This window comes from Leucopleurus acutus, assembly GCF_964270905.1.
Source record: "Leucopleurus acutus genome assembly, chromosome: 9".
Taxonomy (NCBI): Eukaryota; Metazoa; Chordata; class Mammalia; order Artiodactyla; family Delphinidae; genus Leucopleurus; species Leucopleurus acutus.
The window spans coordinates 51,103,323-51,246,295 of record NC_139144.1 but is presented as its reverse complement, the minus strand read 5'-3'; the positions used below and the strand labels follow the sequence as shown (position 1 = coordinate 51,246,295).

The window sequence follows — 142,973 nt, the reverse complement described above, 5'->3', positions numbered from 1 at the left end:
TTGACCTAAGTTTATTCTAAGTAGAGGTCCATAGAACTTTTTGGTTTATTATCCATTAAGCACTTTGAAACAGTGGCTGAAAGTTGGTCTATGCACAATTAATACTATTAACTAAAACAGTTTCAAATATTCAGTAAAAATGCCATACACTTAAATCTGATGCAACTGAGTACAATGCCTGTTAAGAGGTAATGTGTGTGCTGTCAATCAGCACAGACAGTTGTGGATAATAGTACCATGAACACCTACCTGTCAAATCAAGTTCATTTTCCCCCCCTGCACCTTTCAATGACATCTTTAATACACTTAAACATAGTAATGTGTCAAGTATAATCTTAAGATTCATTTAGAGCTTATTTCCTGTTGCAGAACATAATTGTGATTGTAATATTTGCCTCCTGTTATAAGTCATCTCGAGATTCAATTAGTTTTTAAAGCAAAAGACTGAACATGATAAAAATCTAAAATTAACTCTAAAAAAGTTAACAAGGTCTGCTAACCAAATGGTATCTTCAAATTGTGGCCCTTCCACCACCTAAATCAGAACACTAGAATGCTTATTAAAATGCAGATTCCCAATCCTCAACCACCAAATTAAGATTTAGTAACGAATCAGTATTCTTTTAAGCACCTTGAAAAATTCTGACATGCACCAATTGGGAAACCACTGGATAAGGTGATTTCAACAATCCTTTGTAGTTTTAACATTTTATGTCTGGCAAGAACGAATCAATATACCTAACCAAGCAACATAAAACTGAACCTCTGGGATCAGAGTACTAGTACTCCCCACAAATTACTAATTGAAACAGCCAAGACAAACTTACATAATAACCAGTTAGAAATCTCTGGATAAAGCATATGCTATGCCCTCAGGCTCGCAGTACAAGAACAAACCATAAAGTTGATAAAGTTGGTATAAGGAAGGGAGAAAGAGAAGGAGGAAAACCAACATTTACTGAGTACCAACTACGAGCCAAAACTATGCTACATGTTAGTAAAGACTTGTCAAACTGTATCCAAATAGGTAGATTTCCTAAGCAAGCAGTCACTTAATAATCATTTAATCATCCTTATGAGATAGTATAGGAAAATAGTTAAATAATGATATGTCTGATAGATAACAATAAGGAAATAAATGATAGAATATCTAATAAATACTAATGAGGAAAAAATAATGATATATCTAACAGATAAAAATAGGAAAATAGTGAAATAAATTTTTGTATCTCAATAACATTTACGAGGATAATTAAACAAAAGAAAAAATGTAATAGAATGTTACAATCTTTAAAATATAATATTCAAGCACACTGTCATTAAAAATATTTTAAATGCAATGTAAAAATACTGAGTAGGTACATTTATGTAGTAATGATAGAAATGATTTTTATGTCTAAATTATCCAAATCTGCTATAATGTAGTTATATTACTTTTATCATTTACAACAAATTTACTCTTAAAATATCATGAAAAGAAATAAGCAGTCACAAGTGAAAACAATCCTGGTTGAGGAGTGACCAACTCCAGGGGAAGGGTGGTCACCCTCCTGCCCACCCACTTTCTGAAAGAGAAGGAAAATCCTAACCTAAGAGTCATCATTCACCATGTCCCAGCCACTCTGGGGGACACTGGGGAGGGGTGTACAAAGCCATACCAGGCAGCAGCATCCTCAGGGATCTCGCAGCTCAATTGCAGAGAGAGAATAAAATAATGCCTGAACACAATTTTAAACGAGTGTCCTCTGAGGATAGCAGAGGACACTATTAATTAAGGAGATGGAATCCCAGGAAATTGACCTTAGCCTCATGCAGTAACAGTGATATTTGGATTGAGCTGGCCAGCTCTTGCCAGAGATCTCATATCACCTTCTAGCCTTCTGTCTGGCTAAATGTTTCTTTTCCAGAAGCCACATATTAGAACAGTCTGGTACTTACCAAGACAGGAGGTCCACTGTTAGTGTTTCCAGGGCCTGGGCAATGTCCTGAAGGCTTGGCCTTTGAACGGCAGGTCCCCTCTTCAGAGGCTAATCACCAGACTCAAGGGAACCTCCTCACATCATCTCCCGACCCTTGGTCATGTGAAGGTCAGCTGCCTCTAACTTGTGTTACTATGAGAGGGAAGAAGATTGCACATGAGAGAGTTGAAGGAGCTAGGTAGCCAAGATGAGGGGAAGAGATATTAATGAAGTCTGGTAAAAAGGGTCATTTAAAATTCTAAAGTCAATACAGCTAATGCACTGGCAAAGAGCAAAGACACCTGAGCAATGCTGAACACATTTATTATGTTTAATGCCAAAAGACTTTTTTATGCTATTCCACTTAATATCACTGAAAAGGAAGTTCAGAAATTGGATTATATGTAAGAAAAGTTGGAAATGTCATTTTGGGTCAGAACAACAATCCATCTAGATAAGGACTTTGCCTTTGACAGTGGCACCAGGGGAAATTTGGGAGAAACAGTGGTTGGCACTTCCCATGAAGCCAGCCTCAAAACTCCCATTTAATAACCCACTGTAAATCTTTTTTGTACATAGATGTATCTAAACCCTTCCAGAGCCCTCTATCTGTTTTGAAATATGTTGGTATTACAGTACCAACAGGAGAGAGCTAATGCTCAATTGTTAGCTCAGCTTCCTGGCCCTCTGATCAAGGAGCTAAATATGTTTTCTATCCCTGTGCCTGGATCAGCCAGGGATTCAACAACTCAGTGGCCTGGGGGGAGCACCAGTAACTGCAACAATGGGGCCATAGACAGCCCATAATGATTGACTTATCCCTGCAGTTCAATGAAATGAGCATATAATTTGTGGTCGGCAGCCAAGGTTATGCGCACCAGCTCCACCACTGACTAGCCACGGGCCCTTGGGAAAAGTCTCTTAAGTTTTCTGAGAATTTGGTTAACATACCTGCTCTCAAGAGATTTCCATCAGCATACCTACTGTGCCTATCTCACAGAACCACTGGGAGGACTAAGTGGGGCATATGTGAAAGTGCTTAATGAAGTGTAGGCAAATGTTACCTGTTATCGTTAGGTCTAAAACTTCCAGTCACTTGTAATTTCCTCTTGATTTAAGTTCCTATCCCTGGCCCTCCAGTTTAGGGAGAGGAGAGACTAGAATTTAAATTTAATTAGCACCATTCTCGAACTGGTAGTCTATCAATTTTGAGTTGTGCCTCCCTATCAGTAAAAATGTGAGCTCTTACAACTAATTTTGTTAATCTATTTATATGTAAATGTTATATGTGTACTGTTGCACTAAGGTATTATGTGCAATATAAAACCTACATGGAAAAAAATGTTAAAAGACAGAAAATAAATACAAATAGAAAATTCCACACTCCATTGGATCATTTGGCACACACCTTGGCATGTCTCACCTACCCACCCCCATTTCAGAGACTATTGCTCTAAACAGGACCCATGGTGGGCTCCAGGGGAGAACAGGACATCAGTGAACTCCTGAAATAGAGTGCTAAATTTTGTGTGTGTGTGCATATTTATTGGAAAAGGGTCCACAACTTTCTTCAGCTAAGCCAAGGGGTACATGACCAAAAAAGATGTTATAAACCAATAACCAAAAGAAGTACTACTCACTTCATTAAACCTGGACTTTTCTGAACTAGACTTTCATAGCTCATCTTGGGTCTCATACTCAACACGCTGCTTCTCCTATCCTAAGACCCAAGAGAATGAACCAACAATGGCCCAAATTAAAATAGAGGTTTGTCATTCATTCTTTCACTTCGCTGCTATAGACCTCTATCCTCTGCTTTAACAAGTCTTCGCACATGCTTTATGACCCAGCTTTATACTCTGCAACATCAAAATGCACCTGTCCACAGAACTTCTTCAAATGAGAACAAAGTCAATAATGGAGATCAATTAATGAGTTATGCCTTTTAGGTAAAATATGCAAATGTAAGTTATATATATTTTTTGAAACAAAGAAGTTTTAACCTAAAAGGGATTAAAAATCTGGGCACTATTAGAGGTTGTAAGGACAGTAATAGGAACATGTTTTTCAGGGACCCTCAAATCACCTCTTAGAACCAAAATGTCTCCTCTTCATCTGGTTGCTCCCAAGCAGAGCTATTATTCTGAGTCCAAGGTGTAAGAGTAATCTTGGCCAGAATTAGCAATCCTAATGGATGCTAGAAAGGTATCTTTAAAACTACAATTCACTACATATTTAAAGATGTACTTTATTACTACTAATCATAAACACTAAATGTACTTTTCTGCTAAAGTAAATATTTTTCTGCTGCAGCATTGCTGTTGGTGTCCACTGAATAATTAACCATAAACAGCATGGAAAAAAAACAGAAATGATTTTTTTTTTTCATGGAATCTATTAATGCCAGGCAGGATAAGAACACTTACTCACAAACCACTGTGCTGAGTGGATGGCCTTTCTCTCCCTACTGGATGTCACTTCAAGTTCACTGCTCCCCCTGCTGACTGGATAATAGAACACCCCAGTCTTTTAACACTGCCCACATGCACAACATCAGAGAATGAAAACTCGGATTTAGGAGGAGAAAATAGAACAGTTTCCTGTGCTTATTTCCTGTCTGCCCCAGACACACAGCCTTCTCTCCAGATGGTGGAGAGATAGTGTCCATAGTGGTCTACCTCATGTCCTCAATGCTCCCTTTTTTTAACTTACCCTCTCTAATCCATCCTTAATATCTCTCTCATAGAGCTAATAAATGGAAGTCCCAAGGAGAAACACATAAAGCTCAAAAGGAGAATGGCCTTTTGGGTGAGCAGTGCTGCCCAATGCTGCAAATGTTGCCCCCAAATACCATGAGTAATCCTTCAGGATTTAAGGAAGAGGTTTTAAGGATTATATGGAACAGAGAGAAGAGGATATGCCAGAAAGAACAGGAGCTTAGTAAGCCGAGCTATCTGGATTTAAATCCTGTCTCCACCATTTCATCATCCATAAAATGGTGATAACGATGGCACTACCCATCGGACTGTTAGGATTGGAAGCAGGAATGCATAGCAGCTTGTGAGGTTGGTGTAGAGAAAGTACCCAGCACCACTGTTATCATTATCCCTACAAGGCTGGATCTTCGTGAAAGCCCCCCCCCTTTTTTTTGAATTTTATTTTATTTATATTTTTATACAGCAGGTTCTTATTAGTTATCCATTTTATACATATTAGTGTATAAATGTTAATCCCAATCTCCCAATTCAACACACCACCACCAGCCCCCACTGCTTTCCCCCCTTGGTGTCCATACGTTTGTTCTCTACATCTGTGTCTCAGTTTCTGCCCTGCAAACTGGTTCATCTGTACCATTCTCCTAGGTTCCACATATATGCGTTAATATATGATATTTGTTTTTCTCTTTCTGACTTACTTCACTCTTTATGACAGTCTCTAAATCCATGCACGTCTCTACAAATGACCCAATTTCGCTCCTTTTTATGGCTGAATAATATTCCACTGTATATGTGTACCAGATCTTCTTTATCCATTCGTCTGTCAATGGGCATTGATGGGTGGCATTGGGTTCCCTCTGTGTTGGTTGTTTGGCCTGAGGCGACCCAACACTGGAACCTACCTGGGCTCTTTGGTGGGGCTAATGGTGAACTCCGGGAGGGCTCACGCCAAGGAGTACTTCCCAGAACTTATGCTGCCAGTGTCCTTGTCCTCACAGTGAGACACTGCCAGCCCCCGCCTCTGCAGGAGACTCTCCATCACTAGGAGGTAGGTCTGGTTCAGTCTCCTATGGGGTCATTGCTCCTTCCCCTGGGTCCTGATGCACACACTACTTTGTGTGCACCCTGCAAGAGTGGAGTCTCTGTTTCTCCAGTCCTGTCGAAGTCCTGCCATCAAATCCCGTTAGCCTTCAACGTCTGATTCTCTAGGAATTCCTCCCCCCATTTCCAGACCCCCAGGTTGGGAAGCCTGACGTGGGGCTCAGAACCTTCACTCCAGCGGGTGGACTTCTGTGGCATAAGTGTTCTCCAGTCTGTGAGTCACCCACCCAGCATTTATGGGATTTGATTTTACTGTGATTGTGCCCTTCCTACCATCTCACTGTGGCTTCTCCTTTGTCTTTGGATGTGGGTATCTTTTTTGGTGAGTTCCAGTGTCTTCCTGTGGATGATTGCTCAGCAGTTTGTTGTGATTCCGGTGCTCTCACAAGAGGGAGTGAATGCACCTCCTTCTACTCCACCATCTTGAACCAAATCCTTCCCTGAAAACCTTTAACTACATTGCTGAGAAAAGTAATCACCTTTCTACAGGTACTATCTTCTCTGACAGCAGTGGCCTAAAACGGCAACACGTCTACAATTCAACTACTACACTTCAATTTTTTCTACCACAAATAGATTCTAGCAAACTTCCAAACCCTCACAACTTTTGGTGAATACTTCTCCACAATCCAATTTTTTAAAGTACTTTTATCAAAAGCTTGAAAATCTTTTCAATTTTTTATAACAACAACAACAAAATAATAATAGTTTCACTCTGACAGTTAAAAAAATAAAAGAAGTAAAATTTCTGACAAATAGAACAAACTTGCATTTAATTGGTCTCTGCCCTATGCCATTAGGTTCTTCCAATTTTTGAGAGAAAGTTTCTGAGCATAGAAATGGCCCTTTTGCTCACTCGGAAGCCAGCTTTTCTACACAAATCGGCTATAACTCATACATGTTGAATTATCCAAACTTCTGACACTTAATTTTCACAAGTTGATTTTCTAAAACTTTGTCTCTGGCAGTGGAAATCCTAACTCAAGAGTTATCAGCACAAGAGATGATCATAATTATTAAATTCATGTCCTCAGGGAAATTTCTTGGCCTATATAAATTTACTCAAGGGTTTTAACATCATTAAATCACCTATTATTGCCAGTGCTTTGAATGTCTATATGAGTAATATTATAAGTGGATCCACTTCAGGGAAACATAAAAGAAGCTCTGATTATAGTTATTTCCAACATGGTTTTTCTATCACTGATTATAAGCCTCCTTTCCTTTATAATACAGAAGTCTAAAATAATTTCAAAAACTTTATCAATGTAACTAAATTAAACTTTCCATCTACTACTTTGCTCATCATGATATGTTCCTAATCAAAAAAGGTAAAAAGACCTTCTTCAGATAACATCTAGAAAATTGCCCATTTAACCATTTTTCTGGATTATTCACAACAGATATTTACTTTTACTTATTGCTGGGCATGCTATTAAAATAGAGTGAACTTATGGTCAATCTGAAGTGCCGTATGTTTTCTTAGATTTTCTTCAACTAAAATATTACAATAAACACTCACCTTGCCATCATAAATTATGAAAAAGAGCCGTGCTTTTCTTCTCTCAAGCTTGGGAAGGCTATCTATCAAACAGAGTACAAAGTCCACTAAATCCTTTGAACCTTTGAAGAGAGAAAGACAAATCAATGCCAAAACTGATGTGCCTTCTCACCAATACACAAATTAAAGTGTGTATTTTATAAGATTGATAGGGTAACTGAGCTCTTTTTATTATCATTTCTGCTAGGTATCTGTCAAGTGAGTCTAATTCAGTAAAATAAATTGATACGTTGGGAGAAATCTCTAGTCTCCATTCTAGGTTGGGGAAAAAACATGCAGACAGTTTAGTCACCCTATACCACTTGTATTATGATTTAATTGGTCTGAAATATTGTTTTAAAACTCCCTTGGTGATTGTAATATGCAGCCAGTCATGAGAAAAATTGTACTAGACTAAAGCCACAGTAAAATCACTGGTAAAGTTGGAAGTATGTGAATATGTGCCTTTTTCTAGGAAGAAAGTGTGCAATACTTCTCAAAGTTCTTCCAGACCACACATAATATCTACCTAATCAGAACTGCTGGGGGTAGAGCCAAGGCATCTGGTATTTTCAATGAGTAGTGAGGTGATTCTCATGTACTCCCAAAGTTTGGGCACCATTGGTTTATTGCTGTCATCATATTATTGACATATTCTTGGATGATTCTGTGCCCCTTTCCCCAAAAACTATTAGGACCACAGCTCTAAAATCATGGGCTCTCTAAGCTGCTTTAAATGAGAACATGTTATGGCTCATTGAACACATGAGCAGTTAATTTGGGAACAGTTGCAGCATTATAAATGTGCTTACTTATTGCAAACCCAATTAATCCAGTCAGGAGGAATGTTAATTACAAAGGAGTTTGGAAATTAGCATGAGTGCTTGACTAAATGCCTATATTTTGACCTATTATATTGTCTGTCTGGTAATTTATTTAAAAAGTAATTCCATAGGGGCTTCCCTGGTGGCGCAGTGGTTGAGAGTCCGCCTGCCGATGCAGGGGACACGGGTTCGCACCCCGGTCCGGGAAGATCCCACATGCCGCGGAGCAGCTGGGCCCGTGAGCCATGGCCACTAAGCCTGCGCGTCCGGAGCCTGTGCTCCACAACGGGAGAGGCCACAACAGTGAGAGGCCCGCATACCGCAAAAAAATAATAATAATTCCATAGGAGGTCTCATGTATATATGTGCATATATCTCGCATTCCAGGACTGATTTTGTAATCTTGGAAATATCCTAATTATGAAAATCCACAGCTTTAGAGGTGGCTACTCTGGTATTTCAAATAGCATTATTGAAATCTATACCAGAGGATATGTTAATTAGCATAAAGGAGGTTAAAAATAAATTTTCATTGTTGACAAAATGGTCTTGAAGCTATTTTGACTAGCTAATAAACATTTAATATTAACAAAATTTGGGCTAAGCCTTACTCTGCTTATAACATAACACTTAATAGCAAGATTGTCAAGAAAAGACAAATAGTCCAATCTATTTTCAACCACCAGAGGCTACCTATATTTACCCCAAACTCTTGAATCACTAAACTGGCTTAGATCAGTTCACATAATGACTCCCCCACAAAACTGAGAAATGGCACAAGATGGCCAAGAAAACAACACATAAAGCAAAGCTGTATTTAATTGATTAAAAAAATAGAATAATGCACAAGACAATAACTGTATTTCTCTAGGAGCAGTGGAATATCAATCCAAACAAATCCAGATATAGCAGAAAGCAATCGGAAGGCTTCCAAAGCTGCCAAGAAACTCTCTCCTAATTTGGGAACAGCCAAGATTTACTAGGTCTGTGTGCTTTTATGGCCCCTCCCCCTTGGACATAATTTAAAACATAGAGGCAGAGGCTTAGCCAAGGTGGGCCATTCCACTCCTCTCCTCTGAGAATTTAAAACTTGGAGTGGAGAATGACAGAGACTGACAGCCACTGAAGTTGAGGCATGCTAATGACAATACTCCAGAGACAACTATGTACTTCTGCTGATGAGGTCCCAGAGCTGTACTAGTGTGGGGTTGTTCTTTGAATTATGAAATAATCCAGTATCCTTCCACAAACTTTCTTTTTTGCTTAAGTTAGAGAAAATTGGTTTCTGTTATGTAAAACAAACAAACCAAAAAACCAGTTTTGATTAACACACCTAGTAAAAAGAATACGGTAAAAATGGGGGAATATGGGACAATCTTACTTATTCTAAGTAGATACTTAGAGTTAATAGAAATAAGAATCAAACATTTGAATGGTTTTAGAAAGTATCCAGAGAAAGAACACTGTTGGAATACAATTCTCTAAGGGTTTATGGTGTTTCTGCAAAATGTCTTGCAAAAGCACTGACTATCTTTGTTTTGGACTATCTTTTCAAGGATGCTTATATAGTGATAGTGAACAGCCTTGGAAGACAGAGGTAGTGTCTCCCTCCAGAGTGGAGGGCAAGTTACTATCCAGTATAATAAAGATGTTTTCCTACAGGGCAAATGTCAGGCAGGTTTGCTTAAAAGATTTGGGTTCCCTATGCTTGGTGTTCCTCAGTTGTGACACATTCATCAGGTTGCCCTGCATGCCCCCATGGGACTTGGGGTCAAGAGGACCAGAAGTAAACATAAAAATCATGTTGCTTGCCTTGCCATGAGTAATAAAGTCCTTTGTCTCTGACCCAGAAGTCACACGTCTTCTGCCAGCATCTATTAAACCGTGGCAGGCTCACATTGTAGCCTTAAAGGAGAGAAAATTTCAGACCCTTCACAATTCTTGACAAACATTTCAAAGAAGAATTCATATCATAATGAAGGTGCATCAGTTCTGTATTCCCGTATTTCAAGTTGCCTAGCAACTAGTTGGTCACCATTGATCTGACAATCTGCAGTAATGAAAGACCATGCTATGTAGAAAAGTGTGATTGAACTATATGCTTCTAGATGACAGAGATTGTCTGATTCATCTCTGTATCTCCTTTACCACCTAGCCCAATACCTAATACAGACTGCATGCTCAATGATTTTATGTTGAACAAATTATGAAATGAAAGAATTATTGACTATTAAAATAACTCTGCTGGGCTATGTATAGAGCTGTAGTAAATAAGATAGTTTTAAATCTGTATAATAGGTACTTTTCCTCAGAATCATTCTGTTTCTTCAGGTTCACTTAAATGTAAATAATAGAGGTCCACTCAAGGAAGTTTAAGAGACAGGGTGATGCATAGAGGAATAAGAGCAGGAAAGGTAAACAGCTCTGCTGAAACTGGAGCTGGAATGTGGCTGTTTAAGGTAGCTTTAGAGATCTCAGGAGCAGGAATTTGTGACTCTTTTCTCTACAGCTCCACCACTAACCTGGCTCATTCATATTCTGCATGTTTGTCCTTTCAGATCTGCTATTAATTGGCAATCTTTTTTTTAAAAAACTTGCTATTCTAATTCCCTAGGGAGACATTCCAGTGCAGTTCATATATCCCTTGGCAGCCCATTAACTTGTGACCTTTGAGTAGACATCCCATCAACTATGATCTTTAAAGTCATGTGGTATATAACAGGTGACCACCAAGGCACCAGAAGCCATGGGTGGGGCAATTTTTAAAGGGGGTGAGCGCATGAAAGGCCATTCTACTTGAACGTATGTTGCCTATCTATCCTTCTCACCCTCTTCCTATCACTTCTTTCTCTTGAAAAATATGTATATTATTTCATGTGGTTTGAGTATTATTTTTAATACTAAGTGTTCTTACATATTAGTTTTTATTTAAAAATGCTTACACCAGAAACCTTGTGAGAGAGGGGACAAAGAATGTGAGTTAAAAAATAAATGACTAAAGGTCATTAAACATGCAAAAAGACTGTTCAATTCCTCTAGCAATTAAAGAAATACAAAGTAAAACCTCACCTGGTCTATGGCTAGGCTTCTTTTGAAAATAATAATGTTTTAGCCAAAAGATCAGCCTCATATATAGTTGACATGATATATACAGTGATATATATAGTGACATGATATGACTATGACATATATAGTCTCATATATAAATTGGTACAAAATTTCTGGAGAGCAGTTTATTAGTATGTATCAAAAGCCTTAAAAATGTTTACACTTGACAAGTCATTATTCTACATCTAGGAATGTATCCTAGGAAATGAATCCTTGATTTTTCTAAAGATTTTTGGACAAGGAGAGTCCACATGAAGAGTTTCTCATAAAGCTGTGAGACCCTGGTTTTCTTTCTACTGTCCAAGTCAGAGCAACGCACAGCTATCCTTCAATGCAGCTGTTCAGAGCAACCTAAGCTTTGAAGGAGAGCTATGCCAGTCTGAAGGACAAGCACATGAATCACAGAAGTCTTTGAGAAATGCCATGTCCTTCTTCATCTGAAGAATGAAGCCAACAGAAAGAACTGGAACACTGCAGCTCTCAAAAAAGCCACAGCAAATACACTCTTTGAACTGGCTCACGTGACTAAGCGCTAATCCAATCCTCTGAACAGGAGGTGTCATGGCAAGAAGCCTCCACAATACCAAAGATTGTATTTAAAATGTATGTTTTATTGCCCCCTCTTCCATTGGAGGCAATCTCCAATTGACTATTGTAAAGTCACATTCCCCTAGCTTCTATATCTCACCAGCATGAAAGTGTTAAAAATGCCTGAAGGAAAGACACTACAACAGCAGTAGGTACATGTGCAAAAATAATGACTGACCATCACATCATATCTTGGGTGCAACAGTCATCATAGCCTTAATTACAGCAAAACATTGGAAAGTAATCAAATATCTAAAAAATAGTGGATTGGCTAAAGTAGATATGGCACATCCATATAATGGATTGCATTGCAGTTATTTAAAATGTTCTCAAAGAATACTTAATGATATGAGAAAAAATTAATAACCATATACTAAAACAAGTAGATTACAGTGAAGTTGCATCTCATACAGGAGATAGGTTTTAAATCAGCACATGATAAAAAAAATCTCATGTGGTTAAGACTACGCTTGAAAATCTCCAGTTTGGACACCAAATACTATAACTTCAACACAGTTTTTCTTTTTAGTATCAGAATAGATAATTGTTTCTGTGATTGAGCATCAAAGCAGTTGGCTTAAGTTTTGACCACATTGTAGGAAAATGTGTATTTTTACCATTAGAATCATAGTCAGTGTAGCAAGATGCACATACTATAAGAGACAGAGAAATTGAGAATGAATGAGGAAATAGCAAATTCCTATCCCCTATCTCATGCTTATTCCAGGGCATACACTCATGAACAAAATGAACAGGAAATTTAAAAAATCTATTTAAATTGTTCTCTCTCTCACACAGGCAGACTAAAATTCACATAAGTTAAAAATAGTGGGACTTCCCTGGTGGCACAGTGGTTAAGACTCCGCGCTCCCAATGCAGGGGGACCCGGGTTCGATCCCTGGTCAGGGAACTAGACCCCACATGCATGTCACAACTAAGAGTTCACATGCCACAACTAAGGAGCCCGCAAGCTGCAACTAAGGAGCTGGCGAGCTGCAACTAAGGAGCCCGCCTGCCGCAACTAAGACCTGGTGCAACCAAATAAATAAATAAATACTTTTTTAAAAAGTAGTGACTATCTACATAAATCATTATATAAGTCCAAGTTTGTTTAAAATTTTTCATTTTATAAAGACATGCATAAAAAATCCAGAAAGGATATATGTAAACATCTTAATAGCCATCACCCTTAATGAGACCTGAGTATTGTCAGGTTTTTTTCCTTTCTCTTTCTGAATTTTTCAAAAAAATGTAAATGAACATTTAATATTTCCATTATCAGAAGAAAACTGATTATTTTTAAATGATACTCAAAAAACATAGATGATATCTTTAAAACTAAGCCTTATTTTATTACAAATGCTTAACAATATGTAGTTTTTGGTGTGCAATTTCTGTATCCAAAGAACAAGGATTTGGTTAAACAAACTACTGCTAAACATGACAGAAACAGAAGAACACATTTATAATTCAGGAATTTCAATCAACAAACAGAATTCTATTAGTTCACCTCAGTAAAGCAGTGCTATTAGGGACTATTGAACAGAACTATACAACAGCCTCCTATGTTGAACTGGACATTCAAACGTACCTGTCAAAAGAAAAGAAGGGTTCTATCTAGACATGGATTATATAAATATTCATAGTCTACAGTAAATTACCTTAGGAGGTGCCTTCTGAGCTTCCATAAATTCCTATCCTTTATGCGTTTCCCTAAAATATCATTAAAACACCTATTACAGCAATACTTTCTCTCCTTCATTCATAAAAGATGCATAGATGCACTCATGTAATAAAGGAAATTTCTCACTGAAACACATATATCACTCTAGTAAGGCTGTTTCAGTGACTGAAAAAAATAAATGACTCATATGATAAGGATTTAAAAGACAGGTCAATTAAAATAGTTCTTTGATTACGTAAAATTACTGGTGGTTGATCCATTGTGTCAGATGTGAAATGAGATCAAACAGTAAGTTTTAAATTCTCAACATTAAATTGAATTAATAAATTGAGCAAAGACACGGTTCAAGTAGGATTGAAAGGTTCTGCTAAAACCAGACTGTTAGATACATTAGCAACACAGCTACAAAGACCGAATATCTTATCAGAAAGAAGTATAGGCTGTGGAAAATTAATAGATAGTGCTAGACCCCATCTTGGTGTAAAATTACATGGAAGGGATTAGGAAGTGAGGGGAAGGTAATTAAGTAGAAAGAACAGCCGGAAAGAATTGAAAAGCGAAAGATCAGATGGTCTGAGTTTGAACCCCTCACCATCTGCTGGCAATCATCAAAATTTATTTGATCTTATTGTGTATTTACTTTGTAAAAGAGAATAAAATAAAACTTCATTCTAATGAATGAATAGGTGAGATGCAAGGCAAATGCCTATTATAACAGAGCTCATTATTATGGCAAGCAAAATCATTACCATTGAAACATAACAAATACAATTAATGCAATTTAATTGTTCCATCTTTGTCCACATCCCTGACATCAGCATCATAAAAAGGTTCTTATGTTTTCCTGGCTTTCTGTGATTTAGTCAGAGGGCTTTGTCTGCAATTTTACTGTCATTGTTTATTGTATGTCTGTCCATACAATTTGCTCTTGTAAAATTTCTGAGTGACTGCATGTATCCATTAGGAAAGTAGGTCAACCAGCCACTTAGTTTCCCCTTCTAATCGACATCGGCACCTGTCATTTCAGTATCAGTTAAGAATGTTACTATCTACCCAGTTATATAAAGAAGAAAACTCAATTCTTTCCTCGGCTTTACCTCTGGCCCCTGTATTCACTCAACAACAAAATCCTTCTAAATGTTTTTCCTACATGCTTTACCATTTAAATATTTTGGTGCTTCCTCCACTCTTTTTCACCTGTGCTGCAACCTTTCACTTCAGGCTTTCATGGTCTTTCACCTTAACTACTACCTGTCTTTTTTCCTGTCCCCCTCAAATCCATCTTCCATCACACAGAGAAAATACAAATCTGACCTTTCAATTCCCTGTTAAAAGATTTCTGTTTTCACAGTACTTACAGGATAAAGTCAAAAGGCATCTGTGTGGTCTATGAAACCCTTAACCACGGTGTCCCCTGACAATTTTACTTCTCTAGCTCTTCTCTCCCATCTCACAGCTTATACCCTTCAGCAAAACCAGAGTGAGTAATTTATAAAGCAACTGCTAATAAATAATTAAGCAATTTTTATTATAATCAATGTATGACATGCCTCAGGGACAAGTATTTTCATTCATTCTTTAGGCCTGTGCCATGCATTACTATTTTAAAATTAGCTGCTAGGGTTTTAGAGTGAGAGCCTTGCAAGTAAGGCAGAACAGACTACACAGCCAGCTGTCACACAGGAGCATCTGTGTAAAAGGTCTCCATACAGCTCAGCGAGACTAGCAGATACATCATCGTACACCTGGACATATATTAGTATTGCCTGCCAGTCAGGTAGTGTGCAGCTACACAGGAGAGCTGTATATTTTCCTTTATTAAAAAATGATTGAGACAGTGTTTTCCTTTGTCTGTATCATCTTTCATGTACCTAGCAACACACTTTTAGGATGCCGGATATTTGAAAGTTTTATCAGAAAAGGATGGCTGCATCAAATCAAGGGTTTAATTTAGTTCTGAAGTTGCTTGAGGAAAATAAATTGATGTGCGGTTTTTAATTTTAAAGTTACATTTGCATTGCGGATGGACTATTTAACAGTTCACATAATCAATAAAATTACTGCTGAAGCCAAGCTTGTGTTAATGAGATATTCTAATATCTGGGTAAGTGGTTTCCCTCTGAAAAGTCATATCATGTTTGCTTGTTTGTTTAAGTTTGTTAAACATAAGAAGCTACCTTCTTCTGATGAAATAATAGTTGAATGTCTCCACAAAGTAGTCAGCTCCTTGCACATGATGTTAATTTCCTTTTAGGGACTAACATATCTTGGTAAGTGGAAATATTCTACCCCCCTCCCCACACCCTCCCACCTTAGAAAAGAATGTGCAGATCCAAATTTGTGCAAACTGGTTTAAAATGCTGATTCATTACTATGCCAAATGCCAGTGAAGAGATATTTTTAAATGTCTTGGGTATTCTATACACCTATAAATGGATGAAATAAACATTGAGCCAGTAAAATGTGAAACACTCTGAATTTTTTAAATATTAAATTTTCTTTTTAGAAAGAAAAGATAAGAGTTGTATGTATTTTTTATAGTACAGCACACTTTTTTACTATATACTTTTAAGAGCTCTACTGAGGTAAAAGCAATACAAAATAAACTGCACATACTTAAAGAAAACAAATCAATGTACATATTTGATATGTATGTATTATAATACTTTACTGTTTCTAGTTAAAAAATTAGAAATGAATGAAGAAGGAAACTATCAGCTATATCCATTGTACTATAGATAATCACAATTAAAACTTTAGGACATGCCCTTCCACGTTTTCAAAAATCTATTCATATACATGTATGAATAAAATAGATACAGGCTTCTACTTCAATCAATTTGGGAACAAACTACTTATACTGCACATAGTTTTTCATCTTTTAAACTAAAGTTTTCATGAATATTTTCCACATCAATAAATATCTTCCTAAAGATTACATATATATGTGCATATATATATGAAATGTACATTTTTGTTTATCAGTAGTAAAATTATTACAAAATGAATGATGAAGACAATAATCACCTTTAACTAGGAAATACAATCATAGAAATAACCATACAAATAATTGTGTGGTTACACTATTACACTCTCAAATAATTTTAATCTACATGTATGAATTATGAATATACATATAACATATTTTTATCTTTATTAAAATAGTAATAAAACTACATGTATTATTTTGTACCCTAATTTTAAAGGAATTTTATACATTTGCAATTTTTTTGTTTTAAAAAATTTAAAAATACAGAAGTGAATGAAGAAGGAAATTATCACCAATAATTCTGGTAGTATAGATAATCACTATTAAAACTTTGGAATAACATCCTTCTGGAGAGATAGATATAGATAAAATTGTGTTATTACTTAAACCTTATTTGTAATCTAAATTCTATATGAGCATTTTTCCGTGTTATTAAACATCCTTTTAAGGAATAATTTTAAATAGCAGAATAGTTTTATAATATGGAGTACTTTTGTCTGTATCATCTTTCATGTACCTAGCAACACACTTTTAACATGCCAGATATTTGAAAGCTTTATCAGAAAGGGAAACATCTATCAGAAAACACTGAGTACTACAACATCTTTTAAATCTTGGCCATTTTATAGCTAAATTTTTCAGTTTTAAAAACATGTATAGTTCTTTGATTAGTAATGAGGTTAATTTTCTTTTCAAATGCTCATAGGCCTTTTTTTTTAAAGTCTTATTTAGTCAGTTCTATACACAATAAATATTTTTCCCAGTTTATCATTTGCTTTTCTGTATTTATACACAGAAGTTTCCAATATTTTCCTTTATAATTTTTTCTTTTGCTTTTTTGCTTAGCCTAAATATTAATTTATATGTTTTTAATTTAAAATTTTATTTCATTTTATATTTTTAATTTTTCACATCTGGAATGTATTTGGTAAATTATGTAAGGTAACCAAGCATCCTTGCACATGAATTTGAAATGGCATCTTTATCTCATAATAAATTCTTATGTATGCATTTGAATTTAAAATGTGTGCTAGTGGAGTGATGAAAGCTGCAGTTCAATCTCCAGGCTTTTGTTCCTTTTGTATCTTTTTAGTTAAATGTGGCATTGATTTAGGGTAGTGCTTTTTTTTTTAAACACTATAGAGTGCTGTTATAAGACTTACATTTCGATTTATATACAAACATATAGTTATTTTTCCTCTTCAGATTTATATTTTCTTTTAAAGCAATACAAGCTTTCTGTAGAAAAAAAATGTTACTAAATAAAAGTGTAAAGAAGCAACAAAAATTATTTTAATCCCTCTTAATCTTAGTACTCAACAGCAACCACTGATAACACTTAGGCATATTTAATTCTGAGATTTTTTTTTCTCTCTTCTCCCCTTTGTAGGGGCTATGAGAGATGTAAATAAAGATTTTTAAATGGTTTCAAAATGGTGATCTTTTAAAATTTTTCCAGTAGAGCTTTAAAGTGTTCCATAATAATAAAATTCTTTATTCTTCTAGTAAAGTTTAAAATATATTTTTTTAAACCTAAAAATGTAAATTCATACTCTAGAAACAGAAAACAAATAAGTTTTCCTAAATTACTCATTAAAATGGAAATTCTCTATTTCACCAGCGGGTGGCAATCTCAACATATACACAGTTTAGTATTTTCAACAGAACTGTTTGATGCAAAGGGAAAAACTACCTAAAATGTCTGACAACCGTAACTCCAGCAGCTGTTTCTTGCCCTTTAGTTGTGATTAAAAAAAGAAAATGAGAAACCTGCAGGACTAATCACAAGTGAGAACATTACACAACATGGAACAAAATTACCTTGGCTTAATGTCAGCTCAGTGAAAATAAAAGCTATGTGTTAAAATATTATTCCTCATGTGCTCCCAAAGAACACAGTGTTTTAAATATTTCCAGATAGGACTAAGAGTTTATATCAAACAAATGTCCTACAATTACATGAATTGCAGCTATTGCTAAAAAACAAAACAGTATGAAAAGTAATGGAGAATATAACTGTGATGGGAAAACAGCAAGTTTGAATTGTTAGCAAAACATCCAAAACACACAGCTGAGCCACCATTATAGTTAAAGGCAGTCAGGATAGTAGAAAGCTTGCAAGGGCAGGAAAATCCACATGGGGAAATACTTGCAAATAACAGTCTGAAATTGCACTTATCTCCAATTTTAGAAACAAAAATGAACATAAAATCAAAGTAATTGGTTTCTAAGTGCAAAATTCAGTAATCCCAAACATCGGATCATGAGAAAAAGCAGTTTTGGGCGCTTTCACTGATAGTTTTGATCCACGTATTTATACACTCAGTCTCCAAACCAAATATAGTACAAATATGACAAATTTTTTATTTTATAGAAAACATCATGGTCTTTTGCACTGGTAATTTAAAATAAATTTAATAGCAAAATCACTTGAGAGAGAGACAGAGAGTGAATCCTCAAAGTATAGGGCAGTCTAAAATTGAGGGTAGGGTTAGCAGCACAGTTGTAGAGTTGATCTTCAAACCAAGTACATGCTCTGAGACAGAGCTCTGAATCCACTCTGTTCAACCCAGTTCCCTGTGAACCCCCCTCGGCTATCTACAGTTTGTTAGTTCCCATTTTCTACCTGTTTCTATTCCACTGCTCTAGAGCCTACTAAGACTAGGGGACAAGGCACAGTGAGAGTTTGACTCAGGATTCAACAATGCTGAAGCCCTCTGGCAAACTGGTAGGCACTCCCTCAAGGAGCTCATAAAGACTTAGGAACCTCTAGGGAGAACTATTTGGGAAAAAATAAATGGCAAGGACAATAAAACTGACTTAGAAACAAAGCCATAGTAGCTTCAAGAGTAAGGGCTTCTAAAATGGGTGACTCTTGATGGTAATTACCCCCAATTCAACCTCAGGAACTCATATTAAAACTTGACTATAAATGAAAATCTAAAAATGACCATCCTCTCCAATAGCACCTAATATCAAGAAAGGAGACATTCTCATCCACTGCACCATCCATTCCTTTCAACCATTCCTCATATAGTGTAAGGTTTCTAGACTCTTCTCTACTTGCTTCTTGTTATCAGTGTCATTCTCAGGGTGTAGATTCCCATAATTAAACCCAATATTCTAGCAATGAGGAACAAAGCAGGGCTTCTATAAGCTAGGCACCTTTTCTCCATTAATAGGGTACCACAGTCCTTTAGGTTTTTTAGTATTGACCTAGAACATTGAGTAAATATTTATTAGAGATCAGTTTAATGTAAACAGCACTAAAATAGGCAATCTGCTATCTTAAATGCTGTGAGCCATAGTCAGCAATCTAAGGGGGATTAAAGTTACTCAATAGATGGTGATAGATGAATTAATGCATGATCAAGTGCCAAAATGGGCATTGCAGATTCCAAGAGCTTTAGTAGTTCAGAGTCAAGGAGTAGTTTCGGCAGACAGGACTTAACAGCTCACATTCATTGAGTATTTATTTAGTGCCAGGCTCTGTTCCATGTCCTTAGTATGATTTCATTTAATCCTCACATCAACCCTATGAGTTAGATACTATTATTATCTCCATTTCACAAGCAAGGAAACTAAGGCTTAGAGATGTTAAGTAATTTATCCAAAAGTACACGTTAGTAATTGGGAAGATCTGGTTCTTAAACCTAGATAACATGACTCCATTCTGCTATGCCTTCTCCCTACACAGCTGTTGCACCTTTGGTTTCTCAGTCATGCCCCAAAAAATCAAAGGTGTCTCATTTAGCTTAGTTCATGGTGGCTGCTTTCTGATCTTCAGGGACTTATACTTCTACGCTCCCTTTTTTATGTGAAAACAGGCAAACTGGCTGTAATGAAACAGCCTGAATCTTTGTCACATCTGAGTCCACTGCATTCATGAGGATCCAGCCCACACTGACAGGTTAGGGCTCCACGAAAATGAGCAGCATAAACATCAAAATAACCCATAACAGGGCTTCCCTGGTGGCGCAGTGGTTGAGAGTCCGCCTGCCGATGCAGGGGACGTGGGTTCGTGCCCAGGTCCGGGAAGATCCCACATGCCGCGGAGCGACTGGGCCCGTGAGCCATGGCCGCTGAGCCTGCGCATCTGGAGCCTGTGCTCCACAACGGGAGAGGCCACAACAGTGAGAGGCCCTCATACCGAAAAAAAAAAAAAAAAAAACCATAACAGAAGATTTATGAAAAGTGTTGATATTATGATCCACTTCTGACTTGGGGATAGTAACACAGATAATTCAAACTATTTACATCTTTTTCACTCAAATAACAAGCAAGACAGAATGCAAATTGTGGGTAATGCGCTGCAATAGACATTATGGGTATTCACTGCAGGGTTTGGAAAACGTCTGTGGATCTTTGGAAGCAGGTATACTTCTTAACATCTTTTTTATTATGACTTAAGGTTTTTAGCCCAAGCACACAAGTCTAGTGGGAGAGGTGAGTGTGGAAAGTACTACATACCACCAAAGGGAAATACCCCAAAAGGAAAAAATCCTCCCCACAAAATTAGTTGAGAATATTTATATTAAATGAAAGCCAATAACTCTAGACCTATTATGATCATATTCACAGCCTCAGGAGGACAACGCTATGAATAATGATAAAGTAGAAAGAACTCTTTCTACAGTAATAAAATATTAGTCTTTTTAATACTGTTCTTGGGGGAGGGAGAATAATACAAAATTTGTCAGCAAACATGAATAATCTCTATTAGACTAATGAAAAGTGAAAAAAAGCTACCAAGAAAAAGTGATTTTTATGTCCTTTGTTAAATAACTTAAACATTTATCTAGACAAGTATCATATTTAAGGAGCCAAAGTCAGCCTCAAAGGGAACCAGCTGGCCATGAAATATAATCTCTTTAGCTGGATGGAGGATAAACAGTTTAGTCCTTCGCGCAGAACACGCAATGAAGATAGAAAGCACATTGCCCTGGGATTTGTCCGGAGCAGGTGTCAGCAGCCTCTGTGAGATGGCTGCCAAGTCTTTATTTATTCATTCTCTCATGAACTGGAAGAGGGAAGGGTTCTAGTATCTTTAGGTCACTCACACACACATGCCCAGTAGTGGATGCGCTTGGAGACAGCTAGGTTAAATCTATAACCAGAAACACTATGAAAAACAACTGGTTTATGTTTGCTGCTCCACCAAAAATGTGGAGACAGGTCATTCCCCCCAAAAGAAACTCTCTTCCCACAATTCCAGTTACTGATCCTAAGGCTTCTTTACAGTCCTCAAGAATTTCCTTTCATAATGCAAATACCCTTAAGACAGACCACAACTTACATTTATTATTGCAAAAGCCTTAGTAAAGCTGAAAGACAGATAACATTCAAGCATAGTTATGATGTTATGACCCAAAGGGAGAACAATTCAGCTCTATGTGTTTATCCGGTTCCATCAGTGTGGGTGTAGGAGGCAGAGTGAAAGGGAAAGGCAAAGAGTGTTGTTGGTTATGAAAGGCAGTGGCTGCTTATTTTCTTGCTGTTCTATTTTGATCTGTGTTAAGCTCTCAGAGGAAGGTGTAATAAATCCGTTTTGAGGCTAGAATACCATGCTGCAATCATATTTTGCACATATTTATACTACTGGGTAGGTCAGTAAACAAGAATAATTGAGTTCTGACCAGAAGCAGAGCACAGTATCCAGGATTTATGGGAACAGCAAACAATATAGTTTGGGTTACCTCTAGTTTGCTAGCAAACTATTTTTGACTACTATTTACCTACACACCAGAGCCAAGTGGAGCAATGCAATTAAAGTTTTCCAGGTCATCATAATAAATAGAGCCTTAAGTGTACTTGGATCGATTAATGAAACATTTACTTTTTCTAGTTAACTCCTATATATTTATATTTCATTTCTTTCTTTTTTTAGTTTGATCCTAAATAAATTTTCTTTAGTCTATACATAAGAAGAGAAATAATATGTAAGATTGATGACAGAATACTAGAGACCTTTAAAAATCTTTATAATTTGATAAATTCTGTAATCAAATAGAAACTCACAGACACCTTTACTTGCTAAAGGTGGGCGTTTTTAGCCTCTTCTCCTATTTTCTCTGTCTTCGCTATCCAACCATACCTGTAAGACATTTTGTTGTTGTTCTTAACTACCTGATATCCATCTCATGCTGCTTTAAGTTAAACTGCACAGTTTTCCTTGGCAACTGTTTATCTACCCTCCAAGTCTCAAGCTGTGCCTTTTGGGTGGCATGCCATTCTGATCCCTAGTCAATCAGAGCAAAAGATCCCCCAGGAGATTAGGTCAGGGACCATATGATCCAAATTGGTGCCACTACAGTGGCTCCCAGGATTTATGTGGAAATTGCCAGAGAAGACACTTTCTCCCATTTCCTCTGGACTTGAACGTTGGAGGAGTTAGGCCTAGAGCCAGCCTGAGAATGAAGAAAGCACAGGGGATAGCAGAATGAAGAGATACAGTATGGCAAAACCAGGTCATGATATTATTTAAGTCCTGTATCAAACCCCTAGATTTTCTGTTACATGAGTCAATATATTCTTTTTCTTAAGCTATTTAGAATGAACTTTCCTTTTCCATGTCATCAGAGGAGACCTATCTGACATAGAGACCAATTTGGTTGCTTCCTCTTACCCTATGACTATTATATCCTACTTGTTTCTATTCTCTAATTCTGTATATTAGATATTTAACAAAAATACCATATTTTTTGACTAAAGCATACCTTTTTCATACTTTGTGTACCAAGAAACTTTGATGAATAAGTTGTGATGCTATTGTCCGTACATAGACAAACATCCAAGTAAAGGAGTTTGTCATCGAGTTGTGATTCTGTTTCTTGCAATGATGTCACACACTACACTGTTACACATAGACTTAAATTCAGATTTCAAATATTCACTTAACTTGCTTTCAAAATGATTACATTATGGGGCTTCCCTGGTGGCGCAGTGGTTGAGAGTCCACCTGCTGAGGTAGGGGACACGGGTTCGTGCCCCGGTCTGGGAGGATCCCACATGCCGCGGAGCGGCTAGGCCTGTGAGCCATGGCCAGGGAGCCTGCGCGTCCGGAGCCTGTGCCCCACAATGGGAGAGGCCACAACAGTGAGAGGCCCGTGTACCACAAAAAAAAAAAAAAAAAGATTACATTATGAAACACCACTGAAATGAAATAGTATTGTGATAGAAGAAGGTAAAGATACCTGGCAGAAGTTAAGTAATGCAGTTAAAGGTGTTGGAAATTGACAAATCTTTTCAATAGATCATCAAATTTTCAAAGCCAGGAGAGATTGGTGCAAACAATACATCCTTAGAAAGAACCACAGTCAGGCCCCCAAATAGCTCTCTGTCAAAAATCTTTGACTGACTTTCAAGAGAAGCTATTTAACTTCTAGAAATACTTAAGTCAATTAAAGATAAAAAGAAAATATGAGTTTAATCAAACAGGAAATACAGACAAAATCCCAGTTCTCTTGCATGTTATAGTATCAGTGTATCAATCCTTAGTATACTAAAGAAGTTACTATCCTAGGAAGTGTCTTTTCCATATGGTGCTACATATGAGTGCCCATTGATGAGAACGATTCAGAAAAGCCTTTAGACTCTGAATACGAAGAAGTGTTATACTCAGACTTTATGAAGCAAAAGACATAAAATGTCACTGTTTACATACATTTATTAACATAAAGGTACTAAACTTCATTTATAGATTCTGGTCTAAGATGCAGACTAACAAACAAAACCAGAGAATAAGAGAACGAGAGAGAGAGGAGAAGAAGAAGGAGGAGAAGGAGAGGAGAAGACGAAGGAGGAGGAGAAGTGTGGAGGGAGAAGGGAGGCAGAAAGGGAGGGAGGAAGAAAGGTAAAAAGGAAAGAAGAAAGAAAGGAAGGAAGGAAGAGAGAAAAGAAAGAAATTGATTCTTATTAAGAAAGGGAACTCCTGGTGGCCATGAAACTGTGAGGTGTCACTGAAAGAAAGACTGGCAGCCATAGCAGTGAGTCAAAATCACAGGCATAAGTTTAAGAGGCATCCATTGTGTGGGAAGCCATCGCAATTGGAAGTCATTATAGGCAGGAAATCTTTGGGGCCTTTATATCTGGAGCATGTCACAGCTGCTGAGCTAAGAAGTCAAGACAGCCATCCTGAAAGAAAATACTGCCCTTGCTGTAGCCATGTCATGCAGTATCAGGAGACTAACACATCATCCCCACTGGAAGTCAATTTGGACACCCCATAGGAGACTGCCACTGCTTGGCATATATGCAGAAGAATTCTGTCACAGAAGATAAATGTCCAAGTAAGATTTACTAATCCCATGGCAACACCATGAAAAACTGTCAACAAGCTCAGTCTTTAAACTCACAAGAAAGAACTTTGACCTAAGGAGATGAGTTAACAGAAAGGATTTCAAAGAATACTTAATACTATAGGAGAAATAAAATAGGAAATTCAATAAAATACATAAAAACAAGTGGTTATGAAACAAGAATAGTAATAAAATAATCAGTTAAAAGTTTTTAAAATGAAAAATATACTCATTAATATATACAACTTAATAAATAGACTAAATAACATATTGGATCTACTGCAGAGTAAATTGCTGAGCTGGAATATATTGCTGAGGAATTCTTCCAGAACATAATACAGAGGTAATGAGACATAAACTCTGGAGAAAATTTTAAGAGACAAGGAAAATAGATTCAGAAATTCTAATATCTGACACAGAATTTCCCTAAGAGGAGAAGAAAGACAAAAAGGAAGAGCTATGGTTGGAGAAATAGAGGCAAAGAATTTCTAAGAACTAAGTGACAGGATTCTTTTGTCAAAAGAGTTCATCAAATGCTACCAGAAAAACAATTCAATATGAAAAAATCCAGGTCTAGAAACATCAGAGTAAAATTTCAGACCATGAAGGATAAGAAGAAAATTCTCTATTTCTCCTCTTCTTCCTCTACCTAATTGGTTTCCTTTCTTCCACTTCTCTTTCTTTGGTGATGGTAGCATGGCAGAAGGCAGTAGTGGGCCTGGAGCTGAAGAGGTGGTTGGGCCATGCAGCAAGCAACAGATTCAAGGAGGTGGCAATGGAGACAAGGGCCAAGTAGGCATGACGGGGGAGGATGGAAAGGGGAGTGAGGAAGAGCTCATGATGGAGCTAAAGGCCAAACATATGGCTCCTGTGGTCAGGAGATTAGTTATACACAGAAGGACTGAGAAAAGAAGTAACTATATTAAAGACAATGGGAGCTAGATTTTTCAGTGTTGGAGAAGTGAGTTACAAATATGAAAAGGAAGAAGGCTAGAAAGAGGCCTGAGCTGTTAAATTGGAATTGGAGATATCAATGTGAAGTCATGTTTGTTTTATATATTTCTATGGGTAGATATATAAAGACATAGATATGTATATATCATAATATGTGTGTACATGTAGACATAGATATGTATATATCATAATATGTGTGTACATGTTTACACACACGTGTATATTTTGTACCTTCTATTGAGAGAGTCTAGAAGCAATGACACCCTAGTAACTAACAATGAGCATAAGTGAGTGCCCAGATTTTAGTTTCAAGATTCCATCTTCCTCTAAAGGAACTCAAGGTCCTTGGGGAAAAAACTGATTCCAGGATGGGCGCAAGAAAAGTACAAAATGACCCTGGAATATCTTGGTGTGCCAGAATATAAGAAGGTACTTAAAGAATAACTGGGCAGGGCATGGGCCAGTTGCACAATGGATAACGTGTCTGGTTACAGATCAGAAGAATAACTGGGCATGTCAAAAGTCATAAGTGCCAGCTTTGAAGAAGCTCATACTGGCCAAATCTTAAACAATTTGAGCATTAAAATAATGATAGAAATTGATTGAAACCCAGTGAATAAAACAGAAATCTCTGAGTTGATACATATATACATACATAAAAGGGGCGATAAGAGGAAAACTCTTTCTTAGGAGAATTCCTGTTAACAGATGCTGAAAAACAGAAATAGAAAATTACCATATGGCAACAATCGTAGCGGTAATTGATTCAGGTGGGGGTAGTCAATGGATACTAAGGTTTCTGGGTTTGATGAAGAACAGGATATTGGTATAATCTAGTATCTTCCTCCAAACTACCTAACAATTACAAAGGGGAAAATGAAGACTTTATAATGGAGAAATATTGTAGAGACCAACATGATCAGGGTCAACATCAAAAAGTTAAAAACAGGGCTACTCTGGTGGTGCAGTGGTTAAGAATCCGCCTGCCAATGCAGGGGACACGGGTTCGAGCCCTGGTCTGGGAAGATCCCACATGCAACTAAGTCCGTGTGCCACAACTACTGAAGCCCATGTGCCACAACTACTGAAGCCTGCGCGCCGAGAGCCTGTACTCCACAACAAGAGAAGCCACAGCAATGAGAAGCCCGCGCACCGCAACAAAGAGTAGCCCCCGCTCTCAGCAACTAGAGAAAACCCGTGTGCAGCAGCGAAGACCCAATGCAGACAAAAATTAAATAAATGAATAAATAAATAAATTTATTTTTAAAAAGTTAAAAACATGACTTTCATAGAAATACAGAAAGAACACACATCAAAGATTTATAAACTGTTTATTTGTAAGTAATCAAAAAATGTTAGAAAAAATTTTTACTTTAGGCAATATTAAGAAAAATCATTCAGAACTTGGAAATAAGGCAGCACATCTTTCAATGTTATTAAAGTGCAAAGATCTACCCAAGGATTATTTAAGACAGAGTTCTGCAATTTTTTTCTGTAAGGTACTGAAGAGTATATATTCCTGATCTTGCAAGCCACAGGGTGTCTTTCACAACTACTCAACCGTTTTGTTGTCACACTAAAGCAGCCACAGATACCGCCCTGCCAATACATTAACTAATGGCTGAATTTGGCTCATAGTGAGCTGGATTTGCCTGGCAGGCTGTAGTTTATCAAGCCCTAATCTAGAGAAATATACTTTGTTTGACTCACTATTATTGATTAAAGGTTCCAGATCAGTGAATTTACATATTAACCCATTTTTCCCCCCAAGTGGAAAGGTAAATAATTTCTTTTGTTAGAAAACATAAGCTCAAAGGTATGGTTTGTTGCACTGTAGAACATTAACCAGTTTTATATATAACCCAGAAATTTTATTCTAACAACGTTTTATTAAAAAGGCATAAATACACATCTCCTTAAATGTTTCTTGAACTTGTTTTGATATCTTCTTGGGTCCCTCATTAATAAATAAGTTGAATAAAATCTTTGATGTGTAACCATTTTTATGTGAGACATAATTTTACCTTTTTGAAAAGTAAAGTTTGGCAATACAAAGTGTCCTCCAGGACAAAAAAAAATGGGTAGAGTTATCATTTCTAATGGAAGGATATCTACAAATTAACAAGACTTCAAAGTGTCCAGACTCTAATCAAATAGTAAAGAGCAAAGTTAAGCACTGGTACACTCCTATATATTATTAAATAATCTATGGATGGTCCTTGGTATCCCCTAGTATGACATGAAAGGATAAGCTTCATTCCCTTCTGCCTTATTTCTCAGTTTGGGGAAGAAAATGTAACAGGAAGAAAAAAATGGGAAACCCCTTATTTAATGTAACATAAGAGGAAATAGGGGGGGAAAGACACAAGAATCATAATAAATTGAAAATTCAATATATGAGAGAAGAAATAATTCTAAACATATCAGTAATTATAATAAATATGAATGGATTAAATTCTCAAAAATAGATTTAAACTAATCAAGTTCTATAAACAGCAACAACAAAATACCAGGCTAGTTATAATAAAAAGAAACCTGATAGTGCCTGATTAAAAAAAAAAAAGAATTGAAGGCAAAAGTCATTAAATGAGGGAATGATGTCATTCATACAAAAGCCATAAAATATAAAACCTCAATCAACATAACATGTATCAGAATGAAGAAAACATACTCAGAACTTGAAAGAGAAACTAACAGATTTATAAGAATAGTAGGAATTTTTAAGATGCCTGTTTCAGATAGCAATAGATCAAGCAGATTCAAAATAAGTATGGACAATGTCTGAATAATATAACTTCACATTTGCTAATAAATATAAATATATACATGTGTATCTACTTATACACTTATATACATACATACATATACATCAGTGTAGTATATATATGTATACATCTATATGAATACATATACACACACACTCAGAGAATAAACATTCTTTTCTAATATAAATAAGAAATTTATGATAAATAACCACAAGCTACCCACAAAGGAAGTTTCAACAAACACACACACACACAAAACCAAAAAACTAATATTATGCACACCATGCTCACTACCCACAATACAATAAAATTAGGGATATATAACTAAGAAAGCAAAAAAGAAAAGTAAAAACACATGAAATAATAGTAAATAGAGCGTTTATTTTTTGGCTTTCAAAACTATCATTAAATGGATAGTGCATTTTAAATTGATGGCACCTTAAAATTGAAGAAATACAAGCCCAAATCTTTTATTCAAAATTGCAAAATCCAGAAAGCTCTGAAAAATCTGAAGTAATTTTTTAATTTGTTTGGCATCAAAACATAATCTGATCTGAAATTTTTTATAGGAAAAGCTGTTCTGAATTGACAGGAGACCATTTAAAGACTATATTCTACAGAGTGTGAATATTCATATGTTGGTGGCAAAAAAGAAAAAAAATTTCGGAGTAATCAATACTGCCCCAGGCCCCTCTGGAAGAAGTTACATAATAAATTCATGTGAGTTCATGTTACCATTCTAAAATCTAAAAAATTTTCAACTCCAAAACAGACATCAAATCTCAAGTGGTTTCTAAAGGGACTGTAGACTGGTACAGTATTTCTTCTGTATTCTGAACCTAAGAAAAAGCATAATGAAGGGAGCTTGTCAGCTCTAATATCTATTTTTCCACCTCCTAAATGCATCCCAATCAAATATTTTTCTGTGGCAAGACTCCAATTTTATGACTATTATAATATACAAACTATTTAATTTTTCTTTCTTTCCTTTCATGCGGAGAATAATGGAATGCAAATATTTTCCCTTGCCTAGAGGCAGGGTTTGAATATTAAGAAAGAGAACTAATATTGTGATTGTTAATGATTCAGCCTCTAAGGGTAATGAGCCATCAAAATTTATTGAGAAAGAAAAACAGAAGAACTAAATTCGAGGAAAGAAAAAGTGCCTGTGAAGGAAGTCTGAATAGAGAGGAATAGATTTCCCTCCACCTTCCCCCTATCCCTGGCAAAAAGGAAGTTGGAAAGAGGTGAGTAAATGAAAGGGGGTACCAGAAGGACCCTGGGAGCTTTGGAGCCCAAGAGAGCTTGCTACCTGAGAAGAAACAAGTAGGTAGACCTAATTAAGGACCACTGCCAAGAGCACTATTCAAGTGCTCAGATGATGAATGGAAGCTGAGAAAGCAGGAGCCTTCACGAGTGAGAATCCAGTTGATCCTCTCTTTAGCAACAAGAAAGGACTTTAGGGCCCAGTGGTTCACCTACTGATTTTGAGCAGTGATGATGCCTTCTGGGGTATAGGATTTTACTGTTTGAATAACTCATGGAGGAAATCCTCCTGATTATAATATTTTAGGCCCTCTCAAACCCAATATAGGAGAGATGAAATCCTGGACAATTAGTGTAGTAGTAATGATGGGGAAATCACTCCTTGCATTTCTGTTGCCAGTGACGGGGTACAGAAATGAACAAGATTTTATTTTGTAAGTGGCCTAAGAGATTGTCCTACATCTGAATGATTTGTAAATATATAATAATTCATGTTCCTCTTTATTGGTAGTTATTATTAGAAGTGTGGGCAGTTTTAGTTACTGAACCAATCTTTGAAGTAAAGAAGTAAACCAGACTTTGAAATAAAGAGTACAACCAAAAATCATATTAAAAATTGCAGTGTATGTAACAGATCTGATGCAAAAATAGATTTTGTATAGGCGCTACTAAAGTAAACAAACAACAACAAAACCCTGAGAAATCTCTGTAATCTTAAAGACCGATTTCCTGTGTTGAGTGGGTTTATATCTCAAGCCTGGAGAAAGAAGCAAGCTCTTGTCTTTCACACTTTCATTGACCATCATTATGCCCATTCAAATCTGCCTAAATTCCATCCACACATGAATTCATCTCTGCCTTAAGAGGTTCCATAAATGACAAGCCCAAGGGAGCATTAGGTTAGATGATAATTTTCAAAAGAAGATAAAATGTCTCTCATATAAATATAAAATTAACACATGTCAAAGATGTTATTTAACTCATTAATTAAATGAGGGACCCATTTCGGTGGGTTTAAAAGGGGACCTCAAAGAAGACATACTTTTGAGTCTATAATACTGAGATGAATTTGCAAAACTGGTTTTCCCACAGGAGGAAAAATGTTTTCCTTCCATTAGACAGAATTTTTTTTGCATGTCTACAGACAAGAATTATTTGCGTTGTTATACATTTTCTACAACTTAACTTCACTCTGTACAGAGTTGTAAAATAGCTTAGTTAGAGACAAAGTTGCATATCCCTAAAGGTTCGGATAATCCCCAAAGGCTCTAATGTTACATTGAATATATAGACAGTAAACTCCTTTGCTTATCCTGAAGTCATAAATTTCCCCATTACAAATATTACTTGAATACAATTTTTTAAATGTCACAGCTATTTCCTCAATTCTCCAAGTCAAGCTGAAGATTCTGTTTTAAAGGAAATGTTCATCATTCATGTGGATTACAATAAAATGTCAAGATTTTTGATAATTGTCAAAGTATCAATGACAGTGCGTAGGCAGAAATGATTAGCTCCTATTCTGATACTTAATAGATATACTTACAGTTTGCAAAAACTTATGCAAGGATAGAGAGAAAAATACTTTGTCAATCATTACTTTAAAAATAATATTCAGCAGAAGAAACATCTTGATAGTCATCAAAAGCAATATCAATAAATATATTTATATGTACTGTAATATTTCTGGGTAGAACTAAGATCAATAGAAGGATTCTGTTAATTCTCAAAAAAAGGTTATTGAGAGAAAATATAGCAAGTAGCTCAAATTTTATTAAAGACTTTTTAAAGAGACTTGGGCCACTCAAACTGTCATTCTTGAAATATGCTTTACACTCTAAGACAAACAAAAATACAGTGAATTAAATGCTAAGGATAATTGACATATTAACTATGGATCAAAATATTGGTATAAAAAGGTTTTCTTTAACCTATTACACATCACATATGTTGAAGTCTCTTATATATAACACAAAGAACCCCAGCCTGCTTTTATAAATTTTGAATTATCATATCTCTGTGTAAATGTTGTAGCACTCATATATAATTTTAGGGCACTCTCCTTAGGATTTATTTAATGCCAAGGCTTTCAATCACAAATAAAATCCTGAATTATAACACCAGGAAAGTGTCTGATTTTTTAAAGAATATTACTTGCTGATGTGACAGAACTATATTACAGTAAAAAGTAGGAATTTTCCGTGTATATTTTTCCAAAGAAAGCTGGGAAAACTCTGCTCCCAGCTATTATAGAAAATTATGTATCAGAATAATTCTCTTGCCAAAATTAATCATACAATGCATAAAACAACAGTTTGACACATTAGAAAATACTGATGGCAGGCAGAACTTGAGAAGCAGCAGTCCTGGAGAGAAGGCAAGCACACTGAGGTGAGCCTCTGCACTGTGTTTTTCCTCAAGACACCTGCAGATTGGCAGCAGAGAAACAGAAGCTAAACACAAAGACAAACCTTGCTTGTAACACTCTCACTGGGCTGAAGAGACAGAATTCAGAGTTGAGGGTAGCTAATGCGGTTAAGACTTGAGGAAAATGAGAAAGCACATAAAAAGAGATATGGGAACATATGTATAACTGATTCACTTTGTTATAAAGCAGAAACTAACACACCATTGTAAAGCAATTATACTCCAATAAAGATGTTAAAAAAAAAAGAAAATATAGATGACAAATAAGCACATGAAAAAAAAAAAGTGTACCTGAAATTCTGCATGCAACTTCCCTGCAAAGAGTTTTCCACCTCTGAAACCGCACATACACAAAGCAAGACTCCCAGAAACCTAGCCAAAATTAGTAGTACGCCAGATAGCTAAGCAAAGATCTTGGCAGTATGGTAGTACTGAGAACATGTAGAACATAATTCAGGGCTCAAAAAGTAGAGGGGATGTAGGAAAAACCCTCATGATTGCACTAGAGACCATAGAAAAGGTATACCCTAGAAATAAGGACTGTGTCCTGAGAATGAAGACAAATTAGGACAAAACCAATCCAATCAGAGTAGAGAATCCACCTTCAGCTAGATCAAGATGATCTGCCATATCTCTCTCTTCCTGTCAAAATTAAATTAAATTATCTTGGGGAAAGACATCATCACCTAGGACCCCTGTAATTTTTCATTCAGGATATCAATATTCCATCAAATATTACTAGAGAAAACAAGAAATTAGAACATATAAAAATAGGAAAAATTTGAGAATAGAACCAAAGATGATACAGATACTGGAGTTATCATTAGATAATGTATTCTTTAAAACAGAGAAAAGGATAGAAAATTTTCAAGAAAACAGTTATCTACTAAATAGAATCAAGCAGAAATTGTATAAATGAAAAAGATAATAATTGAAATTAATAATCCAATACATGAGCTTAATAGCAGATAAGGCAAAGTAAAGATTAGTAAACTGAAAGAGAATAACTAGGAAACATCCACATGAAAAGTCAGAAAGAAAATTCAATGGGGACAATTCAATGGAAAAAGAACAATCTTTTTAAAAGTGGCACTGGGACAACCTCAAATGCACGTGCAAAAGAATAAAGTTGAACCATATACAAAATTAACTCAAAATGGATTGTAGCCCTAAAAGTAAAGCTAAAGTCATAAAACTTTTAGAAGAAAACATAAATCTTCAAGACCTAGATTTAGCAATGGTTTCTTAGGCATGCCACGAAAAGCACAAGTGACAAAAAAGTTACAAAAAGAAAAAAAATACATAAATTGGATTTCATCAAATTAAGACATCTGCACTTCAAAGGACACCACCAAGAAAATGAAAAAAAAAGAAACCTCAAAGAATGGAAGAAAATATCTACAAATCATGTATTTGATATATATAAAGAATACATAAAGAACTCTTACAACTCAGCAATAAAAAGACAAATACCTCAATTTTAAAACTGGTGAAGGATTTCAAAAGGTATTTCTCCAAAAGAAATATACAAATACCCAATAAGCTCCCAATGTTCAAAATCATTAGTCAAATACAAAACTACAATGAGAAACCAGCTCCAAGCCATTAAAATTGCTAAAAGAAAAAGACAAGAACAAGTGTTGGTGAGTTTGTGGAGAAATTGGAACCCTCATACATTTCTGATGGGATTATAAAATCTTCCAGCCACTTTAGGGAAAATATTTGACAGTTCTTCAAAAAGTCAAACATAGTATTAATACATGACCCAGCAATTCCACTCCTAGGTATGTACCCAAGAGAATTGAAAACATATGTCCGTAGCAAGATGTGTATATGAATGTTCAGAGCAGCATTATTTATAACAGCCAAAAAGCAGAAACAACCCAAATGTCCATCAAGTGATGAATCAATATTAAATGTGGGACCTATATGGGAAAATAATCTAAAAAAGAGTAGATATATGTATATGTATAACTTGGTTCACCTTGCTGTACACCTGAAACTAACACAACATTGTAAATAAACTATACTCCAGTAAAAATTATTTTAAAAATATTAAATGTGGTATATCCGTACAATAGACTAGCATTTGGCTATAAGAAAGAATGAAGTGCTTATACATGCTCATATAGATAAACCTTGAAAATATTATGCTAAGTGAAAGAAGCCACACAAAGGTGATATTTTTGTGATTCTATTTATATGAAATGTCCAAAATAGGCAAACTTATAGAGACAAAAAGTAGATTATCAGCTGCCAAGGACTAGGGAGAAAATGGAATATGGACTGATAATGGGAACAGGGTTTCTTCAGGAGTGATGAAAATATTCTAAAATTAGACGATATTTACAACTCTGTAAATATAAAATTAGACAGTATATTTACAACTCTATAAATATAATTTAAAAAACACTGAATTGTCATACTCTAAAAGGATGCATTTTATGGTATGTAAATTACATATCAATAAAGCTGTTATAAATTAAGTTAAAATTTGAAAACAAAAACAAAACTGAGAGAATTCAATGTAAATATATGTGTAAATATATGCTAAAAGACATACTAGCAAGAGTTCTTCAGTTAGAAGGAAAATGATCTAGCTGGAAATCTTGTGATATAGGAATTAAGGAAAAGCACCAAAAGTTCAAAATGTAAGTAAATTTAAATTAATATTAGTTGATTTTTTTAAAGTAACTTATGTGATTTAAAATATATGGAAACTAAGACATATAACAACAACAGCATAAAAAATGAGAGTTAATGGAGAATGTTTATGAGATCCTTACTTTGTCCAGAAAGGAGTAAAAACATTAATTCAAGGTAGATTCTAATTTAATATAGTTATAATTCAAGAATGCATGATGTAATTTCTATATTAACCACAAAGGAATATTTTAGATTCATTACTATCAGTCATAGAAGTAGAAGAGAATAATAAAATATACGTATTAATTCAAAGTAAGTTAGGATAAAAGAAAAAGGAAGAAACAAACACAAGGAGAAATAAAATAAAATCAAGCCTAATATAGTAAATTTAAACACAAATACAATAGTAATTATATCAAATATAAATGGACTATATCCTTCAATTGAAGGACAAAATTATTCAAATAGATTTTTTTTAAATCTATATACTGCTTACAAGACCTTAAATGTTAGGAAACAAAAGTTGAAAGAAATGTATGGAAAAAGAGATTATATGCAAACACTAACCAAAAGAGGGGGGTTGTAACTATAGATAGATAAGATAAAGAAAACTTCAAGGCAAAAATTAATAACTAGAAATAAAGAGATGTGAAAATATGATTTTAAAAAATAGTCAATTCAAAAGTGTTTTATAATAATCTATATTTGTATGTACCTAGTAACAGAACGTCAAAATATGTAAAGCAATACATATTGCTTTACATATGTATTGCTTTAAGAGCTAAACTGGACAGAGCTAAATGGATAAATAGTTAATACACAATTATGGTTGGAGATATTAACAAAATTTTGGTAACGATCAATGCAGACAAAGATATCAGTAAGGATATATAGAAGAATTGAACAGCACAGTTACCACAATTGACCTGATTGAACTACATAGAAAACTCCATCCAACACAATAGAATTCACATTCTTTTCAGGTGTGTATGAATCGTTTATCAAAATAAAGCGTATTATCTCAAATATATTTGAAAGGACTGAGTTAAAGAGAATAAATTCTTTGATAAGTATGTAATTAAGCTAGGGAAGCCCCATAATGTAATCATTTTGAAAGCAAGTTAAGTGAATATTTGAAATCTGAATTTAAGTCTATGTGTAACAGTGTAGTGTGTGACATCATTGCAAGAAACAGAATCACAACTCGATGACAAACTCCTTTACTTGGATGTTTGTCTATGTACGGACAATAGCATCACAACTTATTCATCAAAGTTTCTTGGTACACAAAGTATGAAAAAGGTATGCTTTAGTCAAAAAATATGGTATTTTTGTTAAATATCTAATATACTGAATTAGAGAATAGAAACAAGTAGGATATTATAGTCATAGGATAAGAGGAAGCAACCAAATTGTTCTCTATGTCAGATAGGTCTCCTCTGATGACATGGAAAAGGAAAGTTCATTCAGAATGTCTTGGATTTAAGAAAGTCATGACTATGTCATGACTTTAATACATAATTACTATGTATTAATAAAGAATCATTAATTAATGATTCATTAATACATAGGCCCTCCATATCCACGGGTTCTGCATCTGGGGATTCAACCAACCACGGACTAAAAATATTCGTAAAAAAAGAAAATTCCAGAAAGTTCCAAAAAAAAAAATTTGAATTTGCCTCAGGCTGGTAACTATTTACATAGCATTTACATTGTGTTAGGTACTATAAGTAATCTAGAGATGATTTTAAGTATATGGGAGGATATGTGTAGGTTATATGCAAGTACTACACCATTTTATATTAGAGACTTAAGCATCTAGGAATTTTGGTATCTGCAGGGGGGCCTGAAACCAATACCCTGCAGATACCAAGGGACAACTGTATTTACACAAAGTGGGGTAAAGTGAGCCTATAAATTGCTACAGATAATTTTCAGTCAGATCTTAACCACTTAATGAGTTTGCTACAATATGCGCCAATTTTTCTCAGGTTTTCAATTTTAGAATTGCAAATAAGGGATTGTGGACCTGTGATAGCAAACACTTAAACTGTATTTATCATGATCCAAGCATGTTCTCAATGCTTTATATATCAATATATTTGATCCACAACAAGCCTACGTGGTAGATACTAGGATTAGCCTCATTATACAAATGAGGAAACTAAGGCACAAAGAAGTTAAGTAGTTTACCCAAAGTTATATACCTAACGAGATGTAGAATCAAGGTTCTGTTCCAGAGCTTATTCCTTTACCACCTCGCTTTGCTGGCTTTCTGAAATCTAATTTAAGTTCTAATTACCTGTAAAGCAACACATTGAAAGGTCATTCTAAATAACAATTTCTAAATTCACCTGGATATCAGTCATTTTCTGGCCAGAGACCATTAGGACGGTAGAAGAACGCCCTTGCTCTGTATGCACTCTTGCACTCTAAATGGAAATAGAAAATCGTACTCAAAGTTCCAATATGTACAATACCCACCAATGTGTACCAATAACCACATTTTCTTTTTCTCTGCCATGCTGGCAGTGAAAGAAATAGCAGGGGGTGAGAAATTAGTCGGAGAGGCAAGCAGAAGGGAAAATAACATGTGAAAATCAATAGACTCCCAAGCGGGTAGCCTTTTGTCATTCCCATGTGTTCAGCCATCTCTTAAGAGAACAAGGTGGCAAGTTGTCTGGGCTTGACTAGAAGTTACAGTGCCTTGGGTCTCCTAGAATTCCTCTTGAGAAATTATATAGAAGTCACATTCGAACGCTGGTTATTGATTTAGAACATTTCTCACCTCTGATTCACTCAATGTATTAAAAAGAACTTGAAAAACTTTACCAGAATTTTCTGCAACTTAAATTCAACTACAAACATATATTCTTTGAGGTCTCCTTAGTAACTGCAGAAAATCAAGTAATCAGCATTTTCCAAATTAGATTTCTTTATAGGTAACTAGTAACCATATTCTGTCCAAATATCTTCTGTTTAGGTGATTGGATTTGCAGTCTAGGACATCACTGTTGAAAATGTACTTTTTTAATGAAATGTTTTCATTGTTAGTCAAAGAAACAAGGCATTCATTGTGTCCCTTGCCAACCCAGATATAGTCAAATCTAGGCTGTGTCTGCAAGTTGAAAACCATTTAAATTATATGTCTATATTCCTGTTGGAAAACAATCTGCCTTATTTTATACTCTTGTTTTCCTATTCTCATTTCATGCCCTGGGCCCGCAGGTAATCATAGTGTTGGCTCTCACATTTGAATAACAATTTTAGTGAGATTAGATTTGGTTCTCCTTGGTGAAAATGTTGATTCACTATAATATTGTATTTATGGTGTTTAGAGTACACACAGAAGGTGAAGCAGTCTAAGAACCAAAGGGTCCACAAGTTGCTTACTTCTAAAAAAAAAAATGAAAAAGCTACGATAACTGGACCCAACTTGAAAGATCCAAAAAACAAATGAGAATATAACAATATATGAAATGAACCACTTCCAGACCCCAGCCTTGGATGTCATCAAGTATTAAAAAAGAAAGAAAAAAAGAAGAAGCTTTAGATCAAATGGGCAAAAGTGGAAAAGGACAAAACTATATAGATGAAACTTTCAAACAACTCAGTAGCCCCTATTATCTCTCTCCCCAAGGGCAGAAGGGTCATTACTGCCACTGAGGGACAGTGAAATATCCTCCTCATTGCCAAATTGAACCAATCTCCTCTCTTATGGGTGATCATAGCGAGGGTAAGTACACTAAGCGAATCAGGAAAAGAGATTGCCGGCAGGGATGTCTGCAGACAAGGCGTGAAAGAGCTCTTCTCTAGGTTTTACCAGGGCAATCACATTAAGGGAAGAGAAACTTTCAATCAACTAGAATGAAAAGGTTATTATCCCAGAAGTCCTCTTTTTTCACTTGGTTACAATTAAACATCATGGGTTAAGAAGAAGAAGGAAACTAGCATTTGAACACCACAGTGGTCTAGGCACTTTGTTCATGTGATCTCATTTGATGTCATAATAAATACTGTAACCTAGATGTCTTCTTCCCTCATTATACTGATGAGACTAAAGCAGAAAAGCTGGGTAACTTGTCCACCATTACTCTATTGGTAAGGGATAAGACGGGATTCAAATATAAGGCTGTGTGACTTCAAAATATGTGCCCTTCCCTTCCCTGGTGGCGCAGTGGTTGAGAGTCCGCCTGCCGATGCAGGGGACATGGGTTCGTGCCCCGGTCCGGGAAGATCCTACATGCCGCGGAGCGGCTGGGCCCGTGAGCCATGGCCGCTGAGCCTGCGCGTCCGCAGCCTGTGCTCCGCAACAGGAGAGGCCACAGCAGTGAGAGGCCTGCGTACTGCAAAAAAAAAAAACAAAAAACAACGATACTCGTATACCCAAGTGCTAGTGATGGCCTAGACTACAGGCCTCTTCAGGGGATTTTGTCCCACAAGGATCTCTGAATCCGGGGATGGGAAATGTGGAAATGGACATTGAGCAATCCTCAAGTTCTTTCCTTTACTTTCTTTGTCTTCATACCAGACCTTACTGAACAGGTAAGGGAAAATTAAGGTGAGTGTGGGGTAAAAGGTTTGAAACTGCATATTAAATATGACTCTCCTAACAGTTTTGAGGCCAAAATAATGTATATGGCAGGGCGGGGGGGTGGTGGGGAGGTAGACTCCAAGGAGAGTTACATGGACGGTGTAATGGCTATTTTGTCCAGGTCATAAAAAGGCATGACAAGGTATTCTCACCACAGAACACTTCTTTAGAAACCAGAATTTTTCTGTCCTTCAGATCTGCTGTTTCTCCTCTAGTGTGCAACTGGACAAATCCCTTCCTAGCTTTCTTTAACAGTGGATAACAGTCAACTCATTTTCTCAGTATTACTCAACTTTGTTAAACTCTCAGGTATTCTGAGAATGCTTGTGATTTCTATGTGCTGCCCATATACACATTTTAAAAACTGCACTTGTGGGCTTCCCCGGTGGCACAGTGGTTGAGAGTCCGCCTGCCGATGCAGGGAACACGGGTTTGTGCCCCGGTCCGGGAAGATCCCACATGCCGCGGAGCGGCTGGGCCTGTGAGCCATGGCTGCTGAGCCTGCACGTCCGGAGCCTGTGCTCTGCAACGGGAGAGGCCACAACAGTGAGAGGCCCGCGTACCGCAAAAAAAAAAAAAAAAACAAAAAAAAAAACTGCACTTGTAATCTTAATTTATACTTTATAAATGATAACCAGTTACAGTAAAAGTTTAAAGTAAAATTCCCCTGAAGTCAGTACATGAAGGATCACAGTTTTTCCCTGAGACTGGGAAATGAGGGAATATGAACCTTAAATGGTTAAGCTCAGGACACAATGACTGATAACAAGAGATATAAAAGAGAGAAGAAAAGCTCTCAGGTCAGTTAAGTTGACTGTGTTCTGAATGCATTAACAGTTAAGAAATGCTTATCTAACCAATTCCCTTAGTTCTGATTTCACATTCATCAAGTAAGTTTCAGGTTATAATTTTACATCTCATGTTCAATTATCTACAGAAAAAGAATGGACCGATCACAGACTACGGTTTTCTGACTAGTGTGACAACTGTACTTCTCATTAAAAATTAATAAATTGGCACTAAATTTTGGATATCAACCTTGTAAACATGGGTTACATGAAACCAGCACTGAGAAATGCATCCATTTCTTGAGCTGACTAAAGCTTCAGGGCTTCAAGCCTAGACAAGTCAGGGCCAAATCACTTACTGTGATAAATTCACCAAAATAAAGCCCCCTCACAGGGTTCTGTGAGGTGTCTACAAAGCCAGCTGCTGGCTTGGCCCTGACAACACACCTCTCACAGACTGGGTCTGTCTTCACATTTCTATTCCTTCTGTGCATCAGTGTTAACCATAACATCCCACTAACTCCTGGCATCCTAGCCAGCCTTATGGGCAGAAATTTACCACAAACAGCACATATTCTTCACATCTAATTGGGAGAAAATGCACTTCCGTTGCTTTCTCATCCACTTGTGTCAACTGTCAATTATCACTTTCAGCAAGAAAAACGAAATTAAACAAGGGAAAGTCAATAATCACTGCCATCCTCTTGCCACCAAGAACAACAAGCTAATACATAAAAGATATTTTTAAAAAATATTCCAGACTTACAGACTTTTTCCAATTTACATGGTTGCTTGTTTACTTTCACCAGTTTTGATAAGGAAATACAAGGGTTTTTTTCTCTTTCTTGAACATCTAAGAGCAGACAGATTTGCACATCCATCATCAAGGTAGGATACTGTGAATATATTTTATTCACGTTTACCCATGTTATCTAGAGAGTTGTTTGCTTTTCTGACTATTTCTGGGGAAAAGTGAGAGCTCTACTTTACAGGACTATCAAAAACAACCGTAATGTAATTTCATGACAGCCAACAGGAAGAAGCACTTCTCTATCGGTTTCCAGGTGTAAATTTGAATTAAATCAACCGATACTTATTGAGTCCCTAATTGTGTGCCCAGCACAGAGGTATCCCCAAGTTTATAGTCACGAAAATGTTATATTTGAAATAGGTTTTAGGAGACAGGGACAAGTGGGGTCTTCACTTGTTCTCATGTTGCTACCATAAAAAGTTGCATTTTTCTCTGTGAAAAATGAAATAAGATCTAACCATATTATGGTCAAAGGAGAGTTAAAATATAACTTAAACACCTTAGCCACAGAAGTCTTAGGTGTAGTCCTATTGGTCATTAACAGTCTTTGAGACTGGTTAATCAAGGGATGGCTGCTGCCATGCACAACAATGGAGTCTTGTGGAAAGAGTTATGTATGCTTCTGTCCCTAGAAACGACAAGCAATGTTATGATATAAACCACCCTATTCCAATTAATCCACAAAGTCTTGGTAAAAAGGGAGAAGAAAAAATGTTACACAAAAATAAATGATAACCACAACAAATGTATATGATTTCTGACCTCTTGTATTAGCTCTTTTTAAATATACTTCTGTGCTTATTGTTTTAATAATGTAGGGGATGACATCTCCTCCGAATGGGTGAGGAGGCTGAGTGCCCTGGGGAATGTAACTATGCATGTTTAGGATAGCTTTGGAAAATGAGTGAGAGTGGTCTCTGATGTGAAGATACAATTTTGCTAGCTTTAGAGAATGCAAACGGTTAGGCTGTTGTGTTTCCCATGAGTGACCAACCAGAAAGCCCCTCTGAGAACTAAAAGATGCAATGTAGCTGACTAGAAACAATACTGAGAGTCTCACAGACTGAATTTGGTGGCTTTCATATGTTTTTCTTTGTTTTGTTTGTTTGTTTGTTGCTTTCTTTGGTGAAGAATTTTTAATCTCCCTTTATGGCCTTCATCTCAACTTCTATTTATCCAGCCTTTTTCACGAAGTCTCTCAATCATTCCAGTGTAAACTGAACTAGTTTCTCTAGCCTCTGCAATTTAATACATAGGGGACATTCGTCATTAGCCATTCTACTTCTTAATAGCACTCTAACATCCTTTTAGGAAATGATTTCCCTTCTTTGTGTATTATCACAGTTGGAGAATAACTGTTGGGGCCTGTCAGGCTCCCATCTCCAAATACCGCCTGCGGGTGGGCACATCAGCCCATTGAATGCTTTCATCCTACTCTATGAACAAGTGAGGCAAGAACGAAACAAATGGTTGATAATCATATACAGGGTGTCAACATAACAGCAGAATCCTGACAAGACTGTACTTCCTGCTTCTTTGCTCTTCAGAGCTACCTGAAATCCTCCCCATTCGCAAGCCTGGTCTCCTACCTAGCCTCCAACTGATTGTGAGAGTCCCTGATAGCTTTTGAAACAACTTCAGTTTTTGCTTAGTCAGTGGACTTCTGTTGCTTGCAACCTATATCCCTTATTAACATATATGTCAGTAATTGATTATATATTTTCCATAATTTCTGTACTTCAATTTTGTCTCCCCAACAGGATTTTTAGTTACAGAGTTAATATTTACTAAATGCTGAAAAATCTTACAATAGAAAACATAAACTAAAGAAGATTTTTTAAATAAGTTATAAAGAAACAGACACTATAGCTAAAGTAACTTGCCACAGGTCATATACTTAGCAGTGGAATCACCAACTAGAACAAGGATTACCTGCTCTGCTGTTTATTACTCTTTCCACTAGAACAAGCTTCCCTCTTGTTCATTAAGTGGTTTTTTTTGGAAAACATTAATACTAAACTATGAATCATATTCTCAGATAATAGACAAAGAGAATATAACATGCCCTAAGAGCAGTTATAGAGCACTCTAACAAAACAATAGAACTGCATCCGTCATTTTAGGACATCATCCCACGGAGCTAACAGAACACAGGAAATAATTCCCAAGAATGTGCCAAAGAAAGTAATTTCCCATAAGAACCCAAGGAAATATACTGCTATAATGATGACTGAAATAACTGATATACTATTCACAAGTCTTCCTTTGTCATGAGCTTTATAGAGTTATTTCCATACTGAACAGAAATTTTTCTCTCAGTTTCTTCCATGAAACAGCTGCAATACTTAATGATCCAGGATTAACGAAAAGGTATCATGTTGGGTTCAGAGTAACTATTTGCATAAGTGTAGGAGCTAGAAGTTTAAGGATTATACTGAGAGATGGTGTAATTCATATTAAAGAAGAAGCCAGGAACATTGCTGCTAGAGCGCTGAGCACACGTCCCTTGCAGTCTATGCATTCTTTAACGTGGTTATGGAAGAACTGGCTCTAATGAGAGACAACACACACTGCTCCTGCCAGAGATTTCCATCTCTGGAGTTTATAGCTAAGTCCAAGAGGAAAGGTTTACTCTTCTGGGAGTTAAATCATAAATATCAAAGAGCAGAACTTTTAGCTGCCATGCTTTCATAATTTTCCACACATTTTCTATTTGCTAGCAAATTAATAGTTTGTTCTTCTTTCTTTGGGCATGATTAATATGAATTATTTATAACAACACTTGGACCCATCATTTCAGTCTTAGAGCAAACAGATATATCATCTAGAATCCAGACGTCAGTTATAACTACTTAAGTATGTGCACCCCCGTGATGGGCAAGAATTTAATCCTCAGGAATGCAGAGTTGCATGAGATGAAAAATCAAATAGCATAAATGAATTTTGTATAACTAGCTTGATATAGGAGTAGCATTGTGGTCACAAGAGAACAAATGTAAGATATCTTAATAGTTTCTTACCTCTGAGACCAGAAGTATTTAGAATTATATGATATGTGTGACCCATTAAATAAAATTATATTAACAAATTCAGAGTCTTCTACAAAGAGGGGAGGGCCAAGAAACTGTTTGAAAATTTTTTGAGGAAAGCAAAATTGCTATCAAAATATTTTACCATGGCCTACAAGGCCTTCTGTTACTTGGCTTTCTGCCCGTTTTACCAGAAGTATCTTCTATCACTGCCCATCTAACTAACTAAACTCCAGCCATACTGACCATTTTTCTTGATCTTACCTTGGGTCATTTTACACTTTTGCCCCAGAGTTTGGAATGAGTGGCTCTCTCTCATCATGGAAATTCTCAACCCAAAGAGGCTTCCTAGACCACCACAGCTAAAGTAGCCTCCTACCCACTCCCATCTTCATAATTACTTTCTACTTATTACTCTATTCCCTTCACAGCACTAATGCCAAATAAAATTATCCCACTTATTTGTAATCAGTTTATTTATAGTTTGAAATCTATGGAGGAATGAGCATGAAACAGTTTTATTTTTTTCCAATCACTGGCTTCAACCTTGCACAGTTCAATTTTCCTTTCCTGCCTCTTAACAATAACTCAGGCAGCTCTCAAAGATGTTTGGTCACTTTCAGTTATTAAAAATTAGTCTAGTTCATTTTTAAACCTCAGTCTCATTCTCTTTCTCAGCATGTTCCTTCTCAATTCCTCTCCATGCCTACCAATATTAGGGCTTCCGGAATTGGGGATGAAAAGGGAAAAAATAGGAAAAATAGCCAAGATCTTACATAACCAGGTGCCTGTCAACGGTTCTCTCTTGGTCACTGAGCCTTCTCTGGGTAAGACCCCCCGGCCTTTCATGTTCTGCTTGCAGCAAGCCTCCAACTGCTGATTCTTCAGAAAACCCAGAGAGATCCTTCACTTAGACAGTCTCACCCTGGCTCATGTCTTCCAACCTTCCCACAGCACCTGCCCTAGTGGTACACCACAAAGCTCTTAGTGTCAAAACCTACTCACCAGGTGAGGTAAGAGAAGGTCAGCTCAAGTCCATCTACAGTTTATCGTGTCTACTCGAACTGCAGAACTCTCATATCCTTGCCATGCAAAGTTTCAAGGACAGGCCACTTCCTCTCTCTGTTCTGTCATTTGTTTCCAGGTTTTTTCCCCTCTATGTTAAAATGGCATAGAGGCTGATCAGCAAGTACATGCATAGGCTGATGATCCAATAGAAAATAAGATACAGTCTCACTTTCTTGCAGATACCCCCAATCTCTATGGGTGGCTTTCTTGCAGCTTCTCTCACTTAGCTTTTGGAGTTAACAAACACTCGCTTGACTTTTAGGAGACACCTCCTCAACTCCACCAAGCAGAAGAGGAGAAAATGCCAAGCACTCTCACTTTAGAGAGTTGATTCGCTTTTTCTCTCTCCATCCCTCTCTACTGCCCTCTAAGAGAGACTGAATGGAAATGAAGAAAGGGGAGCTGGCCAAGCCTCCATGGGATGTTTGTCCCCAATTCTTTGCTGTTGTCTTTAGAATCTGAAGCACTTAACACATTTTTTAACCTCAGATTTAGCTCCTAAGTCATCAATATATGAGTAACAAAAAAGGTCTCTTTTACTTAGCATCCTGTACTAAACTTTATTTTACTTATGTGTGTTTATTTTTTAGTTCCTCCCATGAGAGCAAAACACTGAACAGGGCAAGGATGCCTTAATTCACTACCATATCCCCAGCCTCCAGTATATGACTTGGTACATATGAGGCACTGAATAATATTGATTGATTGATGGTATAAATGCAAAAATAATGAAGTTTAAGGAAAGTTGTGGTTTGGGGGTTTTACTACTTCTCAGTGCTCAAAACAAGAAAAGGAGATCCTAGATCTACAATAGTGACCAGACTAACTCTAATGTAACAAGCTAGTGATCAAACTGCCATGAGAATCAGGGTTCCCCCCAACTTTTCCTTTTTATTCTCTCTCTCTTTCTTCCCTTCTTCCTCCATTACTGTCCTTGCTCCCTCCCTCCCTTCCTTCCTTCAACATGGAACAAAAATATGTAGTACCTCATATTCATACATAGGGTAAACAGAAAAGATATATTAATTTAAGGTGAAATTTTAAAATGTTGGGAAACCAGAACAGCAAGTTGACTAGTTTAGAGCAGATCTTGGATATAAAACTGTGTTTCAAAGGACCTTAAGCTAAGCAAACAGTAATATAGCTATAAACAAAGAACCTAGTGTTCTTCATATTTTAAATATGAAAAAGATTCCTGGTCATATAATTGCCTTTTCCCACAAACTTTTAGAAGAAAGGGTAATATTTCTTCAGTTCCTCCTCCCACTTTTTTTTCCTTAGTCAGAATATTCTCTTATCAAATTCACGCTGGGGAAAAAGAAAAGTACTGAGCAATGTCTCCCATGGTTCCCTGTAGGACTTTCCTAAATTCCCTCTTGAAGCTTTTCTGTAGGTCCACAAATGATTCCTGATCAAGTGCACCAAAAAAGGCAATATACTCTAATCCCCAAAGAGAAAACCAAAGGACTTACCCAGGAGCTTTCACGCAGAGTAAGCACACCATTTTCACTTGGGTTGCATGATTATTTGATGTGACCTTAAAAGGGGGGGGTCTAGTGATAATTCAGTGTATGGCAACCCTCCCCCTCACCACCAAAAGACCCCTTTTTACCATCACAAAGCTTGAGTTTCTAAAATGATCCCGTCTTAAAATATTTCCTCACTTTTCCCTTCATTGCCCCCAACACCCTGCAGGTTATTATTCTGGCCCACATGAAGCAACCACTAAACACTATGGCAAACACCACACGTGTAATCAATGACCTTTGACCTCTCCTTCCCACTCACGACATCTGAACAACTAACAGTTGCACAGTTTTTAAGCCTAAAGCAGTTCTCAAATCTGCCCTGCCTCTTTCCCACTATTAAGCCAGTCAAGTGCACTGTAGAGAAAAAATTACGCTTCAGTGTAAAAGAATATGTATTATTTCGATCACACCTTTCCAACTATCTGATTCTACTCTTTCATTATTCTTGAGTTACTTTACAGCTCTGTAAGTTGTAACTGATAACAATGCACAATAATTATTGTCTATAAATGTGTAAGTTCTGCTTGGTAGAGAGTCAATTAACTTTTCTTCCTTCCCACCCGCCACCCCTGAGGCCAGTATTACTTTGATTTGCACATTTATTTCAATATTCCTGATTTGCAAATATCTTTTTTTTTTAATTTTCCCTTGAACTTGTAATACCTCACCAGTTTCCTCATTAATGAGTTAAATTAAATCTTTAACATCTATTCATTTTTATATTCGTATTAAGTTGTAATGTTACCTTTTTAAAAAGAAGTATAGTGGGCTTCCCTGGTGGTACAGTGGTTAAGAATCCGCCTGCCAATGCAGGGGACACGGGTTCAACCCCTGGTCTGGGAAGATCCCACATGCCATGGAGCAGCTATGCCATGTGGGAAGATCCCACATGCCATGAGCAACACCTCAGAGGCTCAAGCCTGACACCTGGCCGGAGCACCAACATTCAGTCAGCTACACGGCTCAGAAGAAAAGGGAGAAAAAAAGAAAGCAAGAATAAAATAAAATAAAATAAAGTTATTAAAATAAAAAATATATATATCATAAAAATTAAAAAAATTGTTATTAAAAACAAAGAGTATAACCAAACCAATAAACAAATCCACCAATGATAACAAGTGCTAAAAACTATACTAAGATAAACATAAAAATCAGAAACTAGTCAGTCGCATACAGCAAACCCCATGTCTACAGTTGCTCCCAGAGTCCACCCCCTCGATTTTGGGATGATTCATTGTCTATTCAGGTATTCCACAGATGCAGGTACATCAAGTTGACTGTGGGGATTTAATCCACTGCTCCTGAGGCTGCTGGGAGAGAGTTCCCTTTCTCTTCTTTGTTTGCACAGCTCGTGGGGTTCAGCTTTGGATTTGGCCCTGCCTCTGCATGTAGGTCGCCCTCTAGTGTCTGTTCTTTGCCCAGACAAGATGGGGTTAAAGGAGCAGCTGATTGGGGGCTCTAGCTCACTCAGACCAGGGGTAGGGAGGGGTACAGAATGTGGGGCGAGCCCGCAGCAGCAGAGGCCAACATGACATTGCAACAGCCTAAGGCATTCCGTGTGTTCTCCCGGGGAACTTGTCCCTGGATCACTGGACCCTGGCAGTGGCAGGCTGCACAGGCTCCCGGGAGGGTAGGTGTGGATAGTGACCTGTGCTTGCACACAGGATTCTTGGTGGCTGCAGCAGCAGCCTTAGTGGTTCATGCCTATCTCTGGTGTCCACGCTGACAGTCGCGGCTCGTGCCCATCTCTGAAGCTCATTTAGGCGGTGTTCTAAATCTCCTCCCCTTGCGCACCCCGAAACAATGGTCTCTTGACTCTTAAGCAGTTCCAAACTTTTTCCCAGACTCCCTCCCGGTTAACTGTGGCACATTGGCCCCCTTCAGGCTGTGTTCACACAGCCAACCCCAGTCCTCTCCCTGGGATCTGACCTCCGAAGCCCAAGCCTCAGCTCCCAGCCCCCAGCCACCTGGGGCAGGTGAGCAGACAAGCCTCTTGGGCTGGTGAGTGCTGGTCGGCACCGATCCTCTGCGAGGGAATCTCTCCGCTTTGCCCTCTGCACCCGTTTCTGCACTCTCCTCCGTGGCTCTGAAGCTTCCCCCCTGCCCACCTCCCGTTTCCACCAGTGAAGGGGCTTCCTAGTGTGTGGAAATTTTTCCTCCTTCACAGCTCCCTCCCAGAAGTGCAGGTCCCTTCCCTATTCTTTTGTCTCTGTGTTTTCTTTTTTCTTTTGCCCTACCCAGGTATGTGGGCAGTTTCTTGCCTTTTGGGAAGTCTGAGGTCTTCTGCCAGCGTTCAGTAGGTGTTCTGTAGGAGTTGTTGCACATGTAGATGTATTATCGATGTATTTGTGCAGAGGAAGGTGATCCCCATGTCTTACTCCTCCCCCATCTTGAAGGTCCTCCCCACAATGGCACTTTTTAACATTCAAGGTCATCAGTTAATATAGCCCCTTTGGCCATCCTACTCCCCACTCTTTGATACCAAAACAGGCTAAATCATTGTTCTCTGAGTAAACCATAGAAGCTTTTGTTTCTTTTTTCTGGTTCTTTGCCAAGTCTATTCATCTATTCATGTCTTGTCTAACTCCACAGCTGGACCCATGGACCAGTGGATACACTGGACCACTGGGACAGTCTTGATTTCATAGTCAGGAAGGCATCTTGTGTATATTTATGCACAATCAACAATTTTTTCCTCATTGGTGACAGGACTATTTGGGAATTTGGTTTTATGATCTAATCATTAGGTGACCTCTGTCAGAATATAATGGGGATCAGTTAGGTGAGAGATGATAAAGAATCTGGTTTGTTAGCCTTTGTTTGACTATATGTAAACACAACTCAGTCAAGAAAACACTTTATGCTCACTGAAAGTACAACATCCCTTGAGATCTGCTTTAGTGAGTGTTTATGGTTCTGCATTTAATGTTAATCTATGATTGAGGTTGTAGAACTAAAGCTGCAAGCTCTTAGCAAGTCTGTTTATCTGTAATTGAGAAAAATATTTACCTCTCATTGTGTTTGATGTTTTCCTATCTCTAGAATATATAAATTAATTAAATTATAAAGTCTCTCAAATCCGGGACTTTCCTGGTGGTCCAGTGGCAAAGAATCTGCCTTCCAATGCAGGGGATGTGGGTTTGATCCCTGTTCTGGGAACTAAGATCCCACATGCTACGGGGCAACTAAGCCTGCGCCCCACAACTAAGGAGCTCATAGGCCTCAACGAGAGAGTCCGCATGCTGCAAACTACAGAGCCCTCGCACTCTGGAGCCCACGTGCCACAACTAGAGAAGGAAAACCCACACACCACAACTAGAGAGAAGCCCCTGCGCCGCAACGAAGAGCCCACGCACCACAACAAAATATCCCGCATGCCTCAATGAAGATCCCACGTGCTGCAGCTAAGACTTGACGCAGCCAAAATAAATAAATAAATAAATAAAATAAAATAGTTTCTCAAATCCAAATAGCTCCATTCTAATTGATTCATAAAGAAAAATAAGCACTTATATAACTCTAATATTCCCAAATTTCTCAGCAAATAAAGAAAGCAAACATAAGCTCAGGATCAGAAGCAGGTCAGTATGAAACGTAAGTTCATGTAATAAAGTTTAATCTTTTACAAACTAGGCTGGCTTAATAACTTTTGGTCTGAAGACAGCAATAATTGTTCCCTGGTTTTATCAATGTGGTCCTATTAGTTTACTATTGCTGCATAACAATAATTGCACAAACTTCTCAGCTTAAAGCAATACACATTTATTAACTCAGAGTTTCTGTTGATCAATCAAAGCTACTTTTATTAGGCCTACTGCAGTTAAGGGAGAACACTACCTTGAGAGATTCTACTAATGTCTCAAATGGGGAGATTGGGGAAGGGCTTGGGGATCTGGGCTTAAGTGGCTGAACGTAGGTTTGTCAAGATAAGAAAACTAATTGTGATGGGGGACAGTCCTTGACATAATAGTTGAGGATTGAGGGACAAAGAAAAGTCAGCTTCTTGACATGAGTCTTGATAAGTAAATTTTTTAATGAGCTACCTATTTGGTGAAGTTAACAATCTATTATCCTGACAGGAGATAGAGCTGTTTGGCCAGAAGGACAAACTATATGGATAAATTGCTTTTCAGGAATTTCCTGAAGCAAATAGTGAAATTGTTGATTGGCTACAGGTTTATATTCCTGGGCAAGAATTTCCTGGAACAAATATTAAGTCAAATTCATACAGGGGATCTCAGTTCTCAGTTCCAATAATTAAGCTATGTGAATACAAATGGTCTAAATAAATTCTTAAATTATAATTCTGATAAATGATTTTCTAAGTTGTTATATGTCAACTTAACCCAGATCCTTATTTAACTTTAAAACCTTGGACTATTCTTTTTTTTTAAATTAATTTTTATGGGAGTATAGCTGCTTTACAATGTTGTGTTAGTTTCTGCTGTACAGCAAAGTGAATCAGCTATACGTATATATATATCCTCTCTTTTTTAGATTTCCTTCCCATAAGGATCACCACAGAGCACTGAGTAGAGTTCCCTATGCTATACAGTAGTTTCTCATTAGTTATCCATTTTATACATAGTAGTGTATATATGTCAATCCCAATCTCCCAATTATTACCACCCCCCCTTCCCCCTTGGTATCCATACATTTGTTCTCTATGTCTGTGTCTCTATTTCTGCTTTGTAAATAAGTTCATCTGTATGATTTTTCTAGATTCCACATATAAGCAATATTATACTTTTCTCTTTCTTTTATTAAATTAATTTTTATTGGAGTATAGGTTGTTTTGTTTTGTTTTGTTTTTGCGGTACGCGGGCCTCTCACCATTGCGGCCTCTCCCGTTGCGGAGCACAGGCTCCGGATGCGCAGGCTCAGCGGTCATAACCCACGGGCCCAGCCGCTCCGCGGCATGTGGGATCTTCCTGGACCAGGGCACAAACCTGGGTCCCCTGCATCAGCAGGCGGACTCAACCACTGCGCCACCAGGGAAGCCCTATTGGAGTATAGTTGCTTCACAATGTTGTGTTAGCTTCTACTACAAAGCAAAATGAACCAGCCATATGTATACATATATCCCCTCCCTTTTGATTTCCCTCCCATTTAGGTCACCACAGTGCATTAAGTAGACTTCCCTGTGCTATACAGTATGCTCCCATCAGTTGTCTATTTTATATATAGTATCAATAGTGTATATGTGTCAATCCCAATCTGCCAATTCCTCACATTCCACCCCTTTCCCGCTTGGTATCCATACATTTGTTCTCTACATCTGTGTCTCTATTTCTGCTTTGCAAATAAGGTCATCTATACCATTTTTCTAGATTCCACGTGTATGCGTTAATATATGATATTTGTTTTTCTCTTTCTGACTTACTTCACTGTGTATGATAGTCTCTAGGTCCATCCACATCTCTACAAATGACCCAATTTCATTCCTTTTTATGGCTGAGTAATATTCCATTGCATATATATATATACCACATCTTCTTTACCCATTCCTCTGTTGATGGACATTTAGGTTGCTTCCATGTCCTGGCTATTGTAAATAGTGCTGCTATGAACATTGGGCTGCATGTGTCTTTTTGAATTATGGTTTTCTCAGGGTATATGCCCAGTAATGGGATTTCTGGGTCATATGGTAGTTCTATTTTTAGTTTTTTAAAGAACCTCCATACTGTTCTCCATAGTGGCTGTATCAATTTACATTCCCACCAACAGCATATGAGGGTTCCCTTTTCTCCACACCCTCTCCAGCATTTTTATTTATTTATTTTTTTTGCGGTACGCTGGCCTCTCACTATTGTGGCCTCTCCCGTTGCGGAGCGCAGGCTCTGGATGCGCAGGCTCAGCGGCCATGGCTCACGGGCCCAGCCGCTCCGCAGCATGTGGGATCTTCCCGGACCGGGGCACGAACCCATGTCCCCTGCATCGCAGGCAGACTCTCAACCACTGCGCCACCAGGGAAGCCCTCCAGCATTTATTGTTTGTAGATTTTTTGATAATAGTCATTCTGACTGGTGTGAGGTGATACCTCACTGTAGTTTTGATTTGCATTTCTCTAATAATTAGCAATGTTGAGTATCTTTTCATGTGTTTGTTGGCCAGCTGTATTTCTTCTTTGGAGAAATGTCTATTTAGTTCTTCGACCTATATTTGGATTGGGTTGTTTGTTTTTTTGATATTGAGCTGCATGAGCTGTTTGTATATTTTGGAGATTAATCCCTTGTCAGTTGCTTCCTTTGCAAATATTTTCTCCCATTCTGAAGGCTGTCTCTTCATCTTGTTTATAGTTGCCTTTGCTGTGCAAAAGCTTTTAAGTTTCATTAGGTCCCATTTGTTGATTTTGTTTTTATTTCCATTTCTCTAGGAGGTGGGTCAAAAAAGATCTTACTACGATTTATGTCAAAGAGTGTCCTGCCTATGTTTTCCTGTAAGAGTTTTACAGTGCCTGGCCTTACATTTAGGTATTTAATCCATTTTGAGTTTATTTTTGTGTATGATGTTAGGAAGTGTTCTAATTTCATTCTTTTATATGTAGCTGTCCAGTTTTCCCAGCACCACTTATTGAAGAGGCCGTCTTTTCTCCATTGTATATTCTTGCTTCCTTTATCTAAGATAAGGTGACCATATGTACGTGGGTTTATCTCTGGGCTTTCTACCCTGTTCCATTGATCTATATTTCTGTTTTTCTGCCAATACCATACTGTCTTGATGACTGTAGCTTTGTAGTATAGTCTGAGGTCAGGGAGCCTGCTTCCTCCAGCTCTATTTCTCTTTTTCAAGATTGCTTTGCGTAATCAGGGTCTTTTGTGTTTCCATACAAATTGTAATATGTTTTGTTCTAATTCTGTGAAAAATGCCATTGTAATTTGATAGGGATTGCACTGGATCTGTAGATTGCTTTGGGTAGTGTAGTTATTTTCTCAATGTTGATTCTTCCAATCCAAGAACATGGTATATCTCTCCACCTGTTTGTGTCATCTTTGATTTCTTTCACCAGCACCTGATAGTTTTCTGAGTACAGGTCTTTTGCCTCCTTAGGTAGGTTTATTCCTAGGTATTTTATTCTTTTTGTTGCAATGGTAAATGGGATTGTTTCCTTAATTTCTCTTTCTGATTTTTCATTGTTAGTGTATAGGAATGGAAGAGATTTCTGTGTATGAATTTTGTATCTGGCAACTTTACCAAATTCATTGGTTAGCTCTAGTAGTAAAACCTTGGACTATTCTTAAATCAAGTTATTTAATGCAGAACCTTGGACACCTAGATGATTTCTAAGTGAAATATAAATCTGAAATGTGGTCACCCAACATATTTTATATATATGTGTATGTGTGTGTGTATGTGTGCATGTGTGTTTCTTATCGTGGATATATTTATTGGTCATGATAATGATTGTATTCATTTTGCTAACTTAAAAAGGTGAAAAATGGATGTATGTGACCATAGAAGGTTTTATGTGTGTATGTATGAGTTTTATTGTTTTACTGTGTATGACAGATTCTTCTACACTCCTTTCTAGTTTCCTCTATGAAATAGAAGTTAATTAATTTGACTGAAAGTTATTAATCATACCGGTAATCAAAGACTGCTAAAGCAATAGTAGCAGAAAAGTACAATGATGAATGCAAGATAAGAATGTATTTCTGTTTTCAAGGAAAGGAGAGTAGTCTTTTCTTAAAGATTCTGGTTTTTCCTGAATGTGAAAAAGGATTGTGTAAGACAAATCTTGAATAAATATAGAAAATTATAGATTGGCAGGAAAAATTGTATTTGCCTCAAACTATAAATAATAAGCCTGAAAAGAAGCAATGAGATGGATTCAAATTTTGACAAAGTTCACTCCGTTTTGATGGGTTTATTTATAAGATAATTTAAAAAGTAGGGCAGGGAGCTCATGAACCCTTTACTGCTAAATGTGATATTAATGCAAATCTCGAATTTGGTTTTCTATATATTAAAATGACAGTTTATCTTGAACTCTTTTGTCTTCTCTTAACAAGGGGTAGTAAATAGTTATTCTTTTACATTCTGTGTGATCTGTTTGCATGTTAGATTCCATATCCTAACAAAACTGTTTTCTGTGTTTTGTGACAACTTTGTCAAGCACTTTATTATTAAGCAACAAAAACATAAAGTTCCTCATTTCTGAAAAAGCTAAAATTCCTTTCAATTGTGTTACCTTCTTCTTATTTAGAATACTGTATTGTCACTTTGATTAACAGGTAGCCAATTTACTGTTTCTCAGGCACACCTGATCCTGTCTTAATAAATGATCTAAAGTAACTCTCTTGATTTTGCTTTTCCACAGTCATATCTTACATTCAGAAAAATAAAATTTTCAGGATTTTCTTTACACATAAAACTTCTTTGAAATTCCCTTAAGGTCCCTGGAAATTCATGAAGATTTGTTCTCTTGCCTTATAAAAGAGGTGATACCCCAAATAACTGTTTTCTTGACATGTTTTATATTTCTAGATTAGCTCAACTCTAGTGTAAGCACTGATCAAAAGAGTGGTCAAATTAAAGGGTAAATTTTATAGATAAAATATTATTTACATATACGTTTTGGAGATTGTACACATTATAAAATGAATTGGAAGGCCCTGGAGATTTGTCAGTGCTCTTGTCCATAATATGTTCTTACTCTCAGGCAAAACACTGATCAAATTCTTACCAAAAATTATGTACTGCATTCAATAGAGAACTTGACTGTCTTCAGCTTTGACATTGTTAGTTACCACAATATAGTAATCATTTAGTGCTTGCCAAAAGGCTCACAGGTTAAAATTTTAATCTTCTACAAAGGAAAATCTCAGAATTTCATGGAAAGGACCATACCGTATACTCTTAATTGTTGATAGTTCAATGAATAGCCTCATGAGTAACAACTTTGGAGCATAAAGATAACATTGCTTGCACAATTGTCAGATATATTTGGGAATGACTTGGGATTTTCAGGACTCTTCTTAGTTCAGAAGGAGATGACTTCGTGAAAGAAGGCTGATGACCCAAGATGCAGTAGAACAAGAAATAAATACATAAAACTAAATGGGGACCTCCCTGGTGGTGCAGTGGTTAAGAATCCGCCTGCCAATGCAGGGGACACCGGTTCGAGCCCTGGTCCGGGAAGATCCCGCGTGCAGCTAAGCCTGTGCGCCACAACCACTGAGCCTGCACTCCAGAGCCTGCAAGCCACAACTACTGAAGCCTGCGTGCCTAGAGCCCATGCTCTGCAACAAGAGAAGCCACCACGATGAGTAGCCCCCACTCGCCACAATTAGAGAAAGCCCGTGCACAGCCAAAAGTAAATAAATAAATAAATAAATAAATTGATAAGGAAATTTTAATTATAGTTATTTGGTTTGGAATACTGATGGCATTTATTTGTGAACTGTCTATTTTCTGATGCTTGATGAAGAAGTCCTCTACTTGGTAATTTATCTCTAACTCTCAACATCAAATGTAACTCTCAACAACAAATGAAACATTTAAAAAAATGGCTCCTAACTCTCAGTGTCTCCTTCAGAATTTATAACCAAATATCTTTTATGAGTCTCCAAAGTTACTTGCATAGGGTTAAGAAGAAGCTGTCTTCATTTCACCAGGTGTCGAATTCTTATTTAGAAAACTGTGTATTGCACCCCAACAGAGAAGATTTTGACATCGTCATAAAAGGTTACACCTGGGAGTCATATTGGAAAATAAAGGACATTTAATCAGATAAGGAAATCCCATCATTAACAAGTAAGTGTTGTATTTTATATGTGAAAGCAATGCCTACAAATCCCACCTGAAAAAACTAGCCTGGTACCTGTTTTACGGTTAAAGCCTCACAGGTCAAAAGCAACATCACTTACTGGTTGGCCAGGAACCTCAGCATATTGGGGACTTGAAGTGAAAAGGAGTTCACCAGAATCTATAAGAAATGAGATGAAATCCTGGTGCATAGATTTTCTTGGGCTTGGTTTCCTAATCTTGGGATAGAAAAAAATAATAGATCCTTTTACATTATTGAATCTTATACTTCTTTTTTTTTTTTTTTTTTTTTTTTTGCGGTACGCGGGCCTCTCACCGTTGTGGCCTCTCCCGTTGCAGAGCACAGGCTCCGGACGCGCAGGCTCAGCGGCCATGGCTCACGGGCCCAGCCGCTTCGCGGCATGTGGGATTTTCCCGAACCGGGGCACGAACCCGCGTCCCCTGCATCGGCAGGCGGACTCTCAACCACTGCGCCACCAGGGAAGCCCCGAATCTTATACTTCTTAATGACAATACTCAGCAGAATTTAATTCTTTGGGCTCTACAGTTGCTCAGTACTGAACGCTCAAGGAGGCATACCCAGACGGTTAATAACTTTTGCTAAACTGTGTAAACAATCACTCCAAAGCATAATGAAACCAGCCTTTTGTGTGTGTGATCAAAAATAAATCTCTAGAGGGGCTTCCCTGGTGGCGCAGTGGTTAAGAATCCACCTGCCAATGCAGGAGACACGGGTTCGAGCCCTGGTCCAGGAAGATCCCACATGCTGTGGAGCAACTAAGCCTGTGCGCCACAACTACTGAGCCTGCGCTCTAGAGCCTTCAAGCCACAACTACTGAAGCCCGTGCGCCTACAGCTCGTGCTCCGCAACAAGAGAAGCCACCGCAATGAGAAGCCCACGCACCGCAACAAAGACCCAACACAGCCAAGAATTTTTAAAATTTAAACAAACAAATAAATAAATCTCTAGAGATTATTTACCATCAAAAGAATGGACTGTTAAGCAAAATTATTTAAAACTTGTAAATAAGGCAAAAGGTGGATGACAGGACATTTCAATATCATACCAGAGTATTGTTTAACAGACTAAACCAAGGATTATTTAATTATCTAAAGGAATGTATCTATGTTTGACTTGGCTATTTTCTATTAATTAAACACCCAGTCTCCATGACACACATATTAACCAGTAGAGAGGAAATTTAGGAAAACTTCTGGTGAATTTACCAGTGACAGTGAACTCCGAAGGAAAAAAGAATCTTTTATTAAGCATCACCTAAGTGTCAAAAACTATACATTACTCATTTAGTCATAAAAACAACCTTGAGTGATAGGTCTTATTATCCTCATTTTACAAGTAAGAAAGCTGGGGCTGCCCTGGTGGCGCAGTGGTTGAGAGTCTGCCTGCCAATGCAGGGGACACGGGTTCATGCCCCAGTCCGGAAAGATCCCACATGCCATGGAGCGGCTGGGCCCATGAGCCATGGCCGCTGAGCCTGCGCATCCGGAGCCTGCGCATCTGGAGCCTGTGCTCCACAACGGGAGAGGCCACAACAATGAGAGGCCCGCGTACCGCAAAAAAAAAAAAAAAAGTAAAGCTGAAGTTCAACAGGTGAAACGATTTGCCACATTATTTAGCTAGTAAATGGTGGAGCCCAGTGTCAAATCCCGAATGTTCTTTCAAAGCCTACGCTTTTTTTTACTACATTATTCTACCCCCGTAGTAAAAACTTTTTACGAATGACCACAAAGCTATACCTGCCACTTCTGCAAACCGAAAATGATGTCTAAATGTCACCCCCCAAAAATATGCTAGTTAGAAAGGCAGAATTTCATGATGGGAAATGTATGTTCTGTGCGCGTAGAGTAAAAGATCTGTGAGTCACCTCCTGCAACCCACTAAGTGTTCAGTTGAAGATTCCTCTTTATCATCTAGCTAGATGGCAATTAGAAGCGTGTGAGACAAAGTATCCCTCAGGAAAAACTGGCTAAAGAATAAATCATTTAAAGTGCTTTACAGACATTACCTAATACATTTTCACACATCCCTGTGAGCTACACAGTGTTATACAAAAAGCGATCCTAATTTGTTTAGATCGTTCAAAGGTGACAGAGTATAAAGTGGAAGGCCAAGATGCTGCTAACAACATTAGACTTACCTGAGGCCTTGGGCAGTTTTGGCCGTTTCAGCTGAAACACCACTAAGTCAATTAACCTCTATTGTTTTCCTTAACCTGTTTAATGAAAATGTCAGTACCATTTGGGCCAGAGGGCTGCGTGAAACCAGACAGGTCATTTAGAACTTTTTTCTCCCCTTCAAGTTGCTCCACTCTGATCTGATCAAGGGTTAACATCCTTCACCTTAGAAACAATGGGAGATATTCATATTTGCCTTCCTTAAGGGATTTTTTTCAAAGCTGTGAACTGTGAATTTCCAGCTAATTTAAAACAACTATTCTACAGAAAGGAGAATTTGTTTCAGCCCTTGAGGAAGACCCAGGGCAAAATAATTGCTACACTATTATCCCTTTCCCCCCTTGATTTGTTAACTGTTGATAGGAAATGTTGATTTCACCTGAAAAAAAAACCGTGTAATTTGGGAATAAAGTGGAAGATGCATTTTTCTGTCTTGGAGAAAGGGTACTGAGGGTGGCAGGGTGGGGCAGAATTTCACATGTGAAAATTAAATAGGTATTAGATTGTCTGGGCTTTAATTTTTAAACATATTTTGATGTAAACAAGAAGAAACTGAAGAACTGTTAGGATAATCTTTCCCAAGCTTTACCCCCACTCCAGTCTTTCCCATGTCAGTAAGCGGTCCCTGAAGCCACCAGTTGCTCAAGCCAGAAACAGAAGTCACCCTTGATTCTCCTCCCTTATCTTCTCACATGCAACTCCATCAGCATATTCTGTCCATTTTATTACTAAAATCTGTCTCTAATCTTTCCACTTTTTTCTCCATCTCTTCTGCTTTCACCTTTGTCCAAACAGTAAAGTGAATGAGGGTAGGGAGTGAAGAGCTTTCTCAAAAGTACAGATACTTGGGAAAAACTACAATTGGTAGCAGAAGGAAAGGAGATAGAAGAGAAGCTGAAAAGGTGGGAGAAGCAGAATACAATTGGGATAAGCAGAGAATTTAGATAGAAAGGACCAGAGACCTAAGGTTGACTCCCAAGTGTTTCCCAATCTGAAGACAAGAAGGACAGGTGTGAACAGACTGTGAATTCAGGATGTGTTTCTTATACTGAAGACTATAATATCATGTATAAACTTTTACTTTATATAACTTCCAAATGATTACTGAGATTTCTGTATCATGTTTTAAGGTGAAATCTTCCAGATTAAAAAAAAAAACTAAACTAAAAGCATATAATAAAATAACTGAGTAATACTTTATAATTTCTTACTCTTTTGTATCAGTGTTTTTGACATTTGAGTACATACAAATCAGATATTTGGGTTTTGTTTTGTTTTGTTTTGGGTATACTTGATCAAAAAATCCAAAGGCCAATATTCAAATTCATGGTAATAAAAACAAGTTTTTTCAGTCTTGTAGAGGAAACTGTTCACTTGTTCAAACAAGTCAAATTCACTTTGGAAAATATTTCTCTATCCCACAATCTTAAAAATTCTAGGAAGAAAAGTGTCTCAATTTTCTCCAGTGTTTTTCATTAAATGATCTTTAATCTGAACCTAAGAAATATTAATATTTATTCAGTTCAAGGCATATTCATGTATTAAAAGATAATTTTTAGAAGAGTATATGGCATGACTTTCATACAGATATAAAATGAACATGTGTCAAAGCTTTTATTTAATTCATTAATTAATGAGGGAACCAGAAAGATATTACAATTGGTTCAAAGGAGAATTCAAAGAATCACATATATATGGGCATTGGGAATGGTGAAATAAATTTGCTTAACAAATGTAAAACTTCAAAACTGCTCAGTATCCATAGAGCAATAATCAACTGAATCCCAATGAGATACAATTTGCATTTCTATGGACAAGAATCATTTGCATTACTATAAGTATTATATAACTTACAGCAATGTAAAATAACTCAAAGACAATAAAAGATTCAGAGACCCGATAGAATCTGATAATCTGGACAATGCCCAGTTTCCCACTGAAGACAACCATAATACCTTGGTCTATTTCTAAGTCTTTCACAAGTTTTCCCTACAAATAATATAAAAAGTATTAATTCCCTGTGCCCCAATGCATAAAATCTGGAGGGAGAGGAATGAAGAAGAGGAAGATAAACATAATAACTGAGTAGATTACAAGGCACAGTGGGATATGTCCCAAAAGAACTGATAGTTTCCCAATACACACAATATGCACAAGGAAGGAAGGTATCTGTTCTGATTGGGTGCTGCCTTGTGCTGAAGGCATACTTAGCATAGACAGAAACAAAGTACTGTGACAAATCAGAGGAGGGAAAGAGTTACATTCCCACAAGGAGCCATGGGGCTTAGTTCATGGAAGAGACAAAATGTAGCAGGTCTTTAAAGGAGAAAGTTTTTCTGATCGTGGTAACCATTTCACAAAGTATGGGTATATGTGAAAAATCATCACGTTGTACACTATAAACAATTTATTTGTCAATTATACCTTATTATGGCTGGAGGGGGGAAAAAAAGAAGAAAGATTTTAAATAAGTAGCATATGAGGTACAGGGGGGAAAGTATTCAAGCTAAGGGAATAGTAAGAAAAAAAGCAACAGATATGTAACACTCCTGGCTTGTACTCTACCATGGTTGGATAAAATGAGAACTAAAGAGAAGGAATGGAGACTTAGGCCAAATCACAGACAACCTTACACGTATTAAGAGGCTGGGAATTCATTTTGTTGCAGTAGAGACCCACCAAAGTTTTCAAGCAGGGAAATGATAAGATCAAATAAAGCCTTAGACAAATAATTCTAGAGGCAATTGGTTAATAAGGGATTGAAAAAGTGAGAAGTTAAAGGTAAGGAGGCCAGTAGAAATGTGTTGCAATGATCAGGTTGGAGCCTAAACCAGAGCATTCTGGGCAGAAGGAAAGAGTTTTGAGGAAAGAGTTAACGAACAGAATACAGTTATTCACTAAGTGATTCTAGGCTTTTGACTGTGCATTCATATCAGTTAAAAATTAGAGCATATTTATTTAGTTATAAAATACGCACTGCTCTACCAATGAACTAATCCATGTAATCTGAAACAGTCATACATATTCACAAATTTTTTTTCTCTCAAAGAGAGAGGTTTAATTCATGTTCAGATGCTTAATTTATAAATGGCTTGTTAATTTTGATGGCTTCATATCTGCAGTAACTCTCATCTCAAAGCACTATACATTTACAAGCAAGATCCATAGTTTACAATGAGTGGATGTAAATTCTTATTTCAACTAATCTCGATAATTTCGTAATTTTTCCTGATTTATTACAGATTTACGTTGTTCATATATGTATGTCAGGGATGATATTTGTATGTTATATAATCTGCATATAATCTGTGTCAGGTATATATTATGATATATACACATACTTCTTTTTTTAACCATGCAGCTGATGAAGAGTTTATTTTAGGAGAAGATTCCATGCTGTACATTCTTCTTGTTTGATAGTGCTTATATGGTTAGAATCATCCTCAATTCACATCCCCCATGGGGATTTTTAAAGCCACTTTCCATTTTGTGAGTTGAAGTAAGAGTAGATAATACAATCTGTGAATCCATTTGATAGGCTCATAGGCACAGTACGCTGAAAGTCAACAAATAAGGGAGCTCTTGTTCGTCTCCCTCCCCCATGTGTGAATTCCCACTCTCCCCTCAGAATTCCTCTTCAAGTGCACTTGACATGACTCTACATATAGACCAAGTCAGAGTACCAGGGGAGGTCCTTATATTAAATATTAATGAAGCCTTATTTTATTGTATCTAGGAATGCTGAAATAACTTGCTGGGCTCATGATGGATCTGCTCCTGCTTAGTCATGCCATGTCAGCAAACCAAAACTTAGAAAACTTTCATATCTCTATAAATGCTCTGCTTGAGCAGAAATGCAGTATATCCAGTCAGCCAACCCCCAAACAGCAAGCCAACTCTAAGCTCTATCCTTATTTCCTTGTTTCTTCTCATCCCAAACAAGGACGACTATGTGGCCTCAGCCAACCAGATAGTTTCTATTTTTCTCTTCCTTGTTCTTTATTCTTTACCCTATAAAAGCTTCCACCCCATTTTACTGTTCTCTGAAAGGAGACTATCCACTTCATGAAGTGTTAAATAAAGTTTGTATCACCTAAAATGTCTTCTTTAATCATTTTTTAACAGGAATTAACTATAAATAGAAGCTTTGGTAATTTGTTCTCACTATCCACTGACTTACCTTATGAACACACCTCCCCACTGAAACCCATACTTTAGATATGGCAGAGGAGAAAGAAGATGAGTCAGAGTAGTAGAAATGACTTGAAGGATAGTGGTGGCAAGGAATGAAATGGTAAACATAACAAGATGAATGGTTTTGGAAGGAAAATAAAACTGGTTTCCAACACACTGAGTGTGAGGTACCACAAGACACTCAATGAAGCAGTTTCTGAGGTACGTGAAAGAGGTCTGGAGCACATAACAGGAATCCAGGTTACATGCATGGATGCAGTGTGGTAGCTGTAGAGTAGGTTTCCCAAGAAGAAAAGCAGGCAAACACTTTCATATAAGGGTTTGAAAAAGCAAGAGGACTGACTCTTCTTGGAGATGCATGGGAAAGAAAAAAAGAGAGCCAGAGGGTGTAGTGGTATGGAAGTCAAAAGAGAAGATTTTAAGAAAGCAAATATGTCAACAATGCTGCACAGTCATGAAGGATAAAGCTAAGATAAAGACATTGGGTATGGTAATTTAGGATGTGGTTGACATTTGAAACAGTGGTTTAGGTAACGGAATAGGAGCAGAAGTCAGTTTTCAAGTATTTAAAGAACCAATAAGTAACCAAAAAAACAAAAAAAATCGGAACAGTAACCATAGACTGTTCCTCCAAGAAGTCTGATAGTTAAAGGAGAAGACAGATTGTGTGGTGAATTAAGGAAGGTGCTTTAAATAGGAAGCATTTGAGCTTACGTGTTGGGCAAACAGTGAAGAGGGAGAAATCGAAGGTAGAAATAAAGAAGGGAAACTTACGATACCAGGTTCTCAAATGAAATTTTATTGACACAATCAAGGACACAGATGAAACAGACAGCTTTGGGAAAGAAGAGGAAGAATTTTTCAAGTCAGAAAGGAACTATAGTTAATTATACTGTATTGCTTATTCAAAAGCTGCTAAGAGAGTAGATTTTAAAAGTTCTCATCATAAGAAAAAAAATTCTGTAACTAGGTATATATGCATGGTGACCAATGTTAACTAGAGTTACTGTGGTGATCATTTTGCAATATATACAAATATCAAATCACACTGTACACCTGAAATTGATGTAATGTTATATGTCAGTTATACCCAAATTTTAAAATCCCATCAGTATAAACAGTAACGAAATGGACACAGTGGAGCAGGAACAGTTTATACCAAAAGATTCTCACCTCAAAACTGAGCTCCTCCTATTGTGCTGGCTGGTCCTTTTCAGTCCTTTTTCCTGTCTTCTTTATCCCCATGACCTCCTGTGGTACAATAGGAAATAGATGTTTGGTTAATAAAAAAAAAGAAGAAGGGAAGGAATAAGGTGTAGTCAGGTTTTTTTGTTTGTTTTGTCTGTTTTTGTTTTGCTTTAAGTAATGCATGGTTGAAAGACTTCCTATAAAATGGTTTCTCTTTTTCTCAGATTATTAGGGTTGACGTAACCTGCTGAGCATTAGTTAACATTCTGGACGGTTTAGGGATAGACAAATAAACATGGAGCCACTAACTAGTTTTTAGCATCATCAGATTTGAGTTTAAGAAAGTTCCGTCTGGTTAGAGAATGGCAGGGAGCTGTAAGATTGAATTTTTGAGCCAAACCTGAGGAAGATGATTTTAAGGGATAAAAAATTCAGGCAAGAAATCATGCCTTCACCAAGGCAACAACCAGGGAATGGAGAGGAGGCAACAGATTTGAGAGTTATTTAGAAGGGAGAATGGAAGTGGAACAAGTGAAGGCTGAAAAGACAACACTATTCTTTCTAGAACTTGTCAGAGAAGGAAAGAGATGGAGAGGTAAACACACAGAAACACAGTCCATGGATGAGCTTCACTAACAAGATAAAATTATTGGTGGAAGGGAAACATCCAAGAGAAAGGAAAGTTTAAAGAAGACACAGAGAGAGGATGATTGACATAGGGATAACTGATGGAGTCATCAACACCCCCAAGAAAGGGGGACAGAAAGAGATTCAGAGCAGAGGAGAGGGATTAGCTTTAAACTAGTGGGAAGGAAGGAGGTCCACAAGCTATTTACAACATTTCAGAAAGCCTTCTGGAAATTCCAATTAAATAAAATGTCAAGTTTCTTTACTTTTGGCAGGCATTAAATCAACCCTGCAGGCTAACATTGGTTATCGTACGCTAATCAGAAATTCTAATTTGCTGTTGATGACATCATAGAAATTTCTAGGATGTAATTGGTAGACCATATACTGTTAGCAGAGTTATTTATCTGTTTTTTACAATATCAGATTTAATTCTTCCAGCATGTGGAACCTTGGATCAGAAGAATGACAGCCAAAATTAAGCGACCATTTCCAAGGAACAGTGCCTAGTGTTTGTACACTTACTTAGCTTTATTGCTTATTAGCATTACATCCATGACAGTGATGTATGTGATTTCATTTAAGTGACAAAATCTTTCAAGATATGGGGTCCACGGATAAAAACATAATAAAAAGAGTCCTTAGATGAAAAAATTGGGATGACAAGATCTGTACAGTCTCTTCATATCTAACATTCTATCATTTTAAGAGGGGCCTATAAACACAAGTTCAGGAATGGCTAAATGGGAAAGTTGCAAAGAACACCTGAAAACACCCTAACTAATCAATAACTCACTCTAAACAAGTAGAAAGGGAAGCAATGTAAATAACCATTCCCACCTGGAAGGCAGCAAAGGAGAAAACAAAACATGAGGGAATAACAAGCTCTTAACCAAGGCAAAGGTGTGCTGCCTGTTTTGATAACCACGGAACATTAACCAACTCCGGGAGCAGGAATGACTATCCTGAGACGCTTTTTCATGTTTGGCCCATCCTAGCCAACCCTTGTGTAAACAAAAATTAAGAGTGGGGTTCTTTTCTCACCAACACCTACACTAAGCTAAGCTTCTACTCTGTACTCTTTGTACCTTCTACTCTGTACTTTGGTAGAGTTTCACCCACTGGAACTGGGCAAACCGAGGACTTTTTTCAAGTTGCAAGAGAAATGGGCTTCAAAGCAACGAGTTAAGAGTTAAGACTGGTCTTACCCGTGGGTTGGGTGCTAAGGCTACCAGCAGTCTCTACACTTGGCAAGCCTGGGGGGCAGCCAGACTGACCAGATAGCCTGACGATAAGCCCCGGTGACATTGGGGTGGCCTTCGCATCCTGCTGGGCAGGTTCGGGAAGTAGAAAGCTCACGAAAAGGTGTGTTGCGGAAGGAGGCAGTGGAGTGATGTGTACTTGTCTTCCGGAACAGTACTTATATTGCCCCCACCTGGGCTCAGGTAGCGGCCAGTAAGCTAATTGAAGCCCCGGGCTCGCGCTCGGGTCGGGGTGGAACCCTGCTCCCCTCTCCTTACATCCCCATGTCTCTGCCGCTACTGCCGCCGCCCGTGACCCGGTGACCCCGGAGGTCCGTCTGTGGCCCGTGACCCCGGAGCACCCGGCATCCGGACACCCCTCACAGGCGCAGCCGCTATTAAGACAGGAGGCTAAAGGGGAGGAGGAGGAAGGGGAGGAGACAGGCGTCCAGGGCGCCTGGGGAAACGGCACGGCGGAGCAGCGGCGGCGGGGCTGGGGGGAGGCCGCTGAAGCGGTCGCGGCCGAGGAGGGGCAGGTAGAGGCCGGGGGCACCGCGGGGTCAGGCTCGCCGGCGGGCGGCGCGGGTGGCGGCCGCGGGGACTGGCGGCCGCTCCTCGCCTGGCTGCTGTGGCGGCGGCAGCTCCAGTGCTGCCCCTGTGCGGCGCCCCTTCCCCGCTCCGCCGCGCGCTGTTGTCATGGAGGAACCAAGATGGCGGCTCTGGCCTACAACCTGGGCAAGCGGGAGATCAACCACTACTTCAGCGTGAGGAGCGCCAAGGTGCTGGCGCTGGTGGCCGTGCTGCTGCTCGCACTGTGCCACCTCGCCTCCCGCCGCTACCGAGGTGAGCGGGCCCTCCCCCTGTCCGGGCCGGCTGGGGGAGGAGGCGACGCGGAGGCTGGACGCAGCCCCCCTCGCCCGACACACGCCCACGCTCACGCGGCCGCCCGCCGGCGCGCCCAGCCCGCGGGGGAGGAGGTGCCCCCAGGTGGCCCGGGCGGCGGGCCAGGCGCCCCCGACCGACCGAGCGGACCCCAGTACAGGCGGCCACGGGTAGAGAGCCCATGGTCCTGCGCCCCACGAGCAGCCTGCGCTGCGGACGGGGGCGCTTACCCAGGCCTGGCCCAGTGGCTGCTGGGGTCCCGGCTCCTGCGCGGGTTGCGCCGGGGGAGACGCGCCAGGCCCGGGGCTCGCGTGCAGGAGGCGTGCAGGCGGCCCTCCGGGGCCAACCCCGGGCGCGTGAAGGCCAAGGCCGCCCTGCAATGGGGCACCTCCGCCCCAAGTAGGGTCACCCATTCTGCGCCCTAGGGGATCAGCTCTTTAGCTTTTGTTTTATCCGGCCTCTGCCCTGGAACAGCGGGGCCAAGCTGTTTGACAGCGGCATGGGCCGCCCCATTTTCCTTTGCCGCCGGGTGACAGCTGGCAAAAGATGCTCTTGGCCAAGTGGAGGAGGTGTCACCCAGGCTTTGTGATTCAGAAGCGTTTAAAGCGTTCTGGTTGCACACTTTTTACAAAGTAAAGCCACTGGGGCAGATATTTGAAAAGAAGTTACAGGTTGACAGGAGTTGAGTTGGGCTATGAAAACAAGTTGGAAGCAGTTTGAGAGGAGGTCTTCGGTGTGGGTTTTGAGACTGGTGTAAAGAGGAAAAGGAAATACGACCTCCTTGTTTCAGAACGAATTATTCTTCAGTCATAAGGGGCATTTACTTGTCCTTGTTGATTGATTTTTTTTTTTCATTTTCTCTGTAAAAATGCTACTAGGTTAGAGTTTGACAGGCTGAGGGAAATTAATAACGATAGGATCTTTTATTTGTGGCTCTTAGTATTATCGAAGCCATTATCTGGAAAGCTCTTGGTGATTGTGAGATTAATTGGTCAAGATGTAATGTGTAACAGGTGCGCATTTAACGCATTTCCAGTTTAACTTCACACCTACTTTGGCAAAATATCCAGTAAAGAGGCCACTGGAATCTGAACTCTTCTCATTTTAGGGAATCTTTCAAAGTGAAGGACATTTTGATCAATTCTGCTGTTTTGTTTCTGCAATGCTTGAGAATTAAAATTCTTATACTCTAGTACCATACTGGATGAATAGCCCTTTATATAAATACACTAAATCGATTGAAAAAGATAAATTATTCATACCCTTTTGGCCTTTCTCCTCCAGCCTCCTATAGATCACCGCCACATGACCTGGTAAGACTTTGTTTCATCTGCAGTTGCTGTAACAAGTCCAACACTTATATACACAAAATAAAACTAGCAATTTGATGCATTAATTTGTGGTAATTTTAAAGAAAATTTTCTGACTGCTATCATTTTATGCTATTTTGGTATAAGACGACAGTAATCTAACTCAATTTTATGTATGTGGTAGTGGAGATAAATTTTATAACTGTGATGCTATGGTCCTAAATGTAAACATCTAGTGCCCCTCACCTCCCTTTTTAAAACTGTGCTTTTATCTTTTGATAAGCTTGGACCCTAATTATTGTATTTAGATTATATGTTTCATCCTTTCAAGTTCTCTCATTAGCAGGGAAAATAGAATGTCAGATGGAAACTTATGAGTCGTGTAGCAATCTGGGATTGTTTATAAAGCCTCCTCCAGAAGCTAGTCATCAGCTTTCGTAGGTGCTTTAGTGTCTTGAGTGTGAAGCAGTACACCTGGTGTGTGTACATGCCCATACTGAATGTCAAGAACTTGAGCCAGAGACAGTTTGGGGAAAATAACGATCTTACCAGGCACTTTTTAGCCAACCTCATGCTTTGGCAGTGTGAAACTGAGTCAGATGCAGTGCCTTTCACACAAGGATAACCATACGCTTGAATCATAGTATCATAAATCTTCATAATAAGAAAGGACCTTATATTAGATATAGAGGTTTAGGCTATATATTAAAATCTTCAATGCATGCTTATGAGTTTGCCTCAGGCAAGGTAGACTGAATGCAGTTGGAATACACATATTCAGTATCTCTTGCTTTACGAACTACAGAAAGTAAAACATTACACACTACAGGAAGTAAGGCTTGGCAAAACCACATGCTATCATTGAGCACTTATTATATGCCGGGTGCTCTTCTACTAAAGGTTTTACATCTTTTAACTAATTTTGTCTTTACAACCAGTCAATGAGGTAGATACAATTACCAGATTTCATCCTCCCCTCTTCTTTCCCCCACCTTTTTTAGTATCTCTGTAATCAAGATGAGTTTTTAAAACTTTGATTGCATGTCAAAGTTTAATTGATAACATTTTTTCCTACTGTTATCTAAAATAATGGTGTATTTTATAATCAGTGGTCTTAGATTCAGCTAATTACAGTATTATTTACATTTTAACCTTTTTTTTTGCATTTTAAAAATGAGGCATGAGAGGTTAAGTTGCCTAAAGATACACAGTTAGTCTGACTGAGCTAGGATTTAAAACCCAGTTAGTCTGCCTCATGTCATTATGTTATATTCTGCCTTTCTCAGAGCCTCTTAGACAGGGGTGATGTATAAAAGGTGGAGTGAGAAAGCATTTTCCAGCGGGACATGGGTTAAACCATTTAAAAATACCAATTCAGCCTCACAGTGCCAGACAAGAGTTTTCTTATCCTTTTTCCAGTAAATGGTGATTTTCTAAAAGTTGCATGTGTAAAGCTTACTTTTTATTACCTATGTTTATCTTTCTTCCTTCTTCCGGAACTCCAGGCTCACAGTCCAAATATGCTTTGCCCTTTTGCATATCTCACAGATATCTGATTTTCTCTGCCTGCAATGACCTGTCTCTCTCCTTGAAAGAAAGTACAGATTTTTCTTTCAAGTCCTGGTTCGGATGTCACCAGCACAGAAGTAGGAATTAGGAATTCAGTGTTTCTACAGTAACTAGTACATCCTTATCATTTTGTATTATAATAATTTGTATCTGACAGCCCCACACAAACTTTGAGCTTCCAAGGGTATTTTATTCATCTTTTAAATCATCAGAGCTTAACACACGGTAGGAACTCCATAAACACTTATTGAAGAAATAGATTTTCAAAGTCCTCATTTCCTTCTCTTTCCTCCTTGCATTTCGTTCTTTTGGTTTTAATTTAATTTCGTGTTCTAATAGCATGTTCTGATCTCAACTTTAGAAGGTAGAGTTTTGTGGGGGGGGGTTGCATTCTTAATATTATTTTCACAAAATATAATAGAATGACCTTTTAAAAAATATTCTTTTAATTTTATTTTTTCTAAATTTTAACATTACTGAATCACAAAATGTCCATTAATACTGTGATTACAGACTAAAAACATCATTTCTCTGACAAGAAGCCAGTATCTGTAGCCTTAAGGGTAGTTCCAACCTAGATGAATTTGAATTTTTTAATAAAGTTAACTTGCTTCAAACGTCTTAATTTTGTTGAAATCTAATTCTAATCTAATTCCTTTCTATCACTAGGGATATTAAATGTTAAATGTTAAATATTATTGCATGTTTTGGAGAAAAATAAGTTCAAAACTTCAGAAGTTAAAGCAAGAAAGAAGTAGCTCTAGGTCTCTCAGCCTTTTCTTTCTTTGACCGCTAGAAAGATCCTGATCTACATGACACAACTTGTAATGAGGCACTCCTAGCTTATCTAAAGAAAAATGTAAATTGTGATTTTTCAGCACAGACGAAAGTATAACTTGCTGAATTTTAGGCAAATAAAATATTCTGCAGATCATATTGTAAAACTCTATGATCTGGTATTTTCATAGTGGATAGTAAGAAACGCACAGCCTTGGTAGGATGATTAAGTCTAAAGTTTCAATGTGCCAGAGGTATTCTATTCAAAGGAAAATAAAAGCTACGGTTTATTTAGCACATCAGATGTTTTCTTTAGTTCTATTTTGTTTTTCAGTTTTTTTAAAACTTGTTTGTCTTTTTACTTATTTTGTTTACTCTTAGTATTTTTCTATTATAGAAAAATCATGCATGAAAACCTCAGACTTTAGGTTGACAAACCAGAATGCTTATGCTTAAGATAACAGAATGAAGAGGAAGACAGCTATTCATCTAGATAATCTTTGTATTGGAGATAGTTGAAGTAGATAATTCTATCCCTTTAGTTGCTTTTTTTTTTTAATTGTGTTCCTAGCTTGATTTATCTGAGCACTTGGCAACTTTCATTTCACGCTGGTTGTATTAAAGTAGCTATCAAAATTATATGAAGCAATTGAAAACAATGACTGCGTCTTTTTTTTTTTTCTTTTGTTTGGGGTGCTTCTGGGTAAATTTTGAAAGGAAAATAATATGCCAGCAGATGTTTACATGTAGTTAGTATACATAATAAAAATGTGGCACATTAACTTATTTTAACATTTAGATTTACATTTAGTGATTTGATTTTAAAAATATTTCCTTCCCAGGAAAAGAGAACTAGTTTTAGAGTATGGAATTTTGTGGAGTTTTCTATTTTAGATCCGGTTAATTTTTTAAAATCAGATAATAATAGTATTTATTATTACTACTACTTCCATTATTTTGCTGACAGATATATAAAAACCAGTCTCCTCTTGCCTTGTCAGTTATCTAATTAGCAATTCTTTTACTTTCCTAACAGTTCGTCATATTACATTCTCTCTATTAAAATAGCTGGTATAGTTTCTGTCTTTTGAATGGACCTTAACTGATGTGATACAGAGACTATTAATTTCAGATACAAGGATTATTTTTTTTTAATTTGCAATATAAAATATATTATGAAGAGTAACCATTAACTAGCATTCACTACCAGGTTAAGAACTTCTTCCCTGGAAAGACTAGTAGTCTCTACAGTACTGTGTTTATAGTGTCTTTTGGTTAGTGACAACTTCAAATCTGTTTTGCTATGAGGTTTTTCTAATGTGGGTTCTTGAGATTAGAGCTTTTGTTTTCTACTAGCTGAACTACTGAAAAATAATGTCTGAGTAGTAATATTGAAGAGAGGAAGAAGAGTTTGGCATTTTAAAACACATTTTTTGGTGGAGAAAATTGGTTATTTTAAGATGTTGGTATGGTACTTCAGTCTCCACAAAATCATATTGATAACCCATAGACATGGTTAACAAAGAGTATAGTCCCACACACTGAAGACTGATCAACGTGTGTTCCTGTTTAGGCTTCTATTAAAAAACAAAAATCAAGTAACAACACCACCAAAAAAAAAAAAAAAAAAAGGAAGGGATAAAGAAGAAAGAAAAGGAAGAAAAACTTCACAGAATTAATACCAGTTATTTACAACTTCATATAACTTTTAGAAAATAGATGGATTACTAACTTTTCACTTAGTTTAATAGATGTATTTAAAGAGGTAGAGGTGCTATAAATATGGAATTTTCATCCAAATTTTAAACATTTACTAGATTTTTAATAGGATTTTATTATATGGCCATTATAAAAGAATGCAGCAGGAGTGCTGTTTTTAGGAAATAATTGTGTGTCCCTTTAGTCCTTTTTTTTTTACTCCTCGATTATATAGCATAATTTTTTAGAACTAGAATTAGTTTTTAAGAATTGGAAAGAATTAACTGATTATTTATAGTTTCCTTAGATGTTATTAAAAAATCTTTCAAATACAGAAAAAACTGCTCAGGCCACATATGTAACTGCAGAAATGTAATAATTGGTATTCTACTTTCCTTATCCAGTTTTTCACCAACAGAATAATGCAGTATTTTCACTTTTCCTTCCTGTTCTCTTTTAGAATTTATGACACTGTGGTGTCAACACTTTCATTATTTATGCATACCTGTCTTGTATTTGTATCACCGTTATCTGTATGTTGACCAGATAAATGGATAACTGGATTGAGAAAAGAGATGTGTTCTTCTACTTTAAATATCTTTCGGTCTTCCCTATCCCCACCATTTTGTTCTGTAGTATTTTTACCAGATGCCCTATCCTGACCTTAACTATTTGTAAAACAAATAGAGATCGCTGTTGACTGTTAATAAAGAACTAGAAATCAAATTTAAAAACACATGTATTTTATAACCCCACAGTTAATGTACACATCTCGTTTTTCCCTCATCCATTTGACATATTTGAACTTTTTTAATGTCTCCAATCCCCTTTTTAACCACGTACATTGACCATGTACATTAAGCTAATGTACGGTAAAATGGCCAAAGGAAGCAGGGTAGCCATCTGTCCCAGTTTACACAGGACTGAGGGGTTTTGCAGATGTGGAATTTTCTGTTTAAAACTGTGGCAGTCCCAACCACACTGGGAGGAGTTGGTTGGTCATCCTAACGGAGGCAAGAGACAATCGAGAGAAGTGGAGGGGCTAAATATTAACAACAGCATTCATTACTGGTACTGATCATGTGTATCTTCAGCCACCATTTTACTAACATAGTTTTAAGTCTTATCTTCGTGAGATTGCAAAAGGATGAAATTTTATTGAGCTTTTTCAGAAGTTCTTGCATAAGTCTTCCTTGGCACATTTACAGAATAGGGATACCCCACTTCCAGGGAGGCTGTGAAAATTAGGGAGTAGATTTATAAAATACTTCAGTATTTACTAGGTTTCCAGATATGCTAATGCACTGAGTACTATAATAGTCGAATAGGAAGTCATTTCCAAAGTCTTCTCTTTTATCCCTTAAACTCTTCTTTCCCAACTAGAAGTAGGAGTGATAAACAGATATAAAGGCTAGTTTGAGGCAAGGTGATATCCTTGGAAGGAAAACCTGAAGCAGAAGGAACTACCAAAGCAGTGAATGTAGCTTTGGGGATGAAGTATTTTCTAGGTAAAGAATCTGTCATTAGTGGCTCTTATCCTCTTGAATATTAATATATTAATATTTGCTTCTCATGGATGAGTGATATGTACCTAGAGGGTATAGTGAAGTATAGAAAACTCTGTACTCCCTCATCTCAAAGGCTTAAATGGGGTCAAATAACCAACATATAAGAATTTAACTATTGTTTACAACATTATTGTGTTTAATTACTATAGGAAATGATTCATGTGAATACCTTCTCTCAAGTGGCAGATTTCTTGGAGAGAAAGTTTGGCAACCTCACAGCTGTATGATGCATAAGTACAAAATCAGGTAGTTTCTTCATTTTGTTGTTTGTTTTCTTTTCTAAGATGGGTCTTAATATCTGGTAGAAAAGTGTTGGTGAATCAGGGAAAGTGATAGATGGTACCTCTCTATGTGATGGTAGAGAATTGCTGACAGGGTAGGAGTTAGGGGTGAGTCCAAAGGAATATTCTCGCTCTAAAGCATTAGGGAAAGCTTTGGACCAATCTGCTTTATCTCAGGTGAGAGATAACCAGGCCCAGGGCAATTGCCCGTGAATGAAGGACTCTTGCTTTGGGACTTGGATAGCTACCTCATGGAGTTATTCTGAGACAACGGATATAAAGCACTTACTATGGTTAGAGTACATCTGAAACACTTATTAGATGAGGGCTGTTATTATTGAGAGTTAGTCGATCATACACGGACTGGTAGGTTAAACAAACCTGGCCACCTATTTCTAAAGCAACGTAACTGTGTATATAATAATGCTGTACTACTTTCTTCACAAATTATGTGCTTTGAAAAGTGCCAGTATGCTGATTTTCCTTATTCTAATTGATGTCTTTGTTGATTTCAGTGAAGCGAAGAACTGCCTTGTAGATAAACATATTGCATTTATTGGAGATTCCAGAATTCGTCAATTGTTTTACTCTTTTGTAAAAATAATTAATCCCCAATTTAAAGAAGAAGGAAATAAGGTAAATTTTGTCTATTCATTTCATTAGCGTATTGTTTTAGAAATTAATAGCGTATTGAATAGTTATAGGAGGAATGTGCCCTTTCACATTAACAAAAGGAACTATAAAATTTTACTTTGGCTTTAGGAAAGGTGGAGGGGGAAAACAGGGACAATTTGCCATAATGGGGAACATAAGAAAAAGAAGTGGTGGGTAAGGTATTGGCAAGCTTTTCATTGACTTAAACTTTTCATTTTCAGAAATATTAAAATCCTTTCCATGGAAAACTTTTTTAAAAATTGTAGAAAGAACAAAGAAGAAATATCCCTTATCCTCCTTTTAATATTTTGACATATTTCTTTTCAGACTCCTTTGGAAACAAAATTGTAATAGTTTAGCATGTACAATTTTATATCTTGCTTCTATCCCCACCACTTATCACAGTTTACCATATTATACAGTCAATGTATGTATCTTCATAATGGCAACATATTACTGAATGGATATAATGTGATTTTATATAATCTTCCCTTTCTTAACTTTTTGTAGTTTTCTAATTTTTTTTATTTTACAATTTAAAAACGAACATTTTTATTACATTTTTGTGTGAAAACTTTGCTTTTTAAATTATTTCCTTAGGACGGAATCTTTACAATGCAAATACTAGTTTAAAGAATATAAATGCTTTTAAAATTATTGATTATATTGTTAAACTGTTTCAATCTATACTGTAAGTAGCAATGTACATTGGGACCTAATTTTCTGTAACCTTTCTGGCACTAGGCATTCATGCTATATAGTTAAAATGACAGTGTAACAAATTTCTGCTCTTAATTTCTCATTTTAAAAATATGTCTTTTTTTAAAAGCTAACAAGGATGAACATCTTTCTGTTAATCAATTTGTTAATTAGTTAATTTGGGGGGAATTATCATATCTTTCTGTTTGTACATTTTTAAGTGATCTAAGGTTCTAATCCCTGCCTTCAGTTGCATGTGGTTGGGAGTGGGTAATGGCAAGAAGAAAAGAGTAAAGTACAAAAAGTTCAGAATTGTTGGGGTAATATCTCATGAATTGATGATGAAAATCTACCTGTACACATCAACTTGCCCAGCGGCAAGGAGTTGAAAAATCAGGGACTTAACAGCTTAAGTAGCTAGTTTCACAGTGATGATGGTAATGGATACTAACGCTTTAGGAACTACTCCTTGTGAGAAGAGTCTATAGGCTATTAGAGATTTTGTCTACCAGGAAAAGCGAGTATAGATTTTAAAGCTGAATAATAGAAAATAACAAAGTCAACCTTTCATTTTATTTGGTATCTATAAATGTATTTTCCACTTGTATTTATACATACAAAATTATACAGAAGAGTTGAAACTATTTAATGACCTGAGATTCTTACAGTTTAAAGTAAAAAACTTAGTAAACATTTAAAAAACAGATGTCTGATTTAAAAAAACATTTTTAGTATTTCTAGGCCTAGAATAGTGTGACTCTTGAAAATTGGAATAATGTATTGGGCAACAGTTAGTTGAAAAAAATCTGTAATGGTTTAGTCTATAGCCAAAAGTAGGTACAATATGGTACGTTGTTTCTGAGCTCTACATTTCCAATTTTTATTTTCTAACGGTTCCTAGTTATCCCACAATTATCAGACAAGATACATGTTATTTTATATGCATTTTAAAAAGAAACAAAGACAGTTTGTCACAGTCTTAAAGAGACAGTTATTGTGAAACTATTTAGATTAAACTGCTAGTGGAACATTTGCCAAATTGTATTTTACTTATTCTCTTGTCTCTGAACACCTTGAGGACAGAGATTGTGTATCATTATTTTTTGAATATGTTTCTTGGCATGTTGTGAAGTTAATTTTTTTTTTTTTTTTTAGCCTTGGTAATGGGATTCTTTGGGTGGAATAGGAGTATTGAAGATAATATTTTTTTGAATTTATTTCTTTTCTGTATTGGGGCAAATTTTTTAAAAAGGAAGCTTTAGAGCAGGATTTTCTTTTTTCAAATTATATTTTGTGGAAGACTAGTTCTGTACGAAGCTCTGGTCAAATAAGTTTGGGCAGAGCCAGATATCATATCCCCCTCTTAGATGGTTTTAATTTAGGCTAGGATATTAAAAACTTGAAAAGTCTTGCTGTAAAGAAACCTGTTTGTGTTACTTCCAGCCAGAGGGCAAGGTAGATACTCTGGGGGCCTCTTCCACTTCAAACCAACTAGATCCTAGATTAAAAAAATACTTGTTGATGTATTTCTAAATGGGAGTCACACCCCCAAAAAGGAACAAACTGTGAGGCAAAACCAGAGATGGGAACAATAACAGTAGGCGTGCAATAGAGATTCAGGTTGCCCTAAAGACAGATGCCAGTGGCTACAATACCCTATATGTAGAAAACTAAGCTTTGAGCCAGCATATTTATCAATAGTAATATTGGGAGCCAGAGGACAGTAGACTAATAACTTTAAAGTTCTGATAGAAAGTAAGTTTCAACCTAGAATTGTATCCCTAGCATACAGATTCCTCTGTTCTTGAAATATAGGACATTTTTCAGATAAACAAAAACTATGAGGGTTTACTGCCACATTAAACTTATATTAAAGGGTTTTCTAAAGAATAAACTTCAAGAAGGAGAGAAATAATTCAGAAAAAAAAGATCTGAAACAATGGTTAAAGAAAATAGTAAACTTGTATATAAATCTAAACAGTGTCTGTGTAAAATAATAATGTCTTTTTACACTTTACAAAAAGACAGTACAATAGCATATAAATCAGAGAGAGATGACCACAATTAAAGTGTTCTAATGTCCTCTTTACTCTTTAAGGTATTATTTTACTTTTTTTTTAATTCATCAACAAACTACACAATACACTTTAATGTTTATTTTATTTTATTTTTTTATTTTTGGCTGCATCAGGTGTTCATTGTGGCGTGTGGGATCTTCATTGCAGAATGCAGGATCTTTTTTTGGGGTGCATGGGCTCTTCCTTGTGGTGCACGGGCTCTTCCTTGTAACACATGGGCTTTTCTCTAGTTGTGGTGCGCAGGCTTCTCTCTAGTGGCGCACGGGCTCCAGAGCACATGGGCTCAGTAGTTGTGGCACGCAGGCTTACTTGCCCTATGGCATGTGGGATCTTAGTTCCCTGACCAGGGATCCAACCCGCATCCCCTGCATTGGAAGACGGATTCTTTACCACTGGACTACCAGGGAAGTCCCCAGGTATTATCTTACTTTAGAACTTAAGTTAATGATGCCCTTTAGTCCAAGGGCAAGGACTGAAAGGATAGAATTAAGGTGGGTAATTCCAAACCAGAAGAAGAAAAAAATTAAAACCAAACTCATCTCATACCAAATATAATGCACACATGTACATACACATGCACACATGCATATATATACTCCAATACACACACATACATATATATATGAACATTTATATGTACATGTAAAAATCAGTGTTTACTTTTCATATGTATATAAAAATATGTATGTGTTAGGGAGCTAGAAATCAAAAAGTAAGATAATAGAAACATTTATAATCAAAATGAATGTAAGTAGTCTAAACTTATCAGCTAAACACAGATTTTCAGATTGATTTTAAAAAGAATTTTCTGCTGCTTAAAAAGATACCTAAAACAAAAGGACATAGGAAGGATTTAATTTAAAATGAGAAGAGATTCACCAGACAAATATTTATTTAAAAAGATAAGTTGTATTAATATAAGACAAAATAGATTAAGAGGCAAAAGCATTATTGGGGATACTTTTTAGTGACAAAAGATTCAAATCACTAGGAAGATTTTGAATTGTAGGCATTTAATAAATTAGCCCTAAAATATATAAAGCAAAAGTTAACATGATTACAGTGAGAAGTTGACAGATTCTCTACCACAGTGGGAGAATTACTCACTGCTCATGCAATTAATAATAGTGCAAGCAAATAAGTAAACATAGAGTAGACTTAATATGCTGATTTTATGAACTTATAGTTCAATACTTAAAGCATACACTAAGATATCAGAGAATATATTTTTTCAAAGCACACATGAAATCTTTTTGATCACATACTGGGCCATTAACCAAGTCCTGACAATATCAGAGAATTGGTACCATTCTCTCTCTGTTAGGTAAGTTCCTTTGTATTCTAACTTATTCTGATAAAAATTCTAGAATCCTACAGTAAATGTTCCAATGGTAAAATGCTAGACACATTTCCATTAAACTCAGGAAGAAAACAAGGAAGTCCATTATTGCTGCTTCAGTTCAATATTGTATTAGAGATCCTTAGCCAAAGAAAGATAAAGATGTAAGGATTAGAAAGAAAGAAACTTGATATTTTATAATACAGTTATCTACACAGAAAATCCCAAAGAATCTATAGAAAATTTACTAGATGTAATAAAAATTTTAATAATATAGCTGATTATAAGGTAAATATATGAAAATTAATTGTAATTCAATAAAGCTGTTAAAAATTAATTGCATATCTACTTGTCAGGAATATAGAGTTCAAAAATGTTATTTAAAATATACCGTGTGCAATAATAACAAAAAGCACATAGTACATAGGAATAAACATAGTAACTAAGGAAGGTGTATATGCAGAAAACTCATGAAATTTTATTAAAAGGCAATTTAAATATAATTAAATGGAAGTTATGTACTGTATTCTGGAATGGGAAGACTCAATATTGTAAACATGTCAGTTATTCTCCAATTAATCTATAGGTTCAAAAAATTCTAACAGGATTTGTTATAGAACTTTACCAGTTCATTCCAAATTTTATATGGAGGGCAGTGGACCAAAAATAACTGCAAGAGATCTAAAGAACAAGGTAGAAAGGACTTCTCCAATATCAAGACCTATTTTAACTAGACATCTTTTAATTAAGAAAATGTGGTATTGGGAGACCTAAACAAAGAAACCAATGGAGCAGAATATACAACTCTAAAATAGACACAATCATATACAAAAAAAACTTAACAGATATGCCATTGAAGATCCATAGGGATAGGAAAGTCTTTCAATTAATGATGCTGAGTCAATTGGTTATATAATGGAAAAAAGTGAAATTGGACCCTTACCTCACACCATCAAGTATAATCATTTCTAGGTGAATTTAGACTTAAATGTGAAAGTCAAAACTTTGAAACCTTTAGAAAAATATATAGAATATCTTTGGTACCTCAGGTAGGGATAAGTTTCGTACATAAGAAACAAAAAATGCTAACCGTAAAATAAAAGATGAATGCGGGATTCACATTCTTTAAGATTATGTGTTCATCAAAAGATACCTTAGGGCTTCCCTGGTGGCGCAGTGGTTGAGAGTCCACCTGCCGATGCGGGGGACACGGGTTCGTGCCCCTGTCTGGGAAGATCCCACATGTCGCGGAGCGGCTGGGCCCGTGAGCCATGGCCACTGAGCCTGTGTGTCCGGAACCTGTGCTCCGCAACGGGAGAGACCACAACAGTGAGAGGCCCGCGTACCGCAAAAAAAAAAAAAAAAAAAAAAAGATACCTTAAAGGGAAAAGACAACTATAAACTGGGAGACGATATTTGTTGCATATATCCAAGAGATAAAAGGAACCAATTAATAAAAAAGACAACCCAGTAGAATAAAAAGAGGAAAGGCATGATCAGGCATTTCACAGAAGAGGAAATATAAATCCCAGTGTAAATCTAAAAGATGTTTAACCTCATTAGTAATAGGGGAAATGCAAATTAAGACCATAGTGAGATAGCATTTTATACCTACTTTAGTGGCAAAATTAAGTTTGACAATGGCAAAAAATATGAAGCCTAACAAGATGTATTAGATAGTCTGTGTCTCAAACCACTAGTGAGGGTACATTGTTATAAACACTTCAAAAAATAATCAGCATTATTATGTGAGGTGAACATTTGTATAGTCTGTGAACATTCAGAACTATTACAGAAAGTGACTCATGTAAAGAGATGTTCAAGAGGGTAACTATCAGTGCTGTTTATAATCTAGATTTGGTGCATTGTATCAATTAACCTAGATTCTAAAAAAAATAACGAATATAATATTTGATGTGTATTGATAAAATAAATTGATATATAAAGTGAAACTAAAGAGACGTGACAACTAAATGCAATACGTGTTGTTTTTTCTTTTCTTTTTTATTGAAATATAGTTGATTTACAATGTTGTGTAAGTTTCAGGTGTATAGCAAAGTGAATATATATTCTTTTTCAGAATTCTTTTATGTTATAGGTTATTAAACAATACTGCGTATAGTTCTCTGTGCTGTACAGTAGGTTCTTGTTGGTTATCTATTTTATATATAGTACCGTGTATATGTTAATCCCAAACTCCTAATTTATCCCTCCCCCCACTTTTTCCTTTGGTAACATTAAGTCTGTTTTCTATGCCTGTGGGTCTATTTCTGTTTTGTATATAAGTTCATTTGTATCACTTTTTTAATTCCACATGTAAGTGATATCGTATGATATTTGTCTTTGGTTCACATCACTTAGAATACTAATCTCTAGGTCCACCCATGTTGCTGTAAATGGCATTATTTCATTCCTTTTTATGGTTGAGTAATATTCCATTGAATATATGTACCACATCTTCTTTATCTACTGCTTTGTCAGTGGACATTTAGGTTGCTTCCATGTCTTGGCTATTGTAAATAGTGCTACAATGAACACTGGGTGCATGTAGGTTTTCTCTGGATATATGCCCAGGAGTGGGATTGCTGGATCATATGGTAGCTCTATTTTTAGTTTTTTAAGGAACCTCCATACTGTTCTTCATAGTGGCTGTACCAAATTACATTCCCACCAACAGTATAAGAGGGTTCCATTTTCTCCACACGTTCTCCAGCATTTATTGTTTGTAAAGTTTTTGATGATGGCCATTCTGACGGGTGTGAGGTGATACCTCATTGTAGTTTTGATTTGCACTTCTCTAACAATTAGCAATGTTGAGCATCTTTTCATGTGCTTTTTGGCTGTCCATATATCTTTGGAGAAATGTCTATTTAGATCCTCTGCCCATTTTTTGATTGGGTTTTTTTTTTTTTATATTGAGGTGCATGAGCTGTTTGTATATTTTGGAGGTTAATTCCTTGTCCATTGCATCATTTGCAAATATTTTCTCCCATTCTGTGTGTTGTCTTTTTATTTTGTTTATGGTTTCCTTTGCTGTGCAAAAGCATTTAAGTTTAATTAGGTCCCATTTGTTTATTTTTGTTTTCATTACTCTAGGAGGTAAATCCAAAAGATATTGCTGCACTTTATGTCAAAGAGTGTTCTGCCTGTGTTTTTCTCTAAGACCTATTAGTATCCGGTCTTACATTTAGTTCTTTAATCCACTTTAAGTTTACTTTTGTGTTTGGTGTTAGAGAATGTGCTAATTTCATTCTTTAACATGTAGCTGTCCAGTTTTCCTAGCAGCAGTTACTGAAGAGACTGTCTTTTTTCCATCGTATATCCTTGCCTCCTTTGTCGTAGATTAATTGACCATGGATGCTGCATTTATTTCTGGGCTTTCCAGCCTGTTCCATTAATCTGTATTTCTGTTTTGTGGTAGTACCATGCTGTTTTGATAACTGTAGTTTTGTTGTATAGTCTGAAATCAGGGAGCCTGATTCCTCCCACTCCATTTTTCTTTCACAAGATTGCTTTGGCTATTCGGGATCTTTTGTGTTACCATACAAATTTTAAGATTTTTTTGTTCTAGATCTGCAAAAAATGCCTATGGTAATTTCATAGGGGTTGCATTGAATCTGTAGATTACCTTGGGTATTATAGTCATTTTGAAGATGTTGATTCTTCCCATCCCAGAACATGGTACAATATATCTTTCCATCTGTTAGTGTCATCTTCGATTTCTTTCATCAGCATCTTACAGTTTTCGAAGTACAGATCTTTTGCCTCCTTAGGTAGGTTTATTCTTTCTGATGTGATGGTAAATGGGATTGTTGCCTTAATTTCTCTTTCAGATCTTTTGTTGTTAGTGCATAGGAATGCAAGAGATTTCTGTGTATTAATTTTGTATCCTGCAACTTTACCAAATTCATGGATGAGCTCTAGTAGTTTTCTGGTAGCATCTTTAGGATTTTCTATGTGTAGTATCACATCATTTGCAAATGGTCAGTTTTACTGCCTTTTTTAAAAATTTGGATCCCTTTTGTTTCTTTTTCTTCTCTGATTGCCATGGCTAGGACTTCCAGAACTATGTTGAATAAAAGTGGCAAGAGTGGACATCCTTGTCTTGTTTGCTGATCTTAGAGGAAATGCTTTCAGCTTTTCACCATTGAGTATGATGTTAGCTGTGCGTTTGTCATATAAGGCCTTTATTATGTTGAGGTAGGTTCTGTCTATGCCTATTTTCGGTAGAGTTTTTATCATAAATGGGTGTTGAATTTTATCAAAAGCTTTTTCTTCATCTATTGAGATGACCATATGGTTTTTATTCCTAAATTTGTTGATGTGGTGTGTCACACTGATTGATTTGCAGATATTGGACAGTCCATGCATCCCTGGGATAAATATCACTTGATCATGGTGTATGATCCTTTTAATGTATTGTTGGATTCAGTTTGCTAGCATTTTGTTAAGTATTTTTGCGTCTATGTTCATCAGTGATATTGGCCTGTAATTTTCTTTTTTTGTGGTATCTTTGTCTGGTTTTGGTGTCAGGGTGATCGTGGTCTCATAGAATGATTTTGGGAGTGTTCCTTCCTCTGCAATTTTTGGAAGAGTTGCAGAAGAATAGGTGTTAACTCTTCTCTAAATGTTTGATAGAATTCACCTGTGAAGCCATCTGGTCCTGGATTTTGTTGGGAGTTTTTAGTCACAGTTTCAGTTTCAGTGCTTGTGATTGGTCTGTTCATATTTTCCATTTCTTCCTGGTTCAGCTTTGGGAAATTGTACCTTTCTAAGAATTTGTCCATTTCTTCTAGGTTGTCCATTTTATTGGCATATAGTTGCTTTCAGTAGTCTTTTATGATCCTTTGTATTTCTGTGGTGTCCATTGTAACTTATCCTTTTTCATTTCTAATTTTATCGATTTGAGCCCTCTCCCTTTTTTTCTTGATGAGCCTGGCTAAAGATTTATCAATTTTGTTTATCTTTTCAAAGAACCAGCTTTTAGTTTCATTGATCTTTTCTATTGTTTTCATCTCTATTTCATTTATTTCTGATCTGATCTTTATGATTTCTTTCCTTCTGCTAACTTTGTGTTTTGTTTATTCTTCTTTCTCTAGTTGCTTTAGGTATAAGGTTAGGTTGTTCATTTGAGATCTTTCTTGTTTCCTGAGGTAAGCTTGTATTGCTATAAACTTCCCTCTTAGAACTGCATTTGCTGCATCCCATAGGTTTTGGATCGTCGTGGTTTCATTTTCATTTGTCTCTAGGTATTTTTTGATTCCCACTTTGTTTTCTTCAGTGATCCATTGGTTGTTTCGTAGCATATTGTTTAGCCTCCACGTGTTTGTGTTTTTTATACTTTTTTTCTTGTTAGTTGATTTCTAATCTCATAGCATTGTGGTTGGAAAAGATGCTTGTTATGATTTCAGTTTTCTTACATTTACCCAGACTTGATTTGTGGCCCAGTATGTGACCTCTCCTGGAGAATGTTCCATGTTCACTTGAAATGAATGTGCATTCTTCTGCTTTCAGATGGGATGCTCTATAAATATCAATTAAATCCAATGGTCTGTGTGTCATTTAAGGCCTGTGTTTCCTTATTAATTTTCTGTCTGGATGATTTTTCCATTGACATACGTGGGGTGTTAAAAGTCCCCGCATTACTGTGTTACTGTCAATTTCTCCCTTTATGTCAACATTTGCCTTGTGTATTGAGGTGCTCCTGTGTTGGGTGCATATACATTTACAATTGTTATCTTTTCTTCCTGGATTGATCCCTTGATCGTTCTGTAGTGTCCTTCTTTGTCTCTTGTAACATTCTTTATTTTAAAGTCTGTTTTCTTTGATATGAGTATTGCTACTCCAGCTTTCTTTTAATTTCCATTTGTTTGGAATACCTTTTTCCATCCCCTCACTTTCCTTCTGTATGTGTCTCTAGATCTGAAGTGGGTCTCTTTCACACAGCCTATATACGGGTCTTGTTTTTGTATCCATTCAACCAGTCTGCGTCTTTTGGTTGGAGCAGTTACTCTGTTTACATTTAAGGTAATTATTGATATGTATGTTCTTATTGCCATTGTTTTGGATTTGTGTTTATAGGTCTATTTTCTTCCTTCCCTCTTTTGTTCTCTCCTTTTCTGATTTGATGACTATCCTTAGTGTTGTGCTTGGATTCCTTTTTCTTTTTTGTATGTATATCTATTATAGTTTTTTGGTTTGTGGTTATCATGAGGTTTTGATAGCAGTCTATATATATACATGATTGTTTTAAGTTGCTGATATCTTAATTTCAAATGCATTTTAAATAACCTGTATTTGTACTTTCCTTCTCTCACAGTTACTGGTTTTGGTGTTATATTTGCATGTGGGTGTTTGGCTACCTTTACTCTATGTTTGCCTTAACTGGTGAGTTTTCCCATTTCATAATTTTATTGTTTCTAATTGTTGCCTTTTCTTTCCATTTAAAGAAATTCCTTTAGCATTTGTTGTAAAGCTGGTTGGCTGGTGCTGAATTCTTCTAGTTTTTGCTTGTCTGTAAAGTTTTTGATTTCTCCATCAAATCTGAATGAGAGCTTTGCTGGGTAGAGTGTTCTTCATTGCAGGTGTTTCCCTTTCATCACTTTAAATATATCATGCTATTCCCTTCTGGCCTGTACAGTTTCTGCTGAAAAATCAGCCGATAGTCTTATGGGGATTCCCTTGTATGTTATTTGTTGTTTTTCCCTTGTTGCTTTTAATATTTTCTCTTTGTTTTTAATTTCTGTCAGTTTGATTACTGTGTTTCTGGGCATGTTCCTCCTTGGGTTAATCTTATATGGGACTCTCTGTGCTTCCTGGACTTGGGTGACTGTTTCCTTTCCCATGTTAAGGGAAATTTTCAGCTGTTATATCTTCAAATATTTTCTCAGGACCTTTCTCTCTCTCTTCTCCTTCTGGGACCCCTATCATGTGAATGTTGGTGTATTTGACATTGTCCCAGAGGTCTCTTAAACTGTCCTTGTTTTTTTTTCATTCTTTTTTCTTTTCCGCAGCAGTGATTTCCAGCACTCTGTCTTCCAGCTCACTTACCTAATTATCCATTCTTCTGCCTCATTTATTCTGCTGTTGATTCTTTCTAGTGTATTTTTCATTTCAATTACTGTATTCTTCATCTCTGTTTGGTTGCTCTTTATATTTTTCTGCCTCTTTGCTATAAACTTCTTGTACCTTCTTGCTCTGTATATCCATGCTTTTCCTGATTTCTTGGATGATCTTTACAATCATTACTCTTAACTCTTTCTCAGGTAGATTGCCTATCTCTACATCACTTAGCTCTTCTGGGTTTTTTTCTTTTTTCATCTGGAACATATTCCTCTGCCATCACATTTTGTCTAAATTTCTATTTGTATTTTTATGTACGGGGAAGTTTAGTTATGTTTCTCGACCTTGGAGAAGTGGCCCCCTGTAGGGGATGTCCTATGTGTCCCAGCAGTACACTTTCCCTCTCATTACCCAAGGTCCAGTGACCAGCTGGTCTCAGGGTAGGTTCTGACCTGCGTTTGCAGACTTGGTTCCACAGGCTGCCAGATCGTAGTTTTCTTGCTTCTGGTGTCTGCCTTATGGTGGGTTAATCTGGTCTAGATGTTTGTGCAGACTTCTGGTGGGAGAGGCTGGTGCTTGCACACTGGTAAATGGAGCTGGGTCTTGGCCCTCTGGTGGGCAGGGCTATGTCAAGGGGCATGTCTAGAGGTGGCTATGGGCTAAGGAAGTCTTTAGGCAGCCTGTCTGCTGATGAGTGGGGCTGTGTTCCCAGCCTGTTGATTGTTTGGCCTGAGGTGTTCCAGTCTTGGAGCCTACAGGCTGTTAGGTGGGACCCGGTCTTGATGCTAATTACCCAAGAAAGATGTCTGTCTCCAGCAAGAGTTCAAGTAGAGGAACACTCCCCGATATTACACCACCAGCTTTTATGACCCCAGAGAGAGCTACAGATGCCCAAGCCTCCCAGGAGACCCTCCAAGACCAGCAGGTAGGTCCAGTCCAGTCTCTTATGAAGTCACTGTTTTTGCCCTGGGTCCTGGTGCTCACAAGACCTTATGTGTGCCCTCTAAGTATGCCCTCACAAGACCTTGTGTGTGCCCTGTTTCCCCCATTCCTGTGGAGCTACTACAGTCAAGCCCCGCTGGCCTTCAAAGCTAAATGCTCTGGGGGTTCCTCCTTTCGATGCTGGACCCCAAGGCTGGGGGCCTGACATGGAGCTCAGAACTCTCATTCCTGTGGGAGAACTTCTGTGATATAATTATTCTCCTTGTGGGTCACCCACCCAGGATATGGAATCTGATTATATCATGACTGTGCCTCTCCTACTGTCTTGTTGGGTTTCTTCTTTATGTTTTTGGGTGTAGAATATCTTTTTTGGTAGGTTCCAGTCTTTTTTTAATCCATGGTTGTTCAGCAGTTAGTTGTGATTTTGATGTTCTTGTGAGAGGAGGTGGGCTCAAGGTCCTTTTTCTCCACCATCTTGTCTCCAATCGGGTCCACAATACCTGGTTTTAATTGAATTCTAGATTAAAATATAAGAACTATAGAGAAGACATTATTGGGCAATTAGGGAAAGTTGAACATGCACTGTATACTAAATTAGATAATATCAATGTCAAATTCTTAGGTGGGACTGTAGTATTGCAGTTATGTAAGAGAATGTACATATTCTTTGGAGATTTGTGTTTAAGGGTGAAATTGTTATTATGTCTGCAGTTTACTTTCATATGGCTCAGCAAAGGAGAAAAACTATGTATAGAGTGGGCCAAAAACTGCCTTCGGTTTTTTAAGTAAAAATAAAAGACACATTTTTCATTTTCACCAAGAATGTTATTGAACAGTGTGTTCACTCTTTTGTTCCACTACCTTCTGCGATTTTTTCAGGCAACTTCATAATTCCATCTTCCCAAAACTTTTTAACTTTTTGAGCAAAGAACTGTTCCAGGTGCCTTTTACAGGCTTCTCAGGAATTGAATTTTTTTCCATTAAGAGAATTTGTAAAGACCTAAATAAATGGAAATCCAAAGGTGCAATGTCTGGTGAATATGGCAGATGAATCAGAACTTCCTAGCCAAGCTGTAACAGTTTTTGCCAGGTCATCAAAGAAACGTGATCTTGTGTTATCCTAATGGAAGATTATGCATTTTTCTGTTGACTAATTCTGGACACTTTTTGTCAAGTGCCACTTTCAGTTGGTCTAATTGGGAGCAGTACTTGTTGGAATTAATCATTTGGTTTTCCCGAAGGAGCTCATCATAGAGAACTCCCTTCCAATCTCACCATATACACAATATCACCTTCTTTGGATGAAGACCGGCCTTTGGTGTGGTTGGTGGTGGTTCATTTCGCTTGCCGCACGATCTCTTCCATTCCACATTTTGTACAGTATCCACTTTTCATCGCCCGTCACAATTTGTTTTAAAAACAGAACATTTTCGTTACATTTCAATAGAGAATTGCATGCGGAGATATGGTAAAGAAGGTCTTTTTCTCTTAACTTACGTGGAACCTAAACATCAGAGTGATTCATATAACCAGGCTGGTGCAAATTATTTCCAAAGTTTGATTTGGATATGTTGAGTATATCAGCTATCTCCTGTGTGGTATAACACTGATTGTTCTCAATTACTGTTTTGATTTGATTGCTATCAACTTCAACTCGTCTACCTGACCATGGAGCATCGTCCAGCAAGAAATCTCCAGCATGAAACTTCACAAACCACTTTTGACATGTTTGATCAGTCACAACACCTTCTCCATACGCTGCACAAATCTTTTTTTGCATTTCACTTGCTTTTTGAAATAATGAAGCATAATATGCCAAAAACGTCACTTTTTTTCTTCATCTTCAGTGTTAAAATGGCTACACAAGGGGCTTCCCTGGTGGCACAGTGGTTGAGAGTCCTCCTGCTGATGCAGGGGACATGGGTTCGTGCCCCGGGCCGGGAAGATCCCACATGCTGCCGAGCGGCTGGGCCCTTGAGCCATGGCCGCTGAGCCTGCATGTCCAGAGCCTGTGCTCCGCAACGGGAGTGGCCACAACAGTGAGAGGCCCGAGTACCACAAAAAAAAAAAAAAATGGCTACACAAAAATTCACCAATTTAGATGTCTTTTTTTAAATGCATGCTGATATGATAGCTGTCACATAGAATCTAACAAAATTGTTTCGAATGAAGTTAAAGACAACTAAGTGCTACTAGAGCCACATAACGGAAAAAACTGAACTAACCTTTTGGCCCACCCAATATATGTGGTGCGTAGAGACATGTGAAGCTAGTGTAGAAAATATTAACCATTGGTAAAGGGTATTAACTTTGCTATAAGAAGTCTGAAATTTTTCAAAATTAAAAGTTGAAGTGAAAGCCAACACAACGGAACAGTATATCGTTTGAAGATGCATATACATGTGACAAAACTGTATAATAAAAAAGAAAGCAAAATAAAATTCAAGATGGTTCTCTTTGGGCAAAGCATGGAATTTGAGAGGGAGAGGGCCATATAGGTCATTCCATGTGTTGGTAGCATTCTGATTTGTGCCATGGGTTCACAAGTGCTTATTTATTTTTAGTGTGCCTTGTGACTTACATATATGTGATATATTATTTTGTATATAACAAATGTTATATTAAAATAATAAAGGAAACAAAGATTGAATTGATTGAATTAACTGTGCTATGCAAAAGGAAAAAGAAATTTCATGACACACTATTTCTTTAAGAATTTGTTAAAGGTTAAGATGGAGTAGGAGGAGAACACCTATATGATTTTTCTCTGCCCCAGTATTTCCCAGACTTATTTGACCAAGAAAGCTCTTTTCATATATCATACCTTAAAGTTCTGTTGAATTAATGGCCTCAAGAGTCCTTTTGGGGAAAAAGGGTACAAATGAACTTATTTACAAAACAGAAGTAGAGTCACGGATGTAGAAAACAAACTTATGGTTACCAGGGAATAGGGTGGTGGGGAGGGATAAATTGGGAGATTGGGATTGACATATACACACTACTATATATAAAATAGATAACTAATAAGAACCTGCTGTATAGCGCAGGGAACTCTACTCAGTACTCTGTAATGGCCTATATGGGAAAAGAATGGATATATGTATATGTATAACTGATTCACTGCTGTACACCTGAAACTAACACAACATTGTAAATCAACTATACTCCAATAAAAATTTTTTTTTAAAAATCATTTCGGGAAAAGATACTTAAGCAGGACTAATAAGAATTTTAAAATTTAGCTTGTTGATAAAAGCAAACTTTATTTCATTTTAAAAACAAATACTGTCTGATTAAATTAATGAAAACATTTCAACCTTGGTTTTAGGAAGAGAATTAGCTTCTTATTAACCACCCCTGTTGCATCCCGGATATTTAACTATGAAAGGATTTTTATTCTTTTTATGGAACACTTAGTTACAAGAAGTTGTAGTCTCTGGATTTTAATTTTTTTCTACAACTGGACTATTTACTGTCTTCTAAGTGAAATCTACAATAAACTAGAGTCATATATGTCCATTCCTGTTTAGACAGGGCCTGTACTAGTATATTGGTGAGAATAGACTAGATGTTGCTGCAGCAGCAAACCATGCTACGATCTTAATACTTAGCACTGCTTGTCCTAGGTGGTTTGGCAAGGGGCTTTGCTCCATGCAGTCATTCAGCGATTTTTGCTATTGGAATTTTTACTATTTTCTAGTTGTACCATTTGGGACATTCAGCCTCATCAGTCTCTGTATCAGGTTAAGGCAGAGACTAGAATTTCCCTGCGAACTTCAGCCTGGAAATGACCCATATTACATCTAGCCATATTACGTTGGCAGCGGTCAGTCTCTACCATAGATAATAATACTAGGATTAAATTTGAATCATGGGAAGCTTGGCAAAAAGATAATTTACATAGGCATGTTCACATACCTGCTTATTCATAGTTGGAGTTTTATCTTTACATCTTAGATGTTGTAAAGATAAAAGATCACATATAAACAGTTTAATATCACTTATTTTTTGGCAGTCTATGCAGATCTTTTCCCCTTCAGGTTGAATGCAGTTAATTGGGATATGGTGTATAAATGAGTCAACAAAAGCAGCTAAAGGAGGAATTATTTACATACAGTTAATCTACACATTAATATTTCTCTGTTGTCTCTCCCCCTTTTTTATGGCAGCATGAAAACATTCCTTTTGAAGATAAGACTGCATCAGTTAAAGTGGTAAGTTCATATAACAGTAAGCTAAATGTTATAATGTTGAAACTATTCATTGGTTAATTTATTTGCAGATCAGCTAATGCTTTGAACGTGCTAAATGTGTTTCAGTGTATTGGGAGTAGATAAGTAGAGTAAGATAATTTCATAAATGTGTGCACTATTTTGTGTAATAACATAGAAAATTTGGTCTCTCAGATTTTTATCCAGGAAAATAATCTTGTACGTTAATTTGAAACCAGTATGTATTTAGGATCAAAGTTCATAAAAGAACATATATTAATTTCTTGAATTCCCAGTCACAGGTGACTTCTAGATACTGAGAATACAGATGGGGATCAAGACAACAATGTCCTAGATCTAATGGAGTGTATGAGTGATTATAGTTTTCTACGTGCAATTAAACATGGGATAAGGATAGCAAAAAGGAAAAAGTGGGGCATTAGAAATGTATAGAACAAGGAATTATTAAAAGTAGTTTTTCTCCTTGAGGAAATAATGTTTTAACTGAAGCCTCAAGCTAGTTAGGCTTAGGGGGAGAATTTATGAGCATTATAGGCAGAAGGAACAGGAACAAAGCCCTGGAGAAAAAGGAGCACATAGAGCATTGCAGGAGCTGAATGAGAACCAAAAGGACACTTAGCAAGGGGGAAAATGGCAGGAGAAAAGACAGAATGTCTAGGCAGAGGCCAGATCCTGCAACTTCTTAGGAATTTTAAGGACTTTGGAATTTATTCTCAGGGCAACTGATTGAAAGTCCTTGAATACTTAAGCAGGGGTGTGGCAAGATCAGATTTAAAAATTTAAAACATTACTCTGACTAAAATGTGGGGAATATTTTAGAGAAAAGCAAAAGTGGACATAAGGAGAACTATTGTGAGACTCTTACCAAAATGGGATGAGAGATGAAGATATTGTAGATAAGGTAGTGTTTTAAGTACTCTATAAGAGATATGTTAAAGTTTATTTTGAATGGTGCATACAATATTTTCTTTGACTTCTTTTCTTACATTTCTCTTTTAGGATTTTCTGTGGCATCCAGAGGTTAATGGTTCTATGAAACAGTGTATCAAAGTGTGGACTGAGGTCTGTATTTGAAAATATAGGCCTTGCTGGTTTTGAGCAGTCACATTTTGAAAACTCATTCTCCCATGCTCACCTGTCCCACTCTCCTGTACTTTATACCAGCCTTTTTGATTTCGACCATGCTGGGTTGATTATCACTTTACTGAGAGAACAAAGTTTTGATCCAATGCCTCTGTTATCACCATTCTAACCCTATGGTGATTATGCTTATACTACACTTTACTGGTTTAAAACTTTCTGTTACTGTTGTAGCTCAGTTAATTCAAACTCAGATCATCTTTCTAGCACTATATACATTCTCTTGAGCATTTGTCCACTTTGTTCTGCAAACTCATGTCCTGATAACTTCAGGAAACTTTTTTTTTTTTAATATCCTGTTTTCTTCCCTTTTATCATTATATTTGTGACCTAAAAGTCGAGCCTAATTTGTTTTGGCTCGTAATGTTTGGAGTTAAATTAGATATAAGGCAAGTATGCTGTTAACCTCAGAAAACCCCTAACTTCTCACAAGTCCACTTTAGAACTTCCACAGTCTCTCCATATAGCTCCTTATCAGTCCTTTATTTAAACCTGTATTCTTTTCCAGAGATATTTGCATTTGGGATGGATAAAACAATATTCAATTTTGTTGACCTTGTTTTGCTTAATTACTTGTGTTGCAATGATATTTTTCTTTGCTTCTTTTCCCAATAAGTGTTTAGTACGGCAACCAAATCGACTTTGGTAGGATCCAGTGAGAACCTAGTCAACATTTTTAACTTTGTTTCTTTAAGAAAATGTTTACGTTTTCAAAAAACAAACATGCAGACAACTCTAGAATTCAACTTTCTGGAAAATTGCGATCTCACATAATTTTGTTTTTATTGATGTGTTTTTAAATGTCCAGAGGTATAAGGTTATGAGTATATTTCAGATGATTTAAACATGTGTTTTACCTTTGTGCTGGACCTGAAAGTATATCCATTAAAGTAGTAGAAATTCACAGTTAAACAAACATCAGTGTAATATAATTTATGTCAGGCAAGATCACAAAAGCCTTTGTTATTTACTAACCTAGAGATATATTGCATATTCAGATCTTCTGTTCTTATAATTTGCTAACACTAGTTTTTGGAGCTTTAGATTCTGTTGTAAAACTCCTTATGATTATTGGGGGAGAGGAAAGATTCAACTTATTTGGATAGATGGCCATGTAGTTACCTGAGATTGATTAGTTCATTGGTTTCAATCAAAGAGTATGTATGTATGCATGTATTTATATATTTATGTTTTAATATTTCCATAGTAAGCTGCTAGATCCTGAGAATACAAAGTTGTATATTTTTATTATGTATGTACTATTACTAGCTTTGTTCTAGGTATTAGGAATGTGACTGGGAATTAGCCCCAGTCTCAGGCCTTGAGGAATGTGCAATCTAGTAGATAGTGACTTTCTTATGAATAAAGGTATGATAATATGAAGGGTAACAATAGAACTGAGCACAAAGAACTACGAAAGCACCATGGATAGAGGCACTTAGGATGAGGGTGGTTTAGAGTAGTGAGGATCTAAGAAAGCTTTACAGAGGAGATAATATTTCTAGAAGAACAGTGGATTAGAAAGATATACTTATGAACTGAAACAGACTTACCGGCATAAAAGCAAAGTTGAATTTAAACAACTCTACTGTTATCCAACAGATATTTATAAATCAGCTGCCATATTTTAGGCACCAGGCTAAACACCGTTGATACCCTGGTTAACATAACAGAGTTCCTCTCCTCAAAGAGCTTCTAGGTGAGTGGCAGATATAGGTAATTAAGGAAACCAGCAATTTAGATTTAATTCTGTAGGTGAACAGTAGTCATTAAGTCTGAGCTACTTAGATGGATTTGGGGAGTCTTTGTATGGAGTGAGTTGATATTTGAGGTGACTTGAATAGAAATAATTGAATAGGCAGCAAGTATAGATTAAAGAAGAGAGTGTAGGAATGGAACTATAAAAAAGATTATGAGAGGAGGTAGTAAAAGGGGTAAGAGGAAAAGCAGAAGAAGAATAACTAATATCACACACAGAGAAGGAAAGAGTTTTAAAAAGTGGATAGTGTCACTTTAGGAACTATATAGGGTAGAATGAAACTATAGGACTTGGTAATTCAGAGTTCATTAATGGGCTCTGAGGGCAGTTTTAATGAATGGTTAATTCAAAATCAAAACATGGTAAGTTGAGGCATAAATGAGAGAGATAGAAATTAGCATAGTGAAAGTGGAATGCTCTTCCAAGTAATCTGTTGGTCAAGAGTGTGAACGGGAAGAATTTGAGAGTGAGATGAGATTGAAGGAGCATTTTTTGAGGATAAAGATGATTTAACATTTTGTGGATTGAAGGAAGAAAGAAGAGTAGAGAAGGATGAAATGGATAATTCAGGAGTCTGAGGAGATAACTTATGGATATAGCTCCAGAAGTAAAAAGGGAGGAGATATAAATGCAGAGCAATGGGTTAGCCATTAAGCAGAATAGGAACATATTTTGTTTACTCTCCTGTCAGAGGAAGGTAGACTGGGTGAGCATATGGACAAAGTTGTAAGAATGGAGGAAGGAAGGCAAGAGCACACAAGCCAGATGAATTCTGTTTTCTCTGTGAAGTTTGAGAATTAAGCTTTATGCCAAAAGTGAGGAGGACAGGAGGGACCTGTGTAAGGAAAAAATGATTTGGGATAACCACTGTGAAGGGTGAGAAAGGGAGCCACCTACAGATGAGGAAAGTTTCACTAAAGTAGCAATGTAAAATGGAGCATGCTAGACTGGAAACTGGAATATCTCTGACGAGAAATAGATTAATTTTGTTATTTTCTCTGCTTTCATAGTTTTCTCCACTGAGCATGTTTTACCTTCATAATGAGACAGTAACTGTCATTTCTATTTTTATATATGGGTTGGACTTTTTCTGATTTCTTGTTTTTAATTGTTTCTTGTGCACATGATTGTATTATCAGATCTTCTATGTTGTGGAAGGTGCATTGAACCCAGTAGTCAGAAGACTTAAGTTCTGGCTTTGTTCCTGCCAGGCCTCAGCAATAGCTATAAACCTTTCCGAGTCTATCGCCTTTTTTTTTTATAAGATATGTATAATATCTTCCTGCCTATCTAACAAGTGGCAAGAATCTATATTAAAATGAGCTAATTTAAGAGAAATACTTAGTAAATTACTAAGTACTATATAACTGATAGTATTATTAATAGTATAATTTGCACTAGGTGAGGATCTTTACCAAATTTCTCATTTTTTTCCACATTATGGTCTATAATAATTATCAGTTTACTGTTAAATACATACTAGATTGGCTTTCCCAAAATATCATGTTTCTTTAGAGCACTGCATTTTATTTAACACTTAAACTGTATACCCTTTAGGCTTCCAAGAATACTTTTTAATTGGCTGACATAATATACTAGAGCTTTACACAGTTTACTCAGAATTCAGACTGTGTTAGATTTTAGTAGTGTTTTTTTGTCTTTGTTTTTGTTTTAAAGAACACCAAAGAATTAGCCATACAAGCCTCATGCCATCCTGTATAGTCATATAACCATGTAAGGTTTTAGGCATGGGGTGTCCATCTTGTTGTAACAAGAATCTGATAAGGAACCCTAGAAAATTAAAATGCATTTAAATGGAAGAAGAACTTAAATTTAAGGGAAAAAATTAAGGGATATTACTTGCATTAATTTCCTGAACTGAATATAACACTATTATAAAGATTTTTCTTTCTTCAGGATTCTGTTGCAAAGCCCCATGTGGTTGTAGCAGGAGCTGCCACAGTAAGTTATTATCTGTATTCTTACATAATGATTTTTGTTTCATACTTAAGAACATGCTAAGAAAAAATTAACTTATGTTATATAGAATTCTTGATTATACTTATATTTTAATTCCTATTTCTATTAATTAGATGGATAATTTTTTTAAAAGATCTGAATGAACTTAGGAAATTTGATGGTAAATGTCAATACTATTTTATATCTAAAATTACATTCTTCTTGAACGTTATACATTGAAAGTCTAATTTTATATCAGCTTTTTATAACTGCCTTCATATATTTCATGAACTAATTTGACCATACTTTATTCTAATATTGAATAAGAATGGGAATTATCTTAAAATAACCTTTGTTACAACAGAGGAAATTATATACTTTAATTTTTCTGTGACAAATAATTAATGTTTAATTTTTACTTCCTCTTAGTGGTCTATTAAAATTCACAATGGCAGCAACGAAGCACTTTCCCAATATAAAATGAACATTACCTCCATAGCACCACTTTTAGAAAAATTGGCAAAGACTAGTGATGTGTATTGGGTCTTACAAGGTAAGGGATAAGTAATGAAAAATGTCATTTTGTATATATTTTGAGGTATAGGTTTCTATTTTCTATTTCAAGAAGCAGAATTACTACTTTATGAGAATAAATTTTGAAATAAGGTTTGAAAAATTAGAATAAATTTGAACTATTTGCTTTGCTGTTTTGAACTTAGGAATAGACAGACTAATAAATACAATAAGTAAAAAAAAAATTAATAATAAAGAGATTCTCCAAGGAACCTTAGCAGGTAGAACAGCTGCAGAGTATAACAAAGAGAATAAGTCCTAAAGGCAAATAAGATGTTTGCCTCTGATTTTTTAATTTCTTACCAAGTATACTTATTGTGATTGGGAAATAGAGAAAAAATTGTCTGGTTCATAATATTAGGTTCATTGGAAGTAAATATTCTTTGGAATCGACAATATATTTAAATTCAAACCAGCTAGTTTATACTTGGTAATGAAATTCTTTAAGAGAAAGTTGACATTAGATCAAGTCATTTCAGGAGTTTATTGAATGTCCATTATTTAATGCCTAGCACAATATGAAATGCCTTAGGTATTTTAGCAATTCAAGTTGTTTGTCAGAAACTCTTATGACTGTTTCCAAGTTTAATGTCAAGCTGAGAGAAACAACACGGTGGTGATAATCTCTTCCAAAATCCCTATTTCATTTACAGACTCATTGTTAACCTTTCTATTACTAAAGTGAGGAAAAAGTTAAATTTAAATGATTTATGGTAAGTGATAAAAGACCTCGATCCTTAATAACATTACCTCCTAATTGTGTGAACAAAGTTTGCAAAATGAATCAGCAACAGGAGGAAAAAAAGATTGGCTGCTATTCTTAATTAGGCCATCTTCCATAATCCAGTTTTAAACTCTGGTTACCTGCTATAACCCAGTCCAAAATTTTTAAACTCTTAAGACATGCTAGAACATAAAAATGTTTCCTGAAAGCTATGTACCTAAGAGAGAAGAGGTATAAAAGTTCTTTAACCTTAAGAGGGTTATGGATTGATTCAAAAATTGAATACAGGATAGGAAATCTATTGCAAACCTTGGCCAACTTTATTTTAAAATGAATTATTAAGTGCTTGGAATTCTCTGAACTTTAACAACAAAATATGAAATGCAGTTAACTAACTTGCATGATTATAATTTCTACCAGTAGGGATTTTTAAGGGTATTTTAAAAAATATGTTTCATGTGCAGATCCTGTTTATGAAGATTTATTAAGTGAAAATAGGAAAATGATCACTAATGAGAAGATAGATGCCTACAATGAAGCTGCAATCAGTATTTTGAATAGCAGCACCAGAAATTCTAAATCGAATGTTAAGATGTTCAGTGTTTCCAAATTAATTGCTCAAGAAACCATCATGGAATCTTTGGATGGCTTACATCTTCCTGAATCAAGCAGAGAAACTGTAAGAATTCTTGTGTCTGTCAGTACAGACTGTAATATCTAATTGGTTATAGCTGTATGTCACTGTAATGTAACAAATAATTTAATTGCAGTCTTAATTAGTTGCAGTTATTCTGTCTAAACATAGATCTAGAAATAATTTTGCTTTCCATCACTTAGCTGAATATATAAGCGAGAGTTTTAGTATACTCTAAGGGAGAAAGTTACGGAAGGGAGGAAATGCGACTTCATTTAGTGAGTGCTAGTTACTCTTTTAATATCCCTTGTTTCATATAAAGCTTATAAGTTCTCAGCACACTCGTGTTTGAAAACTACTGCTTTATATTCTCTTAGCCTTGAACCTTAAATTTACAAGATTAAACTTCTGTGAAGGGCTTCTCTGGTGGCGCAGTGGTTGAGAGTCCGCCTGCCGATGCAGGGGACACGGGTTTGTGCCCCGGTCCGGGAAGATCCCACATGCCACGGAGCAGCTGGGCCCGTGAGCCATGGCCGCTGAGCCTGCGCGCCTGGAGCTTGTGCTCCGCAACAGGAGCAACGGGAGAGGCCACAACAGTGAGAGGCCCGTGTACCGTAAAAAAAAAAAACAAACAAACAAACAAACAAAAAAAAACAACTTCTGTGAAGAGCACATTTTTTTAATATGTAGAATGATCTTTATTATTTCCTTCTAGTTCTGATACCCTAAACATGATTCAATGTACAAAGTAGATACTGAACAAATCCAGATTGATGAGTGGAAAAGGATTTTAGGTTAAGTACAAAAGAGAGCTGCATAATTATAAATTTTCACACATAGTACAATAGATGTTACTTAGGGTTATTGTTTTCTTATAAAGCAGTTGTTCTTAACCTTTTTGAGGATCACATAACCCTGTATCTGATTAAAAGTAATGGTTGTATTCCTCTCCTGAAGAAAAATGCGTGTCTACACACACACACACACACACACACACACACACACACACACACACACACACACACACACACACACACACACACACACACACACACACACACACACACACACACGGTTCTCCATATTTTTTCAGGGCTTTGTGGACTCCCTGGAACTGGTTAAGAACCTTGGGATGGAGTTTGTAGGCTAGTATCTGCAAGAGTTCCAGGCTGAGTCTCCTGAAGTCTCAGAGCTAAGAGAATGAGATTTTCTAAATAACTGAGTACTTTGAATGTTTTAGGCTTAAATAATATAGTCATCTTAAGAGTTCTAGGGGTACCTAAACTATACAGTTTTCATAAACTAGATTTGACTGAACCTTCAACTAGAAATACTTAACAGCTTGCCTAGAATATTTTTATTATAATGAAACCATGTTGAAGATTCTACACCTCATTTAAAATTAGAAATCTTAAAACTGTTGAATCCTAAGTGGTCCATAAACTGTAAACCAAATGAAGGGCATATTATAAATACTGTCAGCTAAGAATTAATTATTTTTGGTGGCAGTTATTTTATATTCTTTTTTCACATCTAAAGACTGGGACTCTATCTTAAGTATCTTGGTATCTTTTGTATTGAAAATCTGCTAATTAAATTTCTTTGGTCCTTGACATCTGTCAGTATTTTTGTAACCAAAGGTCACAGCCCATTAACAGCCATGAAATCAGCATGTTTTTCTTTTTTTAAAGAATAGAATGGAAAAAAGTCAGATGCATTCCAAGTAGTAAGGATAGGTATTGTTTCCCATATATGTGTTCTGAGTCACATTATAAAATGAATTTTTCATTACGGTTAATAACCCAAGAAGTTGGAAAAACCCTGAACTAGTTATTTACAGATTGAAGGAATACCATTATTTACATCAGTGTTTGGGAAATGGTAGCAAAAAGTACAAAAGCATTTTGGTTTTAGTGCTGAAACGGTAGTATTCACAGGAGAAAATCTAATGGGAAATACATTACTGACAAGATAATAATGAAATAACTTGATTTTTTCACAGAGTGCAATGATTCTTATGAACGTGTATTGCAATAGGATTTTGAAGCCTGTAGATGGTTCCTGTTGTCAACCTCGGCCTCCTCTTACTCTCCTACAGAAGCTAGCTGCTTGTTTTTTCACTTTATCTATTATTGGATATTTAATTTTTTATATAATTCATCATAACACTCATCGGAAGAATAAGCCTTGTACTGATTTGGAAAGTGGAGAAGAAAAGAAAAATATTATCAATCCCCCTGTGTCTCCATTAGGAATACTTTTACAGTCTTTCTGCAAACTTGGCCTGATCATGGCTTATTTCTATATGTGTGACCGTGCAAATCTATTTATGAAGGAAAACAAATTTTATACACATTCAACTTTCTTTATTCCAATTATCTACATCTTGGTTTTGGGAGTATTTTACAATGAAAATACTAAGGAGGTAAGAGTCATTTCTTTTTAGTTCATGTTATCCTTTTCATCTCATTACAAAGTGTAGATTAATGAAATAATATCATTTATCATGCCATAATATACAAACATTTACATATATAGAAGAGGATGAAGGAATATTGCAGCTGTACTTCACTTAGTGGACTCTTAACTGTTGCTTTTTTGAAACAGTTTGGAGAAAGTTCATAGTTTCATAAAGATTGTTGAAAAGTTGGAAAATAATGACCTGTGAAAAAGATATCATGACTTGGTGTCATTTTGCCTGCTTGAGGATGGAGAAAGTTGAGGTGCTCCCAATTTTGTAATGGTCTTCAAACATGAGATACTATTATCATTTATAAGTTAAAAACATATAATTATACTAATAAACACTTTTTATATTTATATGTTTATATAGTCAGACATGTACACACAAATTAGAACTTACATAATAATGTGGGCACTGTTCACAATATTCTGAATTCCTATTTTAGTATTACTGTAATTGCTCAGAATATTAATATAACTCCTTTATAAGTCATTTATTTGAATTAATAAATTCTATTGTAAGACATAACTTTCATATGAGGATGATTAATCAGTTCTTCATTTCCAGTGGGAATATTCTAGAGAAAATAAAGTATAATAAAGGAGCTTTTTTTCCACAATAAAGTATAAAAGAACTGTAAGATCTTTTCTAACTGAAATTCTAAGATTCTCTTAAAGAAAATTATTAAATGCCATTTTTTTAGATTTACAAACATATCTGTCATAGTTTAAAAGTAATCTTAATATAAAACCGTAAGTATCAACTTAAATATTTAAAGTCTCTTTTATGTTCATTTTCAAATTCATATTATACTTTAAATAGTTTTATTATCTCTTTTATCAAGAAATAAAATGATAATCTTTAACTGATTTTCCCCCAACGTTCTTTTGAAAGAAGCATTAGCTTTATATCCTATGAGAAAAATGTTAACATATTTAATGTATACTGTCCAAATAATAGCTTCATGATGAATTTTAAAGCAAATTTTGATTCTTTTACACAGACTAAAGTGTTAAATAGAGAACAAACAGATGAATGGAAAGGCTGGATGCAACTTGTGATTTTGATTTATCATATCTCTGGAGCAAGTACAGTAAGTATTTTGAATTTAAGTTCTGAAAATATAGGAAATAATGTCACTTTAATGTTTCCTTAAGGGCACCAATTCTTTTGTGTTTTATATTCTCTACCATTTGGAGACCCTTCTTATTTCCCACCCAGTTTTTCTGTCTTCCCATTTTTCTCCTACCATCTGACTCTTTGAGAATGTATAGTCTTAAAAGCAAAATAATTATTTTTTAAAAGATAAAGCAATAATTTGTATTTACTTTGCCTTAATTTTAAGGTAGTAGGAACAGCTGATAATCTAAGGGTATTGTTTCATGTCCTTCTGAACAACTAAAGTTATCAAGAAACTTTCTAGATGATACTTAATTGCAAAGGATTTAGAATAGGCAAGTTACTATTAAAAGAAATCAAATTAGATGATTATATTTTATATTCTATCCTTCACTGTATGTTAGGAAGTTTGACCAACCATTTTTATATGTTTAAAGTTTAAAAACTTAGAACTCTCTTGCCCCAGTATTCAGAGTACTCAGATACCCATGGTCTGCTGTTGTTGACCATGTATTATGTGCCATACTTCATAAGTATTACCACTTCCATGAGATGGAGGACCCTTCCTTTGCTCACCTAGTGCCCTCTGTACCTAGACAAAATCATTTTTACCTTAGCCGTAGGTGTCTTTTTATGTCTTTTAAACTTTGGATTCTCATGATTTGGGGACATCTTGGATTTGGTAGGGGTAGAAAAAATGTGTTCAGAATTGTAACATACAGCTACATACATTTAAAACAAGCTTTTAAGAGTAAACCTAGATATCTAATAACCACTTTCACACAAGTTTATTTATAGGGAAGGTACAAACTGATTTCTATAAAATATGTTTTAAAAATTTAACAAGTTCTTTCATAATTTGGGAACTACTGAACTGGTTTTTATTGCTTTATTTGCTTATATAAAGCACACATCTGTAAACAGTAACTTAACATAGAATCAGTGATTCCATTTAACATTGAGTCAATGTTGAGATAATAGGGGAGTGTTGCCCAGAAAGGAGTATTTTGAAATTTCCATTGCAGCAGTTAAGAAGATGAATAATACTAGGGTTTTTCAGATATCTCTAACAATTAGAAAATATTAACATTATTCTTCATTAAGTCTCTTTATTATTTTCAAAAATTACTGGTGATTTCATGGATGGCTCGTTTGAAGGGCAAAAGGCAGAGGAAGAGGTATAATTTTTACTGAAATTGTATGGCTATGATATGTATATTTGTGACAACAGTAAAACTCCTGTGACACTGCAGCTGAAGGGGACCTAGTGAATTCAGGTAACTGTGGAAGAACCAAGACAATAAAAGAGATCCAAAGCAAGGAGAGATGAAGATAGTAAGAATTAGTTCATAAGCCCAGTTCAGAATTTGTAGGATAAATTTAGCAGATTTTCTAAAAAGTAAAGATGAATATTGAATCATAGAAATATCTCTGACATATGAAGAAAGATTAGTTTAATTTGAAGGGGGGTGGGGAGAGGGTTTTGTTTTAAGAGAATGCCACTTAAACATAATTAATTGCTGACATATAAAGGGTAATAGTACTGTGTAAAAAAAAAAAATCAGAAAGAATTAATGGCAGATTCAGTTCTTTAACTCATTGATTCCAGAAAAGATTTGGATCATAGAAGGATGAAAGCAATTTGGCATTCTATTATAATTATTTCTCAAGCTAGCATTCTAATACATCTTAGACTATATCCCAATACATTCTAAGTTACAGTTTAAAAACATCTATATTCTGGAAGGACATACTTTTCATTAACAGATCAGTTATGATTAATTAACATATCCCTGTTCGTTTATATAGAATTTTGTGGTTAAAAATTACCTGTATCTACACTGGCAAAGCACTATTAGCATGGGTTATAATGTATTTGAGGACTTGATTCTTGGATATTTGTGGGATTACCCTCATCAAAAACTTTTTAATGGTCATGATTATTTTAATTACCTAATCTTAATGCTTTTTTATTTTGAGTAAAATATGTCAGACTTTAGTTGTGCCATGTTTTTATAGTAAAATAGAAACTATGTCAAAAATTACAGAGAATTATTAAAATAATCCAGATGGTCTGGTAGATTGCAATTGTTGGTGTAAACATTCTTTTAAACATAACTTATATCAGATATGAATAAAATATTGTGAATTAAATACAGAGAGTGCAGCAAGTTAGGTATATACAGTAGATGATTTTGTGTTCCATTGTGGCTTTTTCTCCTTTGAGAGTTTGTAAATAACTTCCATGAAGGGACCTAAGTAAAAGGTCTTAAGGGAAAATATGTGGGGCTAGAAAAAGAAGAGAACCAGCAGTCAGCCTATTAATTCTAATGAAATTGGATTCTCAATACACTTTTAATACTAAAATTTTGTTGTAAGTAATACTTGACTCCTGAAAGACAAAAAGGAAATCAATTCGAATTAAAGGAGACTAAAGCGGAATGAAAACTAAACGCAATGTGTGATTCTTGGTTCAAGGTTCCTAAATCAAAAAAAAATTTTTTTAATCATAAAGGATATCACTGGGACAATCAAGGAAATTCATATATGGATTATACAGTAGATACTATTTTATTTATAATGATAATATAAGAACTATACAAGAAACTATTCTTTCTTCTTAGGTGATACTTGCTAAGATATTTAGGGATGATGGTCTAAATTTGCAGACACATGGTCTGCAAATACTTTTAAATAGTTCAGCATGGTAAATAGTTGTTCATTGTACTATTCTTGCAACTTTTCTGTTGGTTTAAAATATCTTAAAAACTTGGGAGAAGTATTACATGAAATTTGTAATAATCCAACATTGGTAGAAACTTGGCAAATTGTTCTGATAGTGTTTAAATTCAATTTAAATGGTTGTATTTACTGTTTAAATATAACCAAGTCTCAACATTGTAGGCCCAGACCCAGTCTTGAAGGGGCTCGAAAGCATGCGTTATGGAGAGTGGTTCAAGTAATTGGGAATGGTTAGCCTCGGTTGACATCTGTTTTCAGCTGTTCATAGAACTATCAGATGTAAAAGTGATTAACTGCGTGCATATGGCTCTAGAGTTAGACTGTCCATTTTGGTGGCCACTAACCACATGTGGCCATTGAGCACTTGAAATGTAACTAGTCAGAATTCAAATGTGCTATAAATGTGAAATATATATGAGATTAAGTATGATTAATTATGGTAAATGCATACAAAGTTCAAAAGCTTAGTATGAAAGAATATGAAATATCATGGTATATGTCAGAATGATAATATTTTGGATATATTGAATTAAATGTGTTTATTAAAATTAATTTCACTTATTTCTTTTTTTTCATATAGGCATTTTATTTTATTTCTTTTTTTAACATCTTTATTGGGGTATAATTGCTTTACAGTGGTGTGTTAGTTTCTGCTTTATAACAAAGTGAATCAGTTATACATATACATATGTTCCCATATCTCTTCCCTCTTGCATCTCTCTCCCTCCCACCCTCCCTATCCCACCCCTCCAGGCGGTCACCCGAGCTGATCTCCCTGTGCTATGCGGCTGCTTCCCACTAGCTATCTATTTTACGTTTGGTAGTGTATATGTGTCCATGCCCCTCTCTCGCTTTGTCACAGCTCACCCTTCCCCCTCCCCATATCCTCAAGTCCGTTCTCCAGTAGGTCTGTGGCTTTATTCCTGTCTTACCCCTAAGTTCTTCATGACATTTTTTTTCTTAAATTCCATATATATGTGTTAGCATACGGTATTTGTCTTCCTCTTTCTGACTTACTTCACTCTGTATGACACACTCTGTCTCTATCCACCTCATTACAAATTGCTCAATTTCATTTCTTTTTATGGCTGAGTAATATTCCATTGTATATATGTGCCACATCTTCTTTATCCATTCATTCGATGACGGGCACTTAGGTTGTTTCCATCTCCGGGCTATTGTAAATAGAGCTACAATGAACATTTTGGTACATGACTCTTTGAATTTTGGTTTTCTCAGGGTATCTGCCCAGTAGTGGGATTGCTGGGTCATATGGTAGTTCTATTTGTAGTTTTTTAAGGAACCTCCATACTGTTCTCCATAGTGGCTGAACCAATTCACATTCCCACCAGCAGTGCAAGAGTGTTCCCTTTTCTCCACACCCTCTCCAGCATTTATTGTTTCTAGATATTTTGATGATGGCCATTCTGACTGGTGTGAGATGATATCTCATTGTAGTTTTGATTTGCATTCCTCTAATGATTAATGATGTTGAATATTCTTTCATGTGTTTGTTGGCAGTCTGTATATCTTCTTTAAAGAAACGTCTATTTAGGTCTTCTGCCCATTTTTGGATTGGGTTGTTTGTTTTTTTGTTATTGAGCTGCATGAGCTGCTTGTAAATTTTGGAAATTAATCCTTTGTCAGTTGCTTCATTTCCAAATATTTTCTCCCATTGTGAGGGTTGTCTTTTGGTCTTGTTTATGGTTTCCTTTGCCGTGCAAAAGCTTTGAAGTTTCATTAGGTCCCATTTATCTATTTTTGTTTTTATTTCCATTTCTCTTGGAGGTGGGTCAAAAAGGATCTTGCTGTGATTTATGTCATACAGTGTTCTGCCTATGTTTTCCTCTAAGAGTTTGATAGTTTCTGGCCTTACATTTAGGTCTTTAATTCATTTTGAGCTTATTTTTGTGTGGTGTTAGGGAGTGATCTAATCTCATACTTTTACATGTACCTGTCCAGTTTTCCCAGTTATTGAAGAGGCTCTTATTGAACCACTTATTGAAGAGGCTTTCCTTTCTCCACTGTACATTCCTGCCTCCTTTATCAAAGATTAGGTGACCATATGTGTGTGGGTTTATCTCTGGGCTTTCTATCCTGTTCCATTGATCTTTCTGTTTTTGTGCCAGTACCATACTGTCTTGATTACTGTAGCTTTGTAGTATACTCTGAAGTCAGGGAGCCTGATTCCTCCAGCTCCATTTTTCGTTCTCAAGATTGCTTTGGCTATTCGGGGTCTTTTGTGTTTCCATACAAATTGTGAAATTTTTTGTTCTAGTTCTGTGAAAAATGCCAGTGGTAGTTTGATAGGGATTGTATTGAATCTGTAGATTGCTTTTGGTAGTAATTTTCATAATGTTGAATCTTCCAGTCCAAGAGCATGCTATATCTCTCCATCTATTTCTATCATCTTTAATTTCTTTCATCAGTGTCTTATAATTTTGTGCATACAGGTCTTTTGTCTCCTTAGGTATGTTTATTCCTAGATATTTTATTCTTTTTGTTGCAGTGGTAAATGGGAGTGTTTTCTAGATTTCACTTTAGATTTTTCATCATTAGTGTGTAGGAATGCCAGAGATTTCTGTGCATTAATTTTGTATCCTGCTACTTTACCAAATTCATTGATTAGCTCTAGTAGTTTTCTGGTAGCATCTTTAGGATTCTCTGTGTATAGTATCATGTCATCTGCAAACAGTGACACCTTTTTTCTTCTTTTCCGATATGGATTCCTTTTATTTCCTTTTCTTCTCCGATTGCTGTGGCTAAAACTTCCAAAACTATGTTGAATAAAAGTGGTGAGAGTGGGCAGCCTTGTCTTGTTACTGATCTTAGTAGAAATGCTTTCAGTTTTTCACCATTGAGGATGATATTGGGTGTGGGTTTGTCATATATGGCCTTTATTGTGTTGAGGTAAGTTCCCTCTATGCCTACTTTCTGCAGGATTTTTATCATAAATGGGTGTTGAATTTTGTTGAAAGCTTTCTCTGCATCTATTGAGATGATCATATGGTTTTTCTCCTTCAATTTGTTAATATGGTTTATCACATTGATTGATTTCCATATATTGAAGGATCCTTGCATTCCTGGAATAAACCCCACATGATCATGGTGTATGATCCTTTTAATGTGCTGTTGGATTCTGTTTGCTAGTATTTTGTTGAGGATTTTTGCATCTATGTTCATCAGTGATATTGGCCTGTAGTTTTCTTTCTTTGTGACATCCTTGTCTGCTTTTGGTATCAAGGTGATGGTGGCCTCATAGAATGAGTTTGGGAGTGTTCCTCCCTCTGCTGTATTTTGGAAGAGTTGGAGAAGGATAGGTATTAGCTCTTCTCTAAATGTTTGATGGAATTGGCCTGTGAAGCCATCTGGTCCTGGGCTTTTGTTTGTTGGAAGATTTTTAATCACAGTTTCAATTTCAGTGCTTGTGATTGATCTGTTCATATTTTCTATTTCTTCCTGATTCAGTCTTGGCAGGTTGTGCATTTCTAAGAATTTGTCCATTTCTTCCAGGTTGTCCATTTTATTGGCATAGAGTTGCTTGTAGTAATCTCTCATGATCTTTTGTATTTCTGCAGTGTCAGTTGTTACTTCTCCTTTTTCATTTCTAATTCTATTGATTTGAGTCTTCTCCCTTTTTTGCTTGATGAGTCTGGCTAATGGTTTATCAATTTTGTTTATCTTAAAGAACCAGCTTTTAGTTTATTGATCTTTGCTATCGTTTCCTTCATTTCTTTTTCATTCATTTCTGATCTGATTTTTATGATTTTTTTCCTTCTGCTAACTTTGGGGGCTTTTGTTCTCCTTTCTCTAATTGCTTTAGGTGCAAGGTTAGGTTGTTTATTCGAGACGTTTCCTGTTTCTTAAGGTGGGCTTGTATTGCTATAAACTTCCCTCTTAGAACTGCTTTTGCTGCATCCCATAGATTTTGGGTCGTCGTGTCTCCATTGTCATCTGTTTCTAGGTAGTTTTTTATTTCCTCTTTGATTTCTTCAGTGATCACTTCGTTATTAAGTAGTGTATTGTTTAGCCTCCATGTGTTTGTATTTTTTACAGATCTTTTCCTGTAATTGATATCTGGTCTTATGGCGTTGTGGTCGGAAAAGAAACTTGATAGAATTTCAGTTTTCTTAAATTTGCCAAGGCTTGATTTGTGACCCAAGATATGATCTATCCTAGAGAATGTTCCATGAGCACTTGAGAAAAACGTGTATTCTGTTGTTTTTGGATGGAGTGTCCTATACATATCCATAAGTCCATCTTGTTCAATGTATCATTTAAAGCTTGTGTTTCCTTATTTATTTTCATTTTGGATGATCTGTCCATTGGTGAAAGTGTGGTGTTAAAGTCCCCTACTATGAATGTGTTACTGTCGATTTCCCCTTTTATGGCTGTTAGTATTTGCCTTATGTATTGAGGTGCTCCTATGTTGCGTGCATAAATATTTACAATTGTTATATCTTCTTCTTGGTCAATCCCTTGATCATTATGTAGTGTCCTTCTTTGTCTAATAGTCTTTATTTTAAAGTCTGTTTTGTCTGATGTGAGAATTGCTACTCCAGCTTTCTTTTGGTTTTCTTTTGCATGGAATATCTTTTTCCATCCCCTTACTTTCAGTCTGTATGTGTCTCTAGGTCTGAAGTGGGTCTCTTGTAGACAGCATATATATGGGTTTTGTTTTTGTATCCATTCAGCCAATCTCTGTCTTTTGGTGGGAGCATTTACTCCATTTACATTTAAGGTAATTATTGATATGTATGTTCCTATTCCCATTTTCTAAATTGTTTTGGGTTCGTTATTGTACGTCTTTTCCTTCTCTTGTGTTTCTTGCCTAGAGAAGTTCCTTTAGTATTTGTTGTAAAGCTGGTTTGGTGGTGCTGAACTCTGTCAGCTTTTGCTTGTCTGTAAAGGTCTTAATTTCTCCATCAAATCTGAATGAGATCCTTGCTGGGTAGAGTAATCTTGGTGGCAGGTTTTTCTCCTTCATCACTTTCAGTATGTCCTGCCACTCACTTCTAGCTTACAGAGTTTCTGCTGAGAGATCAGCTGTTAACCTTATGGGGATACCCTTGTATGTTATTTGTTGTTTTTCCCTTGCTGCTTTTAATATGCTTTCTTTGTATTTAATTTTTGACAGTTTGATTAATATGTGTCTTGGCGTATTTCTCCTTAGATTTATCCTGTATGGGACTCTCTGTGCTTCCTGGACTTGATTAACTATTTCCTTTCCCATATTAGGGAAGTTTTCAACTATAATCTCTTCAAATATCTTCTCAGTCCCTTTCTTTTTCTCTTCTTCTTCTGGAACCCCTATAATTTGAATGTTGGTGCATTTAATGTTGTCCCAGAGGTCTCTGAGACTGTCCTCAGTTCTTTTCATTCTTTTTTCTTTATTTTGCTCTGCAGTAGTTATTTCCACTATTTTATCTTCCAGGTCACTTATCCATTCTTCTGTCAGTTATTCTGCTATTGATCCCATCTAGAGTATTTTTCATTTCATTTATTGTGTTGTTCATCATTGTTTGTTTCATCTTTAGTTCTTCTAGGTCCTTGTTAAATATTTCTTGCATTTTGTCTATTCTATTTCCAGGATTTTGGATCATCTTTACTATCATTATTCTGAATTCTTTTTCAGGTAGACTGCCTATTTCTTCTTCATTTGTTAGGTCTGGTGCATTTTTATCTTGCTCCTTAATCTGCTGTGTGTTTTTCTGTCTTCTCATTTTGCTTATCTTACTGTGTTTAGGGTCTCCTTTTTGCAGGCTGCAGGTTCGTAGTTCCCGTTGTTTTTGGTGTCTGTTCCCAGTGGCTAAGGTTGGTTCATTGGGTTGTGTAGACTTCCTGGTGGAGGGGACTAGTGCCTGTGTTCCGGTGGATGAGGGTGGATCTTGTCTCTCTGGTGGGCAGGTCCACGTCTGGTGGTGTGTTTTGAGGTGTCTGTGGATATTATGATTTTAGGCAGCCTCTCTGCTAATGGGTGGGGTTGTGTTCCTGTCTTGCTAGTTGTTTGGCATAGGGTGTCCAGCACTGTAGCTTGCTGGTCGTTGAGTGAAGCTGGATGCTGGTGTTGAGATGGAGATCTCTGGGAGATTTTCGCCGTTTGATATTATGTGGAGCTGGGAGGTCTCTTGTGGACCAGTGTCCTGAAGTTGTCTCTCCCACCTCAGAGGCACAGCACTGACTCCTGGCTGCAGCACCAAGAGCCTTTCCCTCACACGGCTCAGAATAAAAGGGAGAAAAAGTAGAAAGAATTAGTAGAAGTAGGAAGAAAGAAAGAAAGAAAGGCGGGAAGGAAGGATGAAAGAAAGAAGGAAAGAAAGAAAAGGAAAGAAGGAAAGAAAGAAAGAAAGGAGGGAGCGAGGGACGGTGGGAGGAAGGATGGAGGTAAGGAAGGAAAAAAGAAAGAAAGAAGATAAAGTAAGATAAAATAAAGTAAAATAAAATAAAGTTATTAAATTAAGAAATAATTATTAAGAAAAAAATTAAAAAAAAACAACAGACGGATAGAACCTTAGGACATATGGTGGAAGCAAAGCTATACAGACAAAATCTCACACAGAAGCATACACATACACACTCACAAAAAGAGGAAAAGTGGAAAAAATCATAAATCTTGCTCTCAAAGTCCACCTCCTCAATTTGGGATGATTCGTTGTCTATTCATGTATTCCACAGACATCAAGTTGATTGTGGAGCTTTAATGTGCTGCTTCTGAGGCTGCTGGGAGAGATTTCCCTTTCTCTTCTTTGTTCTCACAGCTCCCAGGGGCTCAGCTTTGGATTTGGCCCCACCTCTGCATGTAGGTCGCTGGAGGGCATCTGTTTTTTGCTCAGACAGGACAGGGATAAAGGAGCCGCTGATTTGGGGGCTCTGGCTCACTCAGGCCGGGGGGAGGGAGGGGCGCAGAGTGTGGGGCGAGCCTGCGGTGGCAGAGGCCAGCGTGACGTTACACCAGCCTGAGGCTCGCTGTGCATTCTCCGGGGGAAGTTGTCCCTGGATCCCAGGAACCTGGCAGTCACTTATTTCTTTTAACTGTTTAAATGTCTGGCAGCCACATTAAAAATTTACCATGTGGCTCACATTTTATTCTCATCACACAGCACTGCCTAGACAGCTTAATTTGGTAGCTTTTACATAGAGTTTGATTTCAACTTTTCATGAAAAGGAACTTTATAGCAATTAATGACCATCTGAAAATGGTATGGATTGCCTTGGGAATTTGTGTGTTTTCTGCTATTAAAAGGTGCTCAAATACTTGAAGGGAATTTTTGTTTTGGTTTGGTTTTTTTAATGGTACACGGGCCTCTCACTGTTGTGGCCTCTCCTGTTGCTCCCGTTGCGGAGCACAGGCTCCGGGCGCGCAGGCCCAGTGGCATGGCTCACTGGCCCAGCCACTCCGCTGCATGTGGGATCTTCCTGGACTGGGGCACGAACCCGTGTCCCCTGCTTCGGCAGGCAGACTCTCAACCACTGTGCCACCAGGGAAGCCCTTGAAGGGAATATTTTAGAGTGCATTCAAGAATGAGGTAAAGATACAGGTTTAGGTTAGATAAGTTTTGAGGCTATTTCAATACTGTATTCCCACTTTCATCCCAGTGATTCTAATATGTTACACCTTCATTGAAAATTTCTGATCTAATGATGAGATAAGACATTTAAAAAGAACTAATGATGAAAAGCAATAAATATAAAGTCTAATATATAGATTGTTGGTGCTTAAAGGAACTCAAAAGGAGAAATGACTTTCATCTGAGAGTAAAAGAATGGAAAATTTGACCAGGGCTCTAAAGAAGGATAGTATTTGTATAAACAAAATGTGGTTAGGAGAACATTCCAGGGTATAAAGAACAGATAAACAAAGGAGAGGTGACAGGAAAGTACAAGAAAGACCAGTTTAGGAGACAGAGAATCTAACAGTTTGGCTAGAGTGGAGACTATGTTGAAGAATTTATGACATTATAATTCAGGGGGTTTTCCTTCCAGAAAAAAATGTTATCTCTCAGAAAAGAAAAAGATGTGTTCAAGAATGCATTCGAGGATATATACAAAAGATGCATATGTTCGAGGCCTTATAAAGTCAGTTTAAGGCGTCTGCTCAATTATTTTATCCTACAAAGTATCACTTAGGGAAGACATGTTAAACTAAAATGGCCATAACCAGTGTTAATGCTGGATAATTACAGAGGTGATCAGATGAGTCTATAAAATAGAAGCCAAAAAAATGTTTACATAGATTTAGTAATTATTCCTAAAAGAATGGCTTTATAATTACAAAGGTTGGATGTCACTAAACAAGCCTGTTAAAGATCATTTTAAAAAGCAGTACACTGCCTGTGTTGTAGAGATCGTGACTATACACCTAAAGGACTAATAGGTGGTGGGGAGAACACATGACAGTGTTCTAAGGTTAGGAGAGTTAGGACTTGTAAATAATATTTCCAGTGACTCCCATACAATATAGATTAGAAATATGTTGTATTTCTTTCAGCTTAGATAGAAGTGAAGATGTGATGCTCTGAAAACTCATGGTGAAGATGAAACACATGCAGGAGTGTAAAATAAAATTGTTTTATAAAATAAGATTAGAAGGGAAATAATATGTCTGAATTAAGCTTGCATGTGTTTTTTAAATGTAATTTTTGCTGAATAATCAAATATTTTAAGTAGTCATGTGACAATTTTATTTACAAGTCTAAATTCTGTATATTTAGTGGGGCCAAGAATGTAGGATTTTGGGGGGCGTTGGTTTTTTTTTTAATTATTTAGGATTTTTTTTTTAATTTATTTTTGGCTGCACTGGGTCTTTGTTGCTGCACGCAGGCTTTCTCTAGTTGTGGCGAGCGGGGTCTACTCTTCGTTGTGGTGTGCGGGCTTTTCATTGTGGTGGCTTCTCTTGTTGCAGAGCACGGGCTCTAGGCATGAGGACTTCAATAGTTGTGGCTCGCGGGCCCAGTAGTTATGGCTTGTGGGCTCTAGAGTGTAGGCTCAGTAGTTGTAGTGCACAGGCTTAGTTGCTCTGTGGCATGTGGGATCTTCCCGGACCAGGGCTTGAACCCACGTCCCCTGCATTGGCAGGCGGATTCTTAACCACTGCGCCACCAGGGAAGCCCTTTGTTTTGTTTTTTATCTTCTTGAGAAAATGTGAACTCCAGAGTGACCTTGTATTCAGCATATATATGGTGATTAATAATTATGGATATAATATATTTAATTCAAATTGGATGAAATGTACAAAGCGCCTCACATTTATTAACTCATTCATTCCTCACAAGACCCTTTGAGGAAGGAGAAGATAGTCTCATTTTGCAGTTTAGAAACTCAAATTTAAGTTTAAAGTCACATAGCTAATGAGTGGCAGAACCAGAATTTGAATCTAGGTCTCTAATTCCAAAGTCTACTTTTTTTAACCCCTGCTACAAGGCTTAATTTTCGAGAATAAATCTTTTCATTGCGCCAGTGCTGAGTAATAATGATGCTCCATTATCTTGGTTAAATTTACTGGTTATGGTAATTTAGGTATAGTTAGTGTCAGTATGTATTTCACCTGTTTATTTTTGTCAACAGTTTTTGCCTGTGTACATGCACATTCGGGTTCTGGTTGCTGCGTATCTATTTCAGACAGGGTATGGGCATTTCTCATACTTTTGGATCAAAGGAGACTTTGGAATCCATAGAGTATGTCAGGTAGGAATGCACGGTTATCTGTTTTCTTTCATTTCAACATGCTTTTGTGCCTAACTGTGGAGAAACTATAAATATGTCCATTTTAAGGCCATGGATAATTTGAATTTATGAAATAGCACTTTAAAGTTTTGTTATTTCCATTACTGAGGGATGAAAAAATAGAATTTAGATGAATGTATAATAAAAGCAAAAGGGAGAACATTGCTGATTCACTTTAGTTTTGTAGAAATGTACAGTTACATGGGATTGTTAAAACATGCTATGTTTTCTCTAAGAAGAGGATTAATATTTTTTGTTTCTACCTTGTGCTAGGAAGTTTGTAAACATTATTTTATTTACCCTTCATTACAACCCTGAGTTGTGATCTTTATGTTTACAGACAAAGACACTGAGGCTCAGAGAGGTTAAATAATTTGCCTAAGGTCACACTGTAAGTGATAAAGCTCTAATATTAATCTGCTCAAATTCTGTGTTCTTTGACATCACATTGTCTGAAATGACTGTTACAAAAGTCCCAAAGATACTTTTGTTTTTCAAAGACAATTTTTAATTTGAGTAATATTATTTTGTACCTATTAAAATCTTCAATTTAATACCAGATGAGGTAAATCAACATCAGACAGAGATGAAATGGACACCCTTTTGTTGAGGTAATCTAATCTCTGTTTATGAACTGCAGCTCTAGGAAGGAGGTTTATAATTCTTTTGCTGCATTTAACAAGATGGCAGTTGTAGCCAAAGGACAGCTCAGGTTGGTGCTTTGCTGGGATTCAGTTAATATAATGATGCATAAATATTTTATATTCAACTCTTTACAATGATTTTAAAACAAATGTGATTTTAGGGATTAGTAAAACATACTTGTACAGTTATTTTAGTCTTAAATAAACATTTATACTCTGTCAGAATCTGTCTGCTTTTCATGCATACCTGGAATGAAAACCATTTTCTTCTCCTTTTTAATAGGTCTTATTTCGTCTCAATTTCCTGGTAGTGGTGTTATGTATAGTAATGGATCGGCCTTATCAATTCTATTACTTTGTGCCCTTGGTCACTGTATGGTTCATGGTCATATATGTTACTTTAGCACTATGGCCACAGATAATCCAAAAGAAAGCAAATGGTAAATATACTCTCTTACTAATGTTAATAAATATATTCTTTCAATGTAAGTTCCTTTTCAGTTGCTAGGGGCCATTATTTTTATTGAGACATGTTGACAGGTTAAATTTATGTGTAGCATTGACGTTTTGAAATTTTGTTCTTAAATTATGTTTTTAAAATTTTACAGTTAAGTAGTTCAAGTAGTATAACAGTGCAGAACAATAGTTTGCATTTATATTGTATGTGTTTTCTCTTTTTTAAAGTTAAATTTTCAAAGCCATTTTACATACCTACTAGTGCAGCCGTTTTCAAACTATCTTGTATGGAGTCAGAATGGAGAGAGCCAGAAGAGAGGAAAGCCAAACAGGGCTCCAGGGCCATACATCCTGCTTCAATCTTGGCAGTTCTGATTTATTTGATTTCTTATATATATATTGAGATTTTGAGTAAACACTATGTCAAACAAGCTTAAAAATCACTAATATAGTTTATATTCTAGACAACCCTTTAAGCAGTTATTATAAACCTGTTTTTTGTTTAAGGAAACCTAAGTGCCCAGAAGGTGTCATCTTCAGATTTCACATAGCCAGGTCTGATAATGTTCAAAGTGAGGTCACAGTCGTTTATCTTAATGCTTTTTCCCCTCAAGATCATGTCATTAAAATAAAAGCCTCCCTTTTTTAGAAAAAGAAAATTTTTTATCTTTAATAATGTATTTAACTTAACTCTTTCAATCAAATATTGTATATCAAAAAACATTTTCTGTTGACTTTATTATAATATCAAATAATTCTTCAGGAAAGGGTTCAATAAAGTCCATTTGTGTCTTTGGACAGGCTCTGTAGTTTCATTCCTCAACACAAACCCAGCATATTAATAAAATGATAATCAGTATGTATAAACTGTGAACACATAATTTAAAATATGCATATGTTAAAATACATCTTATGGTTAAATTAGTCCACTAGGGAGTTCTTAAGCTCTCTCCTTAGAACTTTAATGTTTAAGCAGTATTATCTAAGTTATATTAAACGTGAGTGTTTGTTAGAGTTACATTGAACCTATTGTTCCAAATTTTGTTGTAACTTTCAATAATGAATAGTATAATTGAATCTAGGAGGTATTTTCAAATATATTGAAAATAGTGGATAAATAGCAGGTATATGGGGTATCAGGTTAATGTTGTAGCCTCATTCCTCGTAAGGACCCTCCACCTTTTCTTCATGTCCTACTTGTAATTTATACTACTTAGATATATTTTTTGTATCCTGTAGGCAGCCTTAAATTATTTTTAAGAGCTATGCAGGGTATTAATATGTTAAATAGAGATATTTAATGTGTTTTCTAATGTAAGTTTACATTTCTTAGTAAATTAAACATTTTCTCTCTTAGGAAATTGTTTCTGGCATTTTGGCTTACTGTTGAAACTAGCCTTCTTGCTGTTATGTATATGTTTTTTGGCATATTCTCAGGTTTGTATAGTCTTTTCGGTTTATATTTTCTATTTTATTGTAAATTTCAAATCTATTAAAGTATGAGAGACGAGTCAGAGCTTTTTTTAAGCCTCATTTTTTAATGACTGTAATAAAAGTGTCACTCTGTAGCTGACTACTCAGTGTGGTTCTTTTGAGACCTATCTACTTTTGTTACCACTGTTATTGTTGTAAGAGCAATTTAAAGCTCTTCCTCTGGCAATTGTTCAAAATCCATTTTAGTTGACTTTGATCAATCAAATTTTTATTGAATGTCTCTTATAAGACACTAAGTGAAGATCAAAATTCTCTTGAGAGAATTTGCAACTTGGTTTGTGCATTTTTCATGGCACCAAAATTTAACTTGATTTTTCCATAACTGCATAGAGTAAAATTTTGGCTGTTAATAAAACCAGCTTCAGAGTGAAGGATTTGTATATATGTAGTACATTTAACTTAATAAAACTTTTGGTCATTTTCTTATCTCTAAACTTTTGTCCCCCTATTATGATGGTTGAGGTTTTTCTCAGCTATTTTAGCAGGATGGCAAATTGCTACCTGCTGGTCAGTCCTTCAGACAGACATATTATTTGGTCAGCATGATATTTATAACAAAATATTGTAATTTGAATGCTTATAGTTGTGAGATACTCTGTAGTTTACTCCCATCTCCAACACTCTCTGTCTTGTATCTGGCTGTGCCAGGTAAAAATGCCATATAAGCGTGTGTGTGTGTGTGTGTGTGTGTGTGTGTGTGTGTGTGTAGTCCTATAAAGCTGTTTTTTTTGTTTGTGTTATAGGCTTTCCTACTTATTTTTATACTTAGAAATAAAGCATATTTATTTCTGCCTGACTTCCAAGGTTTTTTGCAGGAAATATATAAAATAATAAGCAATAGGCAAATGTATAAAGAAATAGCCAGGTAACTGCCACATTACTTGATAATTATTCATTAAAATTCCCAACACCCCCTGGTTCATCTGAGGGAGAGAAAGGAACACGGACCAACAGTTCAATAGAAAGAATTAAGAAGATTTCTCCAGCTTAGGATCAGTATTGACCACTGGACAAAAAAAAAAGTACATAGCCCAGTGTCTTTCACAAAATGGGTGCTCATTAAATACTTGATTATTAATCAAAAAATAATTTTTAATGAGAAATAAATTTTTAAATTATAAATACATCATTATGTGATATATGATCTACAGGGCCATGTATCTCTAATATATATAGATAAAATATAGAAATATGATATAATAGGTATATACCTTACATTGCAAGTCTTGGTAATAATCATCGTTAATTTTCTGAGGCAAAAGCTTTAATAGAACCTATTTTTATAAGCTATTAGCATTTTAAATTCTACGGTTAAATGGAGAATATTGCATTTTGTTAATAAAGTTCTTCTGACCTAAAGATTTGGTATTACCTAAAATATACTATTTTCATATTTTGCTTTGATTTTTATTAGCCTTTTTAAAAGTTGTGATGTTAAACATTTTTTTATGCTGTGGCATTATGTCTAATAATGGAGTTTCCTTAATAGAGTTTGTCTTCATTCTTTAGTCTGGAAATTGAGGTTTTTGTTCTCTTTTTTTTGAAAGACTTCATTAATGTGCAGGAATGTACCCAAGACTTCTGCCCCTTCATTCCCAGATTTTCCAGGCTGTCAGATTAATAAGGGGGTACATTCACTAACTCGACCAGAGTAAAATTGTAAACTTTGTTTCAAAGGCTAGTAATGGAATTTGGGTATGGTTGATTGAGTAAGGTGACTAATTCAGAGGATTCTTTTAACTCAAATGGTTAATTATAGATTATTAAGGACATTTAGATAAAGAAAAACTATAACTTTAACCATCATCCTTTAGGTTATTGATACTGTGTTGGCTGAAGTATTTAGTATTTTTGTGTTTTGATCAGTAAATATTAACTCTTTTGTATACTAGATTAAAAACCTTAAATGGAATAATTTTCCAATTACCAGCCTGGTTGGTTTGTTTGTCTTATTTTTCAGTCTCAGTAGCCTTTCATATGCAGTGAAAGTAAGTTAACAAAAATGTTTTAAATCATCTTTCATAGCCTTTAGTAGAATATATTTATTTTCAAATGGAATGGCATTTTCAAATGGAATATTTAAGTAGAATTTTAAAATTGTGAATGACCCTTATATAATTTTAACTTTAGAAAATGACAGTTTGTAATAGAATTGCAAGGCAAGTATTAACTTGTACCATCTTAATTTATTTTCTGGATTCCTCTTCTCAGGGTGCATTTGAGAAGATCTTTTCTCTTTGGCCATTGTCCAAGTGTTTCGAACTGAAAGGCAATGTATATGAATGGTGGTTCAGATGGAGGTTAGATCGTTACGTATGTATTTACCTTGTGATCTTTTGCTATTTCAAATTATACTTTTAAAAATTATTTGGAAAATTTTAATCTATTTAGTTTTAGAATAAGGAAACATGTTGATTTGGTAAATCAAAGCAGTCCAGCCCTCCCCTGTTTTTATAGTGGAGAAAGGGTATGCATGTGTACATGTATCAGTAGGAAAATACTATAAAAATGTTATCTATAAAGTGACCTTTATTTGAGTCATAATTTTGACTTAGAGATGATCTCATATATATGCTTCAGCCATTCAACACAATACTTATTAAGCTCCAATATATGCTCTAGATGTTGGTGTTATGAGGGATATATTTTAGAGAAAGAAGACATACCACCAGGCTTCTAAACCTTATAATGTAGTTTAAAACTCTGGATTACTAAAAAAACCCCAAAAACTCTGGATTACTGCTTATAATTAGTGCTAAACTCTGCAGTATGGATTTTGTAATAGAAGTGTGCAAAGAAAAGGGAGCAATGTCATGGATTATTCCATGAATTTTATCTTGAAGGCTGGTTAGGACTTAATTGGCCAAGAAAATATGAAACATCTAGCACAGCATTTGGAAAATAATAGACACCGAATAAATATTAATTACCCCTCTTCACTCTTTCCCTTTAACTTCCATTTTTTACTCTTCCCTTTTTGCATTCAACAAATATTTTCTTAGTGCCTTTTCTGTGCTATTTCTGGTTTCTAATACCTATGCACTTTCCAGTTATTCTTAATAAATAAAATATTTACTTTTAAAATTATTTTTATTTTTCTAATCGTACATTGCATTTCAAAACCATATGTGAATAAAAAGCTATGTTAAAGCCTTGCCATAAAATAATTTTTAATTCTCAACTTTCTCATTAGGGCAGTCTACTATGATAGCTCATGTTAAGTGTTTATTTAAAAAAGAAAGCTGGAACTTCCCTGGTGGCGCAGTGGTTAAGAATCCGCCTGCCAGTGCAGGGGACATGGGTTCCATCCCTGGTCTGGGAAGATCCCACATGCCACGGGATCCCACATGCCACACAGGCCTGTGTGCCACAACTACTGAAGCCTGTGTGCCTAGAACCCATGCTCCAAAACAAGAGAAGCCACCACAATGAGAAGCCCATGCACCGCAATGAAGAGTAGCCCCCGCTTGCTGCAATTAGAGAAAGCCTGCACATTGCAATGAAGACCCAACGTGGCCAAATATAAATAAATAATTTTTTTAAAAAAGAAAAGAAAGCTATTGTGCTTTCTGATCCACCATTTTTTTTCATTCTTATGTGCATATACTGCTTTTTCAAAGTATGCTCTTGGTAATGTTACTGTTTTATTTGCTTGAAAGTACCAATATAAAATATATTTTATCTTGGTTGAGTACATTTGAATTTTATCATGTGTCTTCAGAATAGTTTTTATCATTTTTTCATTTTTATTGAAGTATAGTTGGTTTACAGTGTTGTGTTAGTTTCTGCTGTACAGCAAAGTGAATCAGGTATACATATATCCACTCTTTTTTAGATTTTTTTTCCCATATAGGTCATTACAGAGTATTGGGTAGAGTTCCCTGTGCTATACAGTAGATTCTTATTATTTATTTTATTTTATTATTTTTAAAAATTTATTTATTTTATTTTTGGCTGCGTTGGGTCTTCATTGCTGCATGTGGGCTTTCTCTAGTTGCGGCGAGTGGGGGCTACTCTTCGTTGCGGTACGCAGGCTTCTCATTGCAGTGGCTTCTCTTGCTGCGGAGCATGGGCTCTAGGCACGTGGGCTTCAGTAGTTGTGGCTCACAGGCTCTAGAGCACAAGCTCAGTAGTTGTGGCGCACAGGCTTAGTTGCTCCATGGCATGTGGGATCTTCCCGGACTAGGGCTCGAACCCGTGTCCCCTGCATTGGCAGGTGGCTTCTTAACCACTGCACCACCAGGGAAGTCCCAGATATCTATTTTATATATGGTAGTGTATATATGTCAATCCCAATCTCCCAATTTTTCCCTCCCCCTCTTCCCCCATGGTAACCATAAATTTGTTTTCTATATCTGTGACTCTATTTCTGTTTTGTAAATAAGTTCATTTGTACCATTTTTTTAGATTCCATGTATAAGTGATATCATATGATATTTGTCTTTCTCTGTCTGACTTAGTTCACTCAGTATGACAATCTCTAGGTCCATCTATGTTGCTGCAAGTGGCATTATTTTGTTCTTTTTTTATGGCTGGGTAATATTCCACAGTATATATGTACCACATCTTCATCATCCATTCACCCGTTGATGGTTGCTTCCATGTCCTGGCTATTGTAAATAATGCTGCATGAACGTTGGGGTGCATGTATCTTTTCGAATTATGGTTTTCTCCAGATATATAAATTGTCTTTATTTCTTCACTTGCTGCTGAGACTGCTTGGAGTAAACCAGCTTATCTGTGTCATTGCAAGAGATGGTTGCTTGTCTATTGCAAATTGTTTCCAACAATCATTGACTTCATTTCTTGAAGTTTAAGTTCTTCATAGAAACTTTGGACCTTTAAGCTTTTTACCTACATACTTTTATACATACTGTTCTCCTTTACCAATTACATTTGCTATTTATTGAAAAGTAGCTGTTTAAAACAGGTTTTCTCTCCTTATTTTTTAGGTAGTCTTTCATGGGATGTTGTTTGCTTTCATTTATCTGGCTTTACAGAAGCGCCAAGTACTTTCTGAAGGAAAGGGTGAACCTCTTTTTTCAAACAAAGTTTCAAATTTTCTATTATTTATTTCAGTAGTTTCGTTCTTGGTAAGTTTCAAAATGTAATTTTCTAAATTTCCCAAATCCACAGTACAGAAAATTAACTTCTAAGAGATAGGAGTTTAATCATTTGTTTTTAGTAAATAAAATCTTTACTTTTGAAATTCTTTTTCTCCTTATTTTTTAATTGAACATAAATTCTAAAGAGAATATAAATATATATATATGTTAAATATGAAGAATAACTGAGATCTCAGTGAAATAGAATTTTAAAAGTTGTAATAAATTTGGGAAAAAATATAACATAAGGTGTTTGACAGGAAGAGCCATCACTGCCTTATGATCACTACTTCCAGAAAATCACAGACTTATGTTCCTCTCTTTCTACTTTCTGATATTTGAGCACACCAAAAAGAGTGATGAGCAAACCTGTGGACAGTTTTTACTGAAGCTTTTTTAATAGCATAATGAAGTATAATGTTATAAATAAAACTATTTTTAAAGTTGAGTGCTGTCTCTTTAAGGCATATATATTTTTGTGAACTGATGCATATATTTTTTATTTTAGACCTATTCCATCTGGGCTAGCAGTTGTAAAAACAAAGCAGAGTGCAATGAACTCCACCCATCTGTTTCTGTGGTACAGGTAATTATCTTTATTTAGAGAAAGTTTTCTTCTTAATTTTTGATAAGAACAGAGTCTTTAGAGGCAGCGAGATTTGAGATTAAACTCTATTAAATGTAGGTATATTACTTAATCTTCCTAAGGCCTACCTTCCTCTACTGTAACAGAGATATTAAAATCTCTTTTAAAGGGTGATTATTAAATGTATGGAAATGATCAGTGTCTGTTGCTTAATAAGCACTCAGAAAATGTTAATTCTTTTCTCCTGTTTGCTTTTTCATCATTTATTTATTCAAATTTCTTCATTTACTTTTTTACTTAGAAGATCATTAAAAACTATGAGACTATGTGTTAAGAACCATGCTACTGGGCTTCCCTGGTGGCGCAGTGGTTGAGAGTCCGCCTGCCGATGCAAGGGACACGGGTTCGTGCCCCGGTCCGGGAAGATCCCACATGCCGTGGAGCGGCTGGGCCCGTGAGCCATGGCCGCTGAGCCTGCGCATCTGGAGCCTGTGCTCCGCAACGGGAGAGGCCACAACAGTGAGAGACCCGCGTACCGCAAAAAAAAAAAAAAAACCATGCTACATGTAAAAAGTACATGTAGCTCCTGCCCTCACAGAACTTACAGTCTAATAGACATATGGATCAGTAAACATTCATTCATTCATTCAACAATTTTTTTTTTTTTTTTTTTTGTGGTACACGGGCCTCTCACTGTTGTAGCCTCTCCCGTTGCGGAGCACAGGCTCCGGACGCACAGGCCCAGTGGCCATGGCTCACGGGCCCAGCTGCTCCACGGCATGTGGGATCTTCCCGGACCGGGGCACGAACTCGTGTCCCCTGCATCGGCAGGCGGACTCTCAACCACTGCGCCACCAGGGAAGCCCCATTTAACAATTTTTAAAATTCATTTAACAAATATTTGATACTTACTATGTGCTAGATATTATGCTGGGGGATATAGTGGTGACCAAATCAGACATGGTCCCTACCCTCACAGAGCCTATATTCTTCTGTTAGAGATAGTAATCATATAATCACCATGTAATTATAAATAGAAGTACATGATGCTACAAGGGAATATAATACAGGATATGATCTAGTTGGAGTTGGAGTGAAGGTAGTTAGGGTTCAGAGATGATTTCCCTCATAAAATTAGGCTGAGAATGGAGGAATGAAGGCAGGCAGTGAGAACTTAGGCCCTGTGGTAGAAAAGAGCATATTCACATTCAAGGAACTTAATGAAGGCCATTGGGGCTAGGGCTCAGAGACCCAGGGTCGAGAGAAGTATGTCGCAGTGCCTAGGAGGTGGGCAGAGGCTAGGGGCAACCCAAATCAGATTTACCTTTTACAGAGATACCTCTGGTTGCAGGTAATCATAGGGTATTGTGATTAGTGTAGTGATGGTCAAGTACAGGATACTTTGGAAACACATGGGATTTCTTCATAACCCATCTAGATACCAGAGCAGGGTTCTTGGAGAAAGTATGTCTAAGCCGAGGCCTAAAAAATGAGTAGTTCAACAAAGAGGAACAGGGAGGATTTCTGGAGGATCTTGTTTTAGGTTTTAAGTTCTCTTCAATGAAGAAACTATTTTATCCCTCTTAAACCTCTATATAGTCAGTAGAACCAAGCATATGACAGACTCTCCAAACACAATTGATAATGACATTTTAAACATTGTACTATATTCATATAACATTTTCATGACTTCTGCAGACAACCAGATATAACACTTTGTATATCATATCTGATGTCATTTTTGTAATGACATGAAAGGAAGGGGGTTGTTCCACTAACAGTGCACTAATACCGAACAATATAAGGGGAGCTAAGGAAGAGAGTGACTGCACATAGAATAACACTAACACAAGCACTCCTGAGCCTTACCACCTCTTCTCCTAGTCACTCCACATGCTCATCTTTCCGTAGTTATTTTTTTCCCACGTTTACATTGCTGCCAGTAGAAGGAGACTTTTGAAGAGAGCAAAAAGATGGGGGTGGGCGGCTCCTAAAAAAGCAAATACTTTATGGATTAGTACATTAGTACATTAATACAAAATTGTATTATGGAATTGTATTAAGTTTTGCTACATAAATACATGATTTTCTACACAAAGGGCTTCAAGATGAGTTTATGTTTTTTCTAATATACATAAAATAAAACTGTTCAGCCATGTCCTATGTAAAACCTGCACTTGTTTGCAGTATACAGACCACATGCTGAGAAATCCAGTTAGAGTAGACTCTGGATCAAAAATAACTTGAGGGGCTTCCCTGGTGGCGCAGTGGTTGAGAGTCCGCCTGCCGATGCAGGGGACACGGGTTCGTGCCCCAGTCCGGGGGGATCCCACATGCCGTGGAGCGGCTGGGCCTGTGAGCCATGGCCGCTGAGCCTGCGTGTCCGGAGCCTGTGCTCCTCAATGGGAGGGGCCACAACAGTGAGAGGCCCGCGTACCGCAAAAAAAAATAAAAATAACTTGAAAAAAAACATTTATCTGTTGAAGAAAACCATTGTGTCGATGTATCAAGTTCAATAACAAATAATAAAGTTATTACTTGAAAGAAAGCAAAATTATTTTAATAAGCGGATTATTAATATTTGCCTCTGTGTTTTTTCTTTAGATTTTAGCTTTCATCCTAATAAGGAATATCCCTGGATATGCCCGTTCAGTTTACAGTTCATTTTTTGCTTGGTTTGGAAAAATTTCATTAGAGGTTGGTACATTAATATTTTGGTCTGTCTTACACAACCAAGTGTTATATGCAGGTGTGTATGTGAATGAGTATATAGGTGTGTAAGTCTGACATTTTTTTTAATCAAAGCTATGTTATTTATGAAATTATAGGAAAGAAATTTAGAACTTCAACAGCAGTATTATAGAATGTAATGGCTAGACATTACATTATTTAAAGCCTTATTTAAATGGCTAGACATAGATGACTTTCAAATATTCTTTACATTGTCTTAAGCTTTCAAGTACAACAAGATGCTGAGATCAGAAGAGAAAAAAATGAAATAGATATAAATGAAATTTGTAAATAGACAAAAATGAAATCAAGTTGAGAGGATTTTGATTTGTTCATTCATAATTAAATATTATAGTACTGGAATTTAGTTTATTGATGCTTATAAAAAAATTCACTCTTACGATTGGAAGTTTGGGGAAAATTTTTAAACTCATTATTTTGTGTGCAATACCTAATACGAAATTATCTACAGAATCCGTTTAAAGTAGGTTATGAAATACATTCTGAGTATTCTGAGTTTTATTATTTGAAATAGAACATTTTAAAACAGAAGAATTCATACTATAATCATAAAAGGTACATTTTAGAGTTACAATATTTATTAAGTTGTCTTTAAAATTGGGAAAATTTCTCTGCGATTGTTATACACACACACACACACACACACACATTCTTTTTCAGATTTTCTTCTCTTATAGGTTATTACAAAATATTTAGTATAGCTCCTTTTGCTATTTAGTAGGTCCTTGTTGGTTATCTATTTTATATATAGTAGTGTGTTAATCCTAATCCTAACCTCCTAATTTATCACTCCACCCCCTTTCCCCTTTGGTAACCATAAGTTTGTTTTCTATATCTGTGAATCTCTTTCTGTTTTGAAAATAAGTTCTTTTTTTTTTTTTTTAAGATTCCACATATAAGTGATATATGATGCTTGTCTTTCTCTGTCTGGCTTACTTCACTTAGTATAATAATCTCTAGGTCCATCCATGTTGCTGCATATGGCATTATTTCATCCTTTTTTATGACTAATATTCCACTATACACATACACACACACACACACACACACTGCATCTTCTTATCCATTCACCTGTTGACGGACATTTAGGTTGCATCCATGTCTTGGCTATTGCAAACAGTGCTGCAATGAACTTTGGGGTGGGTGTATCTTCTCTGGTTTTCTGCAGATATAGGCTGAGGAGTGGGATTGCAGGATCATATGGGCCCTTGAAAAGAATGTGTAGTCTGCTTTTTGGGGATGTAATGTCCTGAAAATATCAATTAAGTCTAACTGTTCTATTGTATCACTTAGGATCTCTGTTGCCTTATTGATTTTTTGTCTCGAAGATCTGTCCATTGATATGCGTGGGGTGTTAAAGTCTCCTACTATTATTGTATTCCCTTCGAGTTCTCCCTTTATGTCTGTTAGTATTTGTTTTATGTATTTGAGTGCTCCTATATTGGGTGCATATATGACAAGTGTAATATCCTCTCCTTGATCCTTTTATCATTATATGCTGTCCTTCTTTATCTTTATGTCCTTTGTTTTAAAGCCTTTTTTGTCTCATATGAGTATTGCAACCCTTGCTCTCTTCTCATTTCTGTTTGCATGAAATATCTTTTTCCATCCCCTCACTTTCAATCTATGAGTGTCCTTTGCCCAAGAGTGGGTCTCTTGTAGACAGCATATTGTAGGCTCTTCTTTTTTTTATCCAATCTGCCACTCTGTGTCTTGATTAGAGCATTTAGTCCATTAACATTTAAGGTAATTATTGATAGATACATATTTATTGCCATTTTAAACTTTGTTTTCTTGTTGGTTTTACATTTCTTCTTTGTCCCTTTCTTTTTCTTTTTGTTTTTCCTTTTGTGGTTTGATGGTTTTCTTTTGTATACTTATGTTCTCTTCTTTTTGTTTTTTCTGAATCTGTTGTATGTTTTTGATTTGCTATTGTGCTGTTTCTCAAGTATGTTAACCCCTTCCTGTATCTACTTGCTTTAGACAGGTAGCCATATAGGCTCAAACATATTATAAAAAAAAAAGTCTACATTTTCTTACTGTCCTCCACCACATTTTATGATTTTGATGTTCTCTCTTACATCTTCATGTTCATCCTTTTGCTGCTCATTGTGGTTATCATTGCTTTCTCAGAAATTTTTTAATTTTTTTTTAAATCTGTGTACAGGCTTATTTAAGAGATTTACTTTCCAATTGTGATTATTTCTTTCCTATAAATTCTTACTTCTTTTCCATTTAGAGAAGACCTTTCAATATTTCCTTTAGGATAGGTATAGTATTGCTGTATTCTTTTAGTTTTTGCTTGTCTGAGAAATTCTTTATCTCTCCCTTTTATTCTAAATGATGATTTTGCTGGGTAGAATATCCTAGGTTGCAGATTTTTCCCTTTTAGGACTTTCAATATACCTTGCCACTCCCTTCTGGCCTGCAACATTTCTGCAGAGAAATCAGCTGATAGCCTTTTGGGTGTTCCCTTGTAATTAACTCTTTGTTTTTCTCTTACTGCCTTTAGAATCCTCTCTTTAACTTTTGCCGTTTTAATTACATGTCTTGGTGTAGGTCTGTTTGGGTTTATCTTGTTCGGGACTGTTTGTGTTCCTGTACCTGGATATCTGCTTCCTTCTTTACGTTTGGGAAATTTTCACCCATGATTTCTGAAAATTTTCAGAATACATTCAATACAAATACATTTTCAATCCCCTTTTCTCTTTCTTCTCCTTCTGGGATCCCTATTATGTGTGGATTGGCATGCCTTATATTATCCCGTAGGTCTCTTACATTGCTTTCATTTTTTTTCATTTGGCTTTCTGTCTGCTGTTCTAATTGGGTGATTTCCATTATTCTGTCTTCCAGATCACTTATTCTGTCTTCTGCATTATTCATTCTGCTCTTCATTGCCTTTAGCTCAGCTTTTGTCTCTGCAAATGAATTTTCTAATTTGCCTTGTCTCCTCCTTTTAGTTTCTAATTCCTTTTTACAGTACTCTGCATTTCTGTTGGTAGCCTTTCTTAATTCCTTCAGTATTTTCATTATCTCCTTTTTGAACTCAGAGTGTGTTTAAATGAAGAGGTTTATTGTATTGCTTGTTCTTTCAGGGGAATTCTCTTGATCTTTTAATTGGGAGTGGGTCCTCTGCTTCTTCATTTTACATATATTTCTCTTGCTCTATGAATTTAGGAGAAACAATTATATGCTGTGGTCTTGGAGGGCTGTTTTTATGTGGGAACATCCCTTTGTAGCCTGCATGGGTTTAATATTTTTTGGTACAAGGGCTCTTTTCAGTATGGATGCCTGCTGTCTCTTTCCTCAGTGTATGCTGGCCATTATCCCTTTGACAGGAGGTGTGACTGATGTTGTGGTGACCAGAGCCTGCACTGGATATTCAGTGGGCCTCCTCTTTGCTCTGTGGTTGCTACAGCCCTGTTTGGGACAAGGTCTACTCCCTAGTTGTTGGGAGTAGAAGCCCCCAGATCCTTTTCTGACCTGCGTTTCTGAGCTACAGTGCAAGATAGTCAGGATTGGAGCACTCCCACTGGGACAGGAGCCACTGAGTTTTCCTCTACAGCTGCTGGAGCTGTTCACCAGTGAATGTGCTCTGTTGTGTTACCTTTCACCTACTGTACGGGCTCACAGAGTAAACTGTTGTTGGTGCTGCCCTCGGCCCCTCCTCAATGCTGGGAATACGAGCAATCAGCCCTGGTGTCCCACAGGTGTTGTTTTCACAAGGCCACCAGTGCAGATTGACTGAAGTTAGGTCCCAGGACCACAGTACTCGCACATATGAATCCACTGTGGGAGCTATGGAGGCAGTTCACACCCTGGCCTGGCCAAGCCCTCACGCACACACACCCACAAAGCCCACAGCTGCTAAGGCCAGATACCTCCCAGCCACAGGGCACCTGTTATCTGTTCAGATGTCCCGCAGGCACTGAATTTACAAAGCCAGCGGCAGAGGTGTTAATCCATGGCTCACACAGCCATGGGGAGAGATTTCAGCCCTGCTTTCTGAGTTGCATGGCCCCTGGGGCTCAGCTGTGGTTTCAGCCCCACCTCTGCTTGTGGGCAACACAGTGACATCTCCTCCCAGGGCCTGCCAAGGTGGCGGTTGGTGTGGGAGCCTGCCAAGGCAGCGGCGGCTGAGGCACGCTCTCCTGGAGGCCAATAAGGTGAGGCAGGGGCCAGCACATGAGCTGCTATGGTGGCCCCATCCTTCACGCACCACTTAACAATAGCCCTTTGTTTCTATGGCAGGCCCAAGCATCTTCCTCGAACACCCACTACTGCAGCCGTACCACACTCCAGCCCCTTCAGGCTGTCTCCATGCAGCCAACCCCAGTCCTCTCCCCAGGTCTACCTCATTGCAGTTTTGATTTGCATTTCTCTAATTGTGATGTTAAGCATCTTTTCATATGCTTTTTGGCCATCTGTAAGTCTTCTTTGGAGAAACATCTATTTAGATCTTCCCATTTTTTCATTGGGTCATTTATGGGTTTTTTTTTTAATTTTTATTGGAGTATATTTGATTTACAATGTTAGTTTCAGGGGTACAGCAGAGTGAATCAGTTATACATATACATATATCCACTCTTTTTTAGATTCTTTTTCTATACAGGCCATTACAGAGTATTGAGTAGAGTTCCCTGTGCTATACAGTAGGTCCTTATCAGTTATCGATTTTATATATAGTAGTGTGTGTACGTCAACACCAATCTTCCAATTTATCCCTATGCCTCCCTTGCCCCTGGTAACTATAAGTTTGTTTTCTACATCTGTAACTCTATTTCCGTTTTATAGATTAAGTTCATTTGTACCCTTTTTTTTAGATTCCACATATAAGCGATATCATATATTTGTCTTTGTCTGACTTACTTCACTCTGTATGACAGTCTCTAGGTCCATCCATGTTGCAGCAAGTGGCATTATTTCATTCTTTTTCATGGCTGAGTAATATTCCATTGTATATATGTACCACATCTTCTTTATCCATTCCTCTGTTGCTGGGCATTTAGGTTGCTTCCATGTCCTGCCTGTTCTAAATAGTGCTGCAGTGAACCTTGGGGTGCATGTATCTTTTTGAATTATGGTTTTCTGCAGATATATGCCCAGGAGTGGGATTGCTGGATCATATGGTAGCCCTGCTTTTAGTTTTTTAAGGAACCTTCATACTGTTCTCCATAGTGGCTGTACCAGTTTACATTCCCACCAACAGAGTAGGAGGGTTACCTTTTCTCCACACCCTTTCTAAGCATTTGTTTATAGATTTTTTGATGATGGTCTTTAATAATGAATGATGTTGAGCATCTTTTCATGTGCTTTTTAGCCATCTGTATGTCTTTTTTGGAGAAATGTGTATTTAGATCTTCTGCCCATATTTTGATTGGATTGTTTGTTTTTCTGATATTGAGCTCCATGAGCTGTTAGTATATTTTGGAGATTAATCCCTTGTTGGTTGCTTCATTTGCAAATATTTTCTCCCATTCTGTTGGTAGTCTTTTTATTTTGTTTATGGTTTCCTTTGCTGTGCAAAAGCTTTTAAGTTTCATTAGGTCCCATTTGTTTATTTTTGGTGTTATTTTAATTACTCTAGGAGGTAGGTCAAAAAAGATCTTGCTGCAATTTATGTCAAAGAGTGTTCTCCCTATGTTTTCCTCTAAGAGTTTTATAGTATGTGGTCTTACATTTAGGTCTTTAATCCATCTTGAGTTTATTTTTGTGTATGGTGTTAGGGAGTGTTCTAATTTCATTCTTTTACATGTAGCCATTCAGTTTTCTCAGCACCACTTATTGAAGAGGCTCTCTTTTCTCCATTGTATATTCTTGCCTCCTTTGTCATAGATTAGGTGACCATAGGTATGTGGGTTTATCTCTGGACTGTTGGTCCTGTTCCATTGATCTATATTTCTATTTTTGTGCCACTGTCATACTGTTTTTTTATGGGACTTTTTTTTTTTTTTTTTGGCTGCAATGTGTCTTTGTTGCTATGCATGGGCTTTCTCTACTTGTGGCGAGCGGGGGCCACTCTGTTGCGGTGCATCAGCTTCTTGTTGCAGTGTCTTTTGTTGTGGAGCACAGGCTCTAGGCACACAGGCTTCAATAGTTGTGGCACGCAGGCTCAGTAGTTGTGGCACATGGGCTTAGTTGCTCCGCAGCATGTGGGATCTTCCTGGACCAGGGCTCAAACCCGTGTCCCCTGCATTGGCAGGTGGATTCTTAACCACTGCACCACCAGGGAAGCCCTATCATACCGTTTTGATTACTGTAGCTTTGTAGTATAGTCTGAAGTCACAGAGCCTGATTCCTCCAGTTCCATTTTTCTTTTTCAAGATTGCTTTCGCTATTTGGGTTCTTTTGTGTTTCCATACAAATTGTAAAATTTGTTCTAATTCTGTGAAAAATACCATTGGTGATTTGATAGGGATTGCATTGAATCTGTAGATTCCTTTGGGTAGTATAGTCATTTTCACAATATCTGTTCTTCCAATCCAAGAATATGGTATATCTCTCCATCTGTTTGTGTCATCTTTGATTTCTTTCATCAGTATCTTAGAGTTTTCGAAGTGCAGATCTTTTACCTCCTTGGGTAGGTTTGTTTCTAGATATTTTATTCTTTTTTTTTTTTTTTTTGCGGTACATGGGCCTCTCACTGTTGTGGCCTCTCCCGTTGCAGAGCACAGGCTCTGGACGTGCAGGCTCGGCAGCCATGGCTCACGGGCCCAGCCACTCCGCGGCATGTGGGGTCTTCCCAGACCGGGGCACGAACCCGCATCCCCTGCATCAGCAGGCGGACTCTCAACCACTGCGCCACCGGGGAAGCCCTATTTTATTCTTTTTGATGCAATGGTAAATGGGATTGTTTCCTTGATTTCTCTTTATGATCATCCATTGTTAGTGTATAGGAATGCAGCAGATTTCTGTGTATTAATTTTGCATCCTGCAACTTTACCAGATTTATTGATGATCTCTACTAGTTTTCTGGTAGCATCTTTAGGTTTTTCTATGTATAGTATCATGTCATCTGCAAACAGTAACAGTTTTACTTCTTTTCCAACTTGCATTCCTTTTATTTCTTTTTCTTCTCTGATTGCCATGGCTAGGACTTCCAAAACTATGTTGAGTAATAGTGGTGAGAGTGGACATCCTTGTCTTATTCCTGATCTTAGAGGAAATTCTTTCAGTTTTTCACCATTGAGAATGATGTTTGCTTTGGGTTTGTCATATATAGCCTTTATTATGTTGAGGTAGGTTCCCTCTATGCTGACTTTCTGTAGAGTTTTATCATAAATCAGTGTTAAATTTTGTCAGAAGCTTTTTCTGTATCTATTGAGATGATCATATGGTTTTTATTCCTAAGTTTGTTGATGTGGTGTATCACAGTGATTTGCAGATATTGAAAAGTCTTTGCATCCCTGGGATAAATCCTACTTGATCATGGTATGTTCCTTTTAATGTGTTGTTGCATTCTGTTTGCTAGTATTTTATTGAGGATGTTTGTGTCTACGTTCATCAGCAATATTGGTCTGTAATTTTCTCTTTTTGTTATATCTTTTTCTGGTTTTGGTATCAGGGTGATGGTGGCCTCATAGAATGAGCTTGGGAGTGTACCTTCCTCTGTGATTTTTTGGAAGAGTTTTAGAAGGATAGATATTAAGTCATCTCTAAATGTTTGCTAGAATTCTGTGAAGCCATCTGGTCCTGGACTTCTGTTTGTTGGAAGATTTTTAATCACAGTTACATTTTCAGTGCTTGTGATTGGTCTGTTCATATTTTCTGTTTCTTCCTGGTTCAGTCTTGGAAGGTTGTACCTTTCTAATAATTTTTCCATTTTTTCTAGGTTGTCCATTTTATTGACGTATAGTTGCTTTTAGTAGTCTCTTATGAACCTTTGTATTTCTGTGGTGTCTGTTGTCATTTCTCCTTTTTCATTTCCAATTTTACTGATTTGAGTACTCTCCTGTTTTTTCTTGATGAGTCTGGCTAAAAGTTTATCAATTTTGTTTATCTTCTCAAAGAACCAGCTTTTATTTTCATTGATTTTTGCTATTGTTTTCTTTGTCTCTATTTCACTTATTTCTGCTCTGATCTTTATGATTTCTTTCCTTCTGCTAACTTTGGGTTTCGTTTGTTCTTCTTTCTCTAATTGCTTTAGGTGTAAGGTTAGGTTGTTTGAGATTTTTCTTGATTCTTGAGGTAAGACTGTATTGCTTTAAACGTCCCTCTTAGAACTGCTGCATCCCATAGGTTTTGGATCGTCTTTTTCCGTTCTCATTTGTCTTTAGGTATTTTTTGATTTCCTCTTTGGTTTCTTCAGTGATCCATTGGTTATTTAGTAACATTCTTTAGCCTCCATGTGTTTGTGTTTTTTACAGTTTTTTTCCTATAATTGATTCCTAATTTCATAGCATTGTGGTCAGAAAAGGTGCTTGATATGACTTCAGTTTTCTTAAATTTGCCAAGGCTTGATTTGTGACCCAAGATATGATCTATCCTGGAGAATGTTCCATGAGCACTTGAGAAGGAAGTGTATTCTGCTGCTTTCGAATGGAATGTTCTATAAATATCAATTACATTTATCTGGTCTAATGTGTCATTTAAGGTTCGTGTTTCCTTATTAATTTTCTGTTTGGATAATCTGTCCATTGGTGTAAGTGGGGTGTTAAAGTCCCCCACTATTATTGTGTTACTGTCATTTTCCCCTTTTATGGCTGATAGCATTTGCCTTACATATTGAGGGGTCCTATACTGGGTACATATATATTTAGAATTGTTCTATCTTCCTCTTGGCTTGATCCCTTGATCATTATGTAGTGTCCTTCCTTGTCTCTTGTAACTGTCTTTAAAGTCTACTTTGATATGAGTATTGCTACTCCAGCTTTCTTTTGATTTCCATTTGTATATCTTTTTCCATCCCCTTACTTTCAGTCTGTATGTGTCCTTAGGTCTGAAGTGGGTCTCTTGTAGGTAGCATATGTATGGGTCTTGTTTTTGTATGCATTCCACCACTCTATGTCTTTTGGTTGGAGCATTTAATCCATTTACATTTGAGGTAATAATTGATTTAATTATTTTACATTTAAGGTAATTATTGATAATGATATGTACATTCCTATTTCCATTTTCTTAATTGTTTTGGGTTTGTTTTAATTGGTCTTTTTTCTTCCCTTCCTCATTTTTTCTCTTATGTTTTCTGCCTTGAGAAGCTCCTTTAGCATTTGTTGTAAAGCTGGTCTGGTGATGCTGAATTCTCTTAGCTTTTGCTTGTCTGTAAAGCTTTCGATTTCTCCGTCAAATCTGAATGAGGACCTTGCTAGGTAGAGTATTCTTGGTTGTAGATTTTTCCCTTTCATCATGTTAAATATATCATGCCACTCACTTCTGGCCTGCAGAGTTTCTGCCGAAAAATCAGCTGATAACCTTATAGGGATGCCCTTGTATATTATTTATTGCTTTTCCTTTGTTGCTTTTAATACTTTTTCTTTGTATTTAATATTTGTTAGTTTGATTAATATTTGTCTTGGAGTGTTCCCCCTTGGGTTTATCCTGTACAGGTCTCTCTGCGCTTCCTGGACTTGGGTGACTGTTTCCCATGTTAGAGAAGTCATTCTTTGTTTTTTGATATTGAGCTGTATGAGCTGGCTGTATATTTTGGAGATTAATCACTTGTCAGTCACATTGTTTGCAAATATTTTCTCCAATTCTACAGGTTGTCTTTTCATTTGGTGTATGGTTTCCTTTGCTGTGCAAAAGCATTTATTTAATTCAGTCCCATTTGTTTATTTTTATTTCCATTACTCTAGGAGACAGATCCAAGAAGATCTTGCTGTGATATATGTCAGTGTCCTGCCTATATTTTCCACTAAGAGTTTCATAGTATACGGTCTTACATTTAGGTCTTTAATCCATTTTGGATTTGTTTTTGTACATGATGTTAGAGAATGTTTTAATTTCATTCTTTTACATGTAGCTGTCCAGTTTTCCCAGCACCACTTACTGAAGAGACTGTCTTTTCTCCATTGTATATTCTTGCCTCCTTTGTTGTAGATTAATTTACCATAGGTGTGTGGGTTTATTTCTGGGATTTTTATCCTGTTCCATTGATCTGTATTTCTGTTTTTGTGCCAGTACCATACTGTTTTTATGACTGTAGCATTATAGTATAGTCTGAAGTCAGGGATCCTGATTCCTCCAGCTCCATTTTCTTTCTCAAGATTGCTTTGGCTATTTGAGGTCCTTTGTGTTTCCATACAAATTTTAACATTTTTTTGTCCTAGATCTGCAAAACATGCCATTGGTAACTTGATAGGTATTGCATCGAATCTGTAGATTACCTTGGGTAGTATAGGCATTTTAACAATATTGATTCTTCGAATCCAAGAACACAGTATATCTTTCTATCTGTATGTGTCATCTTCGATTTCTTTCATCAGCATCTTATAGTTTTCAAAATACAGATGTTTTGCCTCCCTAGGTTGGTTTATTCCTAGCTATTTTATTCTTTTTGTTGCAGTAGTAAATGAGATAGTTTCCTTAATTTCTCTTTCTGATCGTTTGTTGTTAGAGCATAGGAATGCAAGAGATTTCTGTGTATTAATTTTGTATTCTGCAACTTTACTGAATTCATGGATGAGCTCTGGTAGTTTTCTGGTAGCATCTTTAGGATTTTCTATGTATACTCTCATGTCCTCCCCAAACAGGGACAGCTTTACTTCTTTACCAATTTGGATCCCTTATTTCTTTCTCTTCTCATTGCCATGGATAGAACGTCCAAAACTATCTTGAATAAAAGTGCTGATAGTGGACATCCTTTTCTTGTTTCTGATCTTATAGGAAATGCTTTCAGCTTTTCACCTTTGCCAATGAGGTTAGCTGTGGGTTTGTCATATATGGCTTTTATTATGTTGAGGTAGATTTCCTCTATGCCCCCTTTCTGGAGAGTTTTTTAATCATAAATGGATGGTGAATTTTATCAAAAGCTGTTTCTGCACCTACTGAGATGACCATATGGTTTTTATTTTTCAATTTGTTAATGTGGTATATCACACTGATTGATTTACGGATATCAAAGACTCCTCGCCTCCCTGAGATAAATCCCAATCTGATCATGATTCTGTGATCCTTTTAATGTATTGCTAGATTTGATTTGGTAGTATTTTGTTGAGTATTTTTTTGTCTTTGTTCATCACTTGTGTTGGCCTGTAATTTTCTTTTTTTGTGGTGTCTTTGTCTGGTTTTGGTATCAGGGTGATGGTAGCCTCATAGAATGAGTTTGGAAGTGTTCCTTCCTCTGCAATTTTTTGGAATAGTTTCAGAAGGATAGGTGTTAAATGTTTGCTAGAATTCTGTGAAGCCACCTGGTCCTGGACTTCTGTTTGTTGAGAATTTTTAAATCACAGTTTCAATTTCAGTGCTTGTGATTTGTCTGTTCATATTGTCCATTTCTTCCTGGTTCAGTTTTAGGAAATAGTACCTTTCTAAGAATTTGTCCATTTCTTCTAGGTGGTCCATTTTATTGGCATATAGTTATTTGTAGTAGTCTCTTCTGATCTTTTGTATTTCTGTGATGTCCATTGTAACTTTTCCTTTGTCATTTCTAATTTTATTGATTTGAGCCCTCCCTTTTTTCTTGGTGAGTCTAGCTAAAGGTTTATCAATTTTGTTTATCTTTTTAAAGAACTACCTTCTATGTCATTGATTTTTTTCTATTATTTTCTTCATCTCTATTTCATTTATTTCTGCTCTGATCTTTATGATTTCTCTCTTTCTTCTAACTTTGGGTTTTGTTTTGTTCTTTCTCTAGTTGCTTCAAGTGTAAAGTTAGGTTGTTTGAGATTTTTCTTTTTTCCTGAGGTGAGATTGTATTCCTGTAAACTTCCCTCTTAGAACTGCTTTGTCTGCCTCCCACAGGTTTTGGATTGTTGTGTTTTCATTTTTCATTTGCCTCTAGGTATTTATTTCCTCTTTGATTTCTTCAGTGATCCATTGGTTGTTTAGTACCATATTGTTTAGCCTCCACATGTTTGTGTTTTTTACAGCTTTTTTCCTGTAATTGATTTTCTAATCTCATAGTGTTGTGGTCAGTAAAGATGCTTGATATGATTTCAGTTTTTTTAAATTTACCCAGGCTTGCTTTGTGGTCCAGCATGTGATCTATGCTGGAGAATGTTCCATGTGCACTTGAAAAGAATGTGTATCCTACTGCTCTTTCGATTGGCACACCCTATAAATAGCATTTAAGTCCTTCTGGGCTAATGTGTCATTTAAGGCCTGTGTTTCCTTATTGATTTTCTGTCTGGATGATCTGTCCATTGATGTAAGTGGGGTGTTAAAGTCTCCCACTATTTTTGTGTTACTGTCAATTTCTCCTTTTATGTCTGTTAACGTTTTGCCTTGTATATTGAGGTGCTCCTGTGTTGGGTGCATATTACAGTTGTTCTGTCTTCTTCCTGGATTGATCCTTTGATCATTCTGTAGTGTCCTTCTTTGTCTCTTGTAACAGTCTTTATTTTAAAGTCTGTTTTGTCTGATATGAGTATTGCTATTGATTCCCATTTGTATGGGAATACCTTTTTCCATCCCCTCACTTTCAGTTGTATGTGTCTCTAGGTCTGACATGGGTCTCTTGTAGACAGCATATATACTGGTCTTGTGTTTGCATTCATTCAGCCAATCTATGTCTTTGTTTGGAGCAATTACTCTGTTTACATTTAAGGTAATTATCAGTATGTATGTCCTTATTGCCATTATGTTTGTTTTGGATTTGTTTTTGTAGGTCTTTTTTCTTCCTTTCCTCATTTGTTCTCTTGTGATTTGATGACTATTTTTATAGTGTTATGTTTGGATTTCTTTGTGTGTATATCTATTATGGCTTTTTGGTTTGTGGTTACCATGAGGTTTTGATATACCTGTCTATACATGATTGTTTTAAGTTTCTGATATCTTAATATCAAATGCATTTCAAATATCCTGCATTACTTTTCTGTAGTTTCCTTCTCTCACAGTTACTGGTTTAGATATCATGTTCGTGTGTAGATGATTTCCTGTGTTTCCTGTATGTTTGCCTTTACTGCTAAGCTTTCCCATTTCATAATGTTCTTGTTTTAGTTGTGGCCTTTTCTGCCGAGAGAAGTTCCTTTAGCATTTGTTGTAAAGCCGGTTTGGTGGTGCTGAATTCTTTTACTTTTGCTTGTCTGTGGAGCTTTTGATTTCTCCATCTAATTTGAACTGAGGGCCTTGCTCGGTAGAGTAATTTTCATTGTATGTTTTTTCCTTTCATCACTTTATATTGTGCCACTCCCTTCTGGCCTAGAGTTTCTGCTGAAAAATCAGCTGATACTCCTGAGGGGATTCCCTTGTATGTTATTTGTTGCTTTTTCCTTTTTTTTTTTTTTAATATTTTTTCATTATCTTTAATTTTTGTCAATTTGATTACTGTTGTCTCACCGTGTTCCTCCTTGGGTTAATCCTGTATGGGTCTGTGAATTTCCTGGACTTGGGTGACTGTTTCCTTTCCCATGTTTGGGAATTTTTCAGCTATTATCTCTTCAAGTATTATCTCAGGTCCTTTCTCTCCCTCTTCTCCTTCTGGGACCCCTCTAATGCAAATGTTGGTGTGTTTGACATTGTCCCAGAGGTTTCTTAAACTGTACTCATTTTATTCTTTCTTCTTTATTTTGTTCCATGGCAATAATTTCCACCACTCTGTCTTCCAGCTCACTGATTCATTCCTCTGCCTCATTTATTGTACTATTGATTCCTTCTAGTGTATTTTTCATTGCAGTTATTGTATTCTTCGATTCTGTTTGGTTGTTCTTTATACTTTCTAACTCTGCTAAAAACTTCTTGTAACTTCTCACTCTGTACATCATTCTTTTCCCAAGTTATTGGATCATCTTTACCATTATTACTCTGAACTCTTTCTTGGGTAGACTGGTTATTGCTACTTCACTTAGTTGTTATTCTGGGACTTTTATCTTGTTCCTTCATCTGGAACATATTCCTTTGCCATCTCATTTTAATTTCCTATTTGTGTTTTTATATATGTTGTAGTTTAGTTATGTTTCTTGACCTTGGAGAAGTGGCCCTCTATAGGGGATGTCCTGTATGTCCCAGCACTACACTCCCCTCTCGTCACCCAAGGGCCAGGGACCAGCTGGTCCCTGGGTAGTTCTGACCTGTTTTCGGACTCAGTTCCACAGGCTGCTGGATCATAGTTTTCTTGCTTCTGGTGTCTCCCCTCTGGTGGGTTAGTCCAGTCTAGACGCTTGTGCAGGCTTCCTGGGGGTGGCGAGGCCAGTGCCTGCCTTTGGTGGGTGGAGCCGGGTCTTGGCCCTCTTGTGGGCAGGGCCATGTCAAGGGGTGTGTCTAGAGGTGGCTGTGGGCTCAAGAAGTCTTTAGGCAGCCTGGCTGCTGGTGGGTGGGGCTGTGTTCCTGCCCTTTTGGTTTTTGGCCTGAGGTGTTCCAGCCCTGGAGCTTATAGGCACTTGGGTGCAACCAGGTCTTAGTCAAAGGACCCAAGATGTCTGCCTCTAGCCAAAGTTCACGTAGGTCCCCGCTATGCCTGCCACCTTCCAAGACCAGCAGGTAATTCTGGCCCAGGCTCCTGTGGAGTCTCTGCTTTTGCCCTGGGTCTTGGTGTGCATCCTCCAAGAGTGAAGTCTCTGTTTCCCCCAATCCTGTGGAGCTCCTGCAGTTGAGCCCCACTGGCCTTCAAAGCCAATTGCTGTGGGTGCTCCTCCTCCCAATGCTGAACCCCTAGGCATGGTGTGGAGCTCAGAGCTCTCACTCCTGTGGGAAAACTTCTGTGACACAATTATTCTCCAGTTTGTGGTCCTCCCACCCAGGTGGTATGGGATTTGATTATATCATGAGACTGCCCCTCCTATCATCTCAGGTTTCTTCTTTATGTCTTTGGAAATAGAATATCTTGTTTTGGAAGATTCCAGTCTTTTTAATTTTTTGATGTTCTCCTGAGAGCAAGGTCCTTCTGCTCTGCCATCTTGTCTCTGAATGTCCTATTTTTTAAGTTTCCTTTAAAAGAGAGATTGTATAGAATTTAGCATTCTTCAGCATGTTGATATTTGTTGAAGTAGCTTAAGCATTTTCCTAATCTTTGATATTTTGAAGCAATGTGATGGTAGAACCACATTTGTAATCACAATCAAAAGTAGTAATTGTGTCCTCTAATATGTATACTCACATAGAAGTTGAAATACACTTTTGAAACATGCAAATGCAATTCAAGACATTTGGTGCAGAACAAACACGAGGACATCTTAAAAAAACATGCCATTTCCCATTCATATACACAAGTATATTCACAAATATACATGTAGTACAGACATGTACACACACACACAGTAATTCTTTATTTGGCATCTGAATACAAAAGTCCATATATCATTGCATGATGTAGAAGACAGCTGACAAAGAAATGTTTTTAAAGTTATAAGGTTCCTGGTGGTTCATTTCTTGGGGACTTTGAAGCAGTGCTTCAGCAATTAGGAGTTCTGGACACTAGACACTAGACTTTTCAAGGCCAACAGTGAAACATAATTAAATGGTTTTGGAAAAGCCTTCTGACGTAATTATGCTATCATATGTTTAAATTAGGAAAATCTGTAATATATTCATGGACCCTCTGAACATATCTGACTTGACATATTTTTCCTTTCAGCTATTTATTTGTCAGTATCACATATGGCTGGCAGCAGACACAAGGGGTATCTTGGTACTCATACCTGGAAACCCTATGCTCAACATCATTGTCAGCACTTTCATATTTGTCTGTGTGGCACATGAAATTTCTCAGATCACTAATGATCTTGCACAGATTATTATTCCTAAAGATAACTCATCTCTGTTGAAAAGATTGGCATGTATAGCTGCATTTTTTTGTGGACTCCTCATCTTATCATCTGTTCAAGATAAATCAAGACATTAGGATACTAAAACCTTAAACTCTTCAGATTAACTTTGTGTCTACCTGGAGGAGAACAGCATCTATCTGAAGATACAAATGTATATGTAAATAAAAATTTGTGTGACAAGAAGATAGCTCAGTGACATCTGTTCAACATATGTGGTTGTATATTTTGGAAATGTACATATATGATGTGAAATACTGAAGAAAATTGAAGCAGAGTGCATTGTATAGGACTGCATGTGAAAAGTCTTTTCTACTGGATCTGTATTTCCTTTTATAAGTGATTTTAAGTTAACCTATGAAGGCAGGGAAATAATTACCTTTCCAGTAAAAAATACAGATAATTAGCTTAGTGACACCACTGAGTGTTTTGATATTTACTAAATTTGTGGTAATAAAATTGTATGCACCTATATTCATCATGGAACTTCCTATTTCGTTGAAAACTTTCTTACTCAAGAAAGACTGCAATATTGTTTTCTTATATGTGCAATGATGTGGAATGACAAACAGTATGTCTTCTGTGTTCATGTTCTGATTGTTATGTTTCCTGACATGAGTTTTCTTCCTAACTATGGTTTTCAGGTATATAAGCCTAAAATCTTTGTACACTTTGTCTCAAATTTGTTCTAGGCTCCATGACAGGGTTTTGTCATTGATACTGTTGTAGCTTTTTATAAAAAGGCCGTTTTTTTCTTTCTAGTCCAAACATTCACCTGTTTCCTTTCTTTAAGCTATACCAGTGTAATCCCAGTTACCCTGTGGATCCATTGAATATGCTTTCCCCCATCTAATTTTGTATATTATTTCCAATGTTTGGAAGCTCTTTATAACCATTTTGGTATTTCCTATTACTCCCTCCTATTTTTAAAAAAATATTTATCAACCTAAACTTGTGCAGTGTAGTAAAGATTCAAGTTATGTGTGAGATGTATAACCATAAGTAGAATTTTAAGTAAACCGGTGACCTTGGGCAATGTATGTTTTTGGTTTTGTTACAAGCTAACTGTTAGAGGTATAAATTTATTTATCTGTTGTACAGATTTGATTATAAATTTTTATGTTTGAAAGATTGCACTTGTTTGCTGTTACTGTGTATGGGGTAAAATATTTTTTGTTCACGGTATATGAAAATATGGAGTAATTTAAACAGTAAATAAACATTCTGTGGATGCTTATTTTTGTATTGTAAAGTATCAATTAAACTGTTTTTTTTTAAAGCTGGATCCATTAATGCTTGGTTCAAATGTCTAATTCATTTCCTCAGCTTAAATTTACTTTTTCAATCTCTTAGCATATATGGGTAAGTCACTGTGACAAAGAATAATTTAGTTATCAGTGCTTCAGAGGATAATCTGCCTTTCTGCCCATGAGTTAAAACATTGTTTTATTAGTAACGTTAAAGTTTTTTTTGTTTTTTTTTTTTTGCAGTACGCGGGCCTCTCACTGTCATGGCCTCTCCCGTTGCGGAGCACAGACTCCGAACGCACAGGCTCAGCGGCCATGGCTCACCGGCCCAGCTGCTCCGCGGCATGTGGGATCCTCCCGGACCAGGGCACGAACCCGTGTGCCCTGCATCGGCAGGCGGACTCTCAACCACTGCGCCACCAGGGAAGCCCCCCATGTTAAAGATTTTTAAAATTTATTTCTTTAGCACTGGATTTATGTGCTAGTGATATATTTCCATTAATTGAGGAATATTTCTCAAACAGATGTGTGGTCTTTCTTTTTCCTCTCTTCTTCTGCCCTTACTTAATCTTTTGACATTTCCCAGATAGACAATTGTAATGATTCATTGCTCTGCCTCCTAGACTGCAGGCTTATAAGTAGAGAATAGTATAGTTATAAATCAAAAACTTCCAAGTACTGTGATCACATTATTCTTGCTGGTGTGGCTTGCCAATGAGTAGAGTGCATTTTAATTTAGCTTGTAAGTTTTATCATCTGAGAAAGATTCCTCCTGATGAAACAATTGAAAAAGAAAGATGACCATTATTTGTTTTTGAAAGTACTTATGTCTTCTAATAGTGATAGCCAAGTAAAAAGTTTTTTCCTAAAACTTGGAACTGGTAAGCCCTATGTCTTCATCACGTGTTCTCATTTAATTTATATGTATAAAATAAAACAGTGGCACATAAAAATTAAAATCAAAATATGCATGTTATTAAAATATATTTGATTTTCTTAATG

General features: G+C 36.5%; 1 protein-coding gene across 2 annotated transcripts; it reads left to right on the top strand.

Moving 5' to 3' along the window:
• Positions 1 to 66,377: 66,377 nt before the first annotated feature.
• Positions 66,378 to 142,003, top strand: CASD1 (CAS1 domain containing 1). Of its 2 annotated transcripts, XM_082846777.1 has the most exons (18): positions 66,378 to 66,743; positions 73,854 to 73,950; positions 74,501 to 74,621; positions 90,929 to 90,973; positions 91,991 to 92,053; positions 95,808 to 95,852; positions 96,279 to 96,402; positions 97,611 to 97,825; positions 99,783 to 100,205; positions 101,248 to 101,337; positions 113,670 to 113,789; positions 114,756 to 114,912; positions 116,286 to 116,365; positions 118,634 to 118,735; positions 121,375 to 121,515; positions 122,036 to 122,113; positions 124,718 to 124,810; positions 140,535 to 142,003. In XM_082846777.1, the coding sequence occupies exons 1-18, from the start codon at positions 66,611 to 66,613 to the stop codon at positions 140,799 to 140,801; spliced, it is 2,394 nt and encodes a 797-aa protein (XP_082702903.1). In that variant the 5' UTR covers positions 66,378 to 66,610; the 3' UTR covers positions 140,802 to 142,003. The 2 variants fall into 2 exon arrangements, with proteins under 2 accessions (XP_082702903.1, XP_082702904.1); XM_082846778.1 differs by lacking the exons at positions 66,378 to 66,743; positions 73,854 to 73,950; positions 74,501 to 74,621; ... (1 more) ...; positions 91,991 to 92,053; positions 95,808 to 95,852 and adding an exon at positions 97,076 to 97,135 and having other exon boundaries at positions 96,370 to 96,402.
• Positions 142,004 to 142,973: the final 970 nt, after the last annotated feature.

Excerpts from the sequence above, each read along its gene's own strand:
- CASD1 (XM_082846777.1), top strand. The coding sequence starts at position 66,611 with ATGGCGGCTCTGGCCTACAACCTGGGCAAGCGGGAGATCAACCACTAC. Across the intron at positions 73,951-74,500 it reads ATGCATAAGTACAAAATCAG|TGAAGCGAAGAACTGCCTTG; the intron begins GTAGTTTCTTCA and ends TGTTGATTTCAG. Across the intron at positions 121,516-122,035 it reads TTTCAGTAGTTTCGTTCTTG|ACCTATTCCATCTGGGCTAG; the intron begins GTAAGTTTCAAA and ends TTTTTATTTTAG.